General features: G+C 42.5%; 3 protein-coding genes across 4 annotated transcripts; 1 reads left to right on the forward strand and 2 right to left on the reverse strand.

Moving 5' to 3' along the window:
• The first annotated feature begins 35,356 nt into the window (after positions 1-35,356).
• Positions 35,357-80,128, forward strand: ACP6 (acid phosphatase 6, lysophosphatidic). Of its 2 annotated transcripts, none has more exons than XM_063625938.1 (10): positions 35,357-36,070; positions 46,129-46,257; positions 46,378-46,508; positions 46,873-46,952; positions 50,662-50,749; positions 51,582-51,714; positions 53,381-53,481; positions 55,703-55,798; positions 57,537-57,702; positions 58,384-58,582. In XM_063625938.1, the coding sequence occupies exons 1-10, from the start codon at positions 35,852-35,854 to the stop codon at positions 58,525-58,527; spliced, it is 1,287 nt and encodes a 428-aa protein (XP_063482008.1). In that variant the 5' UTR covers positions 35,357-35,851; the 3' UTR covers positions 58,528-58,582. The 2 variants fall into 2 exon arrangements, with proteins under 2 accessions (XP_063482008.1, XP_063482009.1); XM_063625939.1 differs by lacking the exon at positions 58,384-58,582 and adding an exon at positions 75,121-80,128 and having other exon boundaries at positions 35,375-36,070.
• BCL9 (BCL9 transcription coactivator) lies at positions 79,985-94,436 on the reverse strand. Its single transcript, XM_063625891.1, has 7 exons — positions 94,306-94,436; positions 93,001-93,317; positions 91,584-91,773; positions 90,288-90,387; positions 85,150-87,391; positions 83,673-83,933; positions 79,985-82,353 (listed from the first exon to the last, which is right to left on the reverse strand). The coding sequence occupies exons 1-7, from the start codon at positions 94,356-94,358 to the stop codon at positions 81,236-81,238; spliced, it is 4,281 nt and encodes a 1,426-aa protein (XP_063481961.1). The 5' UTR covers positions 94,359-94,436; the 3' UTR covers positions 79,985-81,235.
• LOC134734226 (uncharacterized) lies at positions 94,399-94,606 on the reverse strand. The gene is given in 2 exon segments (XM_063625997.1): positions 94,399-94,470; positions 94,472-94,606. Coding segments are annotated over 2 exon segments (207 nt in total).
• Between the last annotated feature and the right edge of the window lie 49,573 nt (positions 94,607-144,179).

The following is a 144,179-nucleotide window of genomic DNA, read 5'->3' on the forward strand; positions in this document are numbered from 1 at the left end:
ATCTTTGCAATCTACCCACCTGACAAAGGGCTAATATCCAGAATCTACAATGAACTCCAACAAATTTACAAGAAAAAAACAAACAATCCCATCAAAAAGTGGGCAAAGGATATGAACAGACACTTCTCAAAAGAAGACATTTATGCAGCCAACAGACACATGAAAAAATGCTCATCATCACTGGTCATCAGAGAAATGCAAATCAAAACCACAATGAGATACCATCTCACACCAGTTAGAATGGTGATCATTAAAAAGTCAGGAAACAACAGATGCTGGAGAGGATATGGAGAAATAGGAGCACTTTTACACTGTTGGTGGGACTGTAAACTAGTTCAACCATTGTGGAAGACAGTGTGGCGATTCCTCAAGGATCTAGACCTAGAAATACCACTTGACCCAGCGATCCCATTACTGGGTATATACCCAAAGGATTATAAATCATGCTACTATAAAGACACATGCACACGTGTGGCACTATTCACCATATCAAAGACTTGGAACCAACCCAAATGTCCATCAATGATAGACTGGATTAAGAAAATGTGGCACATATACACCATGGAATACTATGCAGCTGTAAAAAAGGATACATTCATGTCCTTTGTAGGGACATGGATGCAGCTGGAAGCCATCATTCTGAGCAAACTGTTGTGGGGAAAAGAAAGAGAGATCAGCCTGTTACTGTGTCTATATAGAAGGAAGTAGACATAAGAGACTCCATTTAGTTCTGTATTTGAGATGCTGTTAATCTGTGACCCTACCCCCAACCTTGTCCTTGCAAGAGACATGTGCTGTGGTGACTTAAGGTTAAAAGGATTTTGGGCGGTGCAGAATGTGCTTTGTTAAACAAGTGCCTAAAGGCTGCTTATGGTTAAAGGTCATCACCATTCTCTTAAATCTAGAGAAAAAGAAAAACATTTGTCTCCTGCCCATCCCTGGGCGATGGAACATCTCCAGGTAAAACCCTTTGTGTGCTTTGTTTACTGAGTAAGGAGAAAACCGCCTTTAGGAATAAGGTGGGGCTTGCTGGAGCAATACTGCTAAAAGGTTTATGGAGATGTTCGCATATGCATCTCAAGGCACAGCATTTTCTTTTTCTCTTATTGATGTTACAAGGATTTTTTGTTCATATGTCTTACTGCTGATTTCCTCCCTACAATGATCCTATTGTCCAGTCACTCCCTTATCTTTTTGATGGTAAAGATAATTATCAATAAATACTAAGGGAACTCAGAGGCCGGGGCCGGTGTGGGTCCTCTGTAAGCACAGCACCGGTCCCCTGGGCCCCGCTTTTCCTTCTCTACACTTTGTCTCTGTGTCTTATTCCTTTTCTCAAGTCTTTCGTCCCACCTAACGAGAAGCACCCACAGGTGTGGAGGGGCAGGCCACCCCTTCAAACTGTCACAAGGACAGAAAACCAAACACCTCATGTACTCACTCATAGGTGGGAATTGAATAATGAGAACACTTGGACACAGGGCGGGGAGCATCACACCCTGGGGCCTGTCATGGGATGGGGGGCAGGGGGAGGGATAGCGTTAGGAGAAATACCTAATGTAAATGACGAGTTAATGGGTGCAGCAAAGCAACATGGCTCATGTATACCTATGTAACAAGCCTGCATGTTGTGCACATGTACCCTAGAACTTAAAGTATAATAAAAAAAAAAAAAGAAAAAAAATTTCTTTTTTTTTTTTTTGAGACAGGGTCTTGCTCTGTTGCCCAGGCTGGAGTACAGTGGCTTGATCTCCACTAACTGCAACCTCCACCTCCCAGGTTCAATCAATTCTCCCACCTCAGCTTTCCCAGTAGCTGGGATTACAGGTGCATACCACCACACCTGGCTAATTTTTGTATTTTTTGGTAGAGACAGGGTTTCACCACATTGGCCAGGCTGGTCTCAAACTCCTGACCTCAAGTGATCTGCACACCTTGGCCTCCCAAAGTGCTGGGATTACAGGTGTGAGCCACTGCACCTAGCAGAGAATTGCTTTTCTTGAGCTTTGGTGTGGTTACCCCTAATGAGTTCCATCCCAGTGCCTACTGTAAAGAGTTGTACTGAGGACCCTTTTCATGATATTACACAAGATCTTCTTTATGGTGTGTCTTAAGAAAATTTTCTTTCTGGTTTTAATATTAGGAATAAGTCGTTATGCTGGTTTTCACCTCATGACCCCTGTGGCTTGGGCACTTAATAAGCTCCCATCCTTTCAAGCGATCTCCGGGAAGCTTGGCATCGATTGGTGGCCCACCAGTAATCAAGAGTTGGAATCATTAGGGATACATTTTTGTATCCCCCTTGTTCCTCATCCTTGTTTTTCCTTTCTTTTATTCATCTACTTTTAATTTAATCTTGATTAACTCTATCTGTATAAGCACTTTAAATTTTTTTAAAGCTATCCCCTACAGGAAGCTTTTTAAAAGCTATTCCCCTAAAGGAAGCGATTCTAGCTTCCTTTTTACTCCTTTCCTGTGCAGTAAAGAGACAATAAGGCCTGTGCATCACAGCTGCCGTAACCTTGCCTCCTGCATTCAGTGTGCAAATGCTTGAGCAAAACCCCTATGCATTTCACACACATATAATGCTCAGAATACCACAGCTCAAATCCATGTGTAGAAAAAAATGTCCTAAATCTGCAGGTCACACTTCAGATAATAGATCCAAATAGAATACTTAGCAGGTTTCCCCAAGGACAAGTGGATTCTTACCTTACATCTGCCTGACCAAAGAGATCACTTACAAGACTCTCTCAGAACAAAAGGGTCTCAAAACAAGAGAAGGATCTTAACACACTCCAGTATCCTCCTGAGTGCAGATGCTGTTTACAGTCCTCTAGTTGGCAGTTTTCCCGCTCCATTCATGCAAAGATCGACCCACTACTTGAAAACCTAGTAATTACCCCTCTATGACACCTTCATTATGTCTATTCCCAATTCTGGTTGTAATATCCTTAAAGGTAGCAAAAAGTCTTATGCACAAAACTTAAATATATGAAAATGTCCAAACCAGCTGGTAAGCTAAATAATTATTGCCATTGCATTTTAGTGATATCACAGTGCCTGTGGTAACTTGTCATTTACATTTTTTTCAATAGCAACTTGATCATTTTAGTTTGAGGTTGTGTCTCCACAAATAGTTGGATTGAATATGAGAATAAGTAATTTTTTTAAACTTTCATAATAGGCAGCAACTGAATAATGAATCAATCCCTAAAAGAGAGTCACTCCAGTTATCCTGAAGACTAAAATAACTACATGAGTTTAGTTGACATACCTCAGCCTTCTAAAGCTTGGACACTCCTGGGGTACTGATAAAATGGATCCTATGAAGCTGAAGACCAGTCTTCATATTTATGATGAGCTCCCAAAGTGTGGCCATGGCATGAGGACCTTCCTGGGCCATCATCATCCAGCTTCTCTTTGGCATCTCTTTAGCTATAGTGGCACACAGGTGCCAGTTAAGGGGTACTTTTTGCTAAATAACAAGGACCTTGTTATCAAATATAGCTTAAATGGATATTACTCTCACCTGTAGAAACCATAAGACTTATTTTCAGCTCTTGGTCACTTGCTGCTGCTATTTTTGGCTATAATTTTTTGAGTTGTTACTAAGTGCCAATCTCTGTGATAAGCTACTTTCATATATTGTCTCTAATCTTTAAGAAAATCCTGCAAGGTGGCCATTATTTTCATATTTTAAAGATAATAACAGGCAAGTTCATAAAGATTAAATGCCTTGTCTATAGCCACATAGAGGTGGCAAAACTGAGATTCAAACGCAAATCTGTCTAGCTCAAACACTTTCTTTTTCTTACGTTCTGAGCATTTCTTGCTGGCTTATCAGAGTGTAAATATTAGTAGCCATGTGTATAAATTGGAATCCAATAAAGAGAGATATCAAATAGTAATCTGAGCAGGGAAAGTGTAATATAAGGAATTATTTACCATAACAGAGAATTGGAGTAAAGAAGAATTATCTAGTAAAAAGTGAAGGAGAGCTCTGATAACTCAATGATAAAAAGACAAATAATTCATTTAAAAAAAAAATAGACAAAGGATTTGAACAGATATTTCACCAAAGAAGATATATGAATGACTAACAAGGGCACGAAAAGATGCTCAACATCATCAGTGCCCTGTCTGAAGGCAGCAGTTGCTACTTCACTCCAGTCAACTGCAATGTGGAAATACAGGCATAGAATTGCCAGATCACCTAGTTTTCCCCCCACCAAAAGCTAGAAATTCAGATTTTTATCTAAGATTTTCCTTTTTTCCATGTTGGAAACAAATTCAAAATATTTCTTAAAACATCACATAGTTGAAACAAAGCATATCTACAGGACTGATATGACTTGTTTGTGACTTCCTCCATAGGTTTTCAATCTGGGGAGGAACACGGCAGAAGCAGTGTTTCGGGAAGATATTTCTGGCAGCAGTATGTACAGTCTAGACTGAAGAGGAGAGGGTGAAGCCAGGGAAGACTAGCAACAAGTCCAGAGATGGAGAGGAACAAACCTGACTAAGGTGGTGGCACAAAGGAGAGCATGTCCTGTTCATCCTTCCCACCACAAAGCAGCTGGACAAGACCCAACCAGTGATGGGATCTCTGTAGCATCATTTTCCAAAGGAACCTGGCACATGCCAAGTGCTGCCTCCGTTTCAAAGTCCATTCATGTACCAACATTCGCCTACCCTCTCGGCCTTGATCCCACTCTCCTGAGGTGCCTGAGGAATCTTGCCACTGTGCGCATGGCACTAAGGAACTCTGCCTGCCAGTCCCAGAACTGCTCTTGTCTCACTCTGTTACCTTATGCAAATGGCAGGCATGGGGAACCTGTTGCTCCGTCTGGGAAATCCTCTGGACCACCCAACCTTCCTCTTGGAGAAAGTAAAGGGAGCAATAAGGAAATATTTGCCAAGCCCTGTACGCCCACCTGTTTGCAGAGAGAGGGAGAGTTGCCATATTAATTATTAAGCAGACTGATCTGAGCCAAAGAGAGTCGGGGAAACTTCATTATTATGCATCGTATGTGGCTGTCTTTGGAATATTCTGCTTGTGGTTTCTAATTTCCTTTTCTTACATGAGTCTTTCTCCCTCATAAATCTTTGCATCTCAATGTTCTGTTCTCTCGTCCCTTGTGTTCTGAACTAGAAGTTCCCACAAACCCTCTGTGGTTAAGTCTACTCCTCCAAACACCACAGGCTCCAGGCAGCATTGTGCATGAAAGCGGGTGACACCCTTTGGGCTCCGCCCTCTGGAAGGGCCTGCTGAGTGAAGGCTCAGTCAGGGAGGGGAGGGATGGAGGGGTGTTGAGGAGAGTCGGGTGGGCAGGGAGTTCCCCCACCTCTCCCAGCTGCCCAAGGAAACACTCTCCAACTGTTTCTCTAGAACAAACCAACCAACAAGCGCCAGGAGCTTTCTGTGAATCTGACAGCCAGCTGATCACAGAATCCTCCCAGCAATGGCACTTAGCCCATAACTGGCAGCAAGTGCCCTCTAGAGGGAGTCAGAGGCACCCTCTCTGAGAAGCAAATTCTAACGTCCTGCCTGAATTGGGTACTTAGAGGGGCTTAGCAAATGATGCCAATGGGTGAAAAAAAAGGAAAGAAAAGAAAAGCGGGGCAACTGGTGTATTCATCACTAAAAGACAGAGAGAAGGCTTCCTTTGGTATCAAGAGGAGTCTAACAGACTGTGCCATTCAAATTAGGCTACATTTCTGAGGCAGAAGCAGTGCACATGGCAGAACCAGCAGTGGGGTATGAGTGTGGTGGGCTCCGCGGGCTCACTCTGAGAATCTGTCTCTAGCACACAAGGTGCCAGGCCTTAATTTGGTCTCCCTGTTGCTCCTGCTTCTGAAATGTGTTGAAGCAGATATAGCTGTTTAAACTGGCATCCCTGTTTATCTGTGTGTTCCCAGTGTCTAGTATTTAGACACCTGAACTGAATTTAAATTGCCATCAGCTTGTTAACTGCAAAATAACAGAACAATTTCAGGAAGATGGTGGTAGGGGCCATATTTCGACCACGCTGCTTTCTCATACAGACACCTCGCTCCCCAGGCCTTCTGCCAGATATCAAAAGAAGAAGGTATGTGCTGGGCCTGGTTTTTTTATGCCCTGAGGATCAACATAGTGTAGTGAGAAAATCCTGGCTTTTGGAGTCAGACCCGACTGGATTTCAATATGAGCCCCTCACTTACTAGTTGTGGGAATGGTGGACGTTTTTAAACTTTCTGCACATCAGTTTGCCCATCTTTAAAATGAAAATATTAGTACTTATCTCAGAATCTATATACTTTATTTAACATAATATAAACGATTTAAATCACACATAGACATTTAATAACATGGAAAATGCATGACATATTAAGTAAAAAAAAAAGGTGGTTATGGAACATGGTTATAGACTGAAATAACACCATTGTGTGGCTGCCCCAAGTTTTCTGTGGTGTTTGGGTCCGCTGCTACCACATACACATTGCACCATGTTGGAAATACATGGATTCACCTAGTACATGGGTCCCTATTCACTTCTGCTGGTTTTCATCGAGACCACTGCCTCCTGATCTCTATTGCTCTCCAGGGAGGAATCTCTGTATCTTTTACCGTCACCACCTGCTCACTTTTTTCCTCACAAAAGCATCCTTTGGGGGTTGGCATTCCATGTCTGACAGTAAGGAATACTGGTGAGCTGATGAGAAGAGCTTTACACTTTACAGTTTCAGGTTTTCTACACATATGGACCAAAGGGAATTAATCTCACCTAAGAAGCAAAAGACTCAACACTGTCACAAATTAATATTTAACCAGTAATTATTTCTTCTATAAAATGATAGAAAAATGTATTGAAATGGGCCTCCTGATGCCCTGTTGTACTCTGTTGACAGTAAAAACTGATTCAAGCCTTTGGAAAACTATCCATCAAGAGCACTGAAAATGGCATACCTGGGTGGGCACAGTTACTCATGCCTGTAATCTCAACACTTTGGGAGGCTGAGGCAGGAGAATTGCTTGAGCCCAGGAGTTTGAGACCAGTCTGGGCAACATAGCAAGACTCTGCCTCTAGAAAAAGAAAAAAAAATTAGCCAGGCATGGTGGCATGTGCCTGTAGTCCCAACTACTTGGGACACTCAGGCAGGAGGATTGCTTAAGCCAAGGAATATGAGGCTGCAGTGAGGTATGATCATGTTACTGCACCCCAGCCTGGGTGTCAGACTGAGACCCTGTCTCAACAACAACAACAAAAAAAATCAAACTCTGGGCTGGGTGCGGTGGCTTATGCCTGTAATCCCAGCACTTTGAGAGGCTGAGGCGGGCAGATCATGAGGTCAGGAGATCGAGACCATCCTGGCTAATATGGTGAAACCCCGTTTCTACTAAAAATACAAAAAATTAGCAGCGCATGGTGGCGGGCACCTGTAGTCCCAGCTACTCGGGAGGCTGAGGCAGGAGAATGGCATGAACCCAGGAGGTGGAGCTTGCAGTGGAGCCGAGATTGCACCACTGCACTCCAGCCTGAGCAACAGAGCAAGACTCCGTCTCAAAAAAAAAAAAAAAAAAAAAAAATCATACTCTGCAAACCAGAATTCTACACCTGGGAATCTATCCTAAGAAAATAATTTAGAATACATAAAAACTTTATTGCACAAAGATATTTATTGTAGCACTACTTAAACTAGTGAAAAATTAGAAAAAACTACTAGAAAAAGTATTAATTGTTCAAGGGATAAGTATATTATGATACACCTAACAGTTAAAACCGTTACTTACAATTATGGCAGGTGGTCTCTAAAGATGGCTGCCAACATTGTGAGTGAGTTTTTCTTTCTACTTGAATAATCACCTCATTCTAAAAGAATAATAATTTTGAATTTGGAAAAAATAAACTTTATTATTTCAAAAAGAGTTTGGGTTAGGTAATCTAAAATCACTTGTCACAGCTTGGGTTCTTTGGAGGCAGATATTGAGTTGAAGTTTGGGTGTAAGGTGTTTATTCAGGATCAACACCTGTGAAAGGAAGAAGGCAGAGGGAGGATTAAGCAGAGGAAGAAGTTAAACTGCAGTACAGACCTGAGGGAGCTTTAGAACAAACACTACCAACAAAGGTGTCCTACATTGGACCAAAATGGCCTGGCTTTTATATTCTCACCTCACTTAGACACCAAATGCACTCAAAAGGTCGTGACCTGAGGTGAGGTGCTTTCTGTGACGAGACCAAATCTGAGGGAGCTACAGCTAGAGGACGTAAGCTCATTACACCCCCCACAGCTGGGGCTGTAAGTCTTCCCTGGGAAGGAGATCTGAGGGGGGCCTTTCCATGTCTGTTACCTCCCTCCTAGGTCCGTGTTCTTGTGCTCCAATTTCATATGCTTATTTGTTGAACAAACACATTAGCAATAATAATATAATCTTATGTAGCACTTTTATAATGCTTTCATGTATGGCATGCTTCCCTAATTCACAGTACTGAACCAAGGAGTCTGAAGGCTATTTTTTTTAAAGTACTGTACAGATTTTTAATGACATTTGCTTTCACCACACTTCAGTAGGAGCATTTCATCAGAGTAGTTAAAATTGTGAAATAGGTAACATTCGTGCTGCTGCCTCTCAACATATCACTCTCCCCCTCCTAGCAACTCTTCTCCCTTCCCTGTCAGACAGTTATTGCTCTAATATTGGTAAAAGTCTCTTCACTCATTGTAGCATCCTACCCCAAATGCTCCTTCAGGTAGCTCACTCTCTTTTCTACAGCTAAACTTCAAATGGCTGAAATTAGAAAATGACCAATACATTTATGCATGCATGTTCTATGACTAATGACAATGTGCTATTCTTTTAAACATTTCCTTTTTGCTTTTCAAAAGTAATTTCTGGATATAACACCAAAAGCACCGGCAACAGAAGAAAAAAATGGTGAATCGGACTTCAAAATTAAAAACTTGTGTCTCAAAGGACACTATTTTAACAGAGTGAAAAGGCAACTCACAGAATAGCAGAAATATTTGCAAGTCATATATTAAATACTTGATAAGAGATTGATACCTGGACTATATAAAGAGCTCCTGCAACTCAAAAACAAAACACACAATCCAATTCAACACTGGGCAAGGGACTTGAATAGACATTTCTCCAAAAAAGACATACAAATAGCCAAAAATCACATTAAAAGAAGCTCAGCATCACTAATCATTAGGAAAATAGCTAATCAAAGCCAACGAGATACCACATCATACCCATTAGGATGGCTGTTATTTAAAAAAAACGAAAACAGAAAATAACAAGTGTTGACAAGGATGTGGAATAATTGGAGCCCTTGTGCATTGCTGGTGGGAATGTGAAATGGTATAGCCACTGTGGAAAACATTATGGTTGCTCCTTTAAAAAGTTAAACATGGAATTACCACACGATCCAGCAATCCCACTTCTGGGTATGTACCCAAAAGAATAGAAAGCAAGAACTCAGTCATTTGTACACCCAGGTTCATAGCAACATTACTTACAATAGCCAAAAGATAGGAAAAAAATCCCAAATGTCCATCAACAAAATGTGATATGTGCACACAGCAGAATATTATTCTGCCTTAAAAGGGAAATAAATTCTGATACATGCTACAGCATGGATGAAACTTGAAGACATTCTGCTACATGAAATAATCCAAACACAAAAGGACAAATATTGTGTGATTGCACTTAGATACCTAGAGTAGTCAAACTCATAAAGACAGAACACAGAAAGGTGGTTGCCAGGGTCTGGGAGAGGAAGGAGTCGGTGGTTCTTGTTTGATATGATGGAAATTTCTGGAGATGGATGGTGGTGCCAGTTGCACAACATGGTGGAGGTATTTAATGTCACTAAACTTTACTCTCAAAAATGGTTAAAATGGTAAATTTCATGTTATGTATATTTCACCACAATTTTTTTTTTAAAGTGATTCCCACTGACTGGCAAGGCTGTAAGGCCATTGGTGTATAAGCTCTTTGAAAGCATGGGCTACGTGGCATGTTACTCAGAATTTGAAATCAGACAGACATGAGTCCTAGTCCTCTCTCTACTAATACATATTAGCAATGAGAATTTGAGTAACATATGCCAAATTCCCAAGTCATAATTTCCTTATCTCTAAAGTGGAGTTTATCATAACTACCGAAATGGTCTCTGTCTATCCAGTATCCATTTTCCTTTCACATAATAGGATGCCAAATCACCCTAGAGAGCTACCCTTTCTTCACCCTTAGCCCATAAGGTTTAATTGGCTGACTCCACTCTAGAAATTAAAGAGGGCGGCTGGGCACAGTGGCTCACGCCTGTAATCCCAGCACTTTGGGAGGCCAAGGTGGGTGGATCACGAGGTCAGAAGTTCGAGACCAGCATGACCAACATGGTGAAACCCTGTCTCTACTAAAAATACAAAAATTAGCCAGGCATGGTGGTGTGCACCTGTAATCTCAGCTACTCAGGAGGCTGCGGCAGGAGAATCACTTGAACCCGGGAGGCAGAGGTTGCAGTGAGCCAAGATCGCACCACTGCACTCCAGCCTGGCGACAGACTCCGTCTCAAAAAATATACAAATAAATTTTTTTAAAAAGTAAAGAGGACATATGATCTAGGTCTAGTCAATCAGTATATTTCCTCCCTCTGGGCACAGCCATTGGTTCAGGAATGGGCTTGAGATCTGAGGAAGTTCGACAGAAGTAATCCCAAAACTTTTGCTGGAGCAGCTAGAAAGAATTTTTCTCTTTTGACAAGGGCTGCCAACAAGACAGAAGGTAATTGTGGCGGTCCTGGGAGCCACTAATGACTATGAAGGGAAAGCCTACCAGAGAATAAGGAAGATACAAGAAAAATAGAGCCAAGAGATGGAGAGTGAGATAGCATCATGATGGGATCATCTAGTTCCTGGATCCAGCAGCACCTGAAGTCCACATCTGTATATTTTGGATAAATGAGCCAATACATTTGATTTTTTTTTGTTTTATGTCATTAAGTTGTCTTTTTATCTTTTGCAACCAGAAAAATCCTGACTAACACACTTACTTTCTTTGTTACTGGAGGAAGTAAATGTAATAATTATACAGCAGCCTGGCACATTGTACTCTGTCCTATTCACCTCTGAATCCCACCCAGAACATGGTAAGTGCCCAACAAATTTTGTTGGACGAGAACACAAAATTGGGAATTATGTGTCTGACCTACATTGTGCAAACTCAGAGTATGAGCATAAACCTAGCAAAGCATTGTGCTTCCCTGGGTAGTGAGTTCTTTCTTTCATGAAGCTGAAACTGGCGTGATGTGCTGGCAGACTAACACTCTACCAGTATAGGGTCATCACTTCAGAATAATTAAATTGAACACTTATTTAGTGCTTACTATGAGCAAAGCACTGATGAAATGAACGGTGAACACAAACAGACAAATGCAATCAAACACATGGTAAGGTTTATTAGAGACGATCACCTGCCATGGTTTGAATGTATCGCTCGAAGTTCACATGTTGCAAACTTAATCCCCAGTTGAACTATGTTGAGAGGTGAGATCTTTAAGAGGTGATTAAGTCATGAGTGCTTTGCTCTAACTGACAGATTAATGCCATTAGGAGTAGGTTCCTGATGTAAAGGAACCTTCCTCTCCTGCTCTCTCTTGCATGTTCTCTTGCCCTTCGGCCTTCCACCAGGGGACGATGCAGCACAAAGGCTCTTCCCAGATGCCAGTGTCTTGATACTGGACTTCCCAGCCTACACATTGTGAGAAATAAATTCCCTGTCTTTATAAATTAACCAGTATGTGGCATTCTGTAATACCAACCTAAAGGAGACCAAGACAGCACCTAAAGGATTGGAGTGTAGTAAATGGAAGTCTGTCACTCTGCCTATGGGACCAGGAAAGGCATTTCTCAGGAAAGGTGGCCTTGAAAATGAGCTGGGTCTCGAAAATGAGTATGCACATACACTAACATTGCCTAGGAAAAGAATACCTATGAGCAGATATAGCCTGTCCTGTTTTGGGATTGCAGGAGAGTGGGCTCATTTAGCACTCCTGTATAAATTAGCCTTGGAAAGGGGCTTGAGAAATTAGGCATTAGTTTATTTTAGTTTGTTTTTTCCACCAATTATACCCACTTCCTCCTTTGGGGAAAAAAAAAATCTTCCCCTATGACAAACAATATAATGTTAGTTAAAAAATCATCATATCAAAGTATGTCGCTTGTAATTATTTGAAAAATAGTTTAATAAACTAAGTTCTGCAGCTGGAGGAGGGATATGGATTGCTTTCCAGGTAATTTAAGGGATCCGGAGCACATAACTATAACACAGCTGTTTCTAGGGCTCAGGGAGAACTAGCCTTTCCAAGACCAATGTCCCATTGGTTTATCCTGCCAAAAGCTCTGGGCTTGTCCATGAAGCAGTGACTGTGGGGTTAGATGAGTAACAGTGGATTGGATCCTTAAAATCACCACATCTCACCTTAAGTGAGCCATAGCTGCAGAAAGAGTATTTCATTAAGGAAAAAGCCATATTTCCTACCAAAGAGGTGGAGTGATTTCATGGATTTAAAACCACAAGGTACTAAAATAACATTATCTGACAGGAAGGTAGAGAGGGCTCCTGAACTTAGAAATACTTGGACTGAGAGTCTGAGTGTCTTGATGTAATAATGATCTAGGCTGCCATTTTCTCTTATTAGTCTAGTTACCAGCAAACTATGGATCCCTCAAAAATCAATTCTGTACCATATGACCTGCCAATTCTACTCCTAGGCATATACCCAAGAGAACTGAAAACATGTTCATAAAAGACTTGTACACAGATGTTCATAGCAGCATTATTCATAATAGCCTTTATTCACATAGCATTATATAATGCTATGTGAATGCTATGTGAATAGCATAGAATAGTTATGTGAATAGCATTATTCACATAGCACATTATTCACAATGTCTATCAACAGATAAATGGATAAATAAAATGTATATTATACTGTGGAATATTACTCAGTCATAAAAATGAAGTACTGATTCATGCTACAACACAAATAAAGCTTAAAAACATTATGCTAAGTGAAAGAAGTCAGACACAAAATGCCACATATTGGATGATTCCATTTATATGAAATGCCTAGAATTAGGGAATCCATAGAGACAGAAAGTAGGTTACTGGTTGCTAGGGGTTCAGGGGAGGGAAGAATGAAGAGTGACTGCAAATGGGCTTGGGGTAATAAATGAGTTCTGGAATTAGATAGTGGTGATGATTGCTCAATTTTGTGAACATACTAAAAATCAGTGAATTGTAGTCTTCAAAAGGGTGAATTTTATGGTACATGAATTTTAGCTCATTTAAAATACAAAACAATTCAGACAGATCCAACTTCATTAAGACGTCCCTGAGCCTCATGGTTAGAACTAAACACTCCCTCCTGTGCACAACCTTTAGATCACACTTTTATTGTGGACATATTCAATTTTTCATATATGCCAGCCTCCTCTGATAATAGTAAGCTCTTCAGAAGCAGGATTATGTCTTGTCTATGTCTGTATCCTCAACTGGGCACAGTGCTTGAAATTCAGCACATATTCAATAAATATATGTTGAATTGAGGATATTTTCCAAGACTTTTACAATCTGCAGTAATATTGAGCAATCCATTTATAAATATAATAAATAGTACATATAAACTGTGTGTAAGTTTTTTGTGATATAAAAATGAAAGAGGCTTAGTCTCTATCTTTGAGGAACTTATATATTTTTGACAAAAATAAGTAGATTTAAATACGTACAAAGCAAGGAAGAAAATAAGTGCTATGTGAACGGCATAATGATCCACACCTAATAGTTCAAAGAAGTAAAAATTACTTCCTGAGTGTGATGGGGAATATTTTTTTAAAAGATAGTTGCATGAAAGTGAGCTTTAGGGATGTAACAAGATGTTAAAAGGGAAGCTTCAGCTAAGGCACATTCCAGAGCTATGTGTTGGACCAAAATGCAAACACTTTCAAAGTAGGTGGTAAAAAGGGGTGGAAGGGTTGGTAACTCTTTTTTCATTATTTTTTTCTTTGAGATGGAGGCTCTCTCTGTCACCAGACTGGAGTGTAGGGGTGCAATCTCAGCTCCATGCAAACTCCACCTCCCAGGTTCAAGCGATTCTCCTGCCTCAGCTTCCAAGTAGCTGAGACTACAGGCGCGTGCCACCACGCCCGGCTAATTTTTGTATTTTCAGTAGAGACGGGATTTCACCATGTTGTCCAGGATGGTCTCGATCTCTTGACCTCATGATCTACCAGGCTCGACCTCCCAAAGTGCTGGGATTACAGGCGTGAGCCACCATGCCTGGCCCTGGGTTGGTAACTCTTAAATGATTACCCACACTGATGGCGTAAAGGGATGCTGAATTAGCGATCAGGAAGACTTTTGAAAAGGATTTCTTTGGAGAGAAGTATTGGATTCCAGGAATTCTATCCTTCTCATAATGGGGGACAAAGGGGAGAGAAGAAGAGAGGAGAGGAGAGAAGAGGAGAGGAGAGGAGAAAGAGGGAAAAAGAGGGTGGGGGTGGGAAGGAGGGATATTTGCTCCTTAAATCAAACCAAAGGACAGAACTTTTATGGAACCATCCGTGGAGCTTAATATGTGTCTTCTAAAGTTTGAGGGACACAGGGGACTTCTGACTGGTTCATGCTTGAGAAATCTAAATCTAGAGTGCTGAGTTGTGGGGAAGGGGCTGCACTCCCAGAGTTTTCCTGGACAAACATGTTTCCTATGGACCAGATGTGGCCCATGAGGGAAAGGGAGTTGTGTGGTGTTGCTTAGCCCCTGTTTATAATGACCTCCTGCGGTAGTGAGGAGCCTCAATAAAGGAAAGCTGGATATGAACTGCTGCTGGATACGTAAGGCTGCAGAAAGGTGGGGAAAAGGAAGTCTCAGAGCAACCCATGAAAATCCCTTAAAAGAGCAATCAGCTTTAAACATCTGCAAAGGCCAGAGAGCACCAATTTGATCACCTGCACAGCACCAGTCAACTAAGAACTTTGCTAGTACTCCTTCATTGATCTCCCTTCCTAAGCTCCAGATCCTAGAGTGGTCAGAATCAGCTTTAGAAAGATGGTAAAAGGAGAAGAATCATGAGATTATTCCCTACCCCACTTTCAAATTTCAGACTTCTAGCCTGTGGCTAGTACAAACTGGAGGAGAGGAGGAGAAACTTCAAGGTTAAAAATTATCATTCTTACCTATGACTGCCATTTTAATTCCTGATTTCCACCATGTTTTGTGACTTTAAAAATGGCTGAGTACCTTTAATATCTCTGAGAGGCAACCTTTGTTTTTTTTAGGGTCAAGGAGAACAGCCCCTCATGGAGATTTAAAGAGACAGTCAAAAATGAATTTGCTTTAAGATTCCATTCTACCAGTTGTGTTTGTTTCATATAAACATTACAGATAGAAATAGGAAAATGGGTCTTGATAAAAGGAATCAAGGTAGCCAGATCCAAGGTCTATTTGGAAAAGGACACATAGAGAAAAACATCTACCTCTGGGATGGAAATAGTGGAAAATGTAGACGGGAAGCTCACTGAAAGGGCCTCCAGTACCAAACTGAAGGGTCATTTAAATACTGGAGTATAATTTCAGTATATTTTGGTATTTCAGTATATTTTGTATTGACATATTTTTCAGTACTTGAGATCAGTAAAACTAAGTATTCAATACTTGTAATTATTTATTTCTTTACTTTAATTGACCAGTAAAAATTGTATGTATTTGTGGTATAAAACAACATGATGTTTTAATATGTGTATACATTGTGAAATGGCTAAATCAAGCTAATTAACCATCATCTAAATATCTATCATCTAAGATACTTATTTTTTGTGGTGAGAATATTTAAAATCTATGCTCAGCAATTTTCAAATATATAATATATTGTCATTAACTATAGTCAACAAAGTGAACAATATATCTTCTGAACTTACTCCTCCTGTCTACCTGAAATTTTGTGTCATTTGACTAATATCTCCCCAATCCTCCCATCCTCAGCCTCTGGTAAGTACCACTTTACTCCTTATTTCTGTTAAGTTTGAGGGTTTTTTTTTTTAAGAGATGGGGTCTCACTATGTTGCCCAGGCTGGAGTGCTTATCCTACCACTGATAAGCATGGGATATTTGACCTGCTCCACTTCTGACCTGGGCTGGTTCACCCCTCCTTAGAAAACCTAGCGGTCCCCTGCTCTCTAAAAGGTCACCTACTGATGCTGAACTTAGTGTAGACACCCTATTGGCATAGCACACTATAGCCCAGAATTCCTGGACTTAAGCAATCATCCTGCCTCAGCCCCTGCAGTAGATGGACTACAGGCGTGTGCCACTTAACCACTGGCTAAGTTTGAGTTTTTAAATACTCCACATATGAGATTATGTGGTATTTGTCATTCTGTGCCTGACTTATTTCACTTAACAAAATGTCCTCCAAGTTCATCCATGTTGTCATAAATGAGAGGATTTTTTTTATTTTCTAAGGCTGATTAGTATTCTACTACGTATGTATAACACATTTTCTTTATCCAGTCATCCATTGATGGACACTTAGGTTGGTTCCATATCTTGAACACTGTGAATAATGCTGCAGTGAACATGGAATTGTAGGTGTCTCTTCAACTTACAGATTTTATTCCTTTTGGATATAGACCCAGGAGTGGCATTGCAGGATCATATGGTACTGTAGTCCAATTTTTAATTTTTTGAGGAAGCTTCATACTGCTTTCTGTAATTGCTGTACCAACTTCCATGCCCACCAACAGTGTACAAGGGTTTCCTTTTCTTCACATCCTCAACACTTATCTTTCATCTTTTTTGATAGTAGTCATTCTAACAAGTGTGATATAATATCTCATTGTGGTTTTGATTTGCGTTTCCCTGGTGATTAGTGGTTTGTTTTTTGTTGTTGTTGTTGTTTGTTTGTTTGTTTGTTTGTTTTTTGAGAAGGAGGCTTGGTCTGTCACCCAGGCTGGAGTGCAGTGGTGTGATCTTGGCTCACTGCAACCTCTGCCTCCTGGGTTCGAGGGATTCTTCTGCTTCAGTCTCCCGAATAGCTGGGACTACAGATGCCCGCCACCATGCCCAGCTAATTTTTGTATTTTTAGTAGAGACGGGGTTTCACCGTATTGGCCAGGCTGGTCTCAAGCTCCTGACCTTGTGATCCACCCGCCTCAGACTCCCAAAGTGTTGGGATTACAGGTCTGAGCCACCGCGCCCAGCCTGATTAGTGTTATTGAGCATTTTTTCATATACTATTGGATATCTATATGTCTTCTTTTGAAAAACGTCTATTCAGGTCCCTTACCGATTTTTTATTTGGGTTATTTGTTTTCTTACTATTGAATTGTTTGAGTTCCATTTATATTTTGTATATTAACCTCTTATTGGATATATGGCTTGCAAATATATTCTGTCATTCTATATGTTGTCTTTTCACTCTGTTGATTGTTTCCTTTGCTATGTAGAAGTTTTTTAGTTTGATGTAATTTCATCTGTCTACTTTCACTTTTGTTGCTTTTGCTTTTGGGGTCATATCAAAATAATCTTTGCCGAGACCAATGTCATGGAGATTTTCATCTACTGATTTTACAGTTTCAAGTTTTACATTTAAGATTTTATTCATTTTGAGTTAATTTTGTATAAATATATGGTGTGAGATGAGAATCTAATTTTATTCTTCTGCATGTGGATATCCAGTTTCCCTAGCACCATTTATTGAAGAAGATATTCTTTCTCCATTTTGTGTTCTTGGCAACTTTGTCAAAAATCAATTGACTATAAATACATGGATTTATTTCTGAGCTCTCTATTCCGTTTCATTGGTCTCTGTGTCTATTTTTATACCAGTACAATACACTTTTGATTCTTCTAGTTTGGTAGTAAATTTTCAAGGCAAGTAGTGTGATGCCTCTGGCTTTGTTCTTTTTGCTCAAAATTGGTTTGGCTATTTGGGGTCTTGGGGTCTTTTATGGTTCCATATACATTTTAGGTTTTTTTCCTATTTCTGTGAAAAATGTCATTAAAATTTTGATAGAGATTGCACTGAATCTGTGGATTGCTTTGGGTGATGTCTTCGTCCATTTGTGTTTCTATAAAGGAATACCTGAGGCTGGTAATTTATGAAGAAAAGAAGTTTATTTGGCTCATAGTTCTGCAGGCTGTACAAGAAGCATAGTGATAACATCTGCTTCTGATGAGGGCATCCGGATGCTTTCATTCATGGTTGAAGCTGAAGAGGAGCCAGTGTGTGCAGAGATCACATGGCAAGAGAGGAAGCAAGAGAGAGAGGCAGGAGGCGACAGCCTCTTTTTCACAATTAGCTCTTATGGGAACTAACAGAGTGAGAATGCACTCACTGTTTGCCTATAACATGATCTTATATCCCCATAGGGAGGGCATTAATCTATTCCTGAGGGATCTACCCTCATGACCAAAACACCTCCCATTAGGCCCCACCTCCATCTTTGGGGATCAAATTTCAACATGAGATTTGGAGGAGACAAACATTCAAACGCTAGCAGGCAGAATAGAATTAATAATATTAATTCTTCCAATCCATGAACACAGGATATCTTTTCATTTATTTGTGTGTTCTTCTGTTTCTTTCATCAATGTTTTATAATTTTCAGTGTACAGGTATTTCACCTCCTTAGTTAAATTTATTCCAAAGTATTTTATTTTTTCTAGCTATTGTAAATGGGATTGTTTTCATGATTTCTTTTTTTGAACAGTTTGTTATTAGTGTGTAGAAACCTGCTGACTTTTGTATGTTGATTTTGTATCCTGCAACTTTACTGAATTTGTTTACTAGTTCTAACAGTTTGTGGTAGTCTTCAAGGTTTTCTTTATACAAGATCATATCACCTGTAAACAGAGACAATTTAACTTATTTTTTCCCAATTTGGATACATTTTATTTCTTTTTCTTGCCTAATTGCTCTGGCTAGGACTTCTAGTACCATATTGAATAAAGGTGGCGAGAGTGGGCATCCCTGTCTTAGTCCTGATCTTAGAGAAAAAGCTTTCAACTTCTCACCATTGAATATGTTATCTACGGGATTATTGTATATGATCTTTACTGTATTGAGGTGCATTCCTTCTATTTCTAATTTGTTGAATGTTTTTTATCATAAAGGGATATTGAATTTTGTCAAATGCTTTTTCTGCATCTATTGAGATGATCATTATGGTTTTTGTCCATCTGTTATTGATTCATGTATGTTGAACCCTTCCTGCATCCCAGGGATAAATCCCACTTGATCATGGTAAATGATACATTTATTTATTTATTTATTTATTTATTTATTTATTTATTTATGTATTTATTTGAGATAGAGTCTTGCTCTGTCACCCAGGCTGGAGTGCAGTGGCGCCATCTTGGCTCACTGCAACCTCCCTCTCCCAGGTTCAAGTGATTCTTCTGCCTCAGCCTCCCAAGAAGCTGGGAGTACAGGCATGGGCCACCACGCCCAGCTACTTTTTTGTATTTTTAGTAGAGACAGGGTTTTAACATGTTGGCCATCTGGTCTCAAACTCCTGACCTCAGGTGATCCACCAGCTTTGGCCTCTCAAAGTGATTAATGATCCTTTTAACATGCTGCTGAATTCAGTTTGCCAGTATCTTGTTGAGAACTTTTATAACTATGCTCAGCAGGGATGTTGGCTTGTAACTTTTTTTCTCATGGTGGCCTTGTCTCACTTTGGTATCAGGGTATTGCTGGCCTTGTAAAATGACTCTGGAAGTTGTCCCTCTGTCATAGTCTGTTCAGGCTCCTATAGCAAAATACCTTAGACTGGGTGATTAATAAACAATAGAAATGTATTGCTTATAGTTCTGGATGCTAGGAAGTCCAAAATCAAGATGTCAGCAGACTTGATGTCTGGGTAAGAACTTGCTCTGCTTTAAAGATGGTTCAAAATGCCTTTTGTCACATTCTCACATGGCAGAAGGGGCAAACATGATCCCTTCATCTCTTTTATAAGGGCACTACTTCCATTCACAAGGGCAGAGCCCTCATGACTTAACCATGTCCCCAAAGGCCCTACTTCTTAGTACTATCACATTGGGATTACATTTAAATGTACAAATTTTCAGGGAAGCCAATATTCAGACCATAGCACCCTTCTATTTAATTTTTTGGAAGAGTTTGAGAAGGATTATTATTAGTTCTTCTTTAAATGTTAAGTAAAATTCAGCAATGAAGCCATCAGGTTTTGGGCTTTCCTTTAATGGAAGACTTTTAATTACTGATTCAATCTCCTTACTCATTATTCTGTTCAGATTTTCTATTTCCTCAAGATTTAGTCTTAATAGGTTACATATGTCCAATAATTATCAATTTTTTCTAGGTTATACAATTTGTAGGCATATAATTGCACATAGCAGTCTCTTATGATACTGTGTATTTCTATGGTATAATATCAATTGTAATGTCTCCTCTTTTATTCCTAATTCTATTTATTTGAGTCTTTTTATCTTAGCTAGTCTAGCTAATGGTTTGTTAGTTTCTTTTCTCTTTGCAAAAAACCAGCCCTTAGTTTATCTTTTCCGTTGTTTTCTAGTCTCTATTTCATTTATTTCTGATCTGATCATTTCCTTCCTTTTACTAATTTTGGGATTGGTTTATTCATTTTTTTGTAGTTCCTTGAGGTGTAACATTAGGTTACGTATTTCTTCTTTTTTGATGTAGGCATTTATTGCCGTAAAAGTCTCTCTTTGAACTGCTTTTGCTGCATCTATAAATTTTGGTGTATTGCCTGTCCATTTTCATTTGTCTCAAGATATTTTTCAATTTCTATTTTAATTTCTTCTTTGATCCATTGGTTATTTAGAAGCATGTGGCTTAATTTCCACATATTTGCGAATTTTCTGAAATTTCTTCTCTTACTGATTTCTAGTTTCATGCCATTGTCATTGGAGAAGCTACTCGATATGCCTCTATCCTCTTAAATTTGCTAAGACATGTTTTATAGCCAAACATATGATCTATCCTGGAGAATATTGCAATGCACTTGAGAAGAATGTGTGTTCTGCTGCTATTGTATGGAATATTCTATAAATGTCTATTAGGTCCATTTGGTCTAAAGCGTAGTTCAAGTTCAATGTTTCCTTATTGATTTTCTGTCTGGATGATCTATTCATTGTTGAAAGTAAGGTATTTAAATCCCCTGCTATTACTGTATTGCAATGCATCTCTCTCTTCAGATTTATTAATATATTTGCCTTATATATTTAGGTGCTCCAATGTTGGAACATAAATATTTACAATTGTTACATATTTGATGACACCTTTATTATTGTATATTGACTTCTATTGTCTCCTTTTACAGCTTTTGACTTAAAGTCTATTTTATCTGATATAAGTATAGCTACTCTCACTCTCTTTTGGTTTCCATTTGCATGGAATATTTTTTTCCATCCTTTTATAATTCATGTGTGTCCTTACAGGTGAAGTGAGTTTCTTGTAGGGTGTGTATATTTGGTCTTCTTTTCTTATCCATTCAGCCACTCTATGTCTTTTGATTGGGTAATTTACTCCATTTACATTCAAGGTAATTAATGATAGGTAAAAACTTACTACTTCCATTTTGTTAATTGTTTTCTGGTTGTTTTATAGATCCTTTGTTTCTTTTTTCTCCCTTGATGTCTTCTTTTGTGATTAGATGATTTTTTCCAATGGTATGCTTTGATTCCTTTTTATCTTTTATGTATCTACTATAATTTTTTGCTTTGTGGCTACCAAGAGCTTACATAAAACATCTTATAGTCATAACAGGCAATTTTAAGCTAATAAGAAGTTAATGTTAACTACATAAAATAACTACACTTTTACTTTACCCACTCCCACATTCTGTTTTTGAGGTCACAATTTACATTTTTTATACTGTATATCCCTTAAAAATTATTGTGACTATTATTATTTTTAATACTTCTGTTTTGTAACCTTCATATTAAAGATATAAGTGATTTCCATACCACCATTACAGTTTTATAGTGTTCTGAATTTGACTGTGTACTTAATTTTACCAGTAAGCTTTATTCTTTCATACGTTGTGTTACTATTAATAATTAGCATCCTTTTTGCTCTGCATGAAGAATTCCCTTTAGCATTTCCTGTAAGACAGATCATGTGGAATGAACTCACTCAGCTTTTGTTTATCTGGAAAAGTTTTCATCATTCTTTTATTTCTGAAGGACAGCTTTTCTGGGTATAGTACTTTTGGTTGATAGGGTTTTTTTTCCCTTCAGCACTTTTAATATATTATCCCAATATTTCTTGGCCTGCAGCATTTCTGCTGAGGAATCCACTGATAGCCTTTTAGGAATTCCTTTATAGATGATTTGCTTCTTTCCTCTTGCTGTTTTCAGTGTCTTCTTTTTATTTTTGATTTTTGACAGTTTGATTGTAATATGTCTTGCAGTCTTATTTGGCTTGAGTCTAATCAGAGTCCTTGGACCTTCCTATACCTCGATATTTCTTTCTCAGATTTAATTTATTTTCTGTTATTATTTCTTTAAATAAACTTATAAATCTCTCTCTCTCTTTCTTCTCCTTTAATTCCTATAACTTGAACATTTGCTTTTTTGATACTGTTCCATAAACCACACAAGCTTTCATCATTCCTTTTCATTCTTTTTTCATTTTTCTCTTCTTGCTGCATATTTTCAAATAGTTGTCTTTGAGTTTGCAGGTTCTTTCTTCTATTTATCAATTCTGCTGTCAATGCTCTCTATTGCATTTTATAATTTAATTCATTGTATTTTTCAGCTCCAGAATTTGGTTACTTTTTCATAATTTCAATCTCTGTTAAATTTCTTGTTTTGGTCATTTATTGTTTTCTTGATTTCAATGAATTATTTCTCTGTATTTTATTGAAGTTTGCTATACAACTATTATTTTGAATTATTTATCAGGAAGTTAATATATCTCTATTTCTTTAGTGTCAGTTACTCATGTTTTATTTTCTTCCATTGGTGATGACATGTTTCCCTGATTATTCTTGATCTTTGTGGCCATTTGCTGGTGTCTGCTCATTTCAAGAAGTGGAGACTTATTCCAATGTTTGCAAACTAGCTTTGTTTGAGAAATCCTTTGCCAGTCAGCATGTCCGGAGATTCTGGGCAGTCCATCTAGCGTGGCCTGTTGGCATACTTGCTGCTGGAGTCCTTGGGAGAGTGGGCCTCCAAGTGCCTGAGTTAGCAAGTGGGCAGACCTGGTGCTTGGGTCCATAAGGTTGAGCTTGGATCCTGGATCCACTGAGGTAGATGTATTGATTGGGTCTGCAGAGGTGAGCCTAGAGCCTAGGTCCAAGGGCAGATCTAGAGCCTATATCCATTGGGGGTGGCCTGAAGCCTGGTTCCATAGTAGCTGATCTGACACTAGGGTAAGCCTTAAGCTTGAGCCTGTAGGGGCTGGCTAGGCCCTGGAAATGGGTCTGGAGCCTGGGTCCACTAGGATGAGCCCAGAGCCTGTGTCCACGGGGGCTGACCTGGCACTGGGGTAGACCTGTATCCTGAGTTCATGGAGTTTTGGGTCTATGGGGGCTGGCCTAGAACCTGGGTATTTAGGAGTACTCCTGGAGCCTAGGTCCATGAGGGTCAGCTTAGCACTGAGGTCAGCTGGGACAAATCTGGCCCTTACATCTGCTGGAACATGGGACTGCAGGGGCCAGCCTGGAGTGTGGGGCCACAGGGATCAGCCTGGCACTAGGCAGGACTGAAACGTGTGTCTGTGGTATCAGCCTTGTGCCTGAGATGTACTGACCTGGCACTGAGGTGGGCCTAAGGCATCAGGCTGTGTGGGCTGACGTGGCTTTGGGCTGATCTTAAACTAGGGCGGGCCTGTAGCTTGGAGCTGCAGGAGCTAGCCTTATCCTGGGCAGGCCTGGAACCTACATCTGCAGGCCAGCCTGAAGGCTAAGTGCTGGCCTGATGATTAGGGCTGTAGGGGTTGGCCTAGTTCTGAGATAGGCATGAAGCCTGATGCTATGGGGCCCAGCCTGATGCTGGGTTGGGGGCATCCAGAGCCTGAGACCACTGGGACTGGTCTGACCCTGGAGTAAACCTGAAGACAGAGTCTCCAGGGTAGGCTTGGAGCCTGATCTGTGAGGGCTGGCCTGGCACTATAGTGAGCTCAAAGCCTGAGGCATGGGGGCCAGCTAGATGTTGATGTCAGACTGGAGCATAGGGATGTTAGGGTTGGCCTGGAGATTGAGACTGGGGAGCAGACCTGGAGCCTGGGAATGTAGGATCTGGCCTGGTGCCAGTGAGAGGTGACAGCGTGCTGGCAGTCCTCACAGCCCTCACTCGCTCTCAGCACCTCCTCTGCCTGGGCTCCCACTTTGGTGGCACTTGAGGAGCTCTTCAGCCCACCGCTGCACCGTGGGAGCCCCTTTCTGGGCTGGCCAAGGCAGGAGCCGGCTCCCTCAGCTTGCAGGGAGGTGTGGAGGGAGAGGCGCGAGAAGCGGGGCTGCACGCGGTGCTTGCGGGCCAGCTGGAGTTCCGGGTGGGCATTGGCTTGGCGGGCCCCGCACTCGGAGCAGCCGGCCAGCCCTGCCAGCCCCGGGCAATGAGGGGCTTAGCACCCGGGCCAGCGGCTGTGGAGGGTGTACTGGGTCCCCCAGCAGTGCCAGCCCACCAGCACTGCGCTCGATTTCTCGCCGGGCCTTAGCTGCCTTCCTGCGGGGCAGGGCTTGGGACCTGCGGCCCGCCATGCCTGAGCTTCCCACCTCTCTGTGGGCTCCTGTGTGGCCCGAGCCTCCCTGATGAGCACCGTCCCCTGCTCCACAGTGCTCAGTCCCATCGACCACCCAAGGGCTGAGGAGTGCGTGTGCATGGCAGGCAGCTCCACCTGCAGCCCCAGTGCGGGATCCACTGGGTGAAGCCAGCTGGGCTCCTGAGTCTGGTGGGGAGGTGGAGAACATTTATTTCTAGCTCAGGGATTGTAAATACACCAATCGGCACTCTGTATCTAGCTCAAGGTTTGTAAACACACCAATCAGCACCCTGTGTCTAGTTCAGGGTTTGTGAATGCACCAGTCGACACTCTGTATCTAGCTACCCTGGTGGGGACTTGGAGAACCTTTGTGTGGACACTCTGTATCTAGCTAATCTGGTGGGGACGTGGAGAACCTTTGTGTCTAGCTCAGGGATTGTAAATGCACCAATCAGTGCCCAGTCAAAACAGACCACTCAGCTCTATCAATCAGCAGGATGTGGGTGGGGCCAGATAAGAGAATAAAAGCAGGCTGCCCGAGCCAGCAGTGGCAACCCGCTGGGGTCCCCTTCCACACCGTGGAAGCTTTGTTCTTTCGCTCTTTGCAATAAATCTTTTTTTTTTTTTTTGAGACGGAGTCTTGCTCTGTCACCCAGACTGGAGTACAGTGGCGTGATCTAGGCTCACTGCAAGTTCCGCCTCCCGGGTTCATGCCATTCTCCTGCCTCGGCCTCCTGAGTAGCTGGGACTACAGGCGCCCGCCATAATGCAATCTTGCTACTGCTCACTCTTTGGGTCCACACTGCTTTTATGAGCTGTAACACTCACTGCGAAGGTCTGCAGCTTCACTCCTGAAGCCAGCAAGACCACGAGCCCACTGAGAGGAACAAACAACTCCAGTCGTGCCACCTTAAGGGCTGTAACACTCACTGAGAAGGTCTGCAGCTTCACTCCTGAGCCAGCGAGGCCATGAACCCACTAGAAGGAAGAAACTCCGAACACATCTGAACATCAGAAGGAACAAACTCCGGACACGCCGCCTTTAGAACTGTAACACTCACTGTGAGGGTCCGTGGCTTCATTCTTGAAGTCAGTAAGACCAAGAACCCACCAATTCCGGACACATCAGGATAGGCCTAGAATCTGGGGCTGTGGGGGCCTTCCCAGTGCTGGGTTTTATCGGTGGGCCCAGTATTGGGGTTTGAGGCGAAGTCTGATGCTTATTTTCCTCATCTTCCCTGAAGTGAAAGGTATCTCTCTGTGGACTGTGCTGCCTGGTATGGAGGTAAGGGTGATGTAGGTAATGTAAAGTTGTCCTTCCTATCCTCTTCAATGTGTTTTTTCTTATTTCTGTGCTACACTCAGGTGCCATAATCTCTCACTTGGTTTTCTTCACTCTTGTGAAGGTATTTTTATGCATGGATAGTTTTTCAAATTGATGTTTCTGTGGAGAGACTAGCACTGGAAAGTTCTTTTCTACCATCTTGCTGATTAAGACACAATACTTTTCAAATACAAAAATTAATAACCATAAGTAAAATGTAAATATACTTCAACTTTTTTTTTTTTTTTTTTTTTTTTTTTTTTTTTTTTTTGAGGTGGAGTCTCGCTCTGTCGCCCAGGCTGGAGTGCAGTGGTACAATCTCAGCTCACTGCAAGCTCCACCTCCTGGGTTCACGCCATTCTCCTGTCTCAGCCTCCCGAGTAGCTGGGACTACAGGTGCCCACCACCATACCCGGCTAATTTTTTGTATTTTTTAGTAGAGACGGGGTTTCACCGTGTTAGCCAGGATGGTCTTGATCTCCTGACTTCATGATCCACCTGCCTCAGCCTCCCAAAGTGCTGGGATTACAGGCGTGAGCCACCACGCCTGGCCACATACTACATAAAGTTTGAGCCTAAAAATAAAATAGAATTATAATTTTTTAATGTGTACTTAGTCCATCAATGATGTCATTACTGAGCTGTGTAAAGCTTTCCAGTGCTGAAAACCTCTTTCTGAATCTATGCTAGTTAAGAGAATGATAAAGATCTTGTTATAAACTGCTCTTAAATACTTTTCTCTAATCCACTGCCATGGTTTTAATGTGTCCCCCAAAGTTCATGCATTGGAAGCTTAATCCTCAGTGCAAGTATGTTGAGAGGTGGGACCTATAAGAGGTGATTAGGCCATGAGAGCACTAGTCTCATGAATGATGAATGCCATTATTACAGGAACCTGTTCCTTATAAAAGGACAAGTTCAGCCCCCCTTTGCTCTCTCTCACCCCTGTGCCTTCTGCCATGGGATGATGCAGCAAGAAGGCCTTCACCAGATGCCAGTGCCTCAATCTTAGACTTCTCAACCTCCAGAACTGTGAGCCAAAACATTTGTGTTCATTATAAATGACCCGGTCTCAGGTATTATGTTGTAGCAGTACAAAATAGACTAAGACACCCATTGTCTACAAACAATCCTATCTCTTGGTTAATAAGTTTGAGGAGATTTTTTTCGGGGGACAAGGTTACATTTCTTTGCAAGAACAGTTTTTTTAATTTCTAACTGCTATGGTTTGAATGTTTGTATCCCTCAAAAATTCGTGTTGAAACATAATTCCAATTGTAAAAAGTAAAGTAGAGGTTTCTCTTCAAAAAGACTTTCCTCCCCATATAATTAGGAATAAATAGTGACTTCACTTAGAAGCAAATTTATTCAAAGACCTGTGCTAACATTCTTAGATATCTGCTAGCCATAATAAAGACATCAGTGTGCTTTGTGTTCTTCGCTCCCACAATTTAGCCTAAATATTTGCCCTGGCATGCTTATACTGGTCCAAGCAAGCATTAGGTCATAGCCTGTTCCTCTTCTTTATTTGGAGGTATTTTTTACCTTTCTCAGCATTCTGCAAGTTACCTCCTCCTTCCTTTGTTCTCCACTGCCTTTGCCTCTTTTAAAAAGTTCTAAGTTGCTAGCCAATTGGGACAAACACAGAATGTGAGGTCCCGTTCCAGCCAATGGAAACCGGACACAGCAGTAGGGTGGACGCATGAGGTTATAAATAACCTTGTCTCCTTTGTTCGGTGTACTCTCATGGTAAAACTGCTGGTGACTACCCTTTCTGCAAAAAGTAAAAATGGCCTTGCTGAGAAAATTAAATTTATGTTCAAGGGCTATTTCTTTACGGCACCAGGAAACAAGCATTTCTAACACAGTGCAACAGTATTAAGAGGTGGGGTCTTTAGAAGGTGATTACTTCACGAGGGCTCCACTCTCATGGATGGGATTAGTGCCCATAAAAAAGGGCTTGAGGGAGTGAGTTCTCCCTATTTAGCCCTTTATTGCCCTTCTGCCCTTTCATCATATGAGCATGCAACAACAGGACCATCTTTGGAGCAGAGAGCAAACTTTCATCAGATAAGAAATCTGCTGGCACCTTGATCTTTGAGATCCCAGACTTCAGAACTGTGAAAAGTAAATTTCCATTATTTATAAATTATCTAGTCTTAGATATTTTGTTACAGCATCCTGAATGGACTAAGACAGTAACAAATTTTTTCTTTTTTTTTTGCTTCAAAGAAAGTATTTCTGGTTTGTCTTTATTTTTCCATTTCATCTTCCATAAATGAAGATTCTAATACAGACACCTTATTAATACCAATAGTGTTCCATTCATGTCCATGTGTTGGAAAGTCTTTGTGATAGATAATAATTATTCTCGTATTAGAAGTTTTGCTTTGTTTTCTTTTTTCTTGAGGATTATAAAGGCGTATAAGACAGCTTTCTAAACACAGTCACCTATACGTGATTCCCAAATTTTAATGAAACATGTCTGTGGTATGTCTCAGAACATAAATGTTTCAGATTTCAGATTTTTTTTAACTTCAAACTAACAGTATCATACCAACAGAAATACCAGTATTCTAGTACCTTTGAAAACAGCATGGAATATCAGAGTGGTGGAACATTGAAAACTGGTATTGTAAGTCACTCTTCTGTGGGCAATGGGGAGCCAATAAAGATGTTTAAACAAGGAAATCACAAAGATGTATAGACACAGACGTACTCTGTTAGAGTTGTAGGAGTTGTAGAGAGTATTAAGCCCACCTCCCTCTGTCCCTCTGTCGAAAGGTCAGCAACTTCAGCATGAGTCACCAACAATGCACATAGGAAGTTGATTAATGAGGAAAGAAGAGATTGGAGAAAGGCATGGAGGACATCTATTATTCTCCCCTCATCATTCATTCACTCTCTTTTTAAAGTAAAAACAGTTATCCGAACCTCTTTTGAAGAATCGCCTGTACCCCCTAGTAGCTCATTTAGTTTGGGTGGGTTTGACTTCCCCATCAACTTCAGGGATGTTGGAAATGACTGGTTCAAGCATTAAGCATATATCTCAAATCTGGCAAAAAATTCTGAGGCCCAGAATTTCTGCTTGTGTGGGGAAAAGAGCTCTTTATTTCCAGTTAGACTGCTTGAGTCATTGTGTAATGAAGGGGTGAGCTCTGAGTCACCAGAAAAAGTTTGAGGACAAAGGCAAAACAGTGGGAGATGGAGCTGGAGGCTACAAAAGAAATAAAAAATCAATATTAACTGATCTTCTATCCAGCTAAGCCTGAAGGCAGTTCCCCTGAAATTTTCAATTGTGTGGGCTAATCAATTCTTTTGTCTTTTTTCCTGTTAAACCAGCTTGAATCATGTCTTCTGCCACTTGCAACAGAAAGAATCCTAAGTGACATTAAGGAAAAAACAGGAAGCCATCCATCAGGATTGAGGAAATGGCAGGAAGAAAGAGACTTACTGGAGAGAAGTCACAAAGGAAAGTTTTAATCTCTCATCTTGCAGGGGTATTATCCATGCTAAATATCACACAAATTGCTACCCCCTCCCTAATGTAAGTTAAGCATTATAATATCTGTGACTCATAATGTGGGCCCAGATGCCAGACAAACATGGGTTCAAATTTAGTTTACTCAGTTTCTGCCACTTAAGATCTGTGCATTCTTGGGCAAGTTACTTCTCTGTTCTCTAATTTCAATTTCTTCCTTTACAAAATGGTGATACTACCTACAACTTGAGTTACTATAAGGATTAAATGTCACATTACATAATGCCACGTATATGGTTATGATAAGCACTTAATTCAATTACTATTATTGATGTTTTTCCTTTTTCCAAGCTTACCGGAGATATAACTGGGGAAAATAATTTGTTGGAGGTGAAACTACCAATCTTCCCTGCTTCACCATCTATCTTTACCTCCTCCTCTTCATTTTAATAGAAGTGATGACCCTTAATGAAAGAGGCAACCCTTCTCTCCTGTCCAAGGGTGACCCTTCCTCTTTTCTTCTTTATCACACATTCTCTCAACTCCTTAGGAATTTTTCTCTACCAATTATTTCTTTTTGTCTTCTTGTTTCACCTCTGCTGGGAATTGTCCTCATTGTCTTAGTTCATTTCGTGTTGCTATAAGGGAATATCTGAAGCTGAATAATTTATAAAGAAACAAATTTATTTGGCTCATAATTCTGGATGGCTGGAAAATTCAAGGTTGGGCATATGCATTAGGTGATGGCTACAGGCTGCTTCCACTCATGGTGGAAGATGAAGGGGAGCCAGTGAGTGCTGAGATAACGTGATGAGAAATGAAGCAAGGAGGTGGGGAGGTGCCAGATTCTTTTTAACAACTAGCTTTTGGAGAGTGAGAATTTATTCACTTCTGAGGGAGGGCATCAGTCTATTACTCATGAGGGATCTACTGCCATGACCCAACATTTCCCATTAGGCCCCACTTCTAACACTGGATCAAATTTCAACATGAGGTTTAGAGGGGACAAACATCCAAACTGTAGCACCCATTTTATAAAAAACACCTCCATACTAAAACTAACCCCTCTTTGACTCTCTATCCATAGTTTTCAATGTGTGATCTGAAGAGCTTCTGTATCAGAATCACCTGGATGCTTGTTTAAAACACAGAGTTCCAGGCTCCACTCAGCGATAGTAAGACATATTGGTGCTCCTGTACCTACATTCTAACAAATAAGCCAAGTGATTATGATGTACCATAAAGTTGGAGAAAACTGTTCTCTATTGGGCCCTCCATGGTACCTGGCAATCCTCTGGCTACCTAGCTGTGACCCTCTCTCTTGTGTATACTGTGGGTATTTTACTTTCTCACATTCGTCAAATTGTCAAGAGCACCAATCACCACCCCTCTAACTCATACTCTGATTTTCAGAAAAAAAACAAAACAAAACAAAGAAAAAAGCCCCATGAATCTCCATGCCATGAATGTATTTCACCCATGCCTATTCTTTCTTATTTCCCTCCTATAAACATGGAAAATATATACTTTTTCTTTCTGAAGCTAATTATGCCACTTAAGCTCATTTCTGATTTTATTCTGCCCTCCTAAGCACTTCGTCAGATCTATTATCCTGTCTCCCCTTATCTGGAAACTTATTTCTATCAACATTTAAACATATATACAAGCTTCTCTCATCTTCAAAAGACAATTCTCCCTCAATTTCATGAACCAAACAGCTCCAGCTACTGCATTTTTTCATTCCGTCTTCTCAGCTAAGCTTCTTAAAGATGTCTACACTTACTTCCCACTTGCATTCCATTTCTGCCCCACTACTGGATTAGGATCCCACTGTTTCACTGAGACTGCTCTCACTTAACTAACAGAAGATTACTTTGTTGTTAAATCCATTGGACAATGGACCTTACATTACTTGCCTTCTCAGTTCCATTTGACACTATTGTCCATTCTTTTTTTAAAAAAACCTTTTTTCTCTTGGCTTCCTTGATACCTAAGTACCTTATAATCTACATATTCAAAATTAACTTGGTAATTTCTGCTTAATCTCCTCCCCAGGTGCATGGCATCATCTGCAAGTTGTCCAAGCCAGAAACGTAGAGCAGTCATCCTTGACTCCTTCCTCCTTCTCACTTGTTAACTACCTCTTACATGTTTCATAGCTGGATTGCTGCAACAGCCTCCTAACAGCCCTTTCTCCAGTTCTGCTCCCATCCAATCCAGAGTATACTCTGGAGGGAAAGATCACAGTTATACTGGCCACTAGATTCTAAATATTTGCTATAGGTAAGTTTGAAATTAGGCATCAAGCAAGCTTCCTGACAACCAAGACAAAATTGAAGGAAAAGTAATCTTCACACTTCTTAATGCTTGTTCTAATTCTAACACTCTAAACCAAATTTCTCAGGAGGAGATTTATAAAGGAAGCAATAAATGATGTAATGAACAATGGCTCAACAACATTCCTATGATATATCCTATAATTTCATTTGGCAAGTATTTATGGAGTACGTACCACAAGCCAGGCACCGTGCTCACCACTGGCGATGAAACAGTGAATGTGGTTGTTTCTTATCTAATCTCATTATTAAAACTGAGTTTTTACATAATATTAAATGCAATCCTCTGAAGACAATTTGGCTGGGAAAGGGCTTATTTCTCGAGCCATCCCTGCCTGGTAGTTTAAAACCAGGGTCAAAATAACAGCTACTCAGTGTTCCCCTGCTTCCTGCAACCACCCTAACACCCCCACCCACATGGTCTTACCCTGGGTCAGGACTTCCAATCTCTCTCTCTTTCTCTCTCTCTCTCTTTTTTTTTTTTTGAGATGGAATCTCACTTTGCCACCCAGGCTGGAGTGCAGTGGCGCAATCTCGGCTCACTACAACCTCTGTCCCCAGGTTCAAGCGATTCTCCTGCCTCAGCCTCTCGAGTAGCTGGGATTACAGATGTGTGCCACCACACCCGGCTAATTGTTTTATTTTTGGTAGAGACAGTGTTTCACCATGTTGCCCAGGCTGGTTTCAAACTCCTGATCTCAGGTGATCTGCCTGCCTCAGCCTCCCAAAGTGCCGGGATTACAGGCGTGAGCCACTGCGCCCAGCCCAGCTTCTTTTAAATTGCAGCTCACTGCCACTACTATCACACACAAAATATGTCTGGACTCCCCATGGTTTGTCTCACATGTGTTGACAAACAGTGCTTTTAACAACCACATGAAGTCTGCTATTTTCCACCCTCACTTACTCTGGTTTCTTTTGGAGATCTGCTGCTAAGTTGTTCCCCACACTTCCCCACACTCCCCCTCCAACACAACACGTGAGCCCTGACAGGACCATTGCTGTATTAGTCCGTTTTCACACTGCTATAAAGATACTACAATTTATAAACAAAGGAGTAAATTTACTCACAGTTCCGCATGGCTGGGGATGGGGGGAGGCCTCAGGAAACTTATAATCATGGCAGAAGGGGAAGCAGGCACCTTTTTCACAAGTTGGCAGACTAGAGAGGAGAAAGAAGGAGGAATTTCCAAAAACTTATAAAACCATCAGATCTCCTGTGTGGAGAGAGAGATCCTTCTTTCTCTTCTTATAAAGCCATCAATCCTACAGGATTAGGACCTCACATTTATATCTTCACTTAACCAAAATTGTTACTGGAAAGGGGTCCTGATCCAGACTCCAAGAGAGAGTTCTTGGACCTTGGGCAAGAAAGAATTTGGGGTGAGTCCATAAAGGGAAAGCAAGTTTATTAGAGAAAAAGAGAAACAAAAGAATGGCTATTCCATAGACAGAATAGGGGCATGGGCTGCTCAACTGAATATACTTATGGTTATTTCTTAATTATATGCCAAACAAGGGGTGGATTATTCATGAATTTTCTGGGAAAGGAGTGGGATTTCCTGGAACTGAGGGTTCCTCCCCACTTTAGGCCATATAGGGTAACTGCTGGCCCCAACATTCGTAAATTGTCATAGTGCTGATGGGAGTGTCTTTTAGCATGCTAATGCATTATAATTAATGTAAAATGAGCAGTGAGTTTGACCATAGGTCACTTCCATCAACATCTTGCATTTGGTGGGTGTTGGCCAGCTTCTTTACCACTTCCTGTTTTATCAGCAGGGTCTTTTTGACTGGTTTCTTGTGATACCAGTCCTGCTGACCTCCCACCTCATCCTGTGACTGAGAATGCCTAACCTCCTGGGAATGCAGCCCAGTAGGTCTCAGCCTCATTTTACCCAGCCCCTATTCAAGATGGAGTCACTATGATTCAAATGCCTCTGACAGAATCACCTTCTAAAAGTCCTATGTCCAAATGCAGTCACTTAGTAGGTACGAATTTGTGGGGTGACACAACTGAGTCATAGCAAACAGTATTCGATTTTTAATCACATCAGCACACACAATAAGACTCTGAAAAGTGAGTCCGTTGGCTGGGCTAGGGAGAAAATTGTGACAATATGTAGTGTTCCAAAATGGCCCTCCCTGCATCAGGGAGCACTCAGAACCTTCCAGCTTGGTGAACAGAATTTGTTCTCAGGCCAGGAGCCATGCTCTATAAGTATGTTGTCTTTACATCTGGCCCTGTTTGATCTTTGGAGGTAGACACATAATGGGTCCCAGATTGTGTCCTGTTGCAAAGATCTGGGAACACAGGCCTGGGATACCTGTATATCAACAGAAACCAGACTAGCAGGTGGTAAGGCTGGCATTGTTCTGTGTTCTTAGGTTTTTTTTTTTTTTTTTGAGAGGGAGTCTCCCTCTGTCGCCCAGGCTGCAGTCCTGTGGCGCGATCTCGGCTCACTGCAAGCTCCGCCTCCCGGGTTCATGCCATTCTCCTGCCTCAGCCTCCCGAGTAGCTGGGACTACTCGCCCACCATTTCAACTTCAGCAGGCTGCGGTCGACCGGACGCTGGCCATCGGCCTCCTGCAGCTCGGCCAGGGCCACCCGCCGCTGATGCAGGCAGTACGCCAGCAAGGTCAGGACGCCCACCGGGGTCCACAAGCGCATGCTGAACACACCAGTGATCATGGTGGTAGGCCCTCGCTGCCCTCCGGGTTGAGGCTGCAGGAGGCAAACACAAGCCCTCTGCGGGCACCAGCCACCGCGCCCGGCTAATTTTTTTTTTGTATTTTTAGTAGAGACGTGGTTTCACGGTGTTAGCCAGGATGGTCTCGATCTCCTGACCTCGTGTTCCGCCCGCCTCGGCCTCCCAAAGTGCTGGGATTACAGGCGTGAGCCATGGCGCCTCTTAGGTTCTTAATCACTGGGACACCCACAGGCAAGGCCTGGCTCTTTCCACAAGAAGTATTCTGGATGGAAGTAAACACATCAGTGAGCTTAAAGTTCTACATGATTACAATGACTTAAGCTTGAGAATTTTTTTAAAAACAGAGAAGGGAGTAGTAAATGACTAAATATAAAGCACCTAGTGCTGTGTTTCGCAAATGGCAATCACTGGGCAGGTGTCTCAGCTCCTCGCTGCAGCAACCAGGCTTCCAGGACTGGAAGGAAGTCTTCTACATTCAAAACTAGACTCAAACTACTCCCCTCCACCACCCAATTCTACTCCTGTGCTCGCGTTCCTCCTGCCTGGCAAACTCCATGTCCCGAGAGATTCACTCCCACTCCACTGCCGGACCAGGCACGTCCGTGGGCCACCCACGCCTGGAAAACGGCTGGCGAGGCCCGCTGGCAAGGGGGGCGGGTACAAGCCACTTCTTGGGAGCCGCGGTACGCGCAGCCTTGTGGGAGCTGTAGTTCCCGCAGCTCTGAGTCTCCAGGCGAGGTGTCACCACAGGACTCGTTTTCCCGTGCTCCTGTGCGCGGGTCCACTTGGGACCGGTCCCTGAGTAGGTGAGGAGGTGGGTAGGAGCTTGCTTATAGAAAAGTGGAATCCAGTAGTCCTTGTTAGTGGAGCCGCTGCCTCCAGGGAACTCAAGGCCGGCTCCTGTTTCTTCAAGAGTGCTGGAGGCCAAACTTGAAATACAAGTTTAAGGTTCCCCATCGGGCAAAAGATAAGGATCCGATCTCCCCCGGCCCGGTGTGCAGCAGGAGCGACCAACCCCGACCCGGGTTAAAACTCCCAGGGACTCTTCGCTGCTGCCACCTCTTGTTCTCTCCCCCGTTCCTACTCGGGGTCTCCCTCAGGGCCGGGAGGCACAGCAGTCCCTGCTTGCTGAGGGGCTGGATGTACGCATCCTCAGGTTCCCGCGGACTTGGGGGCGCCCACTGAGCCCCGGCGCCCGCAGAGGGCTTGTGTTTGCCTCCTGCAGCCTCAACCCGGAGGGCAGCGAGGGCCTACCACCATGATCACTGGTGTGTTCAGCATGCGCTTGTGGACCCCGGTGGGCGTCCTGACCTCGCTGGCGTACTGCCTGCACCAGCGGCGGGTGGCCCTGGCCGAGCTGCAGGAGGCCGATGGCCAGCGTCCGGTCGACCGCAGCCTGCTGAAGTTGAAAATGGTGCAGGTCGTGTTTCGACACGGGGCGCGGAGTCCTCTCAAGCCGCTCCCGCTGGAGGAGCAGGTGAGAGGTCGGCCCGGGCCGGGGCTGGTGGGGCGAGGACCGTGTGCCAGGCCAGGCGTCTCGCCCTGACACACATCTAAGCTTTACTCGCGCGGAGCGGGGCTCGGGTTGGGTCCAGAAGAAGGGAAAACAGCAGTAGCCAGTGACTCCCCAGGCTCTTGAGCAAAGGACCTGCTGGGGGTGGGACAGCCCCGGAACTTCCAGTTTTGCCCTGATGGCGCAGCCATCAGTAAGCGCTTCTTAAGACGCACGGGAGTCGCCTGGGGATCCTGCTACGTTGCAGATTCTGATTCAGCAGGTGTGGAGTCTAGGTGAACTTGAATACAAGGGTGCAGTGCACTTCTGTGTGACCATTTTGAAGGTGGTTTGTCAGAGCTGAAGAGCTGAAGGGACTTTAGTGACAGGAAACACTCTTAACTGAGATTACAGTGGATAAGAGGTCGTTGCCTTTGGAAACAAACTTTATAACTGCTTTTTCTCAGGGTTTGCTGGAAGCCATTTGAGATCTCCTGAAGTTTTTTTTTTGTAACAAGTGTTGTATTCTAGGGTTCTCCTTTTCTATTTAAGGTTACTAAACCTATAGTGGAAGGGATTTGAGGTCGGAAAAAATTAAAAATGGGCTAGTCTGTGGCTGTAATGTTTTAAAAATCTGTCTGGTTTTGTCAGGATAATTATGACTAAAGCACAAATAGTTTTAAAAAAAATGATTATCTTTCCTGGATGTGACTTTTCATAGCAGAAAGTCCTAGTGAACATTAACAGTCAACCTGAAATCCCCAAACTCCCAGGTATTACACCTGTGGAGTGCTTTTGTATCGTTGGTCTTCCAGGTTGATATTGGAGGAGGTCGAACAGATTGTCCTAAATTGATGTTAGGTATACTCTTCATAATAACAGTTGCTTTCTAGAAACCTTCAGGATTGTGTCTTTACATTGTACAACTGGAAACCCATTTGTCAAGGTTGGCCGCACATGAAATTAAACTTCTAAAGCATTTTCCACATAAATAAATACACTTGGAAGGCACTTAATTCTATTACCAGGTTTCTAGTTAGCCTTACTCTGGCTTTACCACTTGCTCTCTGGAACCGGGATTTCTTCTTTCATTTTGATTGTTTGATTTTTTTTTCAGTCTCTTACTTTGCCTTTTTATATTAGATCACTAAATTTTCCTTATGATTTTGTATACGGCCCATCTCTGATGCTCCCCTTCCCCCAATTCTTCTCTATTTATTCTTGATACAGAAGGACTGGGGAATCATATGTAGGAATATATATTATATTCACGTAGAAGACAAAAGTTATCAGTGGTAATGGAGAGTAAAACTTTGAATGTGTAGGCCTAGACCTAGTATGTACCATATATATATACCCTGAAGGCCCTAGAAAAAGATTTAGATTCTTTTAGGCCTTTATCCCTAAGGGAGAGTGGGCGTGTGATGGATATCTTCTGCCTTTATGGTTGAAAGGTCCATTGTAGCTTAGGATACCAGCTTCATTCATCTTCAATCTGTGTAGCCACAAAATAGCATCTGAATCCATGGCCTGACTTTGCAATTAGAGAAGGCATATTACCTCTGCTCTCTGCTCATATTCTCCAGACTTTAGACAGATGCTTTAAACATCTTTGGCTATCTAGTATAAAGTCGTGTGCATGAAAATCAGGGGTGAACCAACTCTCTTTCAATTTAGGCTATGAGCAAATATTAGCCTCTTAAAACTTGTTTCTGGATAGTCTCTGTCCAGTGTTCATTTCAAGATCCAATTTGATAGAGGTTGTTACTGGGATTTTTTTTTTTTTTTTTTTGACAGAATCTTGTTCTATTGCAAGGCTGGAGTGCAGTGACATGATCTCGGCTCACTGCAACCTCCGCCTCTCGGGTTTAAGCAATTCTCTTGCCTCAGCCTCCCGAGTAGCTGGGACTACAGGTGCACACCACCAGGCCCGGCTAATTTTTGTATTTTTAGTAGAGATGAGGTTTCATCATGTTGGCCAGGATGGTCTTGATATCTTGATCTCATGATCTGCCTGCTTCAAGTCTCCCAAAGTGCTGGGATTACAGGCGTGAGCCAGCACCCAGCTGTTATTGGGGTTTTTTAATCTTCTTGGTTCTGCTATTAATTATAGTCAGAAGGGACTGCCTGGCAAAAATTTTTTGTCTTTGGTACATGTTTCCTGATTTCTGACTGGTTTATAGATTAATATATGTGACAAGTCACTTCATTCAGTCATCTCACAAATTCTCAGAAAGTAGCATGATTTAAAACTAGATGTTTTGGCTGGGTGTGGTGGCTCATGCCTGTAATCCCAGCACTTTGGGAGGCTGAGGCAGGTGGACCACGAGGTCAGGAGTTCGAGATCAGCCTGGCCAAGATGGTGAAACCCCATCTCTACTAAAAATACAAAAATTAGCCCAGTGTGGTGGTGGGCGCTTGTAATCCCAGCTACTCGGGAGGCTGAGGCAGGAGAATTGCTTGAACCCAGGAGGCGGAGGTTGCAGTGAGCCAAGATTGCGCCACTGCACTCTACCCTGGGTGATAGAGCAAGGCTCCATCTCAAAAACAAAAAACAAAAAACTAGATGTTTTATTGGGTTGTTTTCTTATGGCTTGAATGGCTGTTGTTTTAACCTGTTTTGCTAAAAGATTGTGCTTTGGAAATAAAAATATAGAACTTGATTGGCCATTTTTCTTGCTGATCATTAGAGTAGATCCAAATGCACTATCAAAAGAAAAGATTTAGCACTGCTTCCAGGCTTCCCTCAACAACCCTGGGTGTCAAGATGGCCTCCACCCAGGGAGGTTCCTCAGTTTTTATCAAATAAAGTCCAACCTACCCCAGCTTCACTGTTGATTAAGACATTTGGGTCCTTATTTATTTGACAATATAGATGAGCTGGGAAGCATAATGTAAGGATCTTTTATTGCTTAGTACCTTTCCAAAACTCAGCTAAAAGAAGTGGTATTCAAGAAGCATTACATGAGGTCTACCCATTCTTCAGGATTGATGGTTCTTAACCATGGTGGAACATTGGAGTCAACTGGGAAGCTTTAAAAAATACACATGCCAGAGTCTCCCTCCGAAGGATTCTAATTTAATTGGTCCAGCGTATCCAGATAATGTAAAAGACTTTCTGGTGAAGCTTGAGAATTATCTGGACTGAAGAGCATTAAAAAAAGTGGAGGCCCCACTTTTTTGGGGGATAATCCAAATGCGGTTATCCCAGGATGGGACTCAGCCATCAGTAGCTTTTAAAAATGTCCTGGTAATACCAGTGTACAGACAAGGTTTAATATGATTGCTTTATTTTAAAATCTACACCTGGAAGGTTTTTGTTTACTTTTATGTAGATTTGTTCTTTTATCTGGAATGTAGTATATCAATCCCAGTACAGAATTGCCTTCGCTGAAATGTGCTTTGGTAAGAGGCTATCATTCTGTGTTGAGAGAACTAGGAGAAACAATCCCACAGAACTCATTGCTGTGACTGCTGAAAAGATGTTCATTATATTACTCTATCCTCTTTATGAGGACCCTTGGGAGGAATTTGTTAGCATTAGGAATGGTGTGCTTCTCCTGAACAATTGGCTTGCTTTTTTCTTTAAACTAGTCTAGCTGATCAAGTTTCTTTCTTTATGTAAAAGTCAGGAAGCTGGGTGCCAAGTCTGTGGCCCACCTATAGTAAGTAAACAGATCTTCATGGTGTACATATTTTAGTAACCATGTTACTGCATCCATTTCTTTGTGCCTACATTTGTTTGCTTTTGTCTTTCTTGCCTACTTTGAATTGGTCATCTTTCTATATTTTAATTTTTGCCATATCTACTTTATTACCCCTTGAAGATGGGTATACATAAAATAAGTAAAATTATCAAGTTAGTCTTTACCACTAACTGGGAAGCTTAAGAGCAGGAATGAGAATGAGAGTGTGTATGTGGGGTGGACACTATTATATGACACTGATGTATCATCCATTCTTGAAAAATCTGAAAACTGTACTTTAGACTTGACATGACCTGGACTCCAGTCTCCTAGGAGACACCAAGGGTCCTCTCTTGGTGAATGTGCCTAACAGGAGATGTCTTAGTGAGTCTGAATGGCCCTGTGGAGCTTTGTGTCAGGCCCTGTGGTGGACACTGGAACTACAAGGATGGATAATTCAGTCTTGCCTTTAAAGGAATTTCAATGTGATAAAGCAGAGACAACAGATATCAATTAAGGCAATATGCTGGGAGCACTGGGAACACAAAGGAGGTGTCTCCAAATGTCCAAAACTGAAATCAGCCTTCCACCTGTTTTTCTGTCTTGGTCTTAGTTTTAGTCAAGGAATATCTCCATTACGAGGCTCAAAAATCAAAGTAGTCTCTTTTTTGTTCTTGTGTGTTTACTTACCAACACAGTCCCCAAATAAAGCTTTTATTTACTCACTTGCCAGGTCTAACTCAAATGTCTTACATCTACCTCCTCTATTGCTACTGGCTTAGATGAGGCCTTAGGCTCTCATGTGGACTATTGCTAACATCTCAAAATGGGCTTTTCTGCATCTAGTCTTCCCATTCCAATTGTGATATGTGCTGCCAGGTTTCAGATTTATTCTGTGGAGCCTATGGGCTAAGAGGATGTTGAGCGGCTGGGGCTGTGGGATTCCCTCCTACTTCAACTAGAGAAATTCGAGTTTTTGCCTTTATATGTACAAATCTAAAGTTAAACTTTACGTGGTATTTTCTGATTTAAAAATTGGAAAACCATTCCCAGGTTGAGGCAAACCAAACCACTTCTTTGCCATACACATTCTTCACCATCCCTGCTTTGCTCAAGCTTTCTAGTTATTTTTGGAATTGTAAATGTCACCCTTTATAAGTACAGGTATTTGCTTGTCTAAATACTATTCATTTAAAATGCTATTCCCTCGATGAAACTTCTCCTGAATCCCCAGCCAGAAGAGAAGGTCTGTCTTGCCTTTGAACTGCTATGGCCTTCATATGGTTTCTTGCAGCACATGTCAGCTTCTATTGTGGTATTGCTGTCATTTACATTCACAGCTGGCCTTTTTTCTTTACTAACTTGAAAACCCAGGAAAGGCAGGGTCAAGTTTTCTCAAGATGGGTATCTTCCACAGGAGCTGGCAAATTGTTGGAGCTATTAATTATACCTACTGTGTGTGAGGCCCTTTGCTGGGAAACAGAAGTCAATAGATGACCCAGTCTCTGTTCTCAGGAAGCCAAGTCTACTGAGCGGGACAGACCAGTAAAGCAGCTCGTTTAATACACTTTGGTAAAGGCTACTAAAGAGAGCCACTGAAGCTACTGTGAAAGCATAAGGCCATGACCAAGGTTTCTGGGAACATTTAAGTTGAGTCTTATGGAATGAACAAAAGTCTTTCTAGATGAATGAGGAGAGAAAATTCCAGGCATAAGAAACATGATACTGAAAGGCCATGAAATATGAGAAAGGAAACGAAGTTGCGTGGCTAGTGAGTAAGTGTGTAGAATAGGGAAGAAGTGGTAAGGGGGCTGCTAGAGAGGAGGTGAGGCCACATGAGCCATGAACCCTTGAAGGGTTTTTTTATCCAGAGGGGTTAGAGGGTCAGAAAGAGGGAGCAGTGATTAACTGTGAAAGAAGGAAGAAGGCCTCTCTGTGAACACCTGGTCCTCTGATGGGTCAGAAGGAGGTTCAGGTGTTGGAGACCAGGTGCCAGTGGGAATGACACATGCCTTTGGGAAGAATGGAGGGCTCCCTAGATGCAAAGAGAATCTGAGGCTCCCAGTACCATTCTCCTGGGATAGTTCAGGGAGGGATGAAGATAAATATGATGATATGTGACATACTAGGTTTCCAAATGTTAGTTTTAAAACTAAACAAAGTAGTAGGAAATTGAGTTAAATATTTTTTTTATTATCAATGTTATAGGAATTCAGATTTAAAAGATAACCATTGAAAGCTGGAGTGGTCAGTGATAGGGACGTAAGACTTGAGCTATTCTTGAACATTGAAGACAAGGTGATGGGCAGATAGGAACAGGAGTCCCTCCAAGCAAAAGAAGCAAGCTGGAAGAAGATGCAGAAACAGTGGGCAGGGTCTAGGTTGGAGGGGAGAAAAGAGGCAGTGAAGCTGAGTACAGGGGCTGGGCAAAGTGGGTAGAAGTCCTTTTTTAAAATTTTTTTAAGAGATGGGGGTCTTGCTATGTTGCCCAGGCTGATCTTGAACTCCTGGCCTCAAGTGATGCTCCCACCTCAGCCTCCCAAAGTGCTAGGATTACAGGTATGAGCCCTTGCACCCAGCCACGATGTAGAAGTCCTTGAAGGACAGATGCTTACCTCTGAGACGTTAGGAAAAAGCTACTGATATGATGAAACTGGCTTAGCAAGATTAATTAGGTGATTTTGAAACATACAATGCATTATTATTTATTGTAGTCACCATCCTGTACAATAGATCACTAAAGCTTATTCTTCCTGTCTAACTGAAATTTTGTACCCATTGATAAAAATCTCTTTTCCCCATTTACTGCACCCCCCGCTGGCCTCTGATAACCACCACTCTACTCTAATTCTGTGAGTTTGACTTTTTTAGATTCTACACATACAAGCATACCTTGAAGATATTGCAGATTCAGGTCTAGACCACCACAATAAAGCAAATATCACAATAAAGTGAGACCCACAATTTTTTTTGTTTTCCAGTGCATATAAAAGTTGTGTTTATACTCTCCTGTATCCTATTATGCAATAGCATGTCTAAAAATGTATATACCTTAATTTAAAAATGCTTTATTCCTAATAAGTGCTAGTGATTACCTGAGCCTTCAGTGAGTCATGATCTTTTTGCCAGTGGAGGGTCTTGCCTTGACGTTGATGGCTGCTGACTGATCAGGGTAGTAGTTGTTAAAGGTTGGGGTGGCTGTGGCAATTTTTAAAAATAAGACAACAGTAAAGTTTGCCACATTGATAGACTCTTCCTTTCATGAAAGATTTCTCTGTAGCTTGTGATGCAGTTTAATAGCATTTTACCCACAATAGAACATCTTTTGAAATTGGAGTCAATCTTCTCAAACTCTGCCACTGCTTTATCAATTAAGTTTATGTAATAAATCCATTGTTGTGATTTCAACAGTGTTCACACTATCTTCACCAGGACTAGATTCCCTCTCAAGGAACCACTTCTTTGAAGTAACTTCTCATGCATTCAAGTTTTATCATGAGATTGCAGCAATTCAGTCAGAACTTAAGGTTCCACATCTAATTCTAGTTCTCTTGCTATTTCCATCACATCTACAGTTACTTCTTCCACAGAAGCCTTGAATCTTCAAAGTCATCCATGAGGGTTAGAATCAAATCTTCCAAACTTCTCTTAATGTTGCTATTTTGACCTCCTCCTCATAAATGTTCTTAATGGCATCTAGAATGGTGAATTCTTTCTATAAGGTTTTCAACTTACTTTGCCCAGATTCATCAGAGGAATCACTATCTAGGGCAACAATAGCCTTACAAAATGTATTTCTTAAATAATAAAGACTTGAAAGTCAAAATTACTCCTTGGGCCATGGGCTGCAGAAAGGACATTGTGTTAGCAGGCACAAAAACAACATTAATTTTGTACATCTCCATTAGAGCCTTTGGGTGACTAGATGCATTGTCAATGAGCAGTAATATTTGGAAAGTAATCGATTTTTTCTTTTGAGCAGTAGGTCTCAACAGTGGGTTTAAAATATTAAGTAGACCATGCTGTAAACAGATGTGCTGCCATACAGGCTTTGTTGTTCCACTTATACAGCACAGTCAGAGTACATTTAGCGTAATTCTTAAGGGCTGTAGGATTTGCAGAATAGTAAATGAGCCTTGGCTTCACCTTAAGGAAACAAGCTGCATTAATCCCTAATGAGAATCAGCCTGTCCTTTGAAGCTTTGAAGCCAGGCATTGACTTTTTCTCTCTAGCTATGAAAGTCTTAGCTGGAATCTTCTTCCTATATAGGCTGTTTCTTCTGCATTGAATATCTCCATGTTAACAATAAGGTTGTTTCACTTTCTTATTGTTTGTGTGTTCACCAGAGTAGTACTTTTAATTTCGTCCAAGAACTTTTCCTTTGCATTCATAACTTGGCTGTTTGGTGCAAGAGGCATAGGTTTTGAAGCCAAAAGCATCTTAGCTTTCTACATGCCTTCCTTACTAAGCTTAATCATTTCTAGCTTTTGATTTAAAGTGAGAAATTGCAACTTTTCCTTTCACTTGAACACTTAGAGGCCATTGTAGGGTTATTAACTGGACTAATTTTAATATTGTTGTGTCTCAGGAAATAAGGAGGCTCGAGGACAGGGAGAGAGATGGGGGAAAAGCCAGTCAGCAGAGCACTCCGAAAACACACATTTATTGATTAAGTTTGCCATCTTATATGGGTGTGGTTTGTGGCACTCCCAAATAGTTAAAATAGTAACATCAAAGATCACAGAGTTCAGGAGCAGCCTGGGAAACATGGCAAAACCCCGTCTTTCAAAAAAAAAAAAATTAGCTGGGCATGATGGTATATGCCTGTAGTCCCAGCTACTCGGGAGGCCGAGGTGGCAGGATGAGCCAAGGTGATGCCACTGCACTCCAGGAGGCAGAGGTTTCAGTGAGCCAAGATCATGCCACTGTACTCCAGCCTGGGCAACAGAGCCAGACCCCATTTCAAAAAGAAAAGCAAATCACAAATCATAGATCACCTTGACAGATTTAATAGTAATGAAAAAGTTTGAAATATTATGAGAATTACCAAATTTTACACAGAGACATGAATGAGCACATGCTGTTGGAAAAATGGCACTGATAGACTTGCTCAATGCAGAGTTACTCCAAACCTTCAATTTGTGAAAAATGCAATATCTGTAAAAAGCAATAAAATGATGTATGCCTGTGTTACTAAAAGGTTGACTTTACATATTTTCACCACATAAAAATGAAAGTATGTGAGCTGATGGATTTTGTTTACATTAGTTAATCATATATCAAATGTAAATGTATATCAAAACATCACATTGTACTCCATAAATATATACAATATACAATTATTTGTCAATTAAAAATAAAATATTTAAGTGCAATAAAAAATATTTTTTCCAAAAAGATTAATTAGTTGGCTACGGATGGATGGATTGTGCAGGTCAAAAGGAGGAGTTTGTCACAGGCTTTTGCCTGCAGTAATAAGGTTTACATTCTACAATAAGATAATGGAAGGACCATTGGGAGGGACTTTTCTTCTAGGCAGTGATCAACAGGGCTTGGTGTGGGGATGGTGGATCCACAGGGAGCCAAAGGTTTGAGGTTTGGGGCCTAGGAGAACTGTGGTAACATTGAGAGGGACATAGTAGATTGGGAAGGGGAACTGGTCTATGGGATTAGACTTGTTTTTAAAATTGAAGTCATCACATCTGACTCAATGAGTTTCAGAGTTTTATGGACAGTTGGAGCTATGAGACCTGTGGCCACTAGTGATATTTTGAAATCATTACAGCACAGTTGGGGCAGGAGCCAGATTGCAAGGAATAACAGAAGATGATGATGAAAAAGCAGGATCTTCTTAGATGGCAGCTGCTTGTTTCACGAATTGCATGAAAGGAGGAAAAAAGTATATTAGTTACAAGGGACATTAAGTAGAATCCTTAAGCTGGGATAGGGCATATAAACCTCCAGATTAATTCCTTATAAATTCTTACATATGGTCACTGATATCATATTTCTTTCATCCATCTATTCATTAATTCACCACATATACGCATGCCAGGCATTCTGGTCACTTCTCCCCTTTACTTCAGTGTGGGCTAAGTGCCAGAGCAGCCCCTTAGCAGTCATTAGGAGTGTAGCAATAACAGGACTTAGGCTAAGGACACCTGGAATAATAAATCACCATCTTTTCTTCCCTTAATTTTAGCTAACATTTATTTCCTTCCATCCCATGGGAAGGTTGCAGGCCTAGTGTCAGTGATTCCAGCCATGTGTTCTGAGTGCTTTGAGATGTTAATGCTGTACATTTCAAGAACCATTTTTAAACAATGTGGTGTTTTTTTTTTTTTTTGTACTAACAGGTAGAGTGGAACCCCCAGCTGTTAGAGGTCCCACCCCAAACTCAGTTTGATTACACAGTCACCAATCTAGCTGGTGGTCCGAAACCATATTCTCCTTATGACTCTCAATACCATGAGACCACCCTGAAGGTGAGCAGTGCTTCCTTGCTCTGGGGAGCCCCACTGCAAAGGTTGGGTGGTTTTCTCTGGGCTGAGTTCAGCAGGCTGTCCAGTGTTTTCATTCTTCTTTCTCCTTCTCCCCTACTTTAGGGGGGCATGTTTGCTGGGCAGCTGACCAAAGTGGGCATGCAGCAGATGTTTGCCTTGGGAGAGAGACTGAGGAAGAACTATGTGGAAGACATTCCCTTTCTTTCACCAACCTTCAACCCACAGGAGGTCTTGTGAGTCACTTGAAAAGGGATGTTGCACTTAATTTAAGGTCTTGAGCATGACCTTAAATTATGACTTGAGCATGACTCCCCAAGATGGTTCCCACTCTCACCCAAGGTAGTCTGGGGGACAACTTGTCATGCTGCATACCCTTATGTCACAAGATCTGGTGAACAGGTCGTTCCTGGAGGTCACATTCATTGCACTTCGAGTCTCTCAGGGGCTGACATCCCACAGAAAAGTAAAGCATTCTTCCTAGTTCCATAGCTCTCCTTGTGTACTCTTGAAAGACCCTGGAGCCTAAGTGGAATAAAATAGAGTGTATATAATTAAATATTCCTTTTATGAGTGTCACTATTTTCTCATTTTTTTCAGTATTCGTTCCACTAACATTTTTCGGAATCTGGAGTCCACCCGTTGTTTGCTGGCTGGGCTTTTCCAGTGTCAGAAAGAAGGTTCGTATTTGGGGTCCCAGTCAGTCCCTGTCCCTGAGGGGCTCTTGCTTCTCACTTCCAAAGCCCCTATCTCTTTCTTGGTGCCTGTTCCCTTGATTTTTTTTTCTCCTGCATGTGTGACTTCCAGTGTGTACCTAGTCCAGTGGGTCTTTCCCTGTCTGGCCTTTTGGTGCCCCTGCCAGCCTGACCTCCATAGCAGCAGCAGTGCAGCAGCTGCTCTGATCTGCCTCTGGCTCCTGGCTTCTCCCCTCAAGCTTCTACACAAGCTGCACAAGGCAGTCCTAACCATGTTTTGTGAACAATCGAGGGGGCTTTTTGTTTAGGTGAGACATTGCTGGAAAGGAAGGACACTGGGACCCAACACTGCTGCTACCGCCCTAATCTTGGTGACAATCCGCAGCATGAACACTGTTCTGTCTAGCTTTTCCTAGTTGAGAAAGTCCATCAAGTTTGGGTTTTGATACATTCAGCCCCTGAATGGTTGCAGTCAGTGGTTCCCAACCTTTTCATCCCCAAGGACTGCAATAATTATTTTCCCTCGTGGATCCCATGTGTTGAGAGCCTTTGGCCATCACATGAAGCTGCATTTTGTCATTTGTAATTGGCTCAAATTCACATTTAATCACTGGTCTGAGTTTCAGATCATCATGACCTTACTAAAAAGGTGCCATAAAGCAAAGGTTCTTGTTACTTTGTTTAGCTTTTTGGCAGTATCTCAAATAGAAACAAAATTTCCATCACATTTTTTAAGAAATATGTAAAATAATAGAACCTTCAGGAAAGAGGAATCTGGTCTTGCCCCCAACTGGGTTGGATACTGCTGCTAGTTCTGGCTGTAGTTGGCTGCTGCACACAAACAGTACGTGTCTAGGTCACATAAAGCAGGATGGGCTGCCCCTTACTTCTTGGGAGGCCTTAAGTTTAGGAATGATCCACAGCACCTGACCTTCTGAAAGCTCTCAACTGCTCAGCTTCTAAAAGGCAAAGATCTTCTCAGAAACATCAAAAGTGGTACTGAGAAGGAAAGATATTTATTGGTGGCAACATTCTCTTTAGGCAGGTCCCAGACTGGGAATGTCCCAGATTTCCATCAGGGAAGGAAAACACTAGCCTCAGGTGCAGGTGTCTGGGTAGCAGCTCCCTGCACTGGACCCACAGGTGTTGGGACTCCAGTTTGGCTTCTTTCCTAGCTACTTCCATGCCTTTCCTATGTGAAGGGACTTGAATAAAGAATCCCAGAAGGGGCCGGGCGCAGTGGCTCACGCTTGTAATCCCAGCACTTTGGGAGGCTGAGGCGGGTGGATCATGAGATCAGGAGTTCAAGACCAGCCTGGCCAAGATGGTGAAACCCCGTCTCTACTAAAAATACAAAAATTAGCCAGGCGTGGTGGTGGGCGCCTGTAATCCCAGTTATTCAGGAGGCTGAGGCAGGAGAATCGTTTGAACTCGGGAGGCGGAGGTTGCAGTGAACCGAGATTGCACCACTGCACTCCAGCCTGGGTGACACAGCAAGACTCCATCTCAAAAAAAAAAAAAGAATCCCAGAAGGTGGCACTGTTGATGGAAATGGTGCAACTTTGGGATATTGCTTTAGGAGTAAAATCCTAGAAAAATCCCAGAGGTTACGTGTAGGCTACAGAGAATCAGGCTGTGGGGAAAGCTGGAGATTGTTGGTCTGCCCACTGGCCAAGTCATTTGCTCAATGTACATTTGTCTACTCAAGTGTGCCTTATTTATCATAAACTGTGGGTCCAAAATCCAGACACCAATATCAAACTCCAGATGGAAATATTAGAGGTTTATAATATTATTAGTGTTATATATTATAAGTTTAAGTCATAGTTATTCTAACACATAAAGGACTTAGTACAGTCATTCCACAGTATCCAAAAGGGATTGATTCCAGGACAACCCTCTCCCCTGGCAGATACCAAAATCTACAGATGCTCAAGTCCCTTTTATACAATGGCATAGCTTTGCATATAACCTATGCTCATCCTCGCATGTACTTCAAATCATCTTTAGATGACATAATACCTAATACAATGTAAATGCTGTGTATTATCCTGTACTATGTTCCAATTTATGTTATTTTTATTGGGTTATTTTGTATTGTTCTTTTTTACTCAAATATTGTTAATCCATGGTTGATTGAATCCATAGATGTAGAACCCAAGGACATGGAGGACCAATTGTATGCAGCAAACTTTGTTCTAAGAACTTCGCATATATTAACTTGTTTAATTCTTGTAGTAACCCTATGAGGTAGGTGTCATTATCCCCTTTTACAGATAAGAGAACCAAGACACAGAAAGGCTCAATGACTTGCCCAGGGACACAAAACTGATAAATGGTGGAATTAGGATTCAAATTCTGGCAGTCTTGGTTCAGAATCCTACTCTTTCCTTTTATGCTCAACTGTTTATTTGAGGATATGTATATCTGGAGGTGGCATCAGATCATTTGGTTTGTCCTTTTCACAACACATCTTGCAGAACCCCAGGATTCTTCAGAGGGGTCTCAGGAAGCACAGAAAAGGAGGGGAGGGGACATGCAAGTGGACTATGCTTTTGATCTCCACCTTGCAGCCATCAGCACCTCTTCTTTTATTATTATACTTTACATAATAGTCGTAGGTTGGAGGAGGTTCTGTGGCTGATACAGTCCCACCCCTTCGATTTACAAATGAACCCCAGAGAACAGTAGTGACTTCCCAGGGCGACTGCTGGTTAGTTCTGGACTGAAGACTAAACTCATGACTTTCAGTGTGGTTTCTTCTTCTGTCCAGACCAATGATGTGTGTGTGTGAATTCTGATATTCTAGTAAAATTATAAGCTATTTTTAAAGCCCTTGGTTCTGACTATCAATAATTTGGGAATAAATACCCTTTTGGGACTTTGATTCAGCTGATCACTCTGTAAATGGACCTCAGTGAATCCCAAATTGCTGCTGGGGAGCTCCTTCTTTTGCCATCAGGCTTGAGCGGTGTGGAAAAAGAACCTACCACACAGAGACAGCACTTGCCATCTCTGGCACAGAGCAAAGCATGGGAAGGTGTTAGGACACTTTCTTTGGGCATTGACGGGAGGGGACAATGGTACTGAGGAGCTCTGGACAGCAGAGATATGTGAGAAACATTGTTTGTAATTTCTTTGGTTAGATCTTTGGTTAGACCAGCAATTCATCTAAAAGCCTGGCTTTTTATTTTGGGCAAGGCTATGGGGTCTCTGAGAGGATCTGTGGCCTTGTGTCCACTTTTCTCAGTTTGTTATGTGATAAGTCACCATAGTGGCCTATAGGATCAGGCTTCAGGAAGCAATTTAGTTCTGATAACGCTATTTTTTATTAGAATGCCCAAATGCTGGTAGTGCTTTACAGCAGGGATTTTTTGGAAGGCATCAGGGAGTTGCCAGTCTGCTTCAGGTCTATTACCTGCTCTAGTCTATTTGTGGCCCAATAGGAGGGCTTGTGCTAGACAGAACAAGGCTGCTGCCACTTACTTTTTTCATTGCTCAGATTATAGGAGAGCCCCCTTTGGCAGGGCCAGGGCATGTTAAAGGCATTTTCTGTCCTTAAGGAGTAACCTTGATGATCTGCCTCTCAGAGCAGATCTCTGCTGCATCTCTGTAGACAAAGAGAAGGGGGTGGAGATGCTGGGAAGAACAAGCTGAAGCCTCTGCCTGCCTGTGCTTCCTACCTTTCTTCCAGGACCCATCATCATCCACACTGATGAAGCAGATTCAGAAGTCTTGTATCCCAACTACCAAAGCTGCTGGAGCCTGAGGCAGAGAACCAGGTAACTGCCCCTGGGTTCTTGCTCACCAGTTGGGGACAACCTTTTACCACCTTTGCTGGCAGAACTCTGTCTGTACTGAGGGCCTGCCCAGGCTTACCCTACTGGCGAATAATGGATGGGAAGGTTTAAATTACACTTAAGTGTGACGTCAGCTGTCTAGGAAGCGAAGAAGTCTTGTTCACAGTGACAGACCCATGGTGAAGGTCAGGAATTCTGGGAAGAGCCGCACACTGGGCTAGCGAGATGATACATACAGCCACGAGTGGGCCTTTGCCATTTACAAAGTATGATCCTTCTGACAACCCCCGGCTCTCAGGTGGGGCAAATGAGAAAACCAACGGGTTAAATAAAAGATGATTGAGACTGTCTTTAACCTGCAAATCCAGGTGTACAAGCCCAACAAGACACAGACTTTTCTTCTCTTACCAATATGTTTCTATGTCGGATAGATCAGTTTGGGCTGATGACACTTTTCAGGTATCTCTAGGCTGCACTAAGACTATATGGTATTTATTCCGTAAAGAAAAGAAAATGCTGTTTTCAGACAGACCTGGGCCATACTTGCATCATTTTTAATATAATGCAAATGCTAGAGTGAGATTTGGAAAATTCATCCTGTTATCCTAACCCTGGTACTTGCTAACTTATGTTATAAGTCATTTGACCTTATAGAGCCTTAGTTTATTCATCTATAAAATTGGGATAATACCAGCTAACCCCATTGGGTTGTGTGGATTAAATGATATCCCAAATGATAACCCAAGTGTGAAGCACACTTTGTAAACCGTTAATCACTATAGAATATAAGGCATTACTTTTTATTTTTTGTCAGAGGCCGGAGGCAGACTGCCTCTTTACAGCCAGGAATCTCAGAGGATTTGAAGAAGGTGAAGGACGGGATGGGCATTGACAGTAGTGATAAAGTGGACTTCTTCATCCTCCTGGACAACGTGGCTGCCGAGCAGGTGAGTCCTGGGGTTGGGGATAATAGTCCTGGGATAATAGCCTTGGTGGGCTGGCTTCTGAGTTAGAACTGGGTGGAGAGAAGTGGGTGGAGGCCTCCTGGTTTGGAGGCAACTGTGATAGGGCCTACAGATAGAATGGATGTGGGGACTGAGGGATAGGGAGCAATCGAGGAAGACTCCTTACCCAGGTAGGAACACAGACACTGAACTCTAGACCAGAGCTTTTAGAGGTATGTTCCCCAGAACACCCAATATGCAGTGTGTGTTTGGGCAGGTGGGGGCAATGGGTAGGGAGGGATGAGTAGGGTCTAAAAATTTTGGAATCCCTATTTATTGTATCACTTCTTGAGAGTACTATATGTACATCAGCATATTAAAAAAATCTGAGATGCCCTTCGTAAAGAAAGCTGGTTAATCTTTAAATCTGTTTTCCTTAAGCTTATTTAGCCATAGGATCTTTTTTTTTTCTGTAATAAATACATAAAGAAGACTAACAATAGGAAAAGTTTCTCTAGATTTTAAAGTTGGACATCCAAAGTTATATAGGATCCTCCCTCCTTCTCTTGTGAAAATAAAATGACAGTGTACCCTAAAGGCAGAAATGCACCTTGCTTTTATGTGTAAAACAGGTTTAAGGTTAGAAGGCAAGAGTTCATATCATGTATTTGTATGGCACATTTTTTAGACGTCATTTTGGGAAAATGAAGGTCAAGTAGGAATTTATGAATTCCTTGCTTTGTATTTTATTCATCTTTATTTTTTTTAAGTTAAAAAATACAGGCCAGGCACGGCGGCTCATGCCTGTAATCCCAGCACTTTGGGAGGCTGAAGTGGGAGCATCACAAGGTCAGGAGTTCGAGACCAGCCTGGCCAATATGGAGAAACCCTGTCTCTACTAAAAATACAAAATTTAGCCGGGCATGGTGGCGCATGTCTGTAGTCCCAGCCACTCAGGAGGCTGAGGCAGAATACTTGCTTGAACCTGGGAGGCAGGGGTTGCAGTGAGCCGAGATCATGCCACTGCATTCCAACCTGGGCGACAGGGCAAGACTCCATCTCAAAAAAAAAAAAAAAAAAAAAAAACAGAAATACAGGCCGGGTGCAGTGGCTCACGCCTGTAATCTCAGCACTTTGGGAGGCCAAGGAGAGCAGATCACGAGGTCAGGAGATCGAGACCATCCTGGCTAACACGGTGAAACCCCGTCTTTACTAAAAATACAAAAAAATTAGCCGGGCGTGGTGGCAGGCACCTGTAGTCCCAGCTAATCAGGAGGCTGAGACAGGAGAATGGCGTGAATCTGGGAGGCGGAGCTTGCAGTGAGCCGAGATTGTGCCACTGCACTCCAGCCTGGGTGACAGAGCGAGACTCCATCTCAAAAAAAAACAAAAAAACAACAAAAATGCTTTTCATTTTGGAGTGGATGGGGAGTCATCAGAAAGGGAAGAAGCCCTTTTTTTTTTTTCTTGGCCTTCAGATATCTAGTAATAGCTTTGGAAGAGCTTTAGAGACATAGCTTCTTGACCTGTTAACAGACATAGCTGTTCTTGAGCCCATCTTCCCTTCCCCAGGAGAAGATGGGCTCCTGCAGGTTCCATGGAAGCTGATCAGCTGCCAGAATCAGTAGGTGAGAAGCATTTTTTCTAAAACTACATGTGGCCCTTTCAGGCACACAGCCTCCCAAGCTGCCCCATGCTGAAGAGATTTGCACGGATGATTGAACAGAGAGCTGTGGACACATCCTTGTACATACTGCCCAAGGAAGACAGGTGAGGCACCTCTCGCTGCTGGCATGAAGTCACGCTTGGTCAGACATCCAAGTAAATGGGGAAGAGGAGTTCATCAGGCCCACTCACACCTGGAAGCTGATGTCTCCTTGTGTAAGGAGGCTGAACCCCACTCTGCCCGCCTGCCAGTAGGCCCTAGGTCCTCGCACTTCTGCAGCTGGGACTGACCTAGTGCTTCTGTTCCCTGTTATGCAGAACCAGGAGCCACCACTCTCGTGACTTTATCACTTGCCTTTTCCTTTTGCTTTAAGGTTTAAAGGATTTGGGTGGGGGGAGCTGAAGAAAGAATATTCATTTCTGTCTTTAGTCATCATGTTACAATTTGCAAATCATTTTCACATTCTCACTGTGAGGTGAGAGAGATACCTTTCTCCCTGGCTTTATAGATAAAGAAACTGAGGCTGGGAGATATTGCCTACCTGGTCTAGGCCCAGCTAGCAAGTGATGGAGCCAGAACTTGGACCCAGATCCACTGACTGCCTATTCTGTGTTTTCACTATATTACTAGCAGTTAGGGTTCTGTTTCTAGGTCTGTTTCCTGACTACCAGAATGGAAAGTTTTTCTCTTACCAAATTTCGGAAGACACCTTTTTTTCTGATTGGTTGAGAGCATTCAGCTTGCCCTAAAAATAGGTGACTTGATAGAGGAGGGGAGGTAGGAAGTAGTCTGGGGAAAGATGAGTAGGGGGGAAAGGCATCTAACAGTTCAAGAATTTGCACGGTTGGGTGCCCAAGGATAAGAGCCCCTGACTGCATTCCTTCCACTCCGAGTCAGTATGTCCACTTCTGTGCAAGCCTAGGGCATCTAGAAGGTTCCTGCCAAGCCACACAGCTTGCTGCCACTCCCTGGGACTTGCCAGCTTCCCTTTTCTGTTTGTGAAGGGGCACCACCATACCTAAATTGTTACTTACTTCCCTCTCGCTTATCAGCACACACACACATATTTAGTAAATATTTTAAGCTGTCAGGATCATGCAATTTCTGTTACAACTACTCATCTCTGCCCTTGTAACATGAAGCAACCAACGACAATATGCAAACAAATAGACATGGCTGTGTGCCAGTAAAATTTATTTACCAAAACTGGTCAGATTTGGCCTATGGTGTAGTTTGCTTTATTCTGGTGTAAATCATTTTAAACAGGACCTTGTCTATTCCATTCCAATTAGCCCTGGTTTTGTAAAACTAACATTTCTTCAAGGACAAATGGTTACAATTCACAAGGCCATCCAACTTGGCTTTGCCTATATACATTCTTCTGAAAAGTGTATGTTGCATACAGTGTTGGTTGCCTGCTCTTCACCCATTGCTGCAACATTCCTTGACTTATAAAGATGGTCATTTAGCCAATCACCACGAATAAGGATTTGTCTAAGCCAATCATGGCAAACTTGTTTTCATTTGTCAGTGACTGGGTTCTGGGAATTCTAGGAGGGATATTTTTTTCTCTTTGATGAAAAGTAAGAAGCACAAAAACAAGGAGAAGACCAGTCCCTGAAGGCTCCATGGAAGCTGATCAGCTGCTAGGATGAGTAGATGAGAAACATTTCTTTCTTCTATAGTAAGTGGACTCTGTTCACTACCGTGAGTGAACGTGCTTTAAGCTGCAGTAGTCACCTGTGGTCGTGATGTGACAGGCCTGAGAATGAAAGTGGAGCCACAGAGCCAAGCCTGGGAGCACGACCACTGAACTTCTTCTGTAAAATAAATAAGACATAAATAAGAAATGTCCTTATGGCCCAAACTCCAAAAGAAGGAAGGCTGGCACATAGGAAACAAAATTTAGGATGTTCTTGTTCCTTCTGATTATTTTTCTAAGGGCCTTCTAGAATTCCTGGAAATTATTACCCCTTCTTCTTCCCAGCTTTGTCAGCTTTGTTCTTTGATTCCCCAAGGCCTAGTTGGTCACGGCTTATCCAGGTTACCACTCTCCTGCTCCCTCAGCCCCTCCCATCTCAGTTGTGTTCACAACAGGTCTGTGTGCTGATGCCTGTGTTGTTGGGAGTCTTTATTCGCAGAGGACCCCAAGACCAGACTCAGTGCCATTTATCTCCTTCTGGCCCGTTGCTAACCTTTATGCATTACTTGCCTTTTTCTCAGCTCTGTCTGATTGGAATCATGAGGTCCTGGGGACAGAATCAGTCTGTGTCTCCTGAATGCTGAGCGCCCTCTAGGTGCTTAAATGTTGTTCACTTTTCACAGGGAAAGTCTTCAGATGGCGGTAGGCCCGTTCCTCCACATCCTGGAGAGCAACCTGCTGAGAGCCATGGACTCTGCCACTGCCCCCGACAAGATCAGGTACCTGGCACAGCAACTCTGCTTTGTGCAGCTAAGGGCCGTGGGAACTTCTGGCTATAGGGAGGGAACCCAAATCTTAGTGAGGTAAGAACCAGGCTGTCAGTGACCGAAGGTAGATGTTTAACAGGCCCCAAGTCTCAAAGAGGTTCACAATCTTTTAACCTTTCTTTCTGCTGCACCCCTCCTACTACGTTTTGAAATTTTTATTTTTGCTTTCTCTCTCTTTTTTTTTATTAATTGAAGATATGTCAAACAGTAGCCAATTATGATGTCACACTGATTTGATATGATAATAGTCCAAAGCAAAGATAATTACTTAATGGATTGTGTAGTTTGAACCACTTTCATGAATGTAAAGAAGGTATGATATCCATAAGGCATTTAAAAATGTTGGAAGTGACAGGGTGCAGCGGCTCACGCCTGTAATCCCAGCACTTTGGGAGGCCAAGGCGAGTGGATCACGAGGTCAGGAGATTGAAAACATCCTGGCCAACATGGTGAAAACCTGCTCTACTAAAAATACAAAAATTATCTGGGCATAGTGGCACGCACCTTTAGTCTCAGCTACTCGGGAGGTTGAGTCAGGAGAGTTGCTTGAACCCGGGAGGTGGAGGTTGCAGTTAGCCAAGATCACACCACTGCACTCCAGCCTGGGGACAGAGCGAGTCTCTGTCTCAAAAAAAAAAAAAAAAAAAAAATGTTGGAAGTGGCTCATGAGCCTCCATTGCCACTTTTAGAGCCTTGAATCTGAGGTTGGGACTACAGCTGTGGAATATTATGTGTCCTAGGCACTTGCTAAGTGCGTTCTGCAGAAAAACAGCTTCACTGTTGCCCAAGAACTCATCAGATTCTCAGGCTCCAGCCTGATCTACTGAATCAGCATCTGCAGTTTAACAAGATCCCCAGGTGACTGATATTCACCTGAATTTTGGAGAAGCACTGTTGTGGTATTACAGCTAGAAACTCATGATGGCGTAAGAGGAATAGGGGACAGTGAGTTGAAACAGGAACTTTGGGCCAAGATTTGTAATAGCAAATCCTGTGAATGCCATTTCCTGTCCTTCACAGTACCTGCAATGACAGTACACTTTTTCTGGCTTTTGCCACCTTGCCACCTTCTGCCTTGGATCTTTAGAACATCACAGGATCCAATGCTAGTCTTCTAGGATGGAGGTCCATAAATAAAATCCTTGGTCTTTCCTACGAGATGGATACTGGTGTCAGGCAGATGTAGATTAAAATGGCATTCTTATTACAGATTAAAGCCATTTGGAGAATGTGCTGAGGGCCAAATGGGCTTATGAATATTATTTTGAAATAAACTTAATACCCCAAAACTTCAAGCTTCTCCAACAAGGAGCCCTACTAAACTCATCCCATGGCTGAGAGTAGGAAGGGCATTCATGTAGGCTGGCAGGACCTAAAGAGAGAAGAGAGGTAGGGCCTAAGCCACACATGCTCAGTTTCTTTTTTGAAACTCACCAGGGAGGAGTGAGTAGGTGGCAAGGAGGAGGCCAGGAGAGTTTCTCCGGCGGGGACCCTCCTCATGAAGATACGGGGAGTGGGAACAAGGGTTCTTCCCATGATCTACTGCAAAGGACTTTTATACCAGGCTCAGCTGATTTCTAGATGTCACCTGGTTTCTGAGGCAAGTGTGTCTTACATAAAGGAGGCAGGCCACATCCTGACCTTCAGAGTCCTGAGGTAGAGAATTGTGGAGAGCTGTTTCCTCTTGCAGAAAGCTGTATCTCTATGCGGCTCATGATGTGACCTTCATACCGCTCTTAATGACCCTGGGGATTTTTGACCACAAATGGCCACCGTTTGCCGTTGACCTGACCATGGAACTCTACCAGCACCTGGAATCTAAGGAGTGGTTTGTGCAGCTCTATTACCACGGGAAGGTAATACCCCTGAGGTGGGGTTGGGTGGTGGTGAGGCAGCCTCCTGCAAAACCCACCCGCCTGAGTTAGCACCAAGTCTCCCTCCTCAGGCCCAGTGGAGTCTCCCTTGGCACAGTCAGCTGTCTGAATCCTATAGGGCAACTCCTGGCTATGACCCGGGGTCAGGCAGAACTTGACAGATGGTGGCAGGATGGGGCTTGGGCCTTATCCCAGTTCTGTTACAGACTCCTTCTAGGAACAGGGTCCCCCTCGTCTTCTCCTGAGCGTCCCTGTCAGGATGTAGCCTCCTGGCTGTGAGACCTGTTTTGGAGATTGTTGATGGTATCTTTGGGAGGTGATGTGTGCTCCTGTTAGCACCCGTGGTGTCGGCTGCTTCCTCAGGGCTGGGGTCCAGGGCAGAGGCCAGAGCACACCCCAGGGATGAGCCTCTTGGTTCTCCCAGCTCAGGGATGTAACTTGACTGTTTCTTCCCAGTCAATTCAACACTTTTTGAGTGACTTTTACAAGCAGAGCATAGTGCTTTTATTCTGGAAGCTCACCGGGTAGTGGGGCCTTCCTATCTGTAATATGTATGCACATGTATACCACATGGATCAGAGCCTCTCAGATCTCTGGGCTTAGCTGGAAATAGCAGAAGGACAGGCTCCTCGGTGGACCTGCTGAGTTATGTTTCTTCTGCAGGAGCAGGTGCCGAGAGGTTGCCCTGATGGGCTCTGCCCGCTGGACATGTTCTTGAATGCCATGTCAGTTTATACCTTAAGCCCAGAAAAATACTACGCACTCTGCTCTCAAACTCAGGTGATGGAAGTTGGAAATGGAGAGTAACTGATTTATACAAGCAGGATGTGTTGATTTTAAAATAAAGTGCCTTTATACAATGCCTCCTGCTTTGTGTGTTTGGGAAGAGGAGAGAGCAAGGGGTAATGTACTTTAATATAAGGTAAGGATCTTTCCTTTCTGTGAGTTTACTAAGATTTCTTCCTGAAAGGAAAAGGGGTATAATATTGAGACCAAAAGGATATTTCTCTATTTTGTGAGTTGGTTTCTAAGGTTAGAAGCATCTGTGTGTGACATGGGCTGGGGACATCATGACCCTGTAGAATTGTGTTGGTTTTGGACTTTAGTTCTTTTCTCCTATATTAATTTCACATGTACTGAGCTACCTACTAAGTAGTGATCATTATAAAGGTGAAAACATTCTGCCCTCAAGTTGTTGCAGTCCAGTGGGAGAGGCAGCTGAGTAAATCAGTGATACAGTGCTGTATGTTTTATGCTGTGATAGGTATTTGAGGGGCTATTTGGGTATAGAGAAGAAACTTCCTTCTCACGTGGCAGGGGATGTGGGGAACAGTCAAGGAAGGCTTCTGAGAAAGTCCTGGCCTGATCTCAGTAGAGAAAGGTGGGTAGGAGTTAACCAGGAAAGCAAGAAGGAAAGCGTGTTGCGTTTAGGTAAAGGATAGGCTTCAAGGTCAGGGAACGTTGCTGGGTGGTAAGATGGAACCCTGATGTGGAGACTCAGCAGGAAGAAGCAGGAAGGACACTGGGCCCCTGGTGGTTTTAGTTCCAGAAACAAATCTGGGCCCCAGGGCTCTGCAATGGCAAGGCTGGAACTACTCAACATAAGAGCTCCACCTTTAACTGTGCCCCCTAAGAGTACCTGATGATCCCCCATCTCCTTGTCAATGTTCCCGTTCTTCTCCAGAATCTATTTCAACCTTTCTCTGATTTCAAACCACCAGTCCCTTTACCTCTCAGAGAAAACAGCAACCACAAAAGCCTCTCCACTTCCTACTATCTTAATATTGACAACTTCCAGATCAGGGAGCTGAGATATCTCAAGCTCAGGTTTCTCTTCTGAGCTTCAGACACTTTTATCCACTTGGATTTCACTGGCACAAAACTTTGCATGTTAGAATCAAACCCCCCTCCTCCCAGACCTGCTTCTCCCACACACTTCCCTATCTGAATGAAAGACACCTCCACTATCCACCCAGTTGCCAAATCAGAAATCTGTCTTTGTTTTCTTTGTCTCACATTTTCCTGTGTCTAATCAGTTAAGTCTTATCAATACTACCTGTTTATTTCTTTAATCTATTCACATATCTCTATCCTCAATCTTCAGTATCCCCTTCCCATCCTCAGTCCGCTGGTTGCTGTATTTCTTATTTTACTAAGAATCTAAAAGAGATCAGAAGAAAACTTTGATATCCCCCAACACCCAACCACCAAATCTGCTAACCCAGTTGCATTGGTGCTTTTATAGCCTCCCTCTTACTAAGAATGAACCAACCCTATTCCTATCCAAGCCCAACCCTCTAGCTTTACATTGACTCCTAGTATCTTTTTTCTGGATTGTCAATTTTTTTCCTGACCAATTATTCTATTAGCAATACAAATATGCTGTAAAATCTCCTGTCTTAAACTTTTTTCTCTGCATCTTTGAACTGCTGTTCTCTTTTCCTTCTCCCCTTTATAGCAGAACTCCTCAAAAGAGTTGCTACCTCTGATTCTTCCCTTCCAGTTCTCTCATGAACCAGCTACAATTAAGTATTCACCCCCACCACTCCATGGAAACTGCTCTTGTCAAAATCATCAATAGCCTTTGTGTGGTAAATCCAATAGCCAGTTTTCATTCTTCTTACTAAGCTTCTCATCAGTATTCCTTGACTATTTCCTTCACTGGCTTCGACAAATGCTTTCTTGGTTTTCCTCCAGTTTCTCGACTTTGTTGCTGCTGAATCTACCTTTTTTCTAATCTGTAAGTGTTGGGGTGTCCCAGGGCTTACTCCTTGGACCTTTTTTCCACTTTTTCCCCTACACTCACCCACTAGGGGATCTCAAGAATTTCCAGTTTGAGGCCGGGCATGGTGGCTCACGCTTGTAATCCCAGCACTTTGGGAGGCCAAGGCAGGCAGATCACCTAAGGCCAGGAGTTCGAGACCAGCCTGGCCAACATGGCAAAACCCTGTCTCCACTAAACCTGTCTCTACTAAAAATACAAAAATTATTACATTTTTATAAAATTATTATATTTATGGAGTACAATGTGATGTAATCCCAGCTACTCGGAAGGCTGTATATTTGTGTGTCTATTTATGGAGTACAATGTGCTTATAATTCCAGCTACTTGGGAGGCTGAGGCAGGAGAATCACTTCAACCTAGGAGGCGGAGGTTGTGGTGAGCCAAGATCGCGCCTTGCACTCCAGCCTGGGCAACAAGAGTGAAATAACATCTAAAAAAAAAAAGAATTTCCAGTTTTAAATATTTACACAATGTCTCCTAAATTTATACCTTCAACTAGACCTTTCCCTGTGAATTCCAGTCTCATTTCCAACAGTCTAATCAATGTCTCTATTTGGATGTTTAAGATATACAATAGGTATCAAACTTCCCATTGTCCACAATAAACTCAATTTCTGTGCCTTTTCAAACTTACTCCTTCCACAGGCTTTCCCATCTAGGTAAATGGCACCACCATTCACCCTGTTGCTTTGGCCAAGAACTTTAGAACTGCCCTTGACTCCCCTCTTTTTCTCATATCCTACCCCTACTACATCAGTAACTCCTGTTGTATCTCTCTTCAAACTATATCCAGAACTGACCGTGTCCCAAGACCTCCATTGCTACTGTCTTAGTCCCAGTGTCATCTTTTACCTGGATTATTGCAAAGGCCTCATAACTAGTCTTCCTGTTTCTGCCCTTCCCTTCTCTGCCCATCTATTCTCAACACAGTGTTGCTTTTAAAACAAAGTCAGATCATGCCACTCTTATGCTCTAAATTCCCCATTGGTTTCTCATCTCAAACTAAGGGCCAGTCATAATGCCCTCACGGTCCTATGACATCTCACTGCACCCCAGCCATACTAGCCATCTTACCATTCTTCTGCTTTTTTTGTAATAAAAACTTTTTACTTTCTTTTTAGTTGACAGATAATAATTGTGTGTATTTATGGAGTACAATGTGATGTTTTGATATATGTATGCATGAGGGAATGATTAAATCAAGCTAATTAACATATCCATCACTTCATCTACTCATCACTTTCTTGTGGTGAAAATGTTTAAGATATACTCTTTAGTAGTTTTCAGGGGTACAGTCGCTGTGGTTTGAGTGCTTTTGCCTTCTCTAAATTTTATGTTGACACTTAGTGCCCAGTACAATGTTACTGGGAGGTGGAGCCTAATGGGGATGTTTAATGGATTAATGCCATTATAAAAAGGGCTTGCAGGAATGGCTTCCTTCTCTTTTGCTTTTCTGCCATATGATGACAAAGTGTTCCTCCTCTCTGGAGGATGCAGCAACAGGCATCATCTTTGAAGCAGAGAGACCAGGCCCTAACCTACTGGTGCCTTGATCTTGGACTTCTCAGCTTCCAGAACTGTGAGAGAATAAATTTCTGTTCATTACAAATTACCTCATCAGTGGTATTCTGTTATAGCAACACAAAATGGACTAAGACAACAGTATACTGTTATGAACTATGGTCACCATGCTGTGCCCTAGATCACAAAGATTTATTTCTCCTGTTTAACTGAAACTTTGTACCTTTTGACTAACATCTCCCTTTTTCCCATCATCCCATCCCATTCTTACTATCCTTGAAGATGGAGTATGCCAAGTAGCCCTGAGCCATGTCCTCACCTCGGGGTGAGCACAAGTTGTTCCTGTGCCTGGAATGCTCTCCTAGACATTTGCGTGGCTAGCTCCGTCTCTTCATTCAGATCTCAGCTCACTGTCATCTCAGAGAGGCCCTCCTTGCCCTCCTTCTACCTCCTGCCATAGGTACACTCTGCCACCTTCTGTCATGGGCTGAATTGTGTCCCCCCTAAATCCATATGTTGAGATCTTAACCCCTAGTACAGTAAGTCCTCACTTGATGCTATCAATAGGCTCTTGGAAATGCCGACTTTCAGTGAAAGGACATATAGCAGGTCCTTGAATAACATTGTGTTTTGTTCAACATCGTTGCCTTGTAACACTGATGAGCAAAACAGTTGGTTCTCTAATATGTTGTTTTACTTAAAGCTACAGTTTCCAATAACCTATCAATGATGTTGAGGACTGAATGTACCTCAGGTGTAATGTATTTGGAGATAGGGCCTTTTAAGAGGTAAAGTAAATGTGGTCATATGGGTGGGCTGTAATCCAATATGACTGGAATCCTTATAAGAAGAGGAAATGAGGACACAGACACAGAGGGAAGATGACTATCTACAATCCAAGGAGAGAGGCCTCAGAAGAAACCAATGCTGCTGACACCATGATCTTGGACTTCTAGCCTCTAGCACTGTGAGGAAATAAATTTCTGTTGTTTAAGCCACCTAGTCTGTGACACTTTGCTATGGCAGGCCCTAGCAAATGAATACACTTTGTCCTGTCTTTCCCCTGCCCTTCGATATTTATCAGTGCTGGATATTACATATTTGTGTATCTATATGCTTATTTCCCCGACTAAAATGGAAGCACCATGAAGGCAGATTTGCTCTTGTTCACTGATGTGTCCCCAGCACCTGGAATAGTGCCTAGTGCATGCCAGTGCTCAGACACTTGGACATTTGAATGACACATCCCCTCTGTCACTTCTCTCCGGGGCCCAAGGCCACCCTCCTAGGTTACCACAGTGGCTTCCTAATGGGCCATACCCTCACTTGCTTTCCATCACCTCCTGAGACCTGGCCCCTGCCTACCTCTCCAGCTTCACCCCTCACATATCTCCCTAGCCAGACCTATAGTATGTTTTTAAAAAAAAAGGAAATCGCACTTCTCTGGCCTCTTTACCTTGGCACACATTTTTCCATCACCTGACCCCTGACACACACTCCCTTTTCCTGTCTAATCCAATTATCTCTAGGCCTCCCGTGTTTCTGTTTGTCCTTCAATAGAAGGTTGTTTGTCTTGTATTTTATTGTATTTCTAGAACCAAGTACAGAGACTGTACAAAGTGGACCTCAGCAAAGATTTACTGAATGAATAAATGAGTTCAGAACGCTAAGACTTAACTCTTTTCTGTTGGCACCCAGGTGGCTTCTATGCACTCTCCTTCCACTCACCACTAGAGGGAAGCATGGAGTAAAGGACAACACCAAGGCTTTCGCTGGGTTCAAATGCTGACAGCGTATTTATTTCTTTGCAACCCTTGGACGGGTGTTTCTGAGCCTGTTTTTCCTCTTATGTAAAAATGGGCATAATGATACGTACTAATTAGGGTTGTTGTGAGAATTAATTAAGGAAACGTATAAGTGCCTTCAAGTATTCTTATTTTCCCTTTTCTCTTTCATCTCACTTCCCACGAGATTCTTAACTGTGGTAGGTTTCGCAAGCCAAGGGAGCCTTTGGGGATGCTCCTCTGCAGGCAGCGCCCCGTCTCCGCCTGCCCTTCCTGGGGCACTGTGCCTGTGTGTGCAGGAGATTTGTACAGAACCCTGGCTCACTCACTCACCAGTTGTGTGACTGTGGGCGTGTCACTTAATTTCTCTGAGCTTCCATTTTCCCAACTATAAAGCGGGGAAGTTAATGTTTATCTACCTGATGATTTGTCCTGAGGATGGAAAATAGGGTGTGAAAAGCTCTGCATAAATTCCTAACCTGTCCCTGCCTTGACTCCTTTCTCTAAGGGGCCTCAGGTTGCTGTTGAGGTTTAAAGAATTCCCACAGGAGGCTCTCACCCGTGTATGGCAAAGTGAAAGGCTTCCCAGGACGGAGGAGAGCCAGGCTTGCCAGGGAAGGCCGACTTCATCGGCGGCTCCCCTGATAGCTCCTCCCGAGGGCCTCGTGGCTTATCTTACAGAGCTCTTGGCTCTGGCAGGCCCTGGGATGAAGGACTGTCATTAGACAAGACCCTCCACTGCAGTGTGCCTATTCCCCTGTAACAGTTAGTTCCACGTGGATCGTTGAAAACTACAGCAAGGGGACAGAAACCCTGAAGGGCCCAACTGAAGAGGGAGGAGGAGAGAGTTCTCGTCCCACCCTCCCCTAGTCCTCAAAGCACCGGGACCTGGCGTGCTGACCTGTTTATTTTCATTGTAGGAAACTCAGGTCTTTGTCAGTGGCACCTGGCACCCTTTTTCCTCAGCTGGAATCCTCTAGGGCACCGCCATCTACCTGCAGAGGAGGCTGGGCGGGCTGTGGGGGGAGGGGTGGGCTAAGGGCACCTACCCTGTCTACTACATGCCAGGAAGGGATCATTCTCCAGCTTTGGGCTAGAGCGTGTCCTGGGGCTGCTAGGCAGCGATGAGTCTCTTCTGCTGGGTGGGGAATTCCCCGGGGAGACGGCTGTGTGCTCTGTTCAGACCCTGCCCTCTAGTGGCCAAGGGGACTTCGCAGCCCGGCCCCTCCCAGTCCACCCTGCCAGCCTCTAAAAACCTGAACCCTGTCTAAGGCTGGCTGGAGAGAACTGAAAAACACTTTCCCCAGTAAAAAGCTGGTCTTCTCAGGATTCCGCTCTCCATTTGGCCTTTAAATAAAATGTACCTTTTCCTGAAGAAATTGGGAGGGGGGCAGTGGCCCACAGTCACCATGTCTGAGAACTCAAGAGACCACTGATCTTGGAGTCATGTGCTCTGAATTCAAGTCCTGCTCTGTACCTACTACCTGTGTGACTTTGGGCAAGTCCATTAACTTCCTGTTGATAAGCCTGTATATCTTTATTTGTGCAATGGGACTCTAATATAGCATCTCCCTCATGGAATTATCTTAGGAATCACGTAGATTAGGTATGGAAAGCACTTCCTAATGTGAAAAGTTATACAAATGTAAGCCATTGCTCCTGCTATGCCAGAGGATCCTCTTTGTGGCTCCTCCGGAGCATTCCTCAGGGCTGTGGGCAGTGGGTGCCTGGACCTACATGGATTGCCCCTGGGTGGCAAGATCTTGGTGGCTGAAGACTAGGCTGTTTTTAGGGGTGTTTAAGCCACAGGAAGGATGCTGAAAGAAGCACCTACCTTGGAGATAAGAGCCAAGGATTTGGATTCCAGTTTTACCACTTTACTGGGCCCTGTGACCTTGGGCAACTCCTTTAGCATGGCAGAGTTTCTGTTTATCCACATGGAAGGCTGGTGATACTATCTGCTGGGGGTGGGGGCGGGGGATGTAAGCAAAATAACCATATGAAAGGGTATGGAAGGCGCTACCTCCTCAGATACAAATTTTGAACCTACATCTTCTTGTAATTGGGGCTTAAGGGAACTAGGGTCTAGCAGCTTACTGTAAGCCAAGAAGTTTGAGTCGCTCTGTGTTATACAGAGATTTTTAGAGAAGGCAAGTATGTGTGCTTTGAAATCAAAGGTACAGCTAAGTCAACCAGTAAAGGGAGTGTGCCGGGAGGCTGGGGCCAGTGTTAGTAGAGCTGTTTATATTGGTAGGAAAGCAGGGCATTTTTGTCTGAGGCAAGCCTTTCACAAAAGAAAATCCGGATTTGAGAGAGATTAAAAGTCTCAAAGGTAAGGAAAAGATGTAAGGAAATGGCCTGCACTGAATCACTGCAAAGGACAGTATTCATCAGAGAATTAATTTGGAAGGAAACAGAGTGTGAAATAGCAGCAAGGCTTTCAACTCTGGGCACCGTGGCCTTAAAAACCCAAGCAGTGCCTCAGAGGCTTGCCAGTACCCAGCCTGGGAGCTACCTCCGGAAAAGCAGCTGGGGGATGCCCAGAGACCACAAATTGCTGAGCTTGGGAGGAACTGATTGAGTGTGTAATTAAGGGGAGGGTTGTATAACACTTGGGTAAGTAGAACTTGATGGGGTCAAACCAGCAGGGCTTTTGGGAGATGAAAGAGCAGTCCCTGGAGCTGTTAGTAACTGAAGCCAGCTGCATAAAGGTAGGCACAGCTTACCTGGGCCTTGCACAGAGAAGGATGGAAGAGATCAGGAAGGGGAAAGGTTGAAGGAATGGTTCTCTAATATGTTGTTTTACTTAAAGCTACAGTTTCCAATAACCTATCAATGATGTTGAGGACTGAATGTACCTCAGGTGTAATGTATTTGGAGATAGGGCCTTTTAAGAGGTAAAGTAAATGTGGTCATATGGGTGGGCTGTAATCCAATATGACTGGAATCCTTATAAGAAGAGGAAATGAGGACACAGACACAGAGGGAAGATGACTATCTACAATCCAAGGAGAGAGGCCTCAGAAGAAACCAATGCTCTAGGTCAAAAATTCCAAAATGCTGAATACCTCAGGGGTTCAGTTCTAGGAGTAAGGTAACATTATAGAACAATGGGGACATATCCCTGGAAACTGAAGATCAGAGCCTGTGGCTTGGCGGAAGTCATATAGCACCATGGAGATTTAATGGATTCTGAACTGCGATTGTACATCTTGGCCAGGTGGCTCACACCTGTAATCCTAGCAATCTGAGAAGCTGAGGTCAGAGGATCGCTTGAGCCCAGGAGTTTGAGCAACATGGCAAAACCTCATCTCTACAAAAAATTTAAAATTTAGCTTTACATGGTGGCAAGTGCCTGTAGTCTCAGCTACTCATGAGGCTGAGGTGGGAGGATCACTTGGGCCTGGGAAGTCAAGGCTGTGGTGGCCCGTGTTCATGCCACTGCACTCTAGCCTGGGTGACAGAGCAAGACTGTGTCTCAAAAAAACAAAAACAAAAGCAAAAACAAACCAGTGTATTTTTCTGTGCCACACTGATGGTGAAGACTGGAAGGTAATGGTTTGGAGTATAAAGGGAATGTCCTTTGATCATGTATGGGGATCAGGAAAGGAAATTGTTCACAATATATTTGTGGACAAGATGGGTATGTATGGGCTGGATACTGAAGCAACTAGGCATGTTCACCACTGGTTAAATTACTGGAGCCCCAATCCCTGGTATACAAGGCCTCATGGAATGGGCCTCCTGCCCACCTCTCCAGCCTCATCCTCTACCACACTCCCTTTTGCTCTCCCCCTGGATCTCAAGGAGTTGGCCCCCTCTTGTCATTTTAGATCTCAGCTTAAATACCACCCTCTCTCACGTGGGAATATATGTGTATACATATATATTTAATTGAGTGTTTATTTCTACAGAGACACAGTAGAAGCCCAGTGGTTAAACACACAGGCTCTGCAGATAGACTACCCAGGTTGATGCTCCATCCTTTAGGATCCATATGACCTTGAGCAAGTGACAACTTCTCTGCATTTTAATCTATAAAATGGGAACAAGAAGAGTACTTACCTCATAAGGCTTTTTGGGGAATAAACACATAAAGCACTTAGAACAATGGCTGGCACATACACAAGCTAAAAAATATTAGCGATTATTTGTTTTTAAGTGTTTATTATCCCCTGTAACCTTCTCTGCAAAAAGCAGGAACCTTGTCTGGTTGGTTCACTGCTGTATGCAGTGAATATGCTGGATGCTATCTGTAGATCATGACCTGGCATGTAGTAGGGACTCAATTTGTACTTACTGAATAAATTTGCTGAATTAATAAAGAAACTAATTCAGTGGTCAGCTGTTCTTCAGGGAAGTGTTCCATGTTGTATGATAGGCCTTTGCCCTGTTGGACACGTTTTTTTCAAAGATTTGCATAAAATACAACTGAGTAAAGATACAGGGTGCAGACTGGCCACATTTACTGAAGACCTACAACTGGGGAAAATCACTTACTGGATGACTAATTGAATGAATGAATAAATGACAGCTGTCTTAGATATGTTTGTACTGATATCAGTTTTAGATCCTAGGCCAAATATTTTAAGATGAAACTTAATGGAGACAAATGCAGAGTTCTGATCTTGGGGCCTCAAAATCAGTTGCCCACAACTGAAGAGGAGTTTTAGTGAGGGATTTGTTCAGTGTGAATCAGTAGTATGATGTGTTCCTCAAAATCCTAAATGTGCAATGGCTATCCTGATACTGGAATGAAGGAAGTGATGTTCCACCCTGTACAGTTCAGAGCACAGCCAGGCAACTGTGCTCAGATCTGAGAGCCACACTAGATAGCAGAGCTAGACAAGCTTGTCAACTGGAGAAAGACCATCAAGAGGAAGGGATCAAAGAGACAGAGGGCATATCAAATATTTGATTTGTGTGGGCACTGAGGAACACACGCAGAACAGTATTGTATGAGTTGCAGGGATGTATAGACTTGAGATCAACATAAGGAAAATCTTTGAAATAATCAGAGCCGACCATGGATGAATTGGGCTACCTTACAGGGTTCTTTTACTAGAGGATTATAAGCTTACACTGGCATTTAGCCAAAGTATTGTAGAGGGTCACACACGGGCCAGTCCCTGCCTACCATGAGAATCTGAAGTTCTAGGATTCCACAGCATCCTTCATTCTCTGTGAACAGTTTGAGTCAGAGTCAGGCCTCATTTTGCTTTTCATGTGGTCAGGGATGGAGTTTGGTCCTCTAATTAGATGATTCTGAACTTTAAAAGCAGGAGGAGAGAAGTGCTTGAGAATCTGGTGACCCCAGTGTAACCCTATTAAAGTGTTGCTGTTATCCCCACCTTGGGCTGGCTGGGCTTGGGGACTCCAGGGATTAGTAGCGCTTGAAAATGCCTTCCTGCTGTGGCCACCACCATCCCATCATGGAATTTCCACTGTGGTGCTTCTTTCTCCATGGCTTTTCTGTGCTACATTTCAGTGCCCAGGAGGGCAGCAAGAGGGGTCCCTGGGTGTCCCTTCTGAAAGAAGAATCATGATTTTCTGCTTCAGCTAGAACCCTCTTACTGCCCAGCTGGTGTATCTTGTGAGCTTTCTAATTTACCAGAGCAGCCATTTCATATCTTTTTGCATTACAGCCTAAGGCATCTCTCAAAAATGCTCTGATAACTCATACTAGGCATACACACATGTTGTCTGATATCAGTTTCGCAAAAAGCCTATGACATCCAAATGTGAAGCAGCCAGCTCAAAGAGATCAAAGTCAAATATCCAGGGAGAGGCAGAGGCAGGACTCAAACTTTCACCTTTGACCTGAGGATCAGCATGTTTTCCTTCCATATCTGCACGTCTGGCTTCCAGGACGTGTCCCTTCGTCTCTTTGCTTTATCTGCTTCATCACACATGGCACCCTTCTCCTTTCACTTCTGGTATCTTTCTTTCCCCAAAGCTTACTGCTACCTGTGCTTCAGTTCCTGTCCTGCTTCTTGTGATCTTCCTGCCAAGGATGGCAGGACTTCTTTTGCATCCTCAATCCTTCCCACTCAATTGGTTCCTTCCTTTCTGTCTTAAATTAGTAGTACTTCTGTTGTCTTAAACTTTGCTTATTTATATTTTTCTTCTATCTAATCATCCTATTTCTCTTGCCTGGTACTGCCAAACCTACTGAGCATGTATAACTGAGTATCTCTTTGCCTCTTTCACACTTACACCCTTTCCCCCGCATGCTTAGGTTTCTCTTTCTTCTGCTTTACCACAGCTACACTCTGGGAGACCAATACATTAATCAATTTCAAGTACCATCCTTAGTGCCCTCACCTTTTTTGATTGATCAGAAGTATTTGGCCCTGTGGACCACCTCCTATTTCTTGAAAGCCACTCCCCCAACCCCTCAGGACTTATGCAACTCTATATTTTCATAGCTGCCTTAGTCACTGATTCATTTTTGTCTGGACAACCATTTCCTCATCAGTTAGATGGGAGAGGTGGGCTAGATCATTTCTGTTTTCTTCCTGTTCTGTGAATTTCAGTTTCTTTTGCTGGAACTTCTTCCTGCCTGCGGACTGTGCCAATCCCTCATGACTGAGTTCTTGGCCCTCCACTTGGCTCTCTATTCTCTCACTCCCATAGAGAAATAATCTATATTCATCTCCATGTGGAGGAATTCGCATCTCCATAGCTAGTCTAAACTGCTCACTCATCCCTGTCTCTTATTTCCAACTGTCCACACATAGACACCACTTCATCACTTCATACTCAACACTCCCTCAACCCCAACAAGGACTTCTCCCTAACTTCCCCAGTTTTTACTCATGTTAATATTAGAAGCTTGGGCAAGATTGGGACAGGAAGAGGAAGCTAAGGGCTCTTAAGCTGTATTCTGAGAAAAAAAAAGTAATGAGGAAGTAAAAGACAGGCTCAGCATCTGGAGGAGAAGATTTAATAGAGGAGAGAGAGAAAATGAAAGCAGTTAAATTCAAATCCCTCTCTTTCCTAATAAGTCTTTCCTAACAACAGAATCTACCTTTAAGCCACAAATGGCCCAAGATTGCTGGAAGGGATTGAAACCTTAGAGCAGTGAGGACAGCACCTGGTTGATGTTAATGATTTCAGATCTTCCTTTTTGGTAGGTAATACCCTGGAGTAGATAAAGTTAAGTTATAGATGTCACTTCAGACAGTAATCTATGAGAAATGAAGATACTCTCAGATTTCTAGTCTCAAAGAACCAAAATACAAAGGCAAATGTGGTCCTAGTTTTTAAAACCCATAAAATGATAGACTCCAGAATTTAAGGACTGGAGAGCTCCTTGGTCTAGAGTGGACTTTTAAACAAAGGAAAAGTCTGTGAGCACTTAGGAAAGAAAGAATCAATCATCATTAGGAATCAGTACTTGGCTGAACTATTTCCTTTCTCCTTTGGGTTAACAGACCAGTAGATAGAAGATTCTCAGGAAATTTGAGAAAATATTTTAGGTTGCACTTCCCTGTCTTCAATGTGGGCAGCTTCCTTTTCTTTCATGCCATGACTGTGCTTGTAATCGCTTATTCAGTGTTCGACTTCTTCAATAGACTCTGGGTTTGATGAGCTCAGGGTGGGACCACTCCTGACCAGTTCACTGCTGCATCCACAGTTCCTAACCTTGTAGAGACTGATGAATCAATCAAAGAGCCAATTAGTCAATAGGTAGATGGAGAATGTGAGCTGGATGATAAGAGGTAGAATTATAAGTGATTACACAAGTATATTTAAAACATTTAAAAATTTCTGAATTGACGTCACTCTAAAGATTAGCTCTAACTGTAAAGTCTTAGAAGAGAACACAGGCGAAAAGCTTTATGACATTGTATTTCACAATGATTTCTTGGATATGATACCAAAAACCCAGGCAAGGAAAGAAAATATAGATAAGTTGGATTTTATCACAATTAAAAAAAAAAAAAACATTTAGGCATGAAAGGACACAATCAACAGAGTGAAAAGGCAGCCCATGGAATGGGAGAAAATATTTGAAAATCATTTATCTGATGAGGAATTAATATCCAGAAGATTTAAAGAACTCCTACAACACAACCACCACCAAAAATCCTCATCAAAAAACGGGCCAAGGACTTGAATACACATTTCTCCATGGAGGATACACAAATGGCCAGTAAGCGCATGAAAAGATGCCCAAAGTCACTCATCAGAGAAATGCAAACCAAAACCACAATGAGAAAAACAAAAATAATAAATGTTGATAAGAATGTAGAGAAATTGGAACCCTTGTACATTCTTAGTGAGAATGCAAAATGGTGCAGCCCTTGTGGACAACAGTATGGCAATTCCTCAAAAACTTCAGAGGGAGAAATGGGGAGTTATTGTTTAATGGGTAAAAAGTTAGAATTTTACATGATGAAAAAGTTATGGAGATGGATGGCGATTATGATTGCACAACAATGTGAATGTACGTAATGCCACAACACATTAATGTATACTTAAAAATGGTTAAAATGGTCAATTTTTTGCTATGTATTTTTTACTGCAATTTTTTAAAATGGGTGAAAAAAGCACCTCAGTTATGAGCTCCAGGTCTTTATCCTGGGTTCTTATATCACTTTGATGAAAATATTACCAGCTTTGCTTTTGATAGAAACGTTAGAACCAATATAAAGATTGTTAGAATAAGTTTCTAAGGACTTTAAGATTGTGGAACAACAGATCAGAATGAATATTGAAATTAAATAGGAATAACTAGAATTCTAAATATAGGATAAAAATAAGCAAAATATTACACAGGATTAGGAGTGATGACTTTTTTTACATGAAAAAGATCTTGAGGTTTTCATTTCCTAAAATTCCAATATAACTCCATAGCAGTTAAAAAAAAGAGAAACTTTTGCCTATTAGTGAAACTGTGCTCAGATAAAAGAAAGTAATAGTCTCACTGTGCTCTCTCCTGGTCAGATAGTACTGGGGCACCAAACACTTTATTTCTTCTTTCAAGGTATGTGTAAACTGTGATAAAACAAGATAAAACTATGAGGGCAGTTAGGGAACTCAAAACCTGATCTCATTGGTCTTGATTGATGGACCAGGGCATTTAGCTTGGGAAAAAGAAAATTAGGAGGGAAGTAATAACTGTTTTCAACTATCTGAAGGGCTGGGATGAGAAAGAAGGACTGCTCTTATTCTGTATTTACTCCTACAGTCAGAATTGGGACTAATGGGCAAAAAGCTAAAAGATGCCTGATTCATTAGGCGGCAGAATTTTCTAAATATTAGAGCTAATGACGTTCAATAGAATGGCCTCCCATTATCGGATGGCTCAAGTGGAGGTGCTGGCCACCTGTCAGGGATACTTAGGGCAGTAGGGTAGCCCCTTCCAACACCACGATTCTACCTTTCTTTCAGCTTCTCAGTCTCAAAATCACCACATCATGTTTGATTCCTACCTCTTCTCCAATGATTGCCCCCATTATCCAATGAAGTCTTGGGGGTTCTTCCTTCACAGCTGTCTTTGCTTCACCCTTTACTCTCTACTGTATCGCCAGGAGCCTCACCTCCTCAACCTCAGAATACATGCGTGCTTCCAGTCAGCTCTTCCAGCCTGTCCTTGCTTCAATCCATCCTGCTTGCCCCTGCAGACTCACCTGATAAAACACTTAGCATGTAAGTCCTCTGATTAAGACCAAAGAGTGGGTCCCAATTACTTCCCATATCAAGATGAAATTCCTTATCTTGGCTTTTGGGGCTATTCATTCTTCCCTCCCTTTTCAATTTCACATTCTATTATGCACATGATCAATTTTGTTTAAGCTGTTCCCTTCGCTGTCATCTGGCCTGCTTTTCTTTATCCGTCCATTCCCACTGCCATTTCCTCATTCGTGTCGTCCCCTGTGTGTCCTCTACCCCCAGCCTCATTATAGGGTCCGTCCCATGTACCACAACCAGCATGAAATCTTTCCTGGCCACCCAAGCTCATATGGATCATTCTTCCCTCTCACTTATTTAACAGCTATTTACTGATCTTTGATAGAGTGCAGGCACTGTGCCAGATGCTGGCGAACAAGTGATGAGCAAGAAAAGTTTGGCTCCTGACTTCACACAGTGGGCAAGATAAAATACATAATTGCTATGAAGGATACAAACGGAGTTGTGATATAAAATGATGGTGTGTGTGTGTGTGTGTGTGTGTGTGTGTGTGTGTGTGTGTGTGTGTTGGGCATAGGTATTTGACAGGGTACTCAGAGAAGACCTCTCTGAGGGGATGACAAATAAGCTGAGACCTGAGGGGCATGGAGAAGCCAGCCATTGGGAAAGCCTGGAGTCAAGTATGCCAGGCCAAAGAACTGGTGTGGGTAAGGTCCTGTGGCAAGAAGGCTTTGGCACGCTGGAGATACTGAAATTAGCATGGTTCGGCTGGAGCACAGTGGGTGGGGGAAGGGCATGAAGCAAAACTGGAGAGGCGCTGGGGCCTGGCAGGCCTGCCAAAGATCTTGGGTTTTATACTAATTACATTAGGAAGCCATGAAACAGTCTTAAGGAAGAAAGTGGTGTGATTCATACCTTTTTTTAAGATAGAGTCTCACTCTGTCGCCCAGGCTGGAGTGCAGTGGCACAATCTCGGCTCACTGCAGCCTCCGCCTCCTGGGTTCAAGTGATTCTCCTGCCTTAGCCTCCTGAGTAGCTGGGACTGCTGGTGCGTGCCACCAAGCCCTGCTAATTTTTGTATTTTTAGTAGAGACAGGGTTTCACCATGTTGGCCAGGATGGTCTTGATCTCTTGACCTCGTGACCCACCCACCTCGGCCTCCCAAAGTGCAGAGATTACAGGCGTGAGCCACAGCACCCAGCCAATTCACACTTTTTAAGGTTTGTTTATATTGTGGAGAATAGACTGAAGAGCTAGAGTGAAAATACTGGTTAAAAAACAAACAAACAAACATGTAATAAATGAGGTGAAAGACAGTAACTTCATCTAGAGTGATGAAGAAAAGTGCATGGATTTAAGATATGTTTTGGAAATTGGCATGAAAGGATTTGCTGATGGTTTTACATGAGGAGTAAAGAATTAGGAATGACTCCCAGTTGTCTGACATGAAAACTAGGGGATGGAAATAATGTCATTTACTGTGATGGGGAAGTGGGGTATGGAGATAAGATGTGAGAGAAATTCAGAGGTTAAGTTTAAGACATGTTAAGTTTGAGGTGCCTGCCAGAGAATTTCTCTTCTGGGCCTGGTTCTTCCTTTGTATGGAAGTGATCCTTGTATTTCCTCATTGGTATTATCACACTTTTAAATAATGATAATTTTATTTTAAAGGCCTTGCAGGTACCAAGCATAACAGGAATGAAGAAAATTCTAGGGCTTCTCCAGCCTCATTGACAAGGAAAAAGCAAACTACTCTTCATTGCAGTGTTGACATTTCAAAACTGGCATTTAATTATTTACATACTTTCATATATTAAAGGTACATATACATGTGTATAAGTAAATCTGTATATGTGTGTATAAAAGTTTTCAATAGCTCCACTACTCACAGCTACCCTAGAGAACTTTACCAAAGCCCAGGAGATCTTCTGCAGTTTGGAGAACAAAATAAATCACAGTAATCCACCATCCCCTGTAATCAAATACATTTTGACTGAACCCAGTAACAATGACTCAGTTTCTAGCAAGGTGCCACGCCCAGCCCTTGTCTTCATTTGACGTTGAGAACCGAGCAGCCAGAAGCCAGTACTCCAGAGCCCATAAAGCACCGCCAAAAGCGTGGCCTTAGATCACAGATTGATTCATGGGGATGGGCAGGAGTCTCCAGGGAAAACAGCTCATGGGGTAGCTGTTGAGCTTCTATGTGGGAAGTGAGGAAAATGAAAGCTCCTGGAAGCTTGGTGAAGATGAGAAACAAACATGAGCTCCTGGGGTCTTTAATAAAAAGAACTTTGACTGTAGAAAACAAAAAGATTGAAAACTTAAATTCACCCTCAACACTAATTAATTGGACACTGGATATAACTGAGATTTGTAAGCTGTTTCTGCCCTTGACCCTGGCTCCAGCCTCTAGAGAATGGAAGAGTGTGGCTAGCACAGAGCTGCGGGTCAGCCCCTCATGAGAGGGGGTTGCTGGTCTAGGTGCAGGTGGTGAGGTGTGAGAAACCCAGCCACCCAGAGCCGCACAGCAACACTCCCAGCCGGCCCCAGTGAAGACATGCAGTTTCCTAGGGCTGGGTTTCTTTAACCTGTTCTTTGGAACCGCAGGGTACCCACATAATTGTTTGGGAACACTAAGCAGGTATTTTGCAAGAGAAATCTGGCTTCTTTCGTGTTTGGTGAAGTAACTGAATTTTCCCATGCTTTAACTATGTGTGAGGAAATAATTTCTGATTCTTCTGTTTATTTTCTCTTTCTATGGTCATACATACACTCACCGTCTTCCTCTGACAGTATTGATTACCAAGCACAATTAAGCACTGAGACAGAAAGTTAACAGCTGAAGTGGGGTCACCTATAGGCAGAAAATAGATTCGTGTCTGTTTAACAGTAACCCAGATAAGAAGCCATGTTAAATAGAGACAACTTTTATTACAATCCCCATAGCATACCTTCCTTTTAACATTATTTTTATGATTTAGCTCCCTCCAATAGGAAATGTTTGGCCACCCACTGGTTTTGTGCTTTATAAACTTATTGCTTTAAATGTGTTATTAAAATCTTACCACCAAATTAGGATTCCATGACTTTTCATAAATGTAAGGGCTTGTGACTTTGAAAAAAATTACAGGTCTGAGTTAGAGAAAAGAAAGTGGCAATGAGGCTCAAGTTGTCTAAACAGCATGGGAAATATGATACAATTTAATGTTATTTCAAGCAAAAGAGATGAGTCTAAGGATTTTTTAGAATAAGCAAATTTTTGCAAGTGATCTTCCTGTGGTTCTCTCACCCCGCCCCCAGCCTATCTTCCACAATCTGATCACCTGATCCCTTGCTTAAAACTTTGAAGTTCAAACTCCTTACTGGGCCACACTGGGCTCTCTGTGACCCACTCTCTCTCTAGGCTTATTTCTTTTCTTTTCTTTTTTTTTTTTTGGAGACAGAGTCTTGCTCTCTCACCTAGGCTGGAGTACAGTGGCGCGATCTCGGCTCACTGCAAGCTCTGCCTCCCGGGTTCTGGCCATCTCCTTCCTCAGCCTCCCGAGTAGCTGGGACTACAGGCGCCCACCACTAGGCCTGGCTAATTTTTTGTATTTTTAGTAGAGACGGGGTTTCACCGTGTTAGCCAGGATGGTCTCGATCTCCTGACCTCATGATCCGCCCGCCTCGGCCTCCCAAAGTGCTGGGATTACAGGCGTGAGCCACCGCGCCCAGCCTAGGCTTATTTCTTACTTCTTTACTTCTTCCTCCCTTAAAGAGGCCATCCCATCAGCAAGCCCCTGCTGTTCCCATTTCCTCTGCTTCAATGCTCACCACCATCCTCCAGGAATGCTCTCTCCTTTAAGAGTCAGTTAAAAAAATCACCTTCCCTTTGAGGATTCATTGAATTTTCCTTTCTGGCCCATTGCACCCTGTCCACACCTTCACGGTAGCAATCATCATATTGTATCGCAGTAACTGGTTTACACACCTGTTTCCACATCCCAGCCTTTGCACAGTTCTTGATACACAGTAGGTGCTCTATAAATATTTGCTAAATAAATGAGTCCTCGGGTTAAAATGCAACTTCCCTCTCCTTTCAGCACCTTGAAATTTACTCAGAAAAGGAAAAGGAAATGACTGAAGTGTAGACAGTTTAAGCGGAACACAGCAAAGTACCCTGCCTGGGGTGCTCCTGGCCACTAGTTAAGGAAAAAGAATAAATATGGAGACTGGGGTCCCAGCACCTCTGTGGAGCTGTCGTGATTTCTGTTTACAACAGCCTGGCTAAGCAATCTGTGGGACCCAGGGCAAAATGGAAATGTGGAGCCCCTATTCAATAATGAAGAACTCCAAACAGTGACAGTGGAGCATTAAACCAAGCTGGAGTCCTGTCCAACTGCACAGGTGGCACAGATGACCACAGTTGTGTTGTGATGATAATATCAAGAAGTATAGAGTGCAGGGAGGCGGGGAGAAATGTTGGATCCATTTTTTAAGGAGTAGCTTTAAATACGTAAAATTGTTTTCAATTTATTTTCTCATGCCGCCTCCTTCATAGAACCCCTATAATTATGTGTTTTCATTTATAAGTGCAGAATTGTTTCTAAAGTAAATTATTTTATTTTACATTGTTTCAGGGAAAATGCTACATACTTCTAGTTAGTCCTTAAGAACAAATGCTATGAGCCACACACACTCCACCACTTTCCCCTGAAGTGAACAAGTCACTACTGCATTTTCTCCATTCAGTCCCAAACTTCAGGAGAGGAAGGAGAGAAGATTGGCTGGGCTCTCACAGGAATATGTTAATATGAAACATCTTTCATCATCACTCTCACTGATTTTTAAAAAATCTTGCATCAGTTCTCCATGCAGCAGCATCCAGTCTCTCCAAAGGTAATTTTATTTTATAACAATCTTAGTAAATGAGAAATTGTTGTATTTAGGCCCTAAATTTGGCTTATCAGACATTATCGTGATGAAATGGCATGTGCTGATTGATAAAGTGAATGAAGATGTATGATGGGGTATTTTAAAAACCTCAGGTGGGCAAGTTGATCTGCACTGCCACAAGTTCTCCAGCAGGGGGCTGCAAGAGGAGTGCCACATATCCAGCTGCCCACAGCAGCCAGACCCACCGGTCTCTTGCTAGCCCTCTAAGTAAGTACCTGCTCTCCTATGTGGGTACCTTTTATGCCTTGACTCCCTGCCTGTGAAAGTAACAACAGGACCACACACCATTAGTGACTGCAACACTGTTGGCTACAGCAAGGAGGGGAGTGACCCAAGAAGCCAGACCAGAAGACAAATGCCAGGTGGGACCCTTCCTTCAGGTTCTCATCTTGTGCTGCCCATGCTTGGCTGTTGGTCTGCTCTCATTTATATACTTTAAAGCCAGAGAACCCAGAAACATGGCTAAGTTTGTGAAACAAAATCTTCGTTTTACTATCCTAATTTCTCTACAACATGAAAGTTTCACTACCCAGCACCAACAGAATACATCAGATGGAATCAGAATTCTTAAACTTGTGAGCTCAGTTTTCTCATCTGCAAATGAGATCATTACCACTCACTTCATAGGGCCCCTTAAAAATCAGCAAGATAAAGTGCAGGGAGGCGACTGGTAGAGTAGGTACTCAAATGTTCATCTCCACATTTTTTGTTGTCTGGGGCACTTGTGTTACTGAGAAGACAGGGCTGCTGAAAAGGAAGAGAAAATGGCTCTCCAAAACAATTGTCGGAGAGAAAAGCTCAGACTGTGAAACACCAGCAGAGCCCAATTTGTACAAGTTTGTCTGCAGATGACTCTGCACCTGCCGCTCCTCGCTTAGATTCTCTCACCTAAGAACAAACATGCACACAGACGCCCACTCACTGAGCTAAAAACACCTACAACAACTCAAAGAAATACACACACCAGAACAGAATTAACTGCACAGAAGCAAAACAGCGAGTCCATTAGACACATACCTTGCAGGATACACACTGATCTGCTGAAGATGTATGTGGTGAGAAGTGAACTGTGCACAGAGACTGAGCAGGGTTAGCAGAGGTGATGGGGTAGCGGGGAGGTGGGGAGCCAGAAAGGACCACAGAAACCCACGGACTGTGGAAACCCATAATTTGCAGGTATAGTAATAATATTCTACCTTAACAAGACCCAGGGACATCTCATAGCTTATTCAAATAACTAAACATACAACCTTTGGCCTTCTTAATTACTCCATACCACTAAACTGGCTCTCACAAACATTCCTAATAAAGACCATTAATTGCCCTAGAGGTAAAGTTCAGCAATGGAACCAGGGTTGCTCTTCTGCTTATGACTAGGATTTCATGACTGAGATAGGAACAGTACAGAATAAACCTACATGAGTAGTTATTCCTTAACAGCATGGAATATGCTTTGAGAAGGTACTTTTATTTGCTTTCCCTAACCATCACCTTATTGATCAACTCCAATACAAAGAGCCTATGCTTCTGGGTCACATGGCAACCGGTATGCCCAAAACTAAACAATCAGGAATCCAAATGAACAAAAAAGGCAGTTCAATTTTGTAAGAAACAATATATTTTATTTTTCTGACACCACAGCTCTGGCGAGTGGTTTTGTACCAAATTTAATGGAGGTTACACAGAACGTCTTACGCATGGGAGGGGGAGGAAAGGGAAGGAACCACAAAATTTAAAACAAACAGAAACAAAATCCTGGATAGCTTTTAGCATCTGTTCCACTCCCACATTAATAAAATTCACTTGGGAATTCTGAATAAAAGGAGAACAGAAAACAAGGTGGGCAGGGAAGGGTATGATGGGGGAAGAGAAAGACTTAGGGGAAAAAAAGACCAGAGAGCATCCCAAGGACAGACCTTTCCCTCCCAGAGCCAAGAGGACGCTCGGCACGGAAGGCGAGGCTTTGCTAGATTTATTTCCCCAAAATAACACTGTGTATTGCAGCTGCCAAAGGGAAAGAGAGAGGGAAGCAGAGGGTCACCAGCGGGGGGCACAAAGGAAGGAAACACTTAACTGAGGAGACAGAGCAAAATGGGAGAGAAAACAAGAGAAAAATGTGCCAGTGGGTTGGTATATTGGGAGACAGACAGTGCTGAAGAGCACTTGAACTGAAAAACAAATGTCCTAAGAGTCATTATTTTTCAAAAGAAAAATCTCCCCCCTCCCCCCACCCCTCACTGAACTTAGTTCCTTTTTTTGTGCTTTTCATTAATACTCTGCTCTGAGGTCGTAGTTTGGTTTTTCTATACACTGCAGTTGAAAGAAAATAGTCCAAAGGTCTGAAGATGGATTCTCCACCTAAAGTAAACAGCCCAGCATTCCTGTTCTCCTCTTGCCCCAAAGACTAAAGTCTCTGCTAAAATCCCTTTTACAATATAGTACAGTACACACAAAAAAAATGAAGCCCAAATCAAAAAAACAAAAACAGAATCCTGGGAGAAGCCAGTCCAAAGGACGTAAACATACAGAGAACGGTGCAACACATGACCGATGGCAATTCTCAAAGCACAGCTACAGATTCCCAAAAGTAGGTGCCATCATGGATACCCAAGTCCACAAAAATAATTTTTAAAAAATAAATCTTAAAAAAAACACACCTGTTGATTAAATGAATAATTTGTTTTCAGGTAAATCCATACATTCTCGAGTTCCCCCCTCCCCCAAAGCAGCCCTCGGGTCTCTGTTCTCCTATTGCATGACCAATAGTAAGTACTCCTGGAACTCCCTCAAAGCAGCTCTCAGGACCTGGAATCTCATCTTGACAAGGATCGGCACATCCAATCTTAGCAGCTTAAAACATCATGTTTCCTGGGTTGCCAGGTCCTTGGCTAAATCCACCCATGCCCACGTCGGCAGCCATGCCCCGGGGCCTCATCTGTGGGGGGATCATGATGTTCTGTTGGGGTCCCATCATGCCCTGCATGGACATCATCATGCCTGGAGAGCCCACAGGCCCAGGGTGGGTGTAGAGCCCAGCAGGCCCCCGATCCTTGCCAGGAATCATGCCCACGGCAGCGGCTGGATTGCTCATCAGGGTGGGCTGGCCGGGCATTGTAGATTGTGCTGGTGACATCATCCGATGGTGAGGTCCCATCATGCCTTGTTGGAGAAAGGCTGGTGGTCTCATGGGGTTGTGGCCTGGCATGGATGGAGCTGTACCAAGAGGGATGTCCGGAGTTCCCACTGGCCCTGGACCTCCCATGCCAGGTAATGCTAGTCCCATTCTGGGGGCTTGTTCGCCCATCATCCCCTGCATGTGTGAAAACCCAGGTCCAGGACCCTGGGGCTGTTTACGGCCTGGAACTTCCCCTCGAGGGAAATATTGCAGCGTCTGGCTGGGCTTCTCAGATGGAATAATGCGGGATAGATCAAACTCAGGAATTCCGGTGGCTCCAGGTCGGATGACCTCCTGCAGATCTGGGTCTGTAAACACCGAAGGCATGCTGTTCCCCAGGACAGTGAAGGAGTCAGGACCCCCGGGGCCTCCAGGCTTGCAAAGTGCTGCATCTGCTGAACTTTGGGGCAGGTTGCTGGGGCGGCCAAGGGGGCCTTCTCCTGGGAAACCCATCCCTCCTGGGAAGCTGCCCTGCCCCCCACTGGGGCCATTGTGAGGGAATGGAACCTGCTGTGGGGGAGACTGTACTGGAGGGAAGCCCTGGGGGAAGCCCATCCGTCCTTGAGGTACCATCGGTGGCTCCTGGGACCCATGCCCCATGATAGGATTGTGTGACATCAAGCCAGGCCCCATTGGGACCCCATGAGGAGGTATGTTGGGTCCCATGGCATTTGGAGAGGGCATCTGATTGGAGTGAGAAAGTGGCTGGGTCATTCCCATTGGGCTGAGGGTTGGCATCGGAACCACGGGGTTTGGACCTGAAATTCGAGGATTCTGTGTATTAATGCCCATTCCTAGAAAAATAAAGATATCAAAGGAATCAACTTAACCAAAAATCAACTCAGAAAAACTATAATAAATTAACAAAAAAACTATTGTGCATCCAATGTGCATAGTATAATGCTGGGAAGACGTACAACACACAATCCCTGCCATCAATAAGATCATAATACATCTGGGGACATACGAACCAAGAGCTCTACAGGACAATATGAGTCTTAAACTCTATGATTTAGGAGTGTGTAGAAGATAGCAAGGGAGAAATTCTCATGTGTGAAAAGTTATAAATTAGCATACAAATGAGTTTCGCCTTCCTCAGTGGAGACATTTAACACAGAAGAAAACAATTTGCCTGAATGACTCAAGTGCGGTCCTTTTGGAGAAATCAGTACTACAATCCCAATGATCAGGGATCGTAACAAAGAAACTAAACAGGTCATTTTTCAATTGGCATTTGGCATTATTTTATAAGTGCCTTATAGAGAAAGCATTTAAAACTCGAGATTACATGAAATGTTCAAGAAATAACTTTTAATAGAAAAGGAAAGTAACATATTCTAATACAGTCCCTGGGACATTGAAGTATTTGGTCTCTCTGTGGAATTACCACCGAGTGTGGCAGGGGGCTTATGCTGTTCCTGGTACATGTACTAACCTGGTTAATTAGAGTTACTGATAAATAAAAAGCATTCGTAACAATCAGAATAGAACTGGAACCAGAAAGTCATGGCTGAAAAGTCATGGTCTCTTTGCTGATCGCTTTCACCATCCTGATCATTTTCTGTTAGTCAGGTGGCAGGAGTCGAGGTGAGGGGTGGGTATAGGAATGAAGGTGTACCGAATGTGTAGGGAAGGGAAGGATTTTATTATCTCCCTAGTCCAAAAAAAAAAAAAAGGCTTCTCTAGGAAATAGGGGCTTTCCACTGTCTGAAATCCTGTGGCTGCTTGTGGTTTGAGGCCGCTCTTCCAGAAAAAAATACTTGAGAACTAAAGATATTCCAATCAGCCTATTAGAAACTGCTCTCTATATTGCTACATGAGGACCCAAAGAGAAAAAACAAAAACAACAAACCCTGAAAACCATCCAGGTACACAGAAGCATCAGAACTATAAAGAAACCTGTTTTCTTACAAACAAATAAGGAGTCAAGCTAATAAGAAATTATCTTCCTCTAGTCAAGGCACTTTCATTCTACTGAAACTACCTTAGATGGAAGATTTTTTCTACTTGTTGAACTTCCACCTATTCAGGTGTATAGCCATTGAGAAAACGCTTCAAGAGGTTTCTCTTTGGTCTAGCACTCACTCCACAACCTGCCTTTCTGATATCTTACCTGGCATATTATTCATTGATGGCAAGTTGGGAGAACGAGCTGGAGGGGAGTCGTCATCTGAGCTGGCCACAGTCTTGATAGCATCATGGTATAACGGGGTGGAACTGGGCATTGCAAACTTGGACATTCGAGACATCATAATAGAGAGTGGGTTCTGGGAAAGGGTTGGCTCTGGAGGCATGGTATAAGGTGTACTAGAGGGAAGACTTCCAGGGATATTCACAGAGGCAGGCTGGCTGGCTGTAGGAGGTGGGGGGCCACCTAAAAGGAAGCAAAATAAAACAAAACGGGCAGGGAATTAGATTCCTTTTGAAGGGTATTGGGCCCTATGATTATGAACTAGCAAGGCCAGGAATGAGACAGATGAACAGGACAGTGTTATTAGATCCCAGACACAAATCATCAATCTTCTAGTCAAGCTCTGTGTGAGTGCAGAGGGAGACCGCGGTGTGATATGGAGGTGACATGACTGATCAGCAGATGTGAAGACAAACACACCAGGAATGTGTTAGAAATATTAGTTCAAGCTTGGGGAAAATATGGTTTACAGACAACCATTTCACTGAATAGAATATGAAATAAGTGGATCTCTTTCCCTTGCCAATCACAGTTTAGAATTCGACTCAGGTATTAGTATGCCATGAAGCCAGACTAGTGATTAACCCCAGGTACTAACGACATCACCCTACACACATTCTTGATTAATTTCCACAACCAAGATGTTTGAACCAAAAAGGTCTGAGGGGGCTGTTCCACTGTACTGCTTCAGTGAACTGCTACCCCACAGAGAGACACTTTAGGCTGGTAGGATAAATCTTCTATCTTGCTCTGATTCTAGTCTTTCTCAGGTGGAGACAGCACCAACCTAGTATTTACACCTTGGCGCTACTTCCACTGACCACCTCTAGTCCCACTCACAAAACCATCATCATCAGCAAGAATCTCTCCCAGGAGGAAAATCCTCCTAAATTGTAGCTGATATGTGAAAACAGCGGTCTACCAAGGAGAAGGTTTTGGTAACTGTTTCTGTGGTCAACAGGTATTTACAAGAACCATACAAGTCTTACAGCAGCTTCCCCTCTCTCTGCTTAGGATTATACCCAGAATCTCGATTCAAGGGCAGCCCCTTGCAGTGGGTCCAGTATTTAAAGAAGCCACATTCATCCACTGTTAAGACATTTTATTGCATTTGTTCATTGTGCGAATGTAAATTATTCTGTGAACCCAACACATATTCCCCATTTCCCCTCTTCCTTTTAACAGTCTCTCTGACATACGTATTTTTTGCTGAGATTGGACACTTCTGCATAACCCCATGGAAGCACTGATTATGCACCTTGCCACAAATATGGCCATTTCAACAAAGACTGCCTCCTTTATCTGTGTACTCAAGACACCAGTTTTCTTAAAGTAACCGTATCAGGCTCTAGCAGTCTCCAGCTACTAGGTCCAACTGTGAGGATGCAAGCATACTGACCTGACTCTACATTTCCCAGCATGGCTGGGGAGGCCATGGTGAGGGGTGCTTTATGGTTTGGAGGGATCCCAGGACTCTGAAGGGGAGGTTTTGGAGAAGAGGTCCATCCAGGTGACGGGGCAGGAAGTGATGGAGACTTGAGGTGGACAGGTGAAGCAGCAGCAGACCCCAAAACAGGGGGGGACTTAATGGAAGCAGCAGCAGCTGGGCCCGCCAGCATGCCTGCCAGCTGCGATGGAGTCTGGGGGGACTTGAGGTTCCCCGAGGGTGAGCCCAGCATTGGTGACTGGACTTGGTGCATCGTGGGAGACTTGAGAGGGTTAATGCCTGGGGAATGCACCTGGCTGCCTGCCACAGATATATCCAAGGGCTTCCGCCCCAGGCCTCGCTGAACTGGAGGAGCTGTGTTGAGGCTGGTGGGGTTACTGGAAGGGTTGAGAGGTAGTGGTGGCATATGACTGAGCCGGCTGTTAGTCCTTTGGTCGGGCCCAATTGGTTCTCTGAGATTCCGCAAGCCACTGTTGCTGCCTGGACCCTGAGACATGGGAAGGAATGGTCTGGGGCCCATGCCATACTCCTGCTGGGGGTGCTCACCAAATGGCAGTGGCACCATCTTCTGCTGAGCAGGCAGCATGTCTGAGCCACCTGGGCGTAATTTCAGCATCTCCTCAGGGCCCGCCGCAGCTTCTCTCATCTTCTGAGGTATCATCTGAGAGTTGGATCCCATGTTGACATTTAGATTGACATCTCCCTTCATCCCACTAGGAACCATCCCAAACTCAAGTTCCCGACCAGGGCCCATCTGTGGGGGCATTCCTTTTGGAAAGTCACCCCTAGAAGGACTCAGAGGGCCCTCAACTGGTATTCGAGGGAAAATGGGGTTATTCCCAGGCTCCATGTGGCGCTGGGAGCCTGGAATCATCCTGTTCATCTCCATGCTGGGCCTGATGCCTTCCATGGCCATCCCTGGGGGGAGACCCAGCTGTTTCTCTGCCAGCTGCTGCTGAAACATCTCTTCAGACAATCCTTGGGGGTTTGGGAAGCGTTCCCCTCGGCCGGGACCGCTGAAGACGCCCTGGCCAGGAGGAAAATTTCGACCATCTGGGATTTTTGGCACATCATCTGGCCAACTGACTCCAGGAAGACCTGGTCTGGATGCAGGGTTGGGGACATTTGACCCTTCCATTTCAGAGTTTATCATGCCTGCAAATCCAGGGAGGCGCATCTGGCTCCCTGGCATGTTGGGGTGGGGAGCCATGCCCCTCGGGGGCAGAGAATGTGGCATGTTGATACCATCAGAAAATGGCTCTGCACCCCCAGGTGCCCAGCCTTCACTAGGGGTCATCTGGTATGGAGGGGGGGGCCCTCGGACCACTCCCCGAGGCCCGTGCTGATGGACCATCATGTCCTGGAGGGAACATTGCTGGACAACCACTTGTTCCTGCTTCCTCCTCTTCTCTTCATAAAACTCCTGCTGCAGTTTCAGCCACGCTATCTGCTCAGGAGTCATATGGTCGAGGTGGTCAGGTCCTATGGTCCCAGACTGGGAGTTCATAGAAGGTGGAACCATTTCATCTGGAGAAAAGGGTACATCTCTATGTCCTTGAGGGCCAAATGGAGCTCCTACGTCTGTCCGGGGCCCAGGTCCCTTACCTAGGCTTTGGGATTGGGCCATCATGGCCTGTATCGGCCCTTCTGGTTTTTTCTGAGGCCCATCTAATACCCCAGGATTCTGCTGGGGTCCCCCACTTTGTGCTCCTGTGAATTCTTTCTCATCAGGAAAAAGCATGCGCTGGATATCTCTGAGAGTTTGTAAGGAGCGCTCCCGGTGCTCCAGCTGCTCCTGAGACAGGCCATCGGGATTCTCTCCCAGTGTGGGGGGCTCGCCACTGGACACTGGTGGAGGCGGAGGGGCTTTGGGATCTGCTGAAGAGCTATTGCTCCCCTGGGAGACAGGGGTCACTGCCCTATTGTTGGGAGTTGAGTTGGGCCCAGTACCATCTGGGGGCAGTGGAGTGGAGCTGGCAGGACTTCCTACAGAAGGAATCAGTTTGTTTTCTACCCCAGGACTCTCCCGGTCCAAGGGACGTGGGGGTGCGGCAGGCTTGGGTGCTGGTGCCGGAATGGGTGGAGTTGGCTGCAGTCTGGTATTCTGGGAAGAATTCTGGTCCTGGTTGGCTGGAGCTGGGGGCTGTTGTGGGAGAGGTTTCGGATCATTCCGAAGGGCAGATATCTGTGTGTTCTGAAGACAAACAAATAGTTTAAAAATCATTGGTAAACTGAACAGAAGGGCAATTAAAAGAGCAAGATATGTTATAAAGGAATTGTCTCCAGTCACATAAATCTAACTGACACTGGCTGTAGAAACTGCTCATGTACAACCCTCTTTTGGGCATGGAGACATTTAGATTTTTTTTTTTTTAAACTTACTGTCAAATGGTATCCTCTTTCCCTTGCTGAAGATTAGGTTTCAATAACTTTAAAAGTATGCCAGGGGAGAGCTACTCTGCCAAAGTGAATACATTTCAGTATCTATTTTGAGGAACAGGTTTGATATCACATGTCTACTATGTGTTTCTGATTCAGAGAGAGATTAGTTTCTTGGTATGTGGGAGGCTGTACCTAACACCTTTTTCTTTTCCCTGAAAGTATAACTGGGTATGTAGACTTCTCATTGTCAATCAAAAGGCCTGATGTTGCCATCTGAAAGAGAAAGCGTAAGTCACTTGCAGCTCTGTACTCTACCAGCCGAGGAAGCGGGTAAGGCTGCTCCATTTCAACGTCTCCTCTGGCAGGGTGACTACTGAGGCACTCCCCTCCTGGAGTTTCCAGGGGGCCTGACATCTCTGGTTTCTGTTTTTGGTTTGTGATCACTGATTCCACATTTGATAAGAATTTGTACATTAACTGTAGTGAGATAATCTGCAGGCAGGAAGCTTCTGTGGAGAAATCTGAGGCTATCTAGCTCATGGTGTCTCTTGAACTGTTCTTTCCAATAGACAGTAGACTGCCCTTTTTTAATATGCTGGATGATTGCCTTATTATTGTTTATTAAGTACCAGTGCTATACTAAGTCCAGAGTAGAAGCACACTCACCTACAATAGGTGACATGGACACCTTGAATGTTTGGAAGAGGGATGTATATGTTCTGGGTCTAAACCAAGAGCACTGCTGAAATGTAAGAGGGCACTGATGAACAGAAGGGCTTGATCTACAAACCCTGTCTCAGAGACCTTTCACCAAAGGCCTTTCTCCAGACCCTTTTTTTGTGTTCATTTGCTCCTACTTGTTCACTTAATCAAGTCTGTATTTCCAAACCCTTCAGGCTCTTACCTCCTCACCTACTCTCTGGAATGTTTACCTGTGTGCAAATATGTAAACAAATAATTATGTGTATCTCCGCATATGAACAATTTGTGTTGTATACACATGAAAACATATCTTTGGGCACTTATATTCTGTGAATATATATATAAATGTTGGATTTTGAGGTATCCATGCACTTCTGCCTGTAGGTATCGAGTTGTGTGGGTAAGATCGGCTGAATCTTGTATGATTCTGTACAGTCAAAAGTGTATTTCATATCCACACTCCTAACTGGAGTGCAGAGGTCACCTTGATTTTCCTTCCAGTGCCATTTTAAGTTTGGTTTTGTTGGTCAGGTTTTCTTTGTTGCGGGTGGATACTGATTTCATATAAGGAAACCATGACGGCAGAAAACATTTAGATGTGGAACAATGGATTATTCCCAATTCCTTCCTTAACTCCTTTCCTGATTTTAGTACCAGAGAAGGTGTAGGTGTAGGTATTAAGAACTGCCATTAAGTCAATAAAAGGTTGGTTTCAGTTACACTGTACCATATTCATTCCAGGACAATAAGCATTTTAAATATAATTGTATGCATCTTCTACCCTTGAGTAGTCAAGATGCATGGGGAATGTGAAATTCCTTTTCTAAGTTTAGAAAGGCCTAAGCTCTGCTTATGTCTACAAAGAAGGAGACTTTTCTGATACACAAAATAGGAAAGATGTCACCTATTTTATCTTGAATTGTCACTTTGATTATTTATTGTCAATTAACTTTTCCCATGTTTAAGACTCATGCCAGTATTAGATTTCATGCTCCCTGAAAGCAGGGACTGTGTCTTGAACTTCTTAGTATCCCCCATAGCATCTGGTGCAATGGCTTGATGATGCCAGATATAAGAAGTATCTTTTGGTTCGATTTGGTAAACTACACGCATGAAAATATCCACTGTATGCTTTTTTTTTTTTTTGAGATGGAGTCTCACTCTGTCACCCAGGCTGGAGTGCAGTGGCACAATCTCAGCTCACTGCAAGCTCCGCCTCCCAGGTTCAGGCCATTCTCCTGCCTCAGCCTCCCAAGTAGCTGGGACTACAGGCGCCCGCCACCACGCCTGGCTAATTTTTTGTATTTTTAGTAGAGACGGGGTTTCACTGGGTTAGCCAGGATGGTCTCAATCTCCTGACCTCGTGATCTGCCCGCCTCGGCCTCCCAAAGTGCTGGGATTACAGGCATGAGCCACCACGCCCGGCCACTGTATGCTTTTTCTAATGGAGTTTACAGCAGGTGCTTAAGATCCAGATAGAAAACAGACTAACATTTATCACAATTTTACAAATATCAAGCAATTAAAAGCATTCAATGGTCTTATCACTTTGAAATAAATATGAATCACTTTGAAAGTCGATGAGGCTCTGATTATGATATTGTCATCATGTACTCTAGAAGTTTTAATTGTTGCTTTTTTTCTGTTCTTTGTTATTCAACTAGCTCAAGAGTGTTATTTTTAAAAATCCTGCTCTGTACACGGGGTCTGAATTTAGATTTTCCCAGAGACGATTACATGAAGGAAACCCAAAGATATCTGTATAGCTCCTCTTTTAGTTTGCATCTTCTTCCCCCTAGTAATTCATCAATCTACCAGCTTTCTCGTAGAAAAGGCTAGTATAGTATGATATGCCTAATGCCCCACAATGCCAGAATTAGGTTAAATGCCAAGAACGCAGCTCATGCCATCAAGACTACCTTCCTATCAATTAAATTCACCACCTCCTTTCCTTTGCAGTCACTGTAGAATCATTAAACCATTACTCAGTTTCTGAAACAACATACCAGAGGCGCTGTGCTTCTCTCTGTCTTGCTGTTAGAAATGTTCTGGATGTGGAAAGAGACGATAGTTTCAACCTGGCCCTTCAAAACAGCTTCTGCAGCTCTGCAAAGACGGAAGAGACAGCACACACTAGAACTTGTTTCTATTTCACTAATTGTAATTCCAAAGCACTTTAACCACACAATAAACTTGTAAGGGAGAGGAAGGAATATAAAGAACCACCAGAAATGTTGAAGAAATCAAGACAAACATGTTTCATTATTTATATTTACCACTTATCATCAAACTTCTAAAATTAAAAGACAGCCATTAGCAAATCCCAAAAGAGGCATTAAAAAACAAAAACCAAGATTTTCTCCTGAAACCAATCCACTGTAGTACGTGTTTTATAGAGAATCCGAGTTCAAAATCCCAACCCAAGAAGGGGGAAGATGAGATCGTACAATACCTAGTGATAATTTAAGGCTGTTAAGATTCACTTTTTATCTTAAGTGAAAAAAAAGTCAGAAAACCATATGTAGGGTATAATCACAATTCTGATAAATAAAAATTGATGCATCCATCCACTAAAAATTTATATATATAAATGTTTACAGTAGTTATCTCTGTGAATTCCAGAGATATTAATTTTTAGTTATACTTTCTAATTATTCTAGAGTGGACATTTGTTACTTGTGTTGTTTAGAAAATAGTAATAGGTAGGTTGCAGAAAAGTGTGTATTGTGCAATCAATTTCTTCTGTTTAAAAGAGAAGAAATGAGTCACAGGCACGGTGGCTCATGCCTGTAATCCTAGCATTTTGGGAGGCTGAGGCAGACAGATCACCTGAGGCCAGGAGTTCAAGACCAGCCTGGCCAACATGGTAAAACCCCATCTCTACTAAAAAATACAAAAAATTAGCTGGGTGTAGTGACGGGTTCCTGTAATCCCAGCTTATCAAGAGGCTGAGGCAGACGAATTGCTTGATCCCAGGAGGTGGAGGCTGCAGTGAGCCGAGACCCGCCACTGCACTCCAGCCTAGGCGACAGAGACAGACACCATCTCAAAAAAAAAAAAAAAAAAAGAAAAAAAAAGATATATATGTATATTTGTACAAGCACAAAAAATTTCTGAAAGGGAAGCAAAGGATTTATTATCAGTGGTTGCCTCTGGGGGAGTTTGGGTTGGGAGGTTTTATGTTTTATCTCTTTCTGTACTGTTAACTTTGGGTGATAATAAAAGATCAATCTGCAATGGGAATAAGAACTTAGGTCCCCAGACAAGCCCTGCCCAACAGCAAGACACAGCCATCAACTTACTTATTGGCCATCTCAGTAGAAAACACATACACCACTTTGGCTGGAGTCTTCTGAGCAGGTGTGGGCTCTGTGGCAGTAGTTTGGCCATGGGATGGGGTGGAAGACCTGGGGGCTGTAGCATTTGATGGGGTCATCGAGTGTGGTGTGTGCTGGGAATCCTGGGACTTTATGTGGTCAGCAGAATTACATTCTAAAAGAATAAAATGACTCGTCATAGAAAGAATAAAATTTCCTTTCTTCTGCCAGCATATATAGCATCACAACACAAACCCACCTTGAGAATTTCAAGGAAGTACCACCTTGCTAAGAGGAAATCTCTTCTACTCATAAAATTTCAAATACTCTTCTCTCTCAAATGACTAACCATAAAGCAGTCTTCCCCCACTTCCTTACCTCTCTATTACATCTCCTTCATATATTAGTGTAAATGTCCCTTCTTCTGGTAACCTTTTTGAAACCTCCTAGACTTAACTGGGGATGGATCTCGCAGCCCTCTAACTTCTCTTATTTCAGCATTTATCATATTTTACTGTAACTGTCTAATAATCAGCTTTCAAGGTGCATTCAAATCTTTGAGGACAACAGCTGTATCCATCTTGCTGACCATGGCCCCCCAGCATAGTGCTGGCACTCATAGCAGGCCTGCCAAAATACTTGAGGGAGGAGGGGAGGAAGCGGGGAAGAAACAATCATCCAGGTTTCCATTTCTAATTTGGGTTGGAAAATCATACTTCCATTCCTTGAATACTAACTTCATGTTCTGGCCTACAGTTAAGACTTTTGGTCTTATACTAGGAGGAAAAAGCCTAAAACCACAGCTGTTGGTCCCATACCTTTCTTGCTCACTCCATTTTGGTGCCTGCCAAATCTCTACACATCTGGTAGCCACTCATTCCTGCTACACTAAAATCAGCTGTAACAAATCTGGACTACTGCCAGGGCCATTAAGGCTTCCTCTTGTGTCTGCAAGTCTGGCAAAATGGCAACTAGAGAACACAAGACCCAAGCCTTGGAGGATTGCTCTGATGGAGAAGAGAAAGGGATACCAGAAAAACTGCCCCAGTGGGGGCCACTGGCACAGACAAACTAGAGCGACTGGCTTGAAACTAAAGTACAAACAGCATAGAGGCCAGAAACGTGTACAAACAGGGATAGGCCTGTGAAACATCCTACCATAACCCCTAAACCATTGCATCCTTAAGGGCAAGAACTCCTCAACTAGGAGGTTCCAAACAATTCTTCAGTTAGTAACAAAATGAGAAGAAATAGTTCCATCATAAACTGTGAGAACTCATCAAGCTGATACCTACTCTCCCCACTTGTCTGATATGAGGCTCTCTGGCCTCTGTCGAATGTCAGAGGCCTTCCCTCAGGAATACCTACTTCCCTCTGAGTCTCAAAGATCTTATAGACATACCTTTAATGTCAGAGTCATCGTTTGGAGTCCCAGGATCTCTCTGATCAAAGGAGTCGGCGGAAATACTTCGCTCCCTTTTCCCCTTGCCCTTGGCACCATTTCCAGCCCCATTCTTCAGCCCCATGCTCCCACCTGGGCCAGGGAGTGCTTTAGGGGTATGGCCCCCACTCTTGGAGTCACAGGGGGATGGCTGGGATTGGCTGGCTGAGCCCCCCTGTTTACCCTGATTGGAGAATTTGGAATCCAGCTGGGGGTTTCCAGATGGGGACATCACTGTAGGGGGACGGACCATCACCTCCTGCTTTGACTTAGGGCTACTAAAAGAAACAAATAACAAAGGAAGATCAGACACCAGATACAGCTGGTCAGTACAAATTAGGGAGAGGGAGTTTCTATTGGGGGTCAAGGAGACCCTTAGGACTAAAATAACCACCCCATGATTCACCTCAGCCATTTGCTTGCTCCCACCACCCCTGATCCCATCTCAGAGCTATCAACAGAGAGGAGGATCAAGCAGAGTGGCCTGCCAGGTTTCACGAACCCTAGAGTCACATGGGGACCCATCTCCAGGGCTTCTGTCAATAAAGGACAACGGTTTCTATGTACATAGAGAAATGACTCTTACACTAAGACTAGCTCAGAGTAAATAAACAGGCATCGTTAAGATCAAAATACTACCCACCCCCAGGCTGATGACAAGGAACAGCTGTAGGAGAGCCTCACTTCCCTGTTGGAAAATGCAAGCTGGTCCCGAAGAGCACGGGAGCTGGTGACTGTCAGGTTAGGGAAATCCTCCAGGATACTAATCCCTCCCAACAAGCAGTATTACACCAAAGCAGATAAACCAACCACTGCCCTCAGGGAGTGAGGACAAAATTCTTTTAAAGTAACAATTTAAGTACTGTGAAACCGAGGAAAAAGTGTCACAGTGGGAGTCCGGAGAATAATGTTTTAGTTCTAAGACGTTAGGCCTCCTCATCATTCCAGGCCTCAGTTTCCTTGTTTGCCAACTTGGGCAGATTGTACTGGTTGGTCTCTACGGTCCTTTCGTTTGTGCTTTGGCAGGGAGGTGGGTGGAGAGGTCAGGGAATGACGGACAAAAGAATAACAAAGGAAAACTCTAACATAAGCTTTGATTACACTGTATCCTGCTTACTCTTATATTACTATTTACTAGTCTATTTTCTCTTCCTTTCCCATTTGGGTTTCATTTACTTCTAATTCAACATACTGTTTCACCAATGAGTGTTCATGGTGTGCCTATGGCATCCCCAAAGGGCTGCAGGAAGAGGCCCCAGCCCTTACCTCTGTGTGTTTCCTGATGGAGAGCTCCTCACTTTAGGGTTACTGGAATGCATTGATTGAAATCCTGAGCTTGCAGTCACAAACGGGACAGGCTCACCGAGTTCCTCTCGGGTTGCAGCAGAAACAGCTGCTGGGGGCAGTGGCACTGGCCCAATGCTTGCTGGGGTGCGTCCCTTAGCGCTCGCTGCCTGTATGCCTTTTTCCTCTTTGTTTTTCTCTGCTGTGGAAGTGGGTCCTTTCCCCTTGCAGCTCCAGCATTCTCTGGGTGCGTGCCTCCTGCTGCCAGAGGAAAATCTCGCATCTCCAGGGCACACTACAGGAAAAGGCCACCCAAAAAAAGTTGGGAGCAAAAACAGAGACATAAAACACCCTTACAACAGGATCAAGGTGAAAGCACTAGCCAACTCAGCGAAGCAGCTAGACTATGCCTCCACTTCCATCAGGGTGAAAGGAAAGGGTGATGCTCCCTCTGTGGACAAAGGCTCAGGGGCCACACCAGCTGGAGGGTGACTAGGACTTCCTGCCAAGCATGCAAGCCTCCCACCCAAGCAGCATGGACCAGGCAAGGGTGAGCAGCTGAGGAAGGCAGTTTTTTCTTTAGCTATGTATTCTCCCTTATATTTCTGTAGTTTCGAATACAAAACCCTCAAAAACTTGTGTCTTTCTTTTTTCAAAACAATGCTTTGAAACCCCTAGGTACCGCAGATCCATAATGACTATCTGGTGTTTCAGTTCTGATGGCAAACAACAGCACTGAAATGAAACAACTCCCCCAATTTCAAACCATGATGCAAATTAATCTATGTTTATACTCTCAGGGCCTTGGGGGTGGGGGGACTTTAAAGGAGGTACTTCTGAAATCAAATATTGAACCAACACCAAATACAATCAGTTCTGCCCCCTGATTTCCATGATCTTTCTATTAAATTATGCCGAGTATGTGTCTTGTGTTCTCACTGCTTAATGACAGGGACTGCAGGCATGGGTAAGCATGGGAATGATCCATAATTCTGAAAGTAAAAGAACATCTTTGAAGGCTAAGATATTTTTTGAGCCAATTTGCAAGGCTAATTTGAAGCATAAAGGTCAAGAAAATATTCCCAAACCTAGCTAGAGAACAAATGAGAAAGTCCTTTATTCAGGGAAGCCTAGACGAATTCAGGTAAAACCAAGACATACTTTAAGTCTCTGCTCCCTCCCAGGGCAATTCCATTATGGTTTTCTTGTAGCCACTATCCCCTTAACAACCCCCTTCCAGCTTCTAGTATCTTATTGACAAAGTATAGGAATGAAGGAGGAGAATATTAGGTACAGGACTAGTGACTACAGAACCAAAGGGAGTTAGAAACAGCTCAGGTGTTGCAGCTTACATGTACTTTGAGAGAATGGAGACTGGGCTAAGATTGGGAGGATCAGTTATATCCTAGGTTGTAGCACTATGATCATTGTCACACGTTAAAGGTCTATTTCTTCATTTAGAAATCTGCAATAGTCTCAGCTATTTCACCTGGGACAGTGAAAGAAATTTATGGAAGTTCTGAGTACACCCAATTAAATTTTTTTTCCTTTTTAAATAAAAAAGTCAGGAAAAAGAACTAGAATAAAAACATTATGAATGTTTCTATGCTGACCTCAGGGGAGAGCATGTTAAAAAACATTTTGGTCTTGATTATATTTAAGGTTCTGTTTTTATCCCCCATCATCTTCCAGCTTTTTTTGTTTTTTTTTTTTTTGGTTTAGACTAAGAAATGGATTGTGGTTGTCAAGTTCGACATATATAATCATAAACCATTTTGTAACCTCTCAATGAACATTAGAAATCACTGGGAAAATAGAAGTAGAAAATGAATCTTTCATGGACAAAGCCATCAGAAAACATTTACCTCAGGAAAAGAAAAGCAGTTACCACCTATATAGTCCCCCTCCAGAACTTCTTCTAGTACTTTCTGTCTGCATCACGTATTCTAGCACTCAATCACATGTCGTACTGAATAATCCTAGGTGTATATTTTATCACCCTGTGAAGACTATGCTCTTAGAAGACAAGAACCTTGTTTTAAAGTTCTTTTGTTTTTCTATAATACTCAGCATGATGTACTAAGAATGTAGGTAGATCCTCTGTGACTTATTCAAGTTCTCCCATAACAGAAACACCTGGCATCTGTGTTACACACATCTTCCAAAGAAACTCAAAACATTACAATTATCAAATCACCTCATTAATCTGCCAAACATTTATGATGAGCTGGTAGCAAAGATTATTTCTAATAATAATGCTGTGAACATAAAACACTTTTATTTTCTAAGTACTTCTACATACAGTTTCATTTTCTCACAATTTGCCTGACTTTGATTGACAGGCATTTTAGAGATGAATGAATGGAGCACATGGCGTGTGAATGGCTTCTTCCAGGTTTCCAATCACTGCTCTCAGACCCTGGCTCTTTCCTTGAAGCCATCTTCCTTCCCATTACTTTATGGAGGGAGAGACAGCACAGAGGTTGAAATAAGCATGTGGGCTCACCCAGTGACTGGGATCAAAATCTAGGTTTTTCAATCCCTAGTCCAAGGAAATAAGTTGTCCCTATTTTTAGCCTTTCTGATGATAAAAACGACTGAGCAAAAAATTTGCCAAACATATTCTACAGCTCCAAAGAATAAAATCAGCCTCTTCAGGATGTTAGTGTTCAACTGTTTAACCACCTTTAAGGACTGGAAAGGATCTTCCACAGAATCATTATAGCCAGAGAGATTTTTTTTTCCCCCAACATAACTACATCTCCTAACACCTTAGATCTACTTACACAATGTTTTTCTCTTCTATTCTTAAATTAATACTTAAAATTTTTACTATGTGCCATGCATTGTTCTGAGTACTGTACAAACATGTTAACCCAGTCATAACAACCCCAGGAGGCAGGTGCCACTACTATTTCTATTTTAGAGATGAGAAAACGGGCTCTGCAATGTTAAGTAACTTGCCCAAGCTCACACACTAGTAAGTGGTAGAGTGGGCATTTAACCAGCACTCTGGCCACTCCGGCCCCAAAGTCTGTGCTCTTCATCACTGTAGTGCCTGTCAAAGTAGAGCCTTGGTGGGCAAGGTCAGCTAGTTCATATAAAGTGCTCAGCAGTATAATGTAAGCACTCCAGTGTTAAGTATTACTATGACTACTACCACTCTCTAGCGAGCACGCTGGCTTATCATGCCAGAAGCCATTTCAAAATACCTTCTACATCTCCTGGGTACCCCATTTCCTCCCTTCCTTCCCACTCCCAATACCTGGACTTGCCCAGTACTTAATAGGAACAGACGTTGCCAGGCAGAAAGTTCTTACTGCTAAATACACAAACCAATTTTCATCAATATCTATCTCCTCTTTCTTTTCTATTACTGAAACAAAAAATAGCCCACTTTCTCCCAAAAGTCAATCCAGCCACAGGTGGACTAGGCCTGTCCCTTCCAGCCTTCTGAGAGCTCTCATTCTCCCCTCTGGCCATCCCCTCTGTCGGTTGGACCTTTCCAATCAGCATTCAGATAGGCTGTAGAATCTTTCAATGCTAAAAAAAAGGAAAAGCAAAACAAAACCCAGGTCTAGCATTCTATTATCCCTTAGAGCCAAATTTCTCCACAGAGTTGACGAGTCACAGTGTTCACTTCCTCACTTGCCATTCATCTTTTAATCATTTTAAACCAACTTCCACCCCCAGATCATAGTGACCGCTATTTTTGTTAAGGTCACCACTGGCCACTTTGCTAATCTCATCTTACTCCATCTCTTAGATTCTGCCAGTTGCTCACTTCGTTCTTGTAACTCCTTTCCTGGTTTCCATAACACCTCATTTTCCTAGCTTTCCTCCCACCTCTCCAGGCCTTCCTCATCTGCTTCCTTTGCAGGCCCCTTTTTTCACCTGATCTCTCAACTTTAGAGTTCCTCTGGACTCTACTCTGAGTCATCTTCTCTTCTCATGCTGCAAGTTCTCTCCATGCCAACAACTCCCAAATTTGCAGGTTCAGTCCAGCAGGTCTATATACACATCTATCTGCTTGACATCTCCCTGGATGTCTCAAACTTAACAGGATCAAACATGAATTCTTCAATTCTGTATATAGCCTTCCTCCTAAAACCTTTTTCCTTCAGTTTTCCATATCTTAATAAATGGCTCCTTTATCCACCCAGTTGCTCGTGCCAGAAATTTGGAAGTAATTCTTGACACCTCTCTCCCTAAACTTCAACTTTCCCATATCAAGTTTGAATAGTTTTGTTGAATGAATGAAGTCTTGGCTTAAGTGTTTCTTTTTCAGAGGAGAAGAATCCCTTAATGCCATCAATCTACATAAAATTTCCTATTACATTCTTTTTAAAGCATCTAGGGTTTTTCAACATTTTTCATGCTTTGTAATTACATATGCAATTTATGTGATCATCTGTGTAACATTCATCTCTCCCACTAGACCATAAGCTCCATGAAGGTAGGGACCACAACTGACTTATTCATCTCTGTACACCCAGCAATTACTATAGTGCCTAGCACGTAGTATTTGCTTGAAAAAATTTTTGTTGTTAATCAAAGGAAATGAAATCAGTATGTGGAAGTGATATTTGCCCTCCCATGTTCACTGCAGCATTATTTACAGTAACTAAGACAGGGAATCAACTAAGTATCCATCAGCAGAGGAATGGATAAAGAAAATGTGGTATATACGCACAATGCAATACTATTCAATACTATTCGGCCTTTAAAAAGGAGGAAATCCTGTCATCTGCAACAATGTAGATAAACTTGGAGACAGTATGTTAAGTGAAATGAGCCAGGCACAGAAAGACAAATCCCACATGATCTCACTTATACGTGGAATCTAAAAAAGTTGGTAGTAGAAGCAGACAGTAAAATGGTGGTGACCAAGGGCAGGGGCTGGGTGGGGGTGGCAAGGGGAGGGTTGGGTGATGTAAAGAAAAAAAAAATCATTAAATAAAAGCTGAAGCTTTTCCCTAAGCTCATTCTTCTAAGCCAGGCGTGTGCTCCAGTGCTATCAGCCATCAGTGTACTCACCAAAACCGCAAGGGTCACGACACTGCAGTGCTCATCCTGGAGGTGAGGAGTCCAGGAACCCCCTTCTCAAAGATGACCCTCGTCTAGAAGAGGAAAAAAAGAAGTCCTAAGCAGATTTTTTAAAAAATCAACAACATCAATTTGTCAATGAATATCTTAAGAGAAAAACAGGTTTCTTATTTATTCCAGAATATCAGTTTAAGAGGAAGCCGTCATCCCCCACACAAATAGAATCGATTCCCAATTTTTAAAGGATTATATCTGATCTGTAGCCAGTTCAAGGTTCTTGTGGCTTTTTCTCCTTCCCAGCTGCACATTTTATTTTCAGAGGCTGGAGAAATATAAACTGCAAATCAAGTTCTCTACTTTTTAGAATTCTGGGAATTTAGTAGAAAGAAACCCCTCATAATTTTGCTTCTTCCCATTCCTTATTAGTATAGAGATTTGAAAGCTGACTGTAAAGGTGAGAAGAGACAAAATTCCAGATATGTCTCTGAATTTACAAAGTGAAGATCATTCACAGTTCTCCCTACTCTCAACCGTAACTCTACATCCAGCAAGAACATTTATTTTCATATACTTTTGGGGAACTTAAGAGCTGAATAACGTGGCCAGATGACTTCCTTTTATTCAGTGCCTACTGTGTGCAAAGTGCGGTACTGAATTGAGCTGGCTAAGTCAATAAAACACTAGGTACTGGCCAAGCAGAACAATTTCCACCATTAGTCCTTGTAAACTAGAATAATGGCACTGAGCCTCCCTCTTTGCCCAGAATTTATAGTTTTGAAATGGCAAGGGAGAAGCAAGTTGCCGACTGTCTTAGGGCTAAATTATTTAGGAATCTTTAGAAGGATTCCTAGAGAGGCATGCCATCAAGTTGTTAAATTCACAAATTAATCTAACCAAGCTCAGAATCACCTCTATGATTCCAGTTGCAACTCTTCCAATGAAACTTTCCCATTTCCCTGCTCTAAGAAGTCCAGTTTATTAGAACGATGTCATGTTTAACAAATTTCATTTCTATGCTATGACCACTACTCCATAAAAGGCATAGTATCAAACTTAGAATGTGGAACTAAAAGGCCTCAGGGATTCCATTCCTAGCTCATTCTTAACTTCTGGCATACCGATTACTAAAAGGCTTCCTCTCAGAAAAAGTACACGATAGGAAAAACCAATCTTTCCCCAACACGTGGAGAAAAGTAAACTATGCAATGGGCATGTAGAGAAAACCTTGGTCCAAGCAAAATATTAATGTACATTTTAGTACTCGTGGGGTAAAAATACCTCTGTCACCTTTTAATAGCTAACTTTAAGTAAATAAAATTTTATATCAAGCTAAAGATTACTGACAAAATTTAAGCATTCAAAATGAATTTCAACTATCACCATCTGGAATAATGGCTACCCAAAATATTATTTCAGCACAGATGTCCCTTCTCTGTGAAATTCTCCTTGATTACCAACTCTCCTCTGTATGTCCTCCATGGCCCCCGGCATTATAATCACAAACTATTATAACACAAAACTGTATGTGTAGACACAGAACTCTCTGAGGGCACTGTCATTCCTCCTCTCAGCACCTGATACCTGGTAGAAACTCAATCAGTGCTGTTTGATCCATGTATTATAATGAGCTTGGGGCTTGTGTATTGCTACCTTTACGTTGCATTCACACAAACCAACGATGACATTATAAATACCTGTTTAACTTCTCACCATCTGCCTTTATCCTTGGCCCTATGAAATGAGTTATTGCACAAGTCCCTGCTCACAGAAAGGTGTAAGGTAACTGCTCTTATATTTTTGACGTGCATTTAGTTTGATGACTCTTGCCTTGAGAATTCTTAGAATAATGAATACACGTAGTTTTAACTTACAAGAGGCCCTATAGAAACAGAAACAAAAATCCAACATATTCAGATTGAATCACAAAAGGAACTGACTTATCAGGATGTTCTTTACCTTTCAATATGTCCAATTTGCTATTTCTTCTACATCGGGACACAGAAGAACTTTCCAGAAATGATCTCTGCCACCCAATCAGATGGGAATGTTTAGGTCAAAGCAGAATGACACCAACTGGGCCCACATTCAGTCCTATAGGGATAAGGAAAAAGAAAAGTTCATATCCCAATTCATGCTGATTCCAAGGAAAACCACCCATTCCCCAACGCTCTGCGGCCAAAGCAATCTTTGGAAGAAGAAACAGTAAGAAAACAATTAGGTCAAAAAGGAAGAAGGAAGGCAAAACCACTAAAACTCAAAATACAAGAAGTCCAAGATAGGGTCACTGCAGCCCAAATCCATCCCACTGAGGCCTAACCATGCTAATGGATGACTGGGAGTTTAGAAAAGCAAAAGCCACCAGATACAAAAGCCTCATTTTAATCATTGTTTTTAACATTTTCCACAATCAAAAACAGTCATCACAGGTTGTGAAATGGACTTTTGTTTCATGTTTTCTCTATGCTCCTGTTCTTAGCATGGTGGAGATGCTAAAAAATACTGCAAAGCCTAAAATGCAAGTGGCCATGAGATAATATAACTTTCAAAAATCAGTTGGTCTAGGGTAAGAGTTCTTAACTTGGGATCCCACGGACTCCCAAAAGGTCTGTGGATAGACTGGGGGGAGGGGAAATGTTTGTGAACCTCCTGGGGAAAGCTCAGATATTCATTTTGACCAACCTCTAAGTAAAAATTTGCATGGCGTTCAATGGTGAATGGAAGTAACCATCCCTAATATTATTAGCAATTCTGTGACCTTGTCACCAACAGAAACCACAAGACATTTTCATGTCACATAGTTGTTGCAGGTATCTTGGCATAATATATACACTACTTCAAAAATTACAGTCTCATTAGACCTGCAGCTATATTTTATTAATGTGTTATAAAGAAACATACTGTTACAATTAATATTTTGATGACTGTTTCCATTTCATTTATAATTCAATGTATTTTATTTTGTGCATTTAAAAAACATTCTCAGAATGGGGTCCTCTGTTTCACTAGATTGCCAAAGGAGCACATGGGACATTATAAGGTTAAGAACGCTGATCTGGCCAGGCACGGTGGCTCAAGCCTGTAATCCCAACACTTTGGGAGGCCGAGGCAGGCGGATCACAAGGTCAGGAGTTCGAGACCAGCCTGGCCAACACAGTGAAAACCCCATCTCCACTAAAAAAAAAAAAATTTATAAAAATTAGCCGGGCGTGGTAGCGTGTACCTGTAATCCCAGCTACCTGGGAGGCTGAGGCAGGGGAATTGCTTGAACCCAGGAGGCAGAGGTTGCAGTAAGCTGAGATTGCGCCACTGCACTCCAGCCTGGGTGACAGAGCAAGACTCTGTCTCAATTTAAGAAAACCAAAGCAAACAAAAAACCCTGATCTAGAGCAAGTAATCTTCACCAAGGCAGACAGAGAAGTTATTCCACCAACACTATTTCATAGCTGAAGAAAATTAAGCTGCCAGGAAGCCAGGAAACATATCCAAGGCCTCAGACATTTGGGGTTGGCGTAGCCCAGGTTAGCACTCAACAGCATCTATCTTCCATCTCCATGGGGACCTTTGCTCACATTTCTAGAATTGTCATCACTATTACTGTCTTGCCACTATAGGGAGAGAGGCATTACCTTTCAAAACTAATATAAAACAAAAACCCAAACAACAGAACAAGACAGATGTACAAGATACTCCTTTTTGTTCCTTGATCAAGCACATCACCAAAGCTGAATTTGGTCTGTTAGTGAGACTGTAGTTTTACAGAAATTGGAAGAGTTGGGCTACTTAATCTCTCATTCTAAGAGATGTTCGGAGCACTTTGCAGTTAGGCATTAACCTGTTAGGCAGAAACGCCATTATGAGTGGTTAGGGCAGGTGGTTTTACTACTTTGTAGATGGGAGAACTGGAGAAATATAAGGGATTTGTTCAAAGTCACACATAAGTCAATGGGAGAATGAACTTCCTGATTCTACATCCAAGGCTCTAACTACTGTACCAAGTCACCATGAACAAATATTTAGTTTATTATAATGCTTGTGAAACATCTGTATTCTTTTCCCCCCACAAACAAGAGAGCATTTTCTTTTATTCACAGGAGCAGACACTTCTGAGGAAGCAAGTGACATACACTTGCCTTATACAAAGAGAACTCTATGGAAATTGTTCTTTTACCTTTTAGCCAATGACCTCCCTGTCTATCTACCATCTCTTTTGAAACCATTATCATCTTATATTCAACATGGTTATTAACAAAATGTTTTAATGGTTCAATTCCAAATCTCTAAGTCATAAAACTTCCAAATCTCATACTCTCATCCCTCATCTCAACTTTTCTCAAATTTACATTAAAATTTATCTTCTAGGCCGTGTGCAGCGGCTCACGCCTGTAATCCCAACACTTTGGAAGGCAGAGGCAGGCGGATCACGAGGTCAGGAGTTCCAGACCAGCCTGCCCAACACGGTGAAACCCTGTCTCTACTAAAAATACAAAAATTAGCTGGGCATGGTGGTGCAGCTACTGTGGAGGCTAAGGCAGGAGAATTACTTGAACTGGGATGGGGAGGCAGAGGTTGCAGTGAGCCGAGATCATGCCACTGCACTCCAGCCTGGGCTACAGAGCGACTCCGTCTCAAAAAAAAAAAAATTTCTCTTCTAGCCGGGAGCGGTGGCTAACACCTGTAATCTCACCACTTTGGGAGGCTGAGGTGGGTGGATCACCAGAAGTCAGGAGCTCGAGACCACCCTGGCCAACATGGTGAAACCCCATCTCTACTAAAAGTACAAAAATTAGCTGGACGTGGTGGCACGTGCCTGTAATCCCAGCTACTTGGGAGGCTGAGGCAGGAGAATAGCTTGAACCTGGGAGGCGGAGGTTGCAGTGAGCCGATATTGCACCACTGAACTTCAGCCTGGGCAACACAGTGAGACTCTGTCTCAAAAAATAAATTAATAAAAATAAAAATAAAAAAATAAAATACAATTTCACTTTTTATCCAAGCCCTCAAACAACTAATGGAAACTTCATTGCTCAAAGCATCCTTATGCCATTTAACTAACAGCTCCTCTTATAAACCCATCTCTGTCTTTAATAGTTTGGGTGTTTTTCAATAGTGAATAAGGAGGTCTTTCTTAAATTTTTATGTAGGGCCTTCACACTATTCACGCACACATCTCTTCCTTGCTAAAACTTTCCAATCACTAGTATTCAGCAGAAAACACAAAACAGGACAATCACGTTGCACAATTTCCACAAAGGTTCTAAACCCACGAGTCTTACCTCCAACATCCTTTTGCCCCCTCCTCCCATCTCTCAATGATTTTACAATTTATCCTTACTGTTTGTTAGTTCTAATTCATCACTTTGCTCAGTGCACGAATCCAAATCTCTGCCCCAAAAACGAACATTTAATTCCTGAATATATCAAGTGCTAACTAATACTCCAATACCCATCATTGACCAAAATGTAACTCTTTACACAGAAAATCATTTCCCCACTGAAATCACTGCCAGGGATTTACCAATGTTTGCTGTAATCAAAGTCAAATTTTGCATCAATTCTATCCCATCTTACAGACTCTCCACTAAGAAATAGTTATGTCCATTTCTCTAACTTATCTAGTAACTTTATTAGTCCCCAGCTGGATTCCAATCTAGGCTCTAAGTCTCTCCTATCACTAAAAACCCATTCTTCCTTCCCCTCCTTCAGACCTCTTGGAGGACAGATTTCTGGCCTCCTCCTTCATGCTTGGTAGCCTTCCCATAAGGCCCCCAGCAATACTATTACAGGCCTCTGGCCCCTCCCTCTCCTTCCCTCTGGACATAACAACCAACCCTGCTGTTGTTTTACTTAGGATATCTCCATTTTACCAGGCTCACCCAACACCAGTCAGTGACATCGTAATAGTCTTTGCAACTTTCAAAGGCCAGTGACTAGGGCTCCACTTTGGAAATCACTGGTGTGTCCCAAGACCCCCACAATGACTCAGTCACCTAGACATCACCAACTCACCTGCTTGGGCCCTTAACTACTCATACATTCTTCCTAGCTTCCACCTCCCCCTACCCTTCAACAAGTCACTGGCCTGCAAAGTCCCCTTTACCTCTGTCCATCTCAGGGGTCTTACAGACCCCATCAAACTCAATCCCAATTCCCTTATTTAGCTCCATCTCGCCCCTCCAAACCCCTGCATCCCAGGACCCTGGGACTGTCCTCACTCTCCTGGTTTAACCTCTCCAAGCACTGCTTGGGACACAACCTCTGAAAAAAAGAAGAGATGCCCTCTCTCCCCACCGCCCGTGAGGCACCCCCACCTCCCCCCACAGGTTCCTCCAGACTCGCCTCACTAAATCCGCAACCCTGGCCCCCGCCCCTTTTCTGCCCCCTTCCACCCCGCTCTTCGCAGCTGTGGCTACCCCTGCCCCCAAACCGGCTCAAAACACGCGGACGCGGACCTGGCCCCCACTACCCCCGGCTCCGGTCCTTCCCCTCCCCCTTCCCCAGGTGCCACTTACCCCGGAGGCAAGAGTGGGGGAGGGGAGAGGAGGTGTGGAGCAGGAGAAGAGGCTTGGGTCCAGGGCCGCTCTCAGCCCCGGGGGGCCGGGGCCGGGGCCAGCGGCAGCGGCGGCGCAGCGTCTCCCCCCGGCGGCGGCAGCGGCGGCGGCGGCGCCGTCCCACTCCGGCAAGCACACATAGGCTCCATTGTCCGCCGGCGCCTCCCCCTTTCCGGCTCCCCCCACCCGGTCCCGCCCCTTCCCTCCCTTCGGCCCTCCCCCGCCGCACCGCGCCACGAAAGGTACAGCCGGCCCCGCCTCGGACGCGAGCGGAGGATGCCCCCCTCCCCCCGGCCCGACGTCCCGCCCGCGGGGAACCGGGACCGCCCCGCCCCTCCTCAGCGTCCGGCCCCGCCACCGGGAAGGGCCCGCCCCTCCAGGGAAAGTCGCTCGTCCCCCTCCCCGGACGCGCGCGATGGTACCAACCCGCCGCGGCCTCCTCCCGCCCCCACCTTCCCGCAGGGCCCCGCCCACCAGGCAGCCGCACCTCCCGCCGGCCAGCCCCCGGTATTTTACTACGGGCCCGCCCACCGCCGGCACCACCTCCTGGTTTGCATAGGCACGCCCGTCAGGGCCCGCCCCGGACCGTCACCCGGCCGGAGGGGACGCCCACTCCCCAGCTTAAAGCGGCAGAGCTCTAGTCCCCAACTCCAGAGCCTCCCGAGGGGCCGGCGGGGCGGGAGGTTCGGCACGGGAGGGTCTCCTCTTCCCGTCCCCTCCTCCCCACGCGCGCACTCTCCCGGACCTTCCCGCCGCCTCGCGCAGCCTTGGGAGCAACCGAGGGGGGCCCGGAAAGGCGCGGAGGGAGAAGGGCAGCATGGAATTTGGCCATCTTTTGACAGAAACGAATTGAAGAGCCGGTCTTTCCCTCACTCTTCCCTGCTGCCCAGGTCCCGGCCTAGCCCTCAACCATCAAGGCCACCTCCTCACACCTTCGGGACGCAGTTCCACCCTGCTTTCCGGTCCCTTCTCTCCACCCCTGAATCTGCACCGCCTGGGCCATGGCCGGCTTTCTCCCCTCGCGGGGGAGCAGCCCCCGCCCGGGACTGCGCTCTCCTCCGCCCTCTGCGAAGTGCAGGAGTCCCGCTGATGCGCCGGAGGGCAGGGTCTCCTTTCACATCCGGCCCAGCCCAGCCTGGCTCAGGCATCGCTGCCTGGTGCCCACAGAGGGAACCTCTGTCCGGGACCTCACGTCGCTTCACAGCCGGGGTAGCTCCCCTAATATTTCGGAAGACCTCTGCTCTGAAGGGCTCAAAACCTGAGGATCCCGGCGCTGTTGTGAGAGGGTAGCCCATTAGATTACACTTTTTCTCAGAAGGAAAAAATGACGGCATCATGGTTAGAGCATGTTGCTGAATCAAAGCTCAGATTCGGGCTATTCTGCTCCATCTGTGTGGCCCCGGTTGCTGCGGTGAACAACCGTTATTATAGATCTGTCTGCTCTGCCCCCTCCCCAAAATACACTGTTGTTACACCTCTGTGCTTATGCCTTGTGGGGTCTTAAGTTAGCTGCTTCGGCAACCGTGTGCACTGACCCCGCAGCTCTTCTGAATCCGTTAGGTGAAGACTGCCCATGTTAGAGTGTACTGCGTGTTCTCCCTGGAGACAGATGGAGGTAATATGGCCAGGAGGACGAGATAAATCTTCTGCTCTTGCTTCTATCACCCATGGTTTTAACCAGGGTACTTATTCCTGTGTCAGTTTCCCTTCCTAAAGGAAACCTTCCTTGGGCAACCTTTTAAGGAATGGTGCTAGTTGTAAAGGATGGTCAAGAGAGCCCTAAATGATAAAGCTGATCTGCTTTCGAAATCATTTAAAACTCTTTAACTGATCAACGTAAGTTACCATACCTGCCTCCCCTGCTTAGATGCTATGAAAAACTGTGGCAAGGTATTTTCTCTTTGTCTTCTGTCATGACTGAGGATATAAATTAAAGAAGAAAGGCAATAGTTGGTATAAACAATATCAAGATCAGTTGAAGAATTCCAAATAGAAAATAATTAAAATGCCTTTTGTCAAGTTTGGGGCATAGAATATTTGATGTAACATAGCTAAGAACCCCTGTAAAAGAAGGCAGGAGGAAAAAGTCAGGTATGGACTTACGGACTTTTCTTATGGTATTAGAAAAGACAACCAAATCAGGAATATGCGAGAAACATTTGGGATTGCTAATGTAGGTGGAAAGAAGGAACTCACAGAACTTATCTATAAGAGAAAACCACTGCCAAAATAAGCTCTGGCCTGGGGGGAATCCCAGACCAGATCACCTCTGCTCAGCAAGCTCAAAACAAACTCATAACAATAACACACAAGTTAAAAGAAAGTCTTAGCCATTTTACTAAGCGTTAAGCCCTCATGCAGCCATTTGTGTCAAAGTTCAAAATTATTGAATCAGAAGAAAGATGCAAATGAATATTAAACATACGACACTAGGGTAAAAGAATAATAATATTGAGAATTTAAGCATGCTAAAAAGTCATGAAATCTAAAGGTTAGAGGTTCCGTAGAAATGGTAATTTAGCTACATTGCACATAGGATAGAAATGTGCTTTAAACTAGGATTTATTCTATTAAATAGTTTATTTTACTAGAATTTTTGCCCTCTGAATTTTCTACCTTGTATGCATTTTCATCTCACTTGAGAAAGAATTCTATTTTGGTGTATAAGGATTTAACACACTGTATATACATAAACATTAATGGATAATGAAATGCTTTTTTAAAAGCATCTATGAATAAAAGCTTCAAACTGTTACTGCTACTCTAGAAATTTTAAGATAAGAAATCATTTTTTTACCCAAATGGTAAAATTGCTAAAAATAAAGGATTTTGATGCTAAAGAGACTTGGTTTTGATTTTCTCACTTACTGAAATTTGCTTCTCATAATGATGAGCACTCACTGTGTTGCAAACATAGATGATGTAAGTTTGACTTCTTAGTTCTTTAGCTAATCATAGCATTTATGTTAGGTTTGCCTCCAGTTTTTCCACCTGTAAACTCCACTTTCAAGTTGAGGCAACAAGTGCTTTTGTTTCCTCCGTTCTTGATAAACTTACACCTAAATTTTAGGATTGGAAGGAATTCCATTCTGTCTTACAGAATGCTAAGGCATAGAAGTTCAATGATTTGCCAAGATTATGCTCAGTTTTAGGGACTAGAATTTGAGTCCAAGACTCCACAGCAGTATTCTAAATTCCAATGATTGTTCATTCCTAACAATATTTATTATTGTAGGAGAGAATGTGAAAGTCTTCCTTAGAAATGATGAAACCAAAACTAAGAAAGGTTGAGCCCACTCAGCCAGCTAGTATCAGGGTTATAAGAGGGCTTAACAAATTCTTGCCTTGGTCAGAGCCCTCAGCTTGTCCATTGGCTCCTGCTGCTTGTACTATTAATATTTATTACCAATTCACCTACCTCATGGTTCACCAAAACTGGTGAAATTCAGCTTCAAAAGAATACTACCAAGAGAGTCATTAATGATTGAAAATGATGGGTTAGAATGGAATAGCATCTAACCATTAGAAAGTCAGTCTAATCTCAGCCGGGCACGGTGGCTCACGCCTGTGATCCTAGCACTCTGGGAGGCCGAGGCGGGTGGATCACGAGGTCAGGAGATTGAGACCATCCTGGCTAACATGATGAAACCCCGTCTCTACTAAAAATACAAAAAAATTAGCAGGGTGTGGTGGCCGGCGCCTGTAGTCCCAGCTACTCGGGAGACTGAGGCAGGAGAATGGCGTGAACCCGGGAGGCGGAGCTTGCAGTGAGCCGAGATCGCTCCACTGCACTCCAGCCTGGGCGACAGAGCGAGTCAAAAAAAAAAAAAGAAAGTCAATCTAATCTCTTTACTTTCGTAGTGCTGTGCCCCAATGCTGTAATAACATGGCCAGGAAATTATTTCTTTTTTAGGTTTCCTAGGCAAAAGAAACAAATCTCTTTATCCTACCTTTTACCAGTCTATTGAAGTCAATGGGGGAGTCCCAGAGCTTCATCCCTGGCTGGAAAATTTAAAACTAATTGTCTCCTTCGTTAGGTGGAAATCAATTTTCCCACCTCCTTTCCTCCTGCAGCTTCACCTGAGGCCCCTGGCATTCGATGAGAGCTTGAGTCTTGTTCTGTGTCACCACATACCTGCTCTTCACAACTTGAGAATCAAAGTCACCATTCTTACGAAGCTTTTAAGTGACACTCAGATCCCATAAGAAGGCACCACCAATGCTTCCCCTTTGTTTTCATGCTCAAAGCTGTATGGTTGTGCCTCCTACTCTCATTACTCTACCTTATAAAATTCAAGTTTTGTGACATTCTCATTTCCTGAGCCCTAAATGATTGACATAATGATCCTGATCCTTCCCCACTTTTCCAATTTAACCATTATCCATCATGCCTTACCAAGGGACAATCTACGTGTTCCACAGGCTTTAACCATTTCTCTCCACATCTCTTGATCTTCATACCAGTTCTTCACATCCATTCTTAGAATCCCACTTCCCTTTTCTTCCTCAATTTCCACTAATTTATTATTTATTTATTTATTTATTTATTTTTTGTAGAGATTGTCTCACCATGTTGCCCAGGCTGTTCTCAAATTCCTAGCCTCAAGCAATCCTCCTGCCTTGGCCTACCAAAGGGTCAGTATTATAGGCATAAACCAGTGAACCCAGACTCATTTCTTATTCATAACTGCTTTCCCAACAATAATTCTGGATGTTTCTACTACTTCATTTTGTTTCATTCTCCTAGACATTTCCCTAGGAATTTTGTCCTCCAGATGACCTATTTTGTTTTTCCTGATTTCAGCCTGTGTTACTGGACTCTTCCCAGCTCACACAATCAATCTCTTCCCAGTTTCTCTAGAATTACTACCCAACTAGTTCAGCCTTGATTTCACCTTTATGGTTTGCATTCAGGTTGCACTCACTGGTCACTTTGTCTCCATGGAATCCTTGACCATCCATCATTCTGGCCATGGAAATTTCTAATGCTAAGATGTACCTTCACTTCCTTGTTTCCACATCTGGTCAACCAGACCTTGCTAGAAAAAACATGAAGCCAATAAAATGGATTCCAACCAAAATTAAGGTGATGATGCTGAATTTCTTTACTTACCACTTTGTAATCGTTTTATATATCCTCATTGTTGCCTCTATCATTTTCCACAGCAATTATTCCAAATTCTATCCACACTTCTTCTACACTGCAAGACCAACCTTGTCATCTCATCTCACCTCTGAAGGACCCTGCTCACTCTTCTCCCATCCATTGGCTTCTTACTCTTTGCTTTAGAATCTTCAGTAACATTTTTCTTACAGTAGTACCCTTTTTTCCCCTTTCTTTTTATTCCCAATTTATCCAAAGGGCAACCTACACTCTCTGCCACAACAATTGTGTTTCCTCCTCCGTAATCAACCCAACCATTCTACCAAAATGCTCTGTCCAATATGGCCAAACCTAATTGCCAAATTCATGTAATGAATATCCTTTCCTCCCTGAATCTCTTTTTAGTTGTTAATTCCAAGATGTGATGATATGGTTTTGCCTTCTTTATCGATTGAAATTCTTCAAATTGTCTCCTAATTGTTGTTCTTTAAAGTCATTTGTTCTTGATCTTGTCTGTCTCCAATTTTCCCTAAGTCATTTCACTCTCCTAACTTTAGCTATCATCTCTTTGAAGTTTAAAGAACTTTAGCTATGACGAGCACATCTACAAGTCTAGCTCAGGCCTCTCTTGAACTTAATCCTGCATTTCTATCTACTCTGCTTGCTCATCTAAAGTGACTTAACATATCAAAAAGCAAACTCACCATCTGTCAAGATTAAGTCTCACTTCTGAATTCCCTATATCTTTCACTTAGGCTTAAAACTTTGTGGTAATCCTGACTCAGCATCTTCTGTCTTTGTCTCCTCTCATCGCCAGTGTCCACAAATTCCTCCTTAAATCAATTTGTTTTCTGTTTCCAAGATGGGGCCGTTGCAATAGATATTCCTGCCTCCAGCCTCTCCCCTCATCAGTCAATTCTACATACTCTTGCCAGATAGATCTTTCTTTAAAAAGTGGTTTACATATACCACCAATTTTTACATAATTCATGCAGTGTCTATTCCTTTCTAATTATTTAAGCCCTACTGGTTCTGCTGAGCCCAGTGGGGGCCCTCTATCTACCTTAAGATCTCAACAATATTGTATAACAGAAACAATATTGGTTTTAGAGTCATATGGACCTGGGTTTAGATATTAAACTGTATTTTTGTAGCCAAGTAATTTTGGTCAAAAACAATGTTTTCTTTTTCATCTATTTTAGTGGTACATGTTTTTATAATCAACTTAAAAATATAGCCTAGATAGGCAAACTTTTACTCTAGGTCCCAGTCTTCCCCCATATCCCAAGAGCAGAATCTCACATCTCTTTTGTTTTTCAATTATTTATTCATTGCAATATTTATTGAGCAACTACTAAGTACAGGGCTTGGGGGATACAAAAAAATGAATCCAACATTCAATTCTGTTTTCAAAGTATAATCAGATTTGTATGGAGGGTTCATTCATTAATAAGAAAAAAAAGAGTTTACTAAGTGCCTACCTTGTGCTAGGTCTTGTGCAAAGTACTGAAGATTCAAAAAAGTATAACTTAACTCCCCTGATGTTGGGATCTGGGATCTAGCTTGTTAAAAATATTAACAAGCAAACACTTATAATCACTTATAATAAGTGGCATAATATGAATAAATACCAAGTGTTTTGGGCATACAGAAGAGAGGTATCTAGTTCAGGCAGGAGAGTCAGGGTATGCAATAAGACCTGAGTGGAATCTTAAAGAATGCGTATGAGTGAGCCAGGCAAAGGACTCAGCAATGTGCAAAGGCTCAGATGTGTGACAATGTATATAAATAACCACAATGCAAGATAGAAGGTAATAAATAAATACATGGTAGAGCAGAAGCAAAAAGTAAATCAGCAATCAGAGGAGATACATTATTTGAGGGAGAAGACATGAGCAGAAACTACTTCATGGAGGTGGAAGCACTTGAGGCAATCTGAGGGTCAGGTTGATTCAGGCATGCAGTGGGGCTGGATGCCTCTTTGTCTTCTCAGCACCTCATGCAGTGCCCTGTACACAACAGAGACAGCACCTTGTTTGCTGTGATGATTATGGTGATGGTAATAATGATGATATCTAGGTTTGTTTCTCATGAAGTTTGTTCCTCTGTTTTTCCAGAATGTTTACAAGGGGAGATGCATGATTCAAAAACCCACTTCTGGGTGGAAACCACCTGATTTTGAATCCTACCTCTGCCATGAGCAGGCTATATAACCTTGGAAAAATTACCTAACCTCTCTAGGTTTTTTTTTCCCCCATAAAGTGGAGTACTGGTAATAGGTATTTGTCTCCCAGAGTAATGTGGGAATAAATGAATGACTGTAGACATGTAGGAATAGTGCCTAGCACATAGTTAAGTGCCCGATAAATGTTGGTTCTTATTCTTTCATTTGGTCATTTCTGGATTTTCCAAAATGGAATTGGCCTGTGGGGAGATTTTAGGGACACTGAAAGGCTATCCCCTCAATACCTTACTCATTCTCACACCCAACCTCACTTACTGATATCTCTTCAACTCTCCTGACACACTCTTTTAAATTCTGCCATTAGAAGTTCATACTTTGGATTTAAGATGTCACTTCCCCCAGCCCTTGTGGGGGATAACATAATAAAAGGTTAGCCTTGTTTCATTTTAATAAGTTATCTGGCCAGACCTCTATCCTCCTTAACTGCTAACTGCACTGAGGGAGTATTGAGGGGAATAAAGAAAAGGCTAATTTTGAAGCTTGGAGAACTTTCCCCAGAAATTAAAGATAGAAGGAAAGATACTCAGAGGGCTTTCTCAGGGCAGCAAGTCCTCTGGGATTGGAAAAAGTGGTTGAGATTGGCGAGAGATGCCAAGAAGTGGTGAGGAAAACAAAAACAAGGTCATCCGTGCCAGTAAAGACAGGCTTTGCTAACTTAAACAGTGTTGACCTTGATTTGGGGGTTCTGCATCAACCGCTCTTTTCTCCACTCTGTGCTAGTGTTTTGGAATAACACTGCTCAGGATCACTCTTGATTCACAGTCACTGAGGACACTATCCAGGTGGTTAAGGAACCCCTGTTTGTAAAATCTCATAATGACTTTTACATGTGTGCTTTCTTAGTTATTGTTTATGAGTCAAGCATTAATAAGCACCTACTATGTGTCTAGTGCCAAACTAGGCAGAGTGAGAGCTTCATTAGAAACTGAATAAATACCCCTCCTCCAGAACCTTGCAGTCCAGTTGAGGAAACAACTAAAACAGAAGATGTTTAATAATTAATTTCTAAACAGAATTACAGACACCGCACAAACCATAGATTTCCGGGGAGTGGGAGGGCAGGACGGGAAGCAATGATTAGAATCTGGAGTAGTGTGTGATAATTTTGTGAAGGATCAGAAGCTGAACTGGCCTTGAAGAATAGGATTTGGGCAGTTCCAGGAGGGGAGGATGGCCAGGAGGGAGAGACAAGGAGCCAAGCCAAAGACTGAAAGGAGCACAGCATATGTGTGGGCAGTGAATCAGAAAATGACAGTAGTAAAGGTGATTAGAAACAAACATAATGGCAGCTGCTGTTTATTGAGTATTTAGTATGTGCATGTGCCAAGCACCATTCTAAGGACTTTCTATGATCTTATTTATCTACGCAATAACCCTATGAGGTATGAATTGCTCTCCTTCATCTGTTTTGCAGTTGAGGGGCCAGATACTTAACAAGGTAAGGTAACTGTGCTGAGTCATGTGTCTAGAAAGTGGTGGAGCTGAGATTAAAGCCAAAGTCAGCCTGAGGTGAAAATGTTTAATCTTTCCACATTACAGCCTCTCTTCAATGTATGTGTTGGGATCAGTGGGGATCACAGATAGATAAATAAGGTGGGAATTAATTATGAAGAATATAATTTAGATAAAGTATATAAGAAGAATACACTGAATTATTTTTTTAAAAAAGCTACAGTTTACAGAATATTGCCTATGGAATAGGCACCATCCTGACAGCATTATCCTGAATGTGATTTATAATTATACCCATTTTACAGATGAGAAAACCCAGATGGAGAGGGTAAATAACTTGTTCAAGCCTCGCAACGGTTAAAAAGCACAGTCCAGATTTGAATGCCAGGCTAATGGCAAAGCCTGTATTCTTGCTGCTATCCTGCACTGCCTTTCTCCTTATGCAAGGGAAAAAACATGTAAAAATAACATCATTGCAATTTGCATGGTATTTTTCAAAGTATTTTTTTATATTCACAGCCACACTTGATCCTTATGACAACCATATGATAGGTGTAGTAGATAGCTCCCATCATAGCGATTAATAGTAATAGTCATAATAATCATTAAAATACAACATTCGCCAGCATTGATTGAGTGCTCTTCATACATCCGTGCACTGTGCTAAGGGCTTTGCATGTATTATATAACAACTCTATAAGAAAGATTCTACAATTATCCTTAATTTGCATATGAGGAAACTGGGGCTCAGAGAGGTTAAGTAACTTAATAAAGGAGCTGGGCTCAGGTAAGTTACAAGACTAGTTCAAGGTCATGTGATGATGAGTGGTGATTCCTGAACTAGAACACAGATCCTGCAATTCCATATCCATGCATGCTCTTTTCATGTTACTATTTTAACCATCAATCTGCAGCTACAGGAAGGAAGATTTGAAGAAAGAGCTACAACAGGCAGAAGAGAGAAGAGAGAAGAAGACAGGAGAGAAGACAGAAAATGGCAGAAATTCAGGCGTGAAATGATGCAGATCCAGGTAGGGCAATGTAAAGATAAATGAAGAAGTAGGAAATTCAGGTGCTAGCTGAAGAAGATTGTAGCAGCTTACTTCCGCAGCATATAAATGTAAGAGGAAGGAAGAATAGTGTAAGTTTGGTTTCTAGCCATAAAATTGGTGGAAAGCAGGTGCAGTGTGGTCAGAAGTGAGACAAATTCAAAAATGACACTGAGCAGGACGTGCTGGTGGCTCATTCTGGTAATCTTAGCAGTTAGGCAGGAGGATGGCTTGAGCCCAGGAGTTAGAGACCAGCTTGGGCAAGATGGCAAGACCTCGTTTCTATAAAAATAAAATAAAAAATGACACTGGTCTACAGTGAGCTACCACTACACATCAGCTAGGAATGCCTATAATAGAAAGACAATGGCAAGTGTTGGTGAGAATGGAGAGAAACTATCACTTTCATGCATTGCTGGTGGGAATGTAAAATGCTGTAGTCACCTTCAAAAACAGTTTAGCAGTTTCTTAAAAAGTTCAATGTAAGTTTACCATGTGACTCAGAACTTCTACTTCTAGGTGTCTCTCTAAGAGAAATAAAAATGTATGTCTACACAAAGAATTGTATGTGAATGTTCATAGAAGTATTATTCCTAATAGCCAAAAAGTGGAATCAATCTGAATGTCCATCAACTGATGAATAGTTACATAAAATGTGGTCTATCCATACAATGAAATATTATTCAGCAATAGGAAATGAACTGCTAATACACACTACAACATGGATGTACCTCAAAACCCCTTTGCTAAGCAAAAGAAGCCTGAAAAGCCAGATGCAAAAGACTACATATTGCATGATTTCATTTACATGAAATGTCCTGAAAACGTAAATCTATAGAGACAGAAAGCAGATTAGTGGGGGTGGGAATGGGGATCGACTGCAAATAGTATAGGGATCTTTTTGGGGTAAAGTAAATGTTCTAAAAGTGGATTTTAGTGATGGTTGCACAAAACTGTCAATTTTAAAAAAATCATTAGATCATACACTTAAAATGGGTAAATTTTATGGTTTGTAAATTATACCTCAATAAAGTTGTGTTTTAGAAAAGTGAAGCTGATTTGTAAAAGACGAAAGAGAGTCGAGTTTTAGAATTATGGGTGACTGAATACCAAAATGGAGATGTCTTGCCAGGTGAGAGGACAGGCTGGAGGTGCAGAGGTGAGAGCTGAAGCCAGGAAAATGAATGAGCTCACCAAAGGAAAATGTATGCAAGAGAAAAGGAAGATGTCAAGGGTAAAGCTTTCAGTGTCACTACCATTAGGGGCAGGGATGATGGTTTGCCTGGGCTAATATGGTGCTCACCCTGGTAACAACATGTCCGGCTAATATTAAAATTCACTGATATTCTCTAAGCATGCATCCACTGAGAGCAGAGGTATAAGCCCCAAGGCATGGCAAACAGTAGGGTAAATCTGTCTGGAGGAAAATTGCCTCTAAATGACTAAAATACACAAAGATAACTGGGAAAGGATTGAGTATGTTCCCTGTATTCTGGGTTTAAAAAGAGAACTGCACAAACACTTTAACTTAAATTAGGAATCACATCAGCATTAGGGAGTGTGGGGTCTCAAAAGCAATATTTCACTTAGTCACTAACTACCAAGATGGATATGTTGCTGGACCACCCCTAGAATCGTGCTCTTTGGTCCCAATATTGACTTCTGAATTTAGAAAGAGCCAGCAGAGACTCTCAGGTAAACTCTGCAACTGCTTTCCCACCTCTGAATTTGGGACAAATTCTCCTCTTCCTCCTGGCCTCGCCCCACCCCGCCCCATCGATAGCACTTCTGGGAGGAGGTGCTCCCAGGCTAGGAAACTAGTGAGCCTCTCTTTCTCCCAAAGTCTGACATCTTGATGCCTTGGCTGATGGAGGGAGAATCCAAACAATCCTTTTTGTTTCACCTTATTTCATATTTCTGTAAATGAAGTAAATGTATACTGTCGTTTTTTGTTAAATAAAGGGTAAAAAATAAGAATCTGGGAGTTCAAGGTCAAAGTAGTGGAGAGTAGAAAAGGAAGCCTAGGGTCCAAAATGGCACTGGCTTCAAGACCACCCACATCATATTGAGGGTTCAGCCACATCGGGCCTCTTAACCCTGGGTCCACAACAGAAACTAGGGCTAGAACTTGGATGGAGAAAAAAAATACATCTTTGCTTCCATTAACTTCTAGTTGAAAATTATCATTTCCTTCAATTATGGATCCAGGCAACAGATCAAGGTGGTATGAACAGCTCATGACTTTTTAACCAGCAGAATCACAGATATCCCAAATATCGCTTATAGTCATCACTATGACATTACAATAATTATAAGACCTGCCAGTAGACTTTTTAATTAATGCTCTAATAAAGAAGCACATATTACTATATCACAAACGACGTTTTTAATATTTAGATCATTATATTTCATTATAACCTATTTTTGTAATCCTACATAATTTATTTTATGTGTCTTAAATCATTACTCTGTTCATAGGCTTCACGAGACTGCTCATGGGGGCCCATGGCACAGAAAAGTTGAAACACCCCTGGGCTGGAGGAACTCTTCCTAATTCCCATCAAACACCACACACACACACACACACACACACACACACACACGCCTCCCTACAAGGCCTGAAATCCCACCATTAGAGAACATTTCCTTTGGGTTTTTAAGATTCCCATTAAAATGCAAATGCCCCCTAAGGAGAAGAACTTCTCTGAGTGTTATTAGTTAACCCCTTAAATGAGGTTGTTTAGCAGCTAGCTGGGCACAACATCCTACAACTCAATTAAACAAACGTTTATTGACCTCCTGCCATGGTTAAGGAGCCAGAATTGGGAATAAGGAGCAAAATCCCACGAGGTTTCTCCCCTCAAGGGGGCTTGCAATCTAGTAGGATGAGTAAAATAAGTACAAAAAAGACAGGAAGAGAAATGCAACGGCAGATGTGTAAAGAGCAAAGCCTGTTCTGGGGGAGGAGTGGCTGCGAAGCAAGAGATTCATTCATGCGTGCATTCTAGAAGGACTGACTGCCTGTGGACTCGGGCTAGGTCCTCAGAACACAGCCTGAGCCAAGTTCACTGCCTAGTGTTCAAATTAAACAGATAAACCACAAGTAAGCTACCGTCGTTGGGTTCTCTCGGGCGTATAAAGTCTGGGGAAGCACAGACGAGGGAGTGACTTAGCGGCTATGGGGGCGGGGAAGAGTCTGGAAAGACTGTAGTTGTGATGAATGTGGCACGGAGTAAATGACATATGAGCCGGGTCTAGCAGGGTAAGTTTAGGAGAGACGGGGTTGGGTGGGGTGAGAGGAGATATATATGGAGATATATATATGTATATATATATATGTATATATATATATATATGTATATATATATGTATATATATGTATATATATACGTATATATATATGTATACATATATATATATATAGAGAGAGAGAGAGAGAGAACCACATTCCTGGCGGAGGTATGTGTAAACGGCGTATGCTAAGAAGAACCATTTACGTGTGGTGGGAGTGCTTAGGGATAGCGGAGGAACCAGGCAGGAAGGCAGGAGATGGGCCTGGAATTGTAAAACAGTGCATCTTAAATTTAAGGCTAAGGAGTTTGCATCTTATCCATTTGGAACAATCAGAAAATGCTTCACGAAGGAGATATTTGAGCTGGGCCTTAAAGCATGAGAAAAATTTCAACAGGTGGAGAGGGGGCTGAGAGCGTTCAGGGTAAAAGAACAGCATAGCCGGGCACAGGGGCTGAAGACTACGGGCTTGGGAAAAGCCTGCGAGAGCAGTGTGTGGTCCATAGGGTCCCGAGCACTGGGATCACATGGAGGCCTATTAAGGGCGGGTCCCCTGGCCCCCGAGCAGACCCACCAAATCAGAATCGCTCACGGCAGGCGCCTGCTAGTCAAGCTCTTGATGCGCAGTAAAGTTTTTCAGTGGCTTAGTAGGCGAGAAGGCCAAAAAGGAAGGTGACCTCCGCGTGCAGGGTAAGAATCTGCACTTAAATGCGAAGGCTCCTGAGAATGGACCCAGTGGGAGAGTGGTATTTATCAAAGCCTTACTTGAGGAAGGTTTACCAGACAGAAGAACTTAGGATGGAAAGTGTCGGGACCCAGTTAAACGGCTATTACAGTAGTCCAGGTAGGGGGTAATGAGGACTGAATTTTGGTAGTGGGAGGGGGAAGAAGAGGGAAGGGACAAATGTAAGACATTTGGGTGGCAGAATCTACATGGCTCCCTGGGCAACTGAAATGGGTGGAAAGGCTGAGTCACACATGACTTCAGGGAGCTAAGCTGGGCGGTGGGGAAAACAGCAGAGCCTTTAAAAGAAAAGCCGAGTTAACAAGGTGACTTTATGGGATAGGTGATCAGTTGAGAGATAAAGTGCCGAGCACGGAGGGGCCAATAATACTGATGATTTTTATTTTGCATCCCACTGTAGTTAGTGGGATACAGGATGGAGCACAGGTGGTACTCATGGGCTGCGAGCAGGCAGAGCAAGGGCTGAATTTATCACCATTTTGTTGAGGATCCCCTAACAAAGTGGCGGGAGCTCTGAGCTATAAACCCAGGCAAGTCCCTTCTCCTCTTAGGAGCTTCTGTTTCTTCCTTGGAAAAGCAGGTGATAATAAAACTTATCACCCACTCATCCCTTGGGAGTGCTGCGAAGAGCAACCAATATAAATACATAAATACGCTTAAAGCACTCAGCAAGAACAAAGTGTGCTAGAAATGCTAAACAATAATAAATTCAGCCACCCCCAGTTCAGCATGATAATAAACAAGGTGTCTTTTTTAAAAGCAGGTGTAGTTAACCAGGTACTAACTTTGAGGCTGTCTTATATAGCCTCTAACAACAGGTAATTAAATCTGAACTCGATTTTCAAGAGTACCCTCATCAGAGGGTCTTAGAATGACCCTAATACCTCCATAAAACCGAGGCCTGGACTACACAGCAATTAATTAACATGAAAATTACTTTATCATCCCCTCCCCATCCTTAGCATCGTGTGTGACTAATACCAGCATCCATACTACAGGCAGTCCCCACCTTCCCCCCAAGCTGTACTCTTTGTCACATGTCACACCCCTGAGGTCCATCTTTTGGCAGAATGGTGCCATATAAAATATTCAGATCCTAGGTAGGATGTGTGCAACCTACATGGAAAAGAAGGCTGTCAGAAAAACGGAAAGCAAAAAACTGCATTTCTAAAATGACAAAGACTGCAAATCCAGTTTTAAAGGAACACATCTCTAATTATATGTTCCATGCATAGCAAATCTCTTTTAATAAATCCCACCACAATCTCTGCTCCCCTAAAGAGCAGACCTGATAGGTAATAACTCCCCTCCTCTGTGGTAAAATCCAATTTTCACACCTGGTAAATGAAATAACTCCACTGTGAACCAAGGTTGGGTCGGGGTGAGCCGTTAACAGAAGGTTGGGGCTGTGCATCATGTAACAGCTCTGCTGGGAGCCCCTTCCAGAGATTTGCTTTTTTTATGCCGGTTGATGCTATTTGGCCAGAAACCTCCAACCTCCGAGGTTACAAACCTAGAGGCTTTGTCACCTGGAGTGGTTATGAATGAGCACCACGGTTCATGGTTCACCTATGTGCAAGGGCCGGCCCTGGCCCTCATCTCTTGTTTAGTAGGAAGGTTCCTTACCATTTGTGTACTTTAGGAGCTAAACTTCTACTGCATTCCGGACAAATTGACCAAAAGAAGGAAAGATGCTACTGAAATTTACAGTTGCAAAGGAATAGTACCTGGGAGGCGCACACAAGATATAAATCTGAAAATCCAGCCAGGGTCTGTATTCTGTGTAGGCCTAATCAGGAACAATAAGGTGGACATCCACAAGGAATCAGCAACAAAAACAAGAGACACATACACCATTGAACATAACTGGGAATTGATGAAGGTGACATCACAGATAAGTGGGTTAAAAAATATTAGTCAAAAAATAATATTGGAATAATTATTCTACTGTCTGGAAGAAAATTTAAGCTCCTCATCTCATACCATACAACAAATAATTCCAGAGGTTCTGTAGGCCAGAGTTGAAGAAAAAAAATTACAGAGGCATGAAAGAGGCAAATATAAAAATGAATTTGGCAGGGCACGGTGGCTCACACCTGTAATCCCAGCACTTTGGGAAGTCGAGGAGGGCGGATCACCCAAGGTCAGGAGTTCGAGACCAGCGTGACCAACATGACAAAACCTCGTCTCTACTAAAAATACAAAATTAGCTGGGTGTGGTGGTGTGCACCTGTAATTCCAGCTACTTGGGAGGCTGAGGCAGGAGAATCACTTGAACCCGGGAAGCAGAGGTTGCAGTGAGCTGAGATCACGACATTGTACTCCAGCCTGGGCAACAAGAGTGAAACTCCATCTCAAAAAAAAAAAAAAAAAGAATCCATTAAAGAAATGAAAGAAAATAAAGGTGAATATATTTATCTGAACTTGGGGACAAGGAAAGATATTCTTAAAATAAATTTTCCTTTTTTTTGAGACAGAGTCTCACTCTTGTCTTCCAGGCTGGAGGGAGGGCAGTGGCGCAATCTCGGCTCACTGCAACCTCCGCCTCCCTGGTTCAAGCAATTCTCCTGCCTCAGCCTCCTGAGTAGCTGGGATTACAAGCACCAGCCACCATGCCCAGCTAATTTTTGTACTTTTAGTAGAGACGGGGTTTTGCCATGTTGGCCCAGGCTGGTCTCGAACTCCTGACCTCAGGTGATCTGCCCACCTCGGCCTCCCAAAGTGCTGGGATTACAGGTGTGAGCCACCTTGCCCGGCCAAAAATTTTTAAAAATTGAGTAGACTTGATTACATACAAATATAAAATTCTGTATGTAAAAAAAAAATCATAAAATTAAAAGGCAAACGATCTAGGTTGGGCATAGTGGCTCATGCCTGTAATTCCAGCACTTTGGGAGGCCAAGGTAGACAGATTACCTGAGGCCAGGAGTTCGAGACCAGCCTGACCAACATGGTGAAACCCTGTCTCTACTAAAAATACAAAAATTAGCTGGGCATGGTGGTGCATGCTTATAATCCCAGCTACTTGGGAGGCTGAGGCAGGAGGATTACTTGAACCTGGGAGGTGGAGGTTGCAATAAGCCGAGATTGTGCCCATACACTCCAGCCTGGGGAATGGAGCAAGACTCCATCTCAAAAAAAGTAAAAATAAATAAATAAATAAAAGGCAAACAATCTAATAAAAGCAAAATATTTCCAACAACTATGATTTCAACAAATGACTGAAAAGACATTAATATTCTTAGTATATAAAGAGCTCATACAAAGGGATATGAAAAATGTAAGTGCCTGAATTGAAATGTAATATTTCATATACACAGAATATGAATACAAAAAAATTTACATGAACTTATGGAAAAACTCATCCTAACTAGTAATCAAAGAAATGCTAAGTTAATTGTATTTTTCATGAGGGCCTGTTACATGGCAAACACTTGGTAAATATTTGTTGACTTGCTCAAATTAACAAAGAATAAAAAAATTCCAGTGTTCAGTGTTAGTATGTGTGTGGTCAAATGAACACTCTCATATGCAGCTTGTAGGATTACATACTAAAGCAAGGATCAGTAAACAATTTCTGTAAAGGGCAGATTGTAAATATTTTTGGATTTGCAGGTCATACAGTCTCTATTGCAACTACTCAGCTCTGCCATTGTACGGTGAAAGCAGTCATAGACGATATGTAAATGAATGAGCATAGGTTTGCTTCAGAAATACTTTATTTATGGACACTGAAATGTGAATTTCATATAATTTTCACATGTGATGCAGTATTATTATTCTGTTGATTTTTTCCCTAAGCATTTAAACATGTAAAAACCATTCTTAGCTCATAGGCTGTACAAAAACAGGCCACAGGACTGATTCGGCCCTCGGGTCTCAGTTTGCCACCCTGTACTAGAGGAACATTTCTGGAAATCAATTTGGCACTAATAGCAAGAAGCTTTTAAAAGGCCATACACAGGCTGTCTGTATTAAAATAACCAAGTATAAATACGTTTTTAAATAAAAATTAAATGTTCATACTCTTTGCCCTAATTGCCTTAATAATTCCCTTTCTAGGAATAAGTTACAAAGCAAAAGGAAATGGAGAAACTTGGACAGAAATGTATACAAAGAAACATCTAAACATAGAGCAGAATAGGAATGGTTAAATAAACCTTGGTACATTCATATGATGAAATATTATGCAGACATAAATCTTTCACAGAAACATTTTATCATATGCAAGAAATGCTCATGATATAAAGTTATATGAAACAGTAAGATACAAAATGCATACATGGTCTTATCCCAATTTTGCAAAACATATACATACATACAATTTATATAGACAGAAACATATGTGTAGAGAAAGGATGGAAGAAAATGCAATAAAATGTGAAAAGTGCTCTGGATGCTGGGTTTATGGGTGATTAAAATCTTTTCTTCTTTTGCTTTAATTCTCCACAATGAATAGTTATTAATTTTGTAATCAGGAAAATATGTAAATATTATGTGTAAAATAAATTGGAAAAAAATCCAGAATCAGAAGTTCACACAGAATAGTCAGAGAAGAAAAACAGAAAAGCTTTCAAAATGCAACCTAGATGTAAAAATCTGACAAATATCTGCAATGAAAAACAGACTCAGGCAACTGAAAGTCGCCAGCATCTAAAATTCATGCAAGATCACCACAGGAAGAAAAAAAAAGTTCTGATCAAAAGCAGCTGAGACCTGGAATCTACAACTGGCCCTACACTGAATGTATCCAGAAAAAGAAGCATGAGATTAAAGAGCTGCCGCAGGTCCTGTGCACAGTGTGGCTCGGGGACTCAAGGGGTTTCCTTTTTCCTACTCTACAGCAACCCACCTTCCCCCAAACAAAAGACCAAAAAACAACCTTCGGTTCACACTTTAGAAGGATGAAATTCTACAGTTAACACTTGCTTCTTTTGTTTTATTACCGAAGAAGTATGACTTCTCTCTTCCAAGTGTTCACAGCCACTTACACCTTGATGCATTTTTCTAGAAGCTGAGAGTGACGGGAATGAGGATGAGGAATTTAAGAAAACAGAGGTTTCCCTTAAGCGGGAGTTCAGCTATTTCACAGTTTGGTCTAGAACCTGACCTATACACAATTAGCGTATAGCTGTCATTTTGGGAGTTCACTGTTTGCTAGTTGATATGCCATGTCTTTACATCTGTTACTTCATTTAATTCTAAGAAGAAGCCAATAAGGAAGCCTTTTCCCAGTGTTATCTAAGCAATTGTCATACCAGACAAGACATACCAGATAAGACTTCAGAGAGGTCAAATACTTTGCCCAGGGTCACGTTGGTAATTAGAGGCAGAGCCAGGTTTCAAACCCACTTCCAAGTTTGTGATATTGATGGCCAAAATACTTCTAAAACCAGATTTGAAGAAGAGGCAGGGAGGAGCACCAGTGTTATCATCAAACACAGTCATAGTTGGGCAGTGGTTTTTTCTGAGCCCCAGTTTTTTTCACTTTTAAAAATGGTAGTAATAAAATCTATCTCTCAGAAGTTTTGGAAGTTCAGAGATAATACAAGGGAAATACCCAGCACATAGTAGGTCCTCAATTATGGTGGCTATTAGAGGAACGGAGCTACTAATAATTTCCTTTGCTAAGTCAAAACAGGCACAAGATCTCTACCAGGAAAAAAAAAAGGAAAATTAAGATGAGTAGGGAAATTGCTTAGATAACTTGGGAAAGGGGCTTTTCCTTTCCTTCATTTCCCAGAGAGCTTTAATTCTTTGCTTTTCTATTTACAATAAGAGAAGCATGTTTGGGACAATGGATTTAAAAATGGAGGTGCTTTATGGCATGTTTATGCTTTCAAAATTAAGTCTAAACTCTTTAAGACCACAAACCACTGTGCACGATGCTTTTCTAGAAGAGTAGGAGGGATAAACATATTCCTATAGGAAGACTCAGTCTCACAGAGCCCATCGGATGAGCCAAAGGAGAATCTTCTACCCACAAAGAGGAAAGTGGTAACGTCCTTCACTTCCTTTGTGGTTTTAATCTAAACCACAACTCCTCCCTTTTAGTTATGTCTTTTCTTTACATACATTCAGATGTGTGTTAGGTCTCTTCCATCTCATCTGTCACTCCTTTCCCTGCCACATGGGAAAATATCATATGCTTCTCTTCATCCAAGGAAAGCTTCTCCAGCACACAGGATTGGTTTTGAGAGGCTTTCACAATCCATCTATTCTATCCATAGCTGCCTGCAATGAGAGTCTCTGTTCCCCAAGACATTTGGAAGACTCCAGAGTTCTTCCAATGCCCAGGCCTGTGGCATGGAGGCAGGGAGGATGAATAAACATGTTGTACATCACTTAGGCAAAAGAGGGAAAGCCTTCTGTCTGAAATGAATGAGAACATCAGAGTTTCCAGTCAGAGATGAATGGAGGAAATATGTATTGTTTTTGCTTTTTAAGAGAAGAGGAAGAATGAATGAAAGGGGGAGTAAACACAATGCTCAAGCCAAGGAAAGGAAAATCAGAAAAACCCAGAGTGATAGTCAGGAAGGTGGGTAGACTGCTTGCTGCCTCCTAACTGCTGCTGTGGTTCGAGTTAATATTTGCCAGACTTAGCATTCCTGTGAGTGCCGTTGGGATAATGGGCCCCACTCAGCATCACGTGAGTTCTCCATCTCAGCCGAGGGACAGGATTTCAACCATATCACACACAGCTCTCATTACGTGCAAGGAAATGATCTTACTGAGGAAAGCAGCACAAACCATAAACACATTTACTTAAAAAGGCAAAGCTGTTAGGTGTGCCCCTATTCATGACTAATACAGTGTGCTAGTCTCAGCTTCTGATGTCCAAGTCCAGGATAGCATTCCCCAGCGTGGGTCTGAGAGCGCCTTTAGGACATGGGCTATAAGAGGGGCACCCTCAGGTTTAACTTCTTGCTAGCAGGGGTAGAATAGCAGTCATTTTCTAAGGAAGCATTTATTAAGCACTATCTGTGTCAAGCAGCGTATATATTCCATATAGTAGAGAAAGGCAATTCTCTGCATTTGAGAAGTTTGTGATTTCGTCAGGGAATGAATAAGCCAAAAATCAAAATGCTAAGGTTAGAAACAATCCTAGGAATCATTTGATCCATTCTGCCTCACCTCTCCTTCCATCTTTTGGATAAAAAAATGTGAAATCCATGGAAGTTGAACGGACTGTCCTTGGTCACTCAACTAGCATATTAGGAGAGATGAAAACCAAGTTTCAGCTGGACTCTGTGGCTCACTACTGTAAACCCAGCACTCTGGGAGGCCAAGGCGGGTGGATCACTTGAGGTCAGGAGTTCGAGACCAGCCTGGCCAACATGGCAAAACCCCGTCTCTACTAAAAGTACAAAAATTACCTGGGTGTGGTGGTGGGTGCCTATAATCCCAGCTGCTTGGGAGACTGAGATAGAATCGCTTGAGCCCAGGAGGCAGAAGTTGCAGTGAGCCGAGATCGTGCCATTGCACTCCAGCCTAGGCAATAGAGCGAGACTTTATCTCAAAAAAAAAAAAAGAAAGAAAACCAAATTTCCTGACTCCAAGTCTGGGTACCTTTCCCTTATACTTCATGTATAATTCAAAAGGAATAACAAGAACAAATGACTACACAAGTTAATATGATACAAACCATGTGCACAGAAGTGTTATGAAATGCAAATTAAGGGAATGCAAAGTCTGAATAGAGTTAGTCCAGAAAGGTTTCTTTGAAGGAAGGTCTGAAGGATGCCAGGGGTAGGAAGTTGTCAGAAATTCAGTTTAATTCAACAACCACTTTCTGAATGCCTACTAGAAGATTGAGTATCCCTTCTCCGAAATGCTTATGATCAGAAATGTTTCCTTTTTTTTACATTTTGGAATATTTGCATATACCTAATGAGATACCTTGGAGGTGAAATCCAAGTCTAAATACAAAATTCATTTATGTTTCATATACACCTTATACACAAAGCCTCAAGGTAATTTTATTTTTACCTTGAGGATGCTGAATAAACTGCTTTCTGACTGTGACCTGTCACATGAAAGTCAGGTGTGGAATTTTCCCTCATGTTGGGGCTCAAAAACTTTTGGATCTTGGATTTTTGAATTAGGGATGCTCAACATGTGTATGCAAACACTTGACATGGGAGGAGGAAGTCCAGTAAGATGAGTATCACATGGTTCCTGCTGTAAAAGAAAGCAGTACTGACTAAATTAACGGGGAAAGGGGAAGAATTGAAGTCAGTCACACAGTCATTCGCCAGCAGGAGAAGAAAGGCAGACTTTTGGAAATGCCGTGATGGCAAATAGAAGCTGGCCCCTGAAGAGCTATTCCTTGAGAGGGAAAACTCAAATCGTATTAAGGTTTCAGAGGGGAAGGTTTTCTACATTTAAGCTGAATAAAAGGGGAAATAATCAATTAACTCATATATCAAAACTAATTGGAATTTGTCTTTACAGACATAATGTCTTCTTTTGTCATATCAATTATAGCCATATTCATTCAGAGCTTGATATCATGAAGACATTTACACACACACACACACACACACAGACATTGGTAGAAAAACTTTAGAAGCACTGCTCCAAAGCTCGGATGGCAGACTCGGAGAATGCCAAAGACAGAAGGGGCCTTAGGAATCAATTGATCCAACATATCATTACAATGGAAAGATCCAGATCCAGAAAAACGAAACACAAAATTATCTTTCCACTAAGGAAAGCAAAAAGAGTTGGGCCCAACTCTAGAGATGCTTTGTTCCAGCTCTAGTGGTTATATTTTCTAAGCCAAAAATTGAGACACAAAATACAAGTGAACACAATGGAACAGAGCACTTAAAATAGAGACAAAAGGTTACTGTGGTCTTAGATGATACCTCCAGAACATTCCACGGCATTCGTCCTTTTGTTTGCCAAAGACACATTCCAGAAGCAAATCACACTGTACTCAGACATGAGTGACTTCCATAGTCATAAAAGAAGAGCATCAGAGTCTGTCTCCATCCAAGGCAAACCCTTGGTGAAAAGAAAAGCCACAGGGACTGTAGGCAAGTCTTTGATAAGCAAAATGAGATGATAAATAACTGAAGACTATCAGTTCACAGGCCACCAAGTTTTCTCCAGAGCCGAGCATGTTCAGGGCTCAATAAATTCTAAATATAAACTATCAAAAGCTGACGAGGACCTTGGCTAGTGTACTCCTTGGGTATCATAAGATACTCATGCTACAACTACCTAAACCCACTTTATCTGTAGGCTTGTCCAAATGCAATTCAATTATTTTAATTTCTTGGTTCGATCACTTCTGATTATTCAAAAGCCAGAAACAATAAAAAAAATTTTAGCGTACTAACTGTAGGAAGCTTTGCGAATTTTCTTGCACTAAAATCATCATCCAAAGATTCATCAAGCCCTGTCCATACAAAATAACGTAATGATGATATCTTTTATATCAACAGACATTTCTCTTTTGATGATAATGGATAGATTCTGCAAATCTATTACCATCAAAAAAAGAAGTGTCTGTTAATATAAAAGGTATCGTCTTTACATTATTTTGCACACTGTAGGCAACTTAAGGTCAATAGAGGAGGCAGGTGAGAAAGTGACAAGAGACCAGCAGTAAGTTTCCTCAGTTAAGTTCCCTACAGTGACTGGAACCTACCAGCTTGGCTTCTTTATTGCTGGTATTGAGATAAATCGCCACACAGAGACATCATCTAAGAGTTAATCAGAACAGAAAACTCAGGAAGATTCAGGACCCACGCTGGATACCATTATTGTCATAAGTCAAGCAGCATTTCTCCTTCATTAGTACCACATTTCATTACAGTAAATCACCACAATGTTTAGTAATAGTTTTACCAGAAAATAGACTTCAAAGCTTTGTGCCTTTGGTTTCTATGTAGTGAATTTCTCATTATCACTTTTTATCTTTGCTTAAACTGAAAAGTGAGCGAATTGACCTTTATGAGTCAGTGTGCACTCCAGTGTTTTACCAAGAAATAATACCTCTAAAATGATATATTTGCATATGCATAGAATATTCCAGAAAGATATGCAAAACTGATTACAGTGGCCGGAAGATGAGGAAAGGTGGAAGGGGCCTTTTCACTTAGACATTTTTGTGAATTTTATACTTTGTGCAAGTATCATCTAATAATTTTTAATAATTACGTTAAAACTTTTTAAATGAATAAACAAAAATTCTTGTTAAGGTTCTTAATCCCTGAATATATTTCAACAGTGACCAAGATTAAATAGCAATGATTTCCAAAGAGTGAAAGACATTGGCTCCATTCTGATCTAGTCTGTTTCTTATTCCCCCGCAATGCATCATGTGGCATGTTTTCTTTTGAATATCCAAAAAAGTTAACTTGAAAAAAAAACGAGAATTTTATGTCACTATTCAAAATAACTGGCGATTTTTAGGGTGTTCCAAAACCACAGCTGGGAATCACTGAAATACAGATTCTGAAAGTGTTAGGTACATTTTTAAAGATTTGCAGAATCCAGTGATGTACAAATGCATATAAGTTCTATCTGGTTTACTCTAATTCTCTTGGGCTTATTAAATTCAATGACCAATTATTTGAATACGCACACAAAGATCTAAATTATAACATCAGGTTGAAGCATTAAGTAGATAAATATAGTGAATGGTTAAGGCATCTACTACAAAATTTTTAAACAGCACTTTGAAATGAGGGAAAAGAAAATCTCTATTCCCCTATCCTTCCTCAAAATACATGTTTATTATACTTTTGCTACCTAGAAACTTTGGAGTTTTTAACATTAAAAAAAAGGAAGCATGATGTAATGGAAAACACAGGACTACAGAATCACACAGAATTGGGTTCAAATCATCCAACCTATCAGTTGAGTAACTTCCGACAATTCATTTGGCTCTTACTCCTTGAACACCTGCTACATTGCTGGCACTTAGCTTGGTGTTGGGCACTGGGAAAAAGCAGTGACCAAGGCAAAAATGAGCTTATGGTTGGGTGGGAAAGGCAGACAATGAAATTATATTAAAGTGTGTGAAGGAAAATTACAAGGAGCTATGTCAGGAAACCAACATGGTCTAGGGATCAGAAGTAGCTTTCTAGAGGAGTGATGCTCAAGGCAAGACCTGAAGGGTAACAGAAACTTAGTTGGGTGAAGCAACTCCCTCATCTTCAGGTTCTTATTTGTAAAACAGGGACTGTAATAGCTGCCTCAGAGGGCTTTTTGAAGTTTTAATGAATTTGATATTGAAAGCATTTAGCACAGCATCCAGCACACAGTAAATGCTCAATAAACTGTAGCTATTATTATTCGTCCTTTTTGTACAGTCTTCTCTGGTTATATATGAGTCAGCCCTCAAAGGTGTAAAAGTTACAAAGTGGCCCCTCAACCATATACTTATGTTTTCCTATACTTGCTACATGGGAGTCAAAGGGTGGAGTAGACCAAGGGCTCATCCTCTCTGCAAAAATGCCTTTGGCTCAGAGCTGTACACTCATCTTGGCCACTGAGGTAGGTCCCCATATCTTTTTTGTCATGGGGTTAACATGTTATGTGAGTCAGATCTAAAATTTTGGCCCCTTCAAAGGCTGCTGGGTCTCCCTGTTTAATCAGACATGAAACAAATCGCGTGCTGTGGCAGAGGCGTACAAACACGCTTTAATTACAATATTGTAACACCAATTAGAGATCTATCTAATCGAGGACTCGGCACTTCCTGCTCGGATATTACTCCCATGTTGGGATAATTACTGCTAATTAAGCTTGGAACTAATTAGGCTAAATGATCTCATTTATACCAACAAAGATGACTTCTAGGAGTTCATAAGAAAAACTAGGGTGATTTTATCATTCCTGGACTATTTGGCATTTCACACTGGAAATAAAACACCTTCCCCTGACATGGAGGTGCACAGATGGTTGGTTCCTCCGGAATTCTGGTCCTAAATGGCAGTAGGTTCTTCATTTGTCTACACAGATTCTCCTATACAGTGAAACAAATACTGTAAAAACACTGTCCACTCAAATCGCACTATGTTCTTCCACAAATGACAACTGCGGTGTCAGGAAGGGGCTGCCACTGAGAGTGGACACAGTGGCAAAAGCTGACCCCCACACAGCCTTGTCCAGAGTGCCTTTTGCCTTGCAGTTATATTTATAAGAACTCAATACTCTTACCACAGTCATCACAGGATAGAGTGATGGGTTTGAGGGTCAGACACGCCTAGGTTTATGTAAACTAGTCTACCTAAGCCTCAGTTTTCTATCTCTAGAGTGGGGATAATAACAATGTCATATAGTGATTCTGTGAGGATTAAAGAGGTAACATATATATAATGCAGGACAGTACTTGGCACATAGTAGCCCTCAATGAGCCCTCACTAGGATTTTTTTTTCCCGTCAAGGCACCATAATATCCACCTCTGAACTAAGCTCCACATCTTATCTGTCTTGCTACTCTTTTGTGGCATAGTGCAGTGACAGTGGAAAAAAAACACATGACTGAGAGTTAGGAAACCTAGTTAAGTTCAGGTTATCTCTAACTAACTAGCTGTGTGACTTAAAGAAGTCACTTCTTCCTGGAAAATAACAACATTCACTGCATATAGTGAACCAGGCATTGTGTTAAATGCAGTACATGAATTTTCTGACCTAATCTTTACAGCAATGCTTCCCATTTTAGAGATAAGGAAATTGAGACCTAAATAAATAAATAATTTAAAACAAAACAAAACAAACCCTCACTTCTATTAAATGATAGGGTCAGAAATTGAACCCCGGTCTCACTCCGCAGGCTATCCTCTCAATCACTGTCCCACCGAGTTGCTTCCACTCCCTTTTGTAACTGAAGGAATTAGAGAAAACATCTTCAAGGGTGAACCTTTCAACTTTATTCTTTTTTTGTGAGACGGAGTTTCACTCCTGTTGCCCAGGCTGCAGTGCAGTGGCATGATCTCAGCTCACTGCAACCTCTGCCTCCTGGGTTCAAGTGATTCTCCTGCCTCAGCCTCCTGAGTAGCTGGGATTACAGGCATGCGCCACCACGCCAGGGTAATTTTTTGGTATTTTTAGTGGAGATGGGGTTTTACCGTGTTAGTCAGGCTGGTCTTGAACTCCTGACCTCAGATCATCTGCCCACATGGTCCTCCCAAAGTGCTGGGATTATAGGAGTGAGCCACCGCTCCCGGCTTCAACCTTGTTTTTGACAATATTCATCAATTATTAAGTCTTTATTGTGTGTCTAATAAGTCCTCCATCCTGTGGAGAATAAGATGCTCACCCCAACAAAACACCCTGACAAATAAGGCTAATAAGACATTCCACAAATATGTGGGTACACAAACACATGTGAGTACACACATACAGAAACACACATAGATGTTATTTGCTGGATTGTTCCATCTGGAGAAACAAAAACGAATGAACAAAGCCTCAGCTTCTCATCTTAAATGTTACCACTGAGGACTGAATTCTTCTACCTGTGGCCAGGTGTAGTGGCTCACGCCTATAATTCCAGCACTCTGGGAGGCCGAGGTGGGCGGGTCACTTGAGGCCAGGAGTTCGAGACCAGCCTGGCCAACATGGTAAAACTCTGTCTCTACTAAAAATACAAAAATTAGCCAGGCTTGGTGATGCGCACCTGTAGTCCCAGCTACTCAGGAGGCTGAGGCAGGAGAATCGCTTGAATCCAGGAGGCAGAGGTGGCGATAAGCCAATATCGTGCCACTGCACTCCAGCCTGGGTGACAGAGCAAGACTCCGTCTCAAAAACAAACAAACAAAAACTTCCATCTGTGAACCTTTCCTTCTAAAGTGGTGTTAAGGTGATTAGAATGCATACTGGCTGGTCACCTACGGTCAGCTCAGGTCAAAAGCTTTCCCAGCTAGCAAAGCTCTAGCCTGTCCTGGAAGTGATGTCTATCAATGCTAGGAGAGGCTGAAATGGAAACACATTGGTCACTTGCCTTTTAGGAACCTTTTCTGAGAAAGCCTGCTCCATGCCTGGCCTTTAGTCTTATACCCCAAAAGAATGTAAACTCCAGGACAGAATTGTGTTTTATGGTCTTTTATCTCTTGTTTGTTTGTTTGTTTTTGTTTTATTTATTTATTTTTTTGAGACAGAGTCCCCCTCTATCGCCCAGGCTGGAGTGCAGTGGCGCGATTTTGGCTCACTGCAAACTCCGCCTCCTGGGTTCATGCCATTCTCCTGCCTCAGCCTCTCGAGTAGCTGGGACTACAGGCTCCCGCCACCACGCCCAGCTATTTTTTTTTTTTTTTTGTATTTTTAGTAGAGATGGGGTTTCACTGTGTTAGCCAGGATGGTCTCCACCTCCTGACCTCATGATCCCATGATCCACCCGCCTCAGCCTCCCAAAGTGCTGGGATTACAGGCGTGATGTTTTATCTCTTATACCCGAACAGGGCCTGGCTTATAGTAGATGCTCAATAAATGTATGTGGCTCAAATGCATAGAGAAAATGAATAGAGTCCTGGGTTCTGGTACAGGAGTTTGGGGCAAAACCAAGGAAACTTAGATGTTGCTTCAGGTATGCAGAGGTCTGGGAAGACACATATTCTCTCCTCTTCCTGTGTTATCTCTGCAGGAGGCAACCCTCAGCAGGTCCAGCTTTTCTTACCAACTGTGTCTGGAGGGCTGCCTACCGCCACACCTTGTTGTGAAGTCATTTCCTCTCTCTGATTTCCATCACCCTGAGTTCTCTCTGTAGGAAAATGGGAGTGGGATACAGGGAAAAGAGTGCTTTTTCACCGTTTGAGGAAGAACTGAGAGACTTCAACATAACCTGGGGAGGGGCTAGTGGTAAACTCTCCCCCAAATTCCCAGATCATTGAGCTCTTCCCAACCCAGGAGGTTTGCTTGATGAAAAGCAAGGTCTCTAGCTGCAGCTACTTTTTTGGAGATTAGAAAACCCGGAATCACCCTTGCCTATGTCTGAAATACACCACCAGGGGTGGTGTCAGGTTGGTCTTTCTCTGCAGAATGGGAATATCAGTGATGGTTGGCCAGAAGGCTCAAGAAGGAAGGAAGGATTTGGAATCAGAAGACTCAGATCTGAGTCCAGACTGTCTCACTTTTTTTCTAGGTAAAATGGGGATAATAAAAAGAACCCTACCCACCTCAGAGCTGTCAGAATCAAAAATGAAAAGTTCTGAGAACAAATGCCACAACCGATTACACACTGCAAATGCCGTAACAATGAGCTGTTACCTCCTGACCACGAATTGTCTCTGTGATGATACATGCCTTGGAACGTGTGTGACCTACTATGCTCTCAGGGGCACCTGGTGGGTCCCAGGGTGTACAGCCTGGTGGATGGGAGATGCATGCAAATACCCTCTTAGCAACAAGAGCAAAACTCCATTTCAAAAAAAAATAAAAGGAAAAGAGAAAAAGAAAATCAGTCAATGGGCTGGGCGCAGTGGCCCATGCCTGTATTCCCAGCACTTTGGGAGGCCGAGGCAGGCAGATCACCCGAGGTCGGGAGTTCAAGACCAGCCTGACCAACATGGAGAAACCCCATCTCTACTAAAAATACAAATTAGCCAGGCATGGTGGCGCATGCCTGTAATCCCAGCTACTTGGGAGGTTGAGGCAGGAGAATCACTTGAACCCAGGAGGCGGAGTTTGCAGTGAGCTGAGATCGTGCCATTGCATGCCAGCCTGTGCAACAAGAGCAAAACTCCATCTCAAAAAAAAAAAAAAGAAAATCAGTCAATAATTTTGTGTTAGGAAGAGTGGGAATGGGGGGCAAAGGGATAGGATGAGGAACAGAAGCAAAATGCAGAGAGTGTAAATAGACAAGAATTTGAAAATATAATTTTTGCCCCAAAGATGATACCGCAAAGCTTCCAGTTGCCCCACTTCATAGAAACTGCTTTCACCAAGGTCACAAATGGCTTCAAATTGTCAAATCTAGAAGGCACCTTCCTGCCTACATCTTGGCCCAACCTCTTTGTGGATTTGGACTATTGACTCCTCAATGTTTCCTGAAGTTCTCTTCCTAATATGACTTCTGTGACACCATCTTTCTCCTTTTCCTTAGCTATTTCTTCCACCTTTTCATTAAATATCGGGGATCTCCAGAGTCCCATCCCAAGACTTCCTCTTTGCATTCATCATGCTCCTTTTAGGTGATTTTCCATAGTTTCAGTTGCTGCTTACAAACAGATGGCTGTCAAACCAATAGCTCCAGCTCAGACATCCTGTTAAACACAGTATTTAACACACAGAAAATAAGCAGTAAATGTCTGACGAAACTAACTAGAGTTCTAGCTAGATTTTTCCAACCACAAGCTCCGTTAGACATCACCATCAAGATGTCCCACAGAGTCTTTATATTCAACATAAATAGAACTAATCTTCTCCTGTGACTGATTCTTCTTTTTTAACTCCTTTTTTTTCCCTTCAGAAAATGTCCTCTTTAATATTCAGATGCCTAAGCCAGAAACCTGATTCGTCTTAGACTCTTTCTACTCCCTCACTCCTACATTATCCTGCAGATTCTATCTCTAAAATGTTTTAAATACATCCCTTCCTCCTCTTTCTCACTGCCATAGGCCCTCATCACCTTTCACCTGTTTCACTATGACAGTCTGCTAGTTAATATCTCTGTCTCCAGTCTTGCTCTATTCCAAGGTACTATAAGAATGATTTCTTTTTTTCTTTTTTTTTCTTCTTTTTTTTTTTTGAGATGGAGTCTCACTCTGTTATCCAGGCTGGAGTGCAGTGGCGAGATCTTGGCTCACCACAACCTCCATCTCCTAGGTTCAAGCAGTTCTCCCGCCTCAGCCTCCTGTGTAGCTAGGATTACAGGCACATGCCACCACACCTGGCTAATTTTCTTTCTTTCTTTCCTTCTTTCTTTCTTTCTTTCTTTCTTTCTTTCTTTCTTTCTTTCTTTCTTTCTTTCTTCCTTCCTTCCTTCCTTCCTTCCTTCCTTCCTTCCTCTCTCTCTCTTTCTCTCTTTCTTTCTTTCTTTCTTTCTTTCTTTCTTTCTTTCTTTCTTTCTTTCTTTCTTTCTTTGTATTTTAGTAGAGACAGGGTTTCACCATGTTGCCCAGGCTGGTCTTGAACTCCTGAGCTCAGGTGATCCACCCTCCTCGGCTTCCCAAAGTACCGGGATTACAGGCGTGAGCCACTGTACCCAGCCAAGTTTAAATTTCTTATCATGAGACAGACCCTTCCTCTTCTGGCCCCTTGCTCATTTCCTTTTACTCTCCCCAACAGGAATCTTTTTCAAGAAAATACCTATTTATTCTTTTAGTTCTTTAATAGCTCCATGACCTTGCACATTCTGTTCCCTCTTCCTCGCTGCCCTTCTTCTACTTGACTCCTTTGTCCATTTGTTCACCCATAAGCCTCCTCCAGACCTGTAGAACTCATTCTAAGAGTGTTCTCCTTCACCTGCTTCTGCCAGCTACCTGTTGGTTAGATCCTTCTTCCTCCAGGATTCTATTAATAATTTTTGTCACTTTATATTGGACTGCTTATTCATCACTACTCTATATAGTGTGCTCCCTGAAGGGAAAACATTTATCTTATGATTTCTAGAGATACCTAGCACTTGGCAGAATGGTAGGTACTCAGGGAATGACTGACTGAATTAATGAATGAATGAGAATGGTAGGAGAAACAAGATAGACATAAACTCATGAGAAAAACATAAGAACCTATATAATGATACATTTAAAGAAATGTATTCCTTCTTTTGGACTGCCCAATGCCCTGGGGCTAGACACAGCTGATATTTTTCAAAGACGGCCTCACATCTTACTATCTAACTTACCATGTCTTTTAGAAAGATCTGTAGGGAGGGAGGGAAGCAGATAAGAGAAGGAGATTGTTAATAGTCCTCTTGAATCAGCTCTCCTATTTTGTCTAACCCCTTTCTACATTTGAAAAAGAGAAAAAAAAATCCCCCTCGGCAGGTGTACAGAAATCACAAAATATTAATTCTTGTTCTGTTTAGATCCAAGTGAAATGACTAAGAAACTTGTTTTTTTTTCTTTTCTTTTTTTCTTTTTCTTTCAACAACCTTTCTATCTGAACAGTGCCCAACTGTGAAATTTAATGATAGAAGGAATTTAAGCCTTCAGTTAGAATACATTGTGATTCCTTCTAACTCAAAACTTTGTGATTCCATGAAGTGGAGCATTCTAGGTTGTATCAGTCAACAGGGCATTTATTAGGAAGAATTTGCTGTTAGATTTTAAAGCCTCTCAAGGCTATAGAACTGCATTTCTTAGGAGATGATCTGACTACAATGCTTCCCCCTAAAGTGCTTCAATCCTATGACAGCCTATTGGGAGAAGTAACAAGACTAGGACTTTCTTGAGAATAACAGGGTAGCTTGGACATTTCCAAAAGGAAGAGGCATTGATTACAGAGGTAGGTGAGATCAGTAGCATTTCTAAAGCTTGATATGCAAGGGCTTCCATAAGAAAGGAGTTAGCATGCTTTGTCACAGAGAGATGCAGCTATATGAGGTTTGCTAGTGTTTGTGTGTGCATGTGAGTTGCAGAGCAATAAGGAACACACTTTCAAGGTGTGATTGTTAGAGCTGCAGTGGAATATAAAATTTGAAATAGATAGCCAGCAATGGAGCAGAAAGGCAGTCAGACCTGCTGGGTCACTAGCAATGCCACCCTGGAAGTAGATAAGGGGATCTGCACATTAGAAGGAAGGAGAGATTGGTTCCTGGCAGGGGGAGGGGGAAGGGGCGGGCTCCTAAGACAAGAACGGTTTTAAGCTTCATTGTGCAGGAACACTACTTGCTTTCACTTCTTGTAGTCTCATTATTTCCCCACATATTTTCCTTCAACAGAGTTAGGCATTATTCTCATTGAGGGTCAGTTACATGCCAAATTTGATGCTTTAAAGATATTGAACTTTGTGCCATTAATTGTTCAGCATACCTTTTTCATAAGTGAAATATTTTATTCCTGCTTTTGCTTGACTTAAAAATAAATGACTGGGTTCCATTTTGTCTTTCCCTCCCAAATTTCCTTTAGGCATATACCAAGTATGTGTGGTAATGTCGACTCAAATAGAATATTTTGGAAATAAGTTATCTACAATTGGAAAAAGCAGGCCAGAGTAGCATTCTCTTCCTATACTTACTGATGATGTTACTATTGCAATAGTATCAATCATCTCCATTAAGGAGATTTAAACAAACCAAAAATTCTCTTCTGAAAAATTTCACTTGATTTCCTCAATTCTGTACAGTCCATGAATTCACTCGTACAAGAAAACATCACCAAAGCCAATGGGTTTGTAAAATCCACTTGTTGAAATTGTGTGTATGACAGCAGAAGGAGGGTTGGGAAGGGGTTGCTTTTCTTAGAAAACAAGAAATTAATCAAATAATACATAATCACTTCACTAAGTGAAATAAAACTGTAAACAGATAATATCAGTATTGGAGTGAAACTCCTTACCCACATTGGAAGAGGTTTTTGTCCTCCTATTTAGCTTCCCAACCACCCAGACTGTTTCCCACAGGGCCCAATTTAATGCTTTTTTTCTAGCTTCCATACAAGATTAGTTAGTAAAAGGTGCTTGATGCAATAACTTTACATATTCAGACTCTTTCTGTGATTAGCTTCCACCTAGCATTCCCTCTTCACCCCAAATGTATCTTAAACATAAACAAACACTCACAGTTCATCCTTCACACAAAAGCCAATGAAACTTTAGCTTTATGGCCCATGACTTTCTTTTTTTTTCTTTTTTTTTGAGACAGCCTCTCGCTCTGTCACCCAGGGCTGGAGTGCAGTGGCGCGATTTCGGCTCACTGCAAACTCCGCCTCCCAGGTTCACACCATTCTCCTGCCTCAGCCTCCCGAGTAGCTGGGACTACAGGTGCCCACCACCACGCCCGGCTGATTTTTTGTATTTTTAGTAGAGACGAGGTTTCACCGTGTTAGCCAGGATGGTCTCGATCTCCTGACCTCTTGATCCACCCGCCTCGGCCTCTCAAAGTGCTGGGATTACAGGCGTGAGCCACTGTGCCTGGCCATGGCCAGCGCATGACTTTCATAGTCTCCTTCCAAGGCCCTGCATCTAAGTAATTTTGAATATTATTTTCTTCATGGGGGATCCTCTGAATTGAGGAAGCTTCAGGCTCCACAAAACCTAGACACACTCCTGCCTATACATACATTTTGTTCGCAGGTACCCAGCTAACCTCTTTCCCAATAGGGCCCCAACATTCAATTTTCAAGAGTGGACCCTACAGCTACAATGCATATTGGAGAAATAGAGCAACTACACAGTGAAGTTTTTGGCATATTTCCTGCCTCAACTGTGGTGCCCTGTTGTCTTTAGAAATGCTTTTCCAGCAACCAGCTCCTCTGTCTTGATGCTAAGTCTTCATGATAAATGTTACAAATATTCCCCGTTCCCCACCAACTTTACAACTGTTAGGTACACTGTGCCCTTGATTATGGGCTCTCAATGAAGATTAATAAATGGGAAAATAAGAAATTGTAAGAAACAGTAGTTTGGGGTTCTAGCAACAAGAAGACGGGAATTGCAAATATTGTGTTGGTTATCTAGAAAAGGGCTGGCCTCTGGTAAGAGGATGGGGGTGAAAGTGGGTAGATGTGGAGGGGAGGGAATTAAACACCTACCAAGCACCTACTATGTCCCAAGAGCTATGTCAAATATCTACTGGGCACCTACTACATACCAAGAGCTATGAGCAAGAGTGTTTTATATCTGCATTGCATGCAATCCTGGGAGACAACTATCTCTATTCCAAATTCTCTAGAAGTTTGCTTAAAGATCCAATATTTCATAATTTAAGTGAGTGTGTAAAGAAGTAAGGCCTATCCCAGGGGATTTGAGCTGGGTCTGGGGAATTCTGAATCACAGAATACTCTAGCTCCCAAAGCAGCCAGCCTTCTAGGACACTTGGAATTTAACAGAGGTAGAAGTGGAAAGATGTGCTATCCAATTTTCAGCATCTCTTCACTGTGACATAATGAGCACTCACCAACAGCACTTGGCCAGGCAAGAGGAAGAATGCCCACTGATAACAGCTAGCAACTTGTAAGTTCTGTCTCAGGCATATTTTCTTCTGAGATGGAAGGTATTAGCAGTTCTGCGAGAGGAATGTAAGCCTCCGCTATTACTCATGTATTTGTAGTTACATTGTGGAAATAGTAGTGGGAGTCCATTGAAGAGTTGCATGGGCTTGAGCGAGTGATTTTGCCTCTTTGAGCTTACATTTTCTCATGTATAAAATTAAAAGGTTAGAGTAGAAGATGGCTAACAGCCTTTAGATTCTTGACAGTCTGTGATGTAGTCATTGGCAAGTACACTGGGTTATTAACTAAAGAATAACTAGCTTGGTTTTATCATGGCTAAAGTTGGGAGAGAAAGCATTAAAAAAATGGAATTCAGGAGAATCAACAACAGCAACAGCATTGTCCACTAGAACGTTCTGCAGAGATGGAAATGTTCTCTATCTGCACTGCCCAATATGGTAGCCACTAGTTACATGTGGCTATTGAGTACTTGAAATTAGGCTAGTGTGACTAAAGAGCTGAATTTTTAAATTTTTATTTATTAATTTAAATTTAAATGGCCACATACAGATAGTGGTTACCATATTGGACCGGGTAGATATTAACTTTATGTAAGCCAGACTTTAGGTACAAAGATAAAAGAACAAGGGAGTGGTTTGAGAACTGTTTCAACAGAAGAATAAAGGAAGGACAGGTTTAATTTAGGCAATTCACAAATAGAGCACATTTATTCTTTTAGACCTCTGAAAAGAATAGGATAGACTATTCTATCTAAATAGGAAGGATAGACTCATTTTGTAATGCAGGCAATGATAATAGTACCTTACAGTTGTAATTAACTTTATGCTCTCCAAAAGTCCTTCACAGCTACAGTTTGATCCTCAAAACAACTCTCAGGATGTAGAAGAGAAGAAATATTTTCTCATTTTACAGATGAGGAAATTGAGACCCAGATGTTTTATCCAAGGTCTCGGACTTGAAACATAATACAGCTGTAATTTGAATCAATCACTTCAGACTTTATTTTTCCAGTTCCTTTCACAAGCAGTACAACCTCCAATCCCTCACCGTGCCTGACTTCAACATGGAAATGGTAACAATTTATAAAATACTAAATATGATAATAGGAAAGATGAGAAAATGCCAGGGGCTCAATAATCCACCAACTAGATAATCAAACCCTGACCAAATCAAGAACTACTTGTGTCTGTTATGAGAAATGAAAAGGAGCAAAAACTTATTTTCCCACGATGTGCCAGGTGTTTTGTAGATTGCACTCAACAGAACAATCCTACGAGAGAGCATTCGTAGCATCATTTTATTGTGGAAGAAGTTACTAGTCTGAGATCACACGCCTATAGAGTGGCACAACTGGGATTCTGTTCTATAGCTTCTGGCTGTTTTCAAGTCACATCCACATTCAAAGGAAGTGAAGGTTCCCACCCTTTCACCCCCACTCCTCCTAGAATACTGCAAAGGAGTTAACAAGCCAGCTTTGGAGTCACTCAGAATGAACCTGAACCTCAGATCTCACACCGTTCAAAGATTTAACATTTCTGAGTCTCAGTTTCCTCAACTGTAACATTGGAGAATCATTTTACCCGTTTTCAGGATTATGAAGTGGATTAAATGAGATAATGTGTGACAACACTTAGCACGGTGCTTGGTACAAGTGTGTAATGAGTAGTAGTTGTTAATATTTTACATTATTAAAGTGCTGCTGACTCTATAGGCAATTCTAAAATAGAAATTCCAAAAATGACTTCAGACGTGGTAGCATTTCTGCTAAAGTCTACCAAGTAGATGATCTCAGGACACTCACTTGGACACTGAAAGTTAAGTTGGATGGATATCGCAGGTTTTAAAACAGTCATTGATAGGATCGGTGACTATGGCAGAAGCACTGAAGTGATGCCTTTGTTCAAAAAGGTCCACAAATTGTCATACCTTCCCCTGACTTTCCATCTCCTGAAAGCAGATGTTAAATCTAGCCCTCTCTTGAGTCCTAACCCCATGTATCTAGGTCCTTGCTGCCCAGGTCTACCTGAAAGTTGTTATACCTGCATGAGAAGCCAACATTCCCTTAATAGAACCCACTCATTTATTCATCCATTCGATGACTATTTATAGGTATGTGTTAGGCTCGGTTCTAATAATCAGGGCACAGCAATGAACAAGAAACACTCTAGGGGCTTACTTTTGGTGAAGAGGAGCTGACATAAACAAAGTAAACAAATAAACAAGATCATTTCAGATTTTAGTAAGTGCTGTGAAGAATAAAAAGCAGGACCATGTGACAAAGAGTGACTGTGAGCGAAGAGTAAGAGAATTGATTGGTTAGGAGCGGCTCTCTGAAGAGGTGACCTTTAAGCTAAAGCCTGACTGACAAGAAGGGGCCAACCATGTGAAGATCTAGGGACAGAGTGTTCTGGGCAGAGGTTACAGTGAATGCGAAGGCCCTGAGGCAGAAATGAACTCAGTGCATTTGAGGAACTGAAAAAAGGCCAGTGTGGCTAAAGCTAAACCAAAGGAGAGCGTTTTAAGAGATGAGGTCAGAGAAAAGCAGAGACCAGATCGTGTAGGGCTTCCACCACGCCGTGGTAAGGGGTTTGGATTTTATTCTAAATGCAGTGAAAGCCATTTTGATATTAAGTGGGGCAGCAATGAGATTTGATTTGCCTTTTAAAAAGATTACTTCTAATCCTGCCACCCCCCGTCCACGCTCCTAAGTATATATGTGCAAGTGCATGCACCCACTTTCTCTTAAGAGCATCATTATTTTGCCAGTTAGGTAGTCACATGTGAGTCTCTCCCTGCCTCCATTCAGTCTATTTCCAAATCCCATCAAGTCAGCCTCAATAGTGTTTATGAAGCTCAACTCCCCTTTGCATTTTTATTGCCATCTTTCTAATTCAAGTCCTTATCATTTCTCCCTAGAATTACTTCAGTAACTCTCAAACTGGTCTTCTGATCCTTCTGCAATCCAACCCATGCACTACTGTCAGATTATGTCTCTGAAAAGTAAAGGTCTGCATATGTCACTCCTGCTCAAGAACGCTTAACGCCTCCCCAGTACAGAAAAAATGAAATTGTAATTCTCTAACCCATTGTTTAAGATCCTCTACCAGGTATCTTTATTTATTTATTTATTTATTTATTTTTGAGATGGAATTTCGCTCTTGTTGTCCAGTCTGGAGTGCAATGGCGCGATCTTGGCTCACCGCAATCTCTGCCTCCTGAGTTCAAGCGATTCTCCTGCCTCAGCCTTCCCGAGTAGCTGGGATTACAGGCATGCGCCACCACTCCCGGCTAATGTTGTATTTTCA

Source organism: Symphalangus syndactylus, chromosome 12, assembly GCF_028878055.3.
Source record: "Symphalangus syndactylus isolate Jambi chromosome 12, NHGRI_mSymSyn1-v2.1_pri, whole genome shotgun sequence".
NCBI classification, from domain to species: domain Eukaryota; kingdom Metazoa; phylum Chordata; class Mammalia; order Primates; family Hylobatidae; genus Symphalangus; species Symphalangus syndactylus.

Coding starts and splice junctions, on each gene's coding strand:
- BCL9 (XM_063625891.1), bottom strand. CDS start 94,358: ATGCATTCCAGTAACCCTAAAGTGAGGAGCTCTCCATCAGGAAACACA. Junction 93,318..94,305: donor CCATCAGGAAACACACAGAG/GTAAGGGCTGGG, acceptor TGTTTCTTTTAG/TAGCCCTAAGTCAAAGCAGG. Junction 83,934..85,149: donor GCTGGGAAATGTAGAGTCAG/GTCAGTATGCTT, acceptor GCTTCCTTTTAG/GTGGCCCCCCACCTCCTACA.
- ACP6 (XM_063625938.1), top strand. CDS start 35,852: ATGATCACTGGTGTGTTCAGCATGCGCTTGTGGACCCCGGTGGGCGTC. Junction 36,071..46,128: donor CGCTCCCGCTGGAGGAGCAG/GTGAGAGGTCGG, acceptor TTGTACTAACAG/GTAGAGTGGAACCCCCAGCT. Junction 53,482..55,702: donor ATACTGCCCAAGGAAGACAG/GTGAGGCACCTC, acceptor CACTTTTCACAG/GGAAAGTCTTCAGATGGCGG.